The 130,209-nt window shown below is 54.0% G+C and overlaps 4 protein-coding genes and 2 long non-coding RNA genes across 25 annotated transcripts in view; 4 read left to right on the top strand and 2 right to left on the bottom strand.

Moving 5' to 3' along the window:
* ZNF574 (zinc finger protein 574) overlaps positions 1-5,269 on the top strand; it is a 10,782-nt gene extending 5,513 nt beyond the window's left edge. For 3 of the 7 annotated variants that reach the window (XM_040457226.1, XM_040457224.1, XM_040457220.1), the window contains exon 2: positions 2,295-5,269. In XM_040457226.1, the coding sequence (XP_040313160.1) occupies positions 2,315-5,005 (2,691 nt within the window). In that variant the 5' untranslated portion in view covers positions 2,295-2,314 and the 3' untranslated portion in view covers positions 5,006-5,269. Of the gene's footprint in view, positions 1-1,112; positions 1,449-1,530; positions 2,004-2,294 lie in introns of those variants that run through there. The other 4 variants (XM_040457223.1, XM_040457221.1, XM_040457222.1 and 1 more) reach the window with 4 other exon arrangements.
* Positions 5,270-11,953: 6,684 nt separating this feature from the next.
* Positions 11,954-89,113, bottom strand: POU2F2 (POU class 2 homeobox 2). Of its 12 annotated transcripts, XM_040457210.1 has the most exons (17): positions 89,007-89,113; positions 72,140-72,200; positions 39,186-39,251; positions 39,059-39,093; positions 38,863-38,919; positions 34,828-34,944; positions 34,285-34,563; positions 21,103-21,208; positions 20,923-21,014; positions 19,139-19,300; positions 18,763-18,904; positions 18,524-18,672; positions 18,246-18,422; positions 16,903-16,969; positions 15,472-15,673; positions 15,257-15,330; positions 11,954-14,994 (listed from the first exon to the last, which is right to left on the bottom strand). In XM_040457210.1, exons 3-17 carry the CDS (start codon positions 39,241-39,243, stop codon positions 14,663-14,665), a joined length of 2,049 nt encoding a protein of 682 aa, XP_040313144.1. In that variant the 5' UTR covers positions 39,244-39,251; positions 72,140-72,200; positions 89,007-89,113; the 3' UTR covers positions 11,954-14,662. The 12 variants fall into 12 exon arrangements, with proteins under 12 accessions (XP_040313144.1, XP_040313145.1, XP_040313142.1 ...); XM_040457211.1 differs by lacking the exons at positions 72,140-72,200; positions 89,007-89,113 and adding an exon at positions 47,334-47,358; XM_040457208.1 differs by lacking the exons at positions 72,140-72,200; positions 89,007-89,113 and adding an exon at positions 46,657-46,746.
* LOC121018517 (uncharacterized) lies at positions 30,959-33,809 on the top strand. Its single transcript, XR_005785210.1, has 2 exons — positions 30,959-33,057; positions 33,548-33,809. It is a non-coding gene; the product is annotated as an uncharacterized LOC121018517 (long non-coding RNA).
* LOC121018516 (uncharacterized) lies at positions 63,944-68,742 on the top strand. Its single transcript, XR_005785209.1, has 2 exons — positions 63,944-64,117; positions 67,030-68,742. It is a non-coding gene; the product is annotated as an uncharacterized LOC121018516 (long non-coding RNA).
* Positions 89,114-107,695: 18,582 nt separating the features above from the next.
* DEDD2 (death effector domain containing 2) lies at positions 107,696-126,465 on the bottom strand. 3 transcript variants are annotated; one of them, XM_040457206.1, is made up of 5 exons: positions 126,349-126,465; positions 123,581-123,947; positions 121,968-122,090; positions 117,651-117,791; positions 107,696-108,911 (listed from the first exon to the last, which is right to left on the bottom strand). In XM_040457206.1, exons 2-5 carry the CDS (start codon positions 123,906-123,908, stop codon positions 108,520-108,522), a joined length of 984 nt encoding a protein of 327 aa, XP_040313140.1. In that variant the 5' UTR covers positions 123,909-123,947; positions 126,349-126,465; the 3' UTR covers positions 107,696-108,519. The 3 variants fall into 3 exon arrangements, with proteins under 3 accessions (XP_040313140.1, XP_040313141.1, XP_040313139.1); XM_040457207.1 differs by lacking the exon at positions 126,349-126,465 and adding an exon at positions 124,513-124,687; XM_040457205.1 differs by lacking the exon at positions 126,349-126,465 and adding an exon at positions 124,551-124,685.
* Positions 126,466-126,539: 74 nt separating this feature from the next.
* The window catches only part of ZNF526 (zinc finger protein 526), a 4,879-nt gene continuing 1,209 nt past the window's right edge, over positions 126,540-130,209 (top strand). The window contains 3 exon segments of the mRNA XM_040457203.1: positions 126,540-126,641; positions 128,716-129,579; positions 129,581-130,209. The exon segment at positions 129,581-130,209 is cut by the window's right edge and continues 1,209 nt beyond it. Of these exon segments, the coding sequence (XP_040313137.1) occupies positions 126,549-126,641; positions 128,716-129,579; positions 129,581-130,209 (1,586 nt within the window). The 5' untranslated portion in view covers positions 126,540-126,548.

Here is a 130,209-nt window from a genome sequence, read left to right as displayed (position 1 = left end):
CGGCACCAACGGCCGGCCGGGCGCGCGGGCGGCGGGGCGGGGGCCGGGCCGGGGGCGGGGGTGGTGAAGGGGGCTAGAGTCGTGTGACGGTCCCAGTGAGGAGGGGCGAGGCTCGGGCGAGGGGCTGGGAGGGGCCTGGGTGGGAAGGGAGGCGTTTGGGCTGCCTCTAGGAGAGGCTCCAAAGCTCATCGGGGCCACGGTCTGGCCGTGGGCCGTCTAGGACCGGAGGGGGGTGGGGTGGAAGGTTAGAGGCGGCCTGGGTGTCCGGGGAGGGGGGTAGGGCGTGAGGAAAGAGGTAATGAAGTTAACATAAAGAGAAAACCTAGTTATGCTTGTAAGGAATCAGACCAGTGACAGGGATTTGGTGTGAAAAGATGGTAGCAAATGGACATCCTTGGAGGGGAGATGTAGAGTTGAGGGCGAGGTCCGAGTGTGGAGAATGGGGTTACGTTAACGTGAAAAGGAGTTAAACCAAAGGGGGGTGGATACCACTGGAATGGGCTGAGAGGAGTCTCTGTGCATAGGGTTATGTTATGTAAAAAGGGTGGGTGCCCCCAGGATAGGTTGGGTAGAGGTAATGTTTTGAAAAGTAGGGAATTCGGTCAGATGAAGAGTAGGAATTGGGTATCGGTGTGCTGGATGGGGGAGGGTCTTGGTATCTCTGGAATGAGAATGAGATGTTAGGTTGACAAGCAGTTGGGGGTCTGGGTATCCCCAGGGTAATAAGCTGGTGAGAGGGTTCTGGGTGTAAGGAAGAGGGGTTTGGCTATCCTCTGGGTTGGGGGCTGGAGGGATTCGTCATAATAGTAAGATAGGGTCTGAGTATTTCTAAAGGGGTTTGGGGTAGTAGGAAAAGTATGCGTGAAAGTTTTAAGGCTCTGTGAGGGGTAGTCTGGATATTCCTGGATTGGGTTATCTTTCTGCAAAGATCTTTCTGCTGGGATCTTTCTGCAAAGCAGAGAAACTAAGTTGTTAATGAAGAGGGGGTCTGATTATCGTTGGAGTGGGTTAGGGTGGGGTTTGGCCTTTTTGCAAAGAAGAGGGGCTTAGGTTGATATGAAGAGGGGATCTGGGCGTCCCTAGATGGGTTAGGGAGGGAGGGTGGGGTCTTTTTTGCAAATAAGAAAATACTAGGTTAATAATGCGAAAGGGGGTCTGGGTGTCCCTGGCGTGGGTTTGTACGGAAGGGTTTAAGTTGATGTGAAGGTGGTGTGTGGGCATCCCTGAGATGGGTTAGGGTGGGTCATTTTGTAAAGAAGAGGAGCTGAAGTTGACATGAAGAGGGGTGTGGGTATCCCCATAGTGGTTGGGGTGGTTGTGTATGAAGATGAGGCATTTAGGTCAATGTGAAGAGGGGATCTGGGTACCGGAGAGGACATAAGGATTGTAGGTGAGGTCTCAGCATAAAGAAGAGGTAATTACGGTGAAGTGTGTCTTGAATTAGGGTGGTGAGTAGAATCCAGGTGTGAAGAAAGGGTTAGGTGTTTTTGAAATGGGGCTGGGTAATCTGGATAGGGGGTTGGGTTGTAGGAGAGGGCTTTGGTATATAGAGAGAAATTTGAAGTCGGGGATCTGGGTATCATGCGGAGTGGTGAAGGGGGAAAAAGTGTAAAATGTGATGGGTTAGGCCAACATGAGACAAGTTGATTGAGGGAAGGGAGAGTTTGAGGAGTCTGGGCACCAGAGGGAGAGACCGTGTATACTAGATGTTGGGGGTAAAGGAGAGGGACTGTACCCTGTGAAGGCCCTGAAAGTGGCGGGCCCCTGTGGCAGTCCTCTGGGTGTAAACAGAAGTCAGGAACCTGGGGGAGGGAACAAAGGGGGAGTGAGGCTGGGAGAAGTGGCAGCGGTCAGGGCCTGTGAGGACGCTCCCGGGCACCTGGGAGCGGGAATGGGGTAGCGAGTTGGTAAGAAGAGGAAGTCAGTGGAAGGAGGTTTGAGTGGAGAAGACACGGGCTCCTGTGTGATGTGCATGGCTGTGGGCCAGCTGTGAGGCACGGGAGGTGAGGGGTTGGACAGGTTATAAGGATCTGGTGGGTGGAGTTTGATGCGTGTTGGTTCAGAGGTGAGAAGGGTAGATTCTGGGAAGGGACCGCTGGGAGGTGTTGCGCTTGGTCTTGTGTGTGCAGGAGAGGAAGGATTGTTAGGTGGGGGGTGGGAGTGGAAAACGGAAACAAGTCCGAGGGTAAAGTACATCTAAGGTTTTGGTGGGTGAAGGGAAGGAATCGTCCCTGGGAAGGACTGAAGAAACGCTAGTTTAGCTGTGCTTCGTCTCCACCTCCCTCTTTTCACAGCCCAGGGCCTCACTGCCACCATGACTGAGGAGTCGGAGGAGACGGTTCTGTACATTGAGCACCGCTATGTCTGCTCTGAGTGCAACCAGCTGTATGGATCCCTGGAGGAGGTGCTCATGCACCAGAACTCCCATGTGCCTCAGCAGCACTTTGAGCTGGTGGGCGTGGCTGACCCTGGAGTCACTGTAGCCGCAGAGGCAGCTTCCGGCACGGGCCTCTATCAGACCCTGGTGCAGGAGAGCCAGTACCAGTGCCTAGAGTGCGGGCAGCTGCTGATGTCGCCCAGCCAGCTCCTGGAGCACCAGGAGCTGCACCTGAAGATGATGGCTCCCCAGGAGGCAGTGCCAGCCGAGCCACCACCCAAGGCACCTGCCCTGAGCTCTAGTACCATCCACTATGAGTGTGTGGATTGCAAGGCTCTCTTCGCCAGCCAGGAGCTCTGGCTGAACCACCGGCAGACGCACCTCCGGGGCACTCCCACCAAGCCTCCGGCCCCGGTTGTCCTGGGGTCCCCGGTTGTCCTGGGGCCCCCTGTGGGCCAGGCCCGCGTGGCTGTGGAGCACTCATACCGCAAGGCAGAAGAGGGTGGGGAGGGGGCCGCTGTCCCTTCTGCTGCTGCCACCACCGCTGAGGTGGTGACTGAGGTGGAGCTGCTCCTCTACAAATGCTCCGAGTGCTCCCAGCTCTTCCAGCTTCCAGCCGACTTCCTGGAACACCAGGCCACCCACTTCCCTGCTCCTGCCCCGGAGGCCGAGGAGCCTGCCTTGCAGCAGGACACCCTGACTCCGTCCCTTGCAGAGGTGCCCGCGTCTCAGCCTGATCCCCTGCCGTCCTCTGACCACAGTTACGAGCTGCGCAACGGTGAAGCCGTTGGGCGCGATCGCCGGGGGCGCAAGGCCCGCAGGAACAACAGCGGAGAGCCGGGCGGGACTGCCGCCCAGGAGCTCTTTTGCTCCGCCTGTGACCAGCTCTTTCTCTCCCCTCACCAGCTACAGCAGCACCTGCGGAGTCACCGGGAGGGCGTCTTTAAGTGCCCTCTGTGCAGTCGTGTGTTCCCCAGCCCTTCCAGTCTGGACCAGCACCTTGGAGACCACAGCAGCGAGTCTCACTTCCTGTGCGTGGACTGCGGCCTGGCCTTTGGCACCGAGGCCCTCCTCCTGGCCCACCGGCGAGCCCACACCCCGAATCCTCTGCATTCGTGTCCGTGTGGAAAGACGTTTGTCAACCTCACCAAGTTCCTGTATCATCGGCGTACGCACGGGGCGGGGGGTGTCCCTCTGCCCACAACACCAGTCCCGCCAGAGGAGCCTGTCATTGGTTTCCCTGAGCCAGCCGCAGCAGAGACTGGAGACGCAGACGCCCCGGAGCCCCCTGTGACCGAAGAGAGCCCGGGAGGGCCCGCCGCCCCAGGCACCTACCGCTGCCTCCTGTGCAGCCGCGAATTTGGCAAGGCGTTGCAGCTGACCCGGCACCAGCGTTTCGTGCACCGGCTGGAGCGGCGACACAAGTGTGGCATCTGCGGCAAGATGTTCAAGAAGAAGTCTCACGTGCGTAACCACTTGCGCACGCACACGGGCGAGCGGCCCTTCCCCTGCCCGGACTGCTCCAAGCCCTTCAACTCGCCCGCCAACCTGGCACGCCACCGGCTCACGCACACGGGGGAGCGGCCCTACCGGTGCGGGGACTGTGGCAAGGCTTTCACGCAGAGCTCCACCCTGAGGCAGCATCGCCTGGTGCACGCCCAGCACTTCCCCTACCGCTGCCAGGAGTGCGGGGTGCGTTTCCACCGCCCCTACCGCCTGCTCATGCACCGCTACCACCACACGGGCGAGTACCCCTACAAGTGTCGCGAGTGCCCCCGCTCCTTCTTGCTGCGCCGGCTGCTGGAGGTGCACCAGCTCGTGGCCCACGCTGGGCGCCAGCCCCACCGCTGCCCATCCTGCGGGGCCGCCTTCCCTTCCTCGCTGCGGCTCCGCGAGCACCGCTGCGCGGCTGCTGCCGCACAGGCCCCGCGGCGCTTCGAGTGCGGCACCTGCGGCAAGAAAGTGGGCTCGGCTGCCCGGTTGCAGGCGCACGAGGCGGCGCACGCGGCTGCCGGGCCCGGAGAGGTCCTGGCTAAGGAGCCCCCTGCCCCTCGGGCCCCTCGGGCCGCTCGCACGCCTGTGGCCGCCCCGACCGCCTTGGGGGGTGCGGCCCCCGCGGCCCCCGCGGCCCCGGCCCGACGCCGCGGCCTGGAGTGTAGCGAGTGTAAGAAGCTGTTCAGTACAGAGACGTCGTTGCAGGTACACCGGCGCATCCACACGGGCGAGCGGCCGTACCCGTGTCCGGACTGCGGCAAGGCCTTCCGCCAGAGCACCCACCTGAAGGACCACCGGCGCCTGCACACAGGCGAGCGGCCCTTTGCCTGCGAGGTGTGTGGCAAGGCCTTCGCCATCTCCATGCGCTTGGCAGAGCATCGCCGCATTCACACGGGTGAGCGGCCCTACTCGTGCCCAGACTGTGGCAAGAGCTACCGCTCCTTCTCCAACCTGTGGAAACACCGCAAGACCCACCAGCAGCAGCATCAGGCCGCCGTGCGCCAGCAGCTGGCAGAGGCGGAGGCTGCCGTGGGGCTGGCCGTCATGGAGACTGCGGCAGAGGCGCTGCCCCTGGTGGAGGCCATCGAGATCTACCCTCTGGCTGAGGCCGAGGGGGTCCAGATCAGCGGCTGACCCCGTCCCTTCTCCCCCTTCAGCACCGCCATGTCCCGTTGCTGAAGAACCTCCTCCAGCATCCCCTCAAATCTGTAGATACCGTGCCCCTCTCTCCATCTCTCCCAACAGCCGTGTAAGTTCTGTAACTGGATTTATTCTCTCTTGTGAGGGGGTTGCTCTGGGGTCCTTGATGTGCGTAAAGGTGCCCCCCCCCCACCTTCCACCTTTTAGCACTGGTGGTCCCAAGATGGAACAGTCAATAAAGACTGAGTTGGACGTTTATGTGTTTCTGTCTGGCCCAGCTGTGTGGGGTGGGATTTGGGAGCCACGAGCCCAGGTTCTTGGGTCTGAGCTTTTATGGCTGTGTTCTCAGCACCTGGAACAGGGCCTGGCAAGTGGTAGGAGCTCAGTGGACATTTGCTGAGTGGAAAGAGGACGTGGAGTCCAAGGGTGTGGCTCAGGGAGCTGGGATATCACCCTGGTGCTCCAGGAGAAGAAGCGTAGCTGTCTTGCCACTAGAGGTCCCCACAGCCCCATAGAAAAGCCTGAAACTGTTTCAATCGGTGGCAGGAACATTGGGAAAAGTCTTCAGATTTCCTTTTCCCCTTCTGCACCCCCATTCTTGGCCTGATGTGAGCCATCTCCCTCAAAGCCATCTGGTTGTCTCACTGGATCCCTGAGGGCAAACGCAGGTCCGAAAGGTATGATCTCCAGGGCAGAAGAAGGTGGCTCCTGGGACCCAGCTGTGGAGTTGGAGAACTCCGATTCTGGGAGTGGACAGCCTCATAAGGGGAGCTGCCTTGACACCTACCTAGAATGGGTTTCTGTCTTAACTAGTAGACGTGGGGAGAGGGGTGGTTGGAGTGACTGGCTGGTATTTGAACGTCTAGTTTGCTTCTAGTACTTACATGTTTATCATAATTATACTCCTCTTGTGAGGGGAACATTTTGCAGGGAAGGAGTCTGAAGTCAGAAGCAGTGAGGTGATTTACCCAGGGTCATCCAACCCACATAGGATAGAGCTTGAATTTAAGCCTAGTTTCATCTGGTTTTATCACCCTTCTGCTTTTCTCCACAGTCTAATGCCTTTTACTTAGGAGAGGGCGGTCGAGAAGGATGATGGTGACTGGTGGGAATGTCCAGTTGCTTTGCTTGAGCCGCAGCCCAAGAAAAATAAGCCCCGCCAAAGTCATTCCAGTCTTTGTGTTGGAGAAAATTCTTATTTGGGACCCTAATAAATGAGAGGTGAAGGGAAACCGTTTGTATGGAAACCAGGAAGAGGGAGGTCTGAGAGCTGTCCACTCAGACCCTGTTACTCTGAACACCCCTTCAACAGCCCCGTCGCCTCTGGGCACTGGGCTCAGAGACCTACACTGGTTTTGCCTTATGTTCAAGTGAAAATGAGGGATTGAGAGAGGGAAGACTTATCAAGACCACATAGGTGGTAGACCAGAGCAAGAAGCCAAATCTCCTAACCAGTAATAGAGATTTTACTACATAAGCCTCATTTTATTGAAAAAAGTTCAGGGACCCCTGAAGGTGGCTCAGTCAGTTGAGCGTCCGGCTTCGGCTCAGGTCATGATCTCGGGGCTCCTGGGTTCGAGCCCCACGTCAGGCTGTGTGCTGACGGCTCAGAGCCTGGAGCCTGCTTCGGATTCTGTGTCTCCCTCTCTCTTTTCCTCCTCTGCTCACGCTGTCCCTCTCAAAAATAAACATTAAAAAGGAAAAATAAAAGTTCAACCTGTTTGACAACCGGACAGCTCCTAATGAAGAGCAATTATGTGTTAAGTAGTTGTTTCAGAGCGTGTTGCTCGTGGGCACCATCTTTGAGTGACCTCATACCCTGCAGAAAGGACTCAAGCCATCTTAGCCCAGCATGCTAGATCCCCTTTAATCCCCACGTAAAGGTTCATTCTCAAACTGCCTCCTCAAGAAGAGCTGCAACATCCTGAAAGTCATATCGAATAAGTGCTTAGAACAATTGGAGGATTTATCCTTGCCAAACCAGATAAAGATAAGGTTAAATCAAAAGGGACAGGAAGGGGGTGGGGGTGGGAGCGGACCCGGAGAGTGCCGGTTGACTCCAAGATTCAGCAGAGAAGAATGGCTCTGTGACTGTGGGATGATCACCCTTCCTCAATTGTGGTTCTTTTTCAGAGCTTCTAATGAAAACAAGACTCATTGTTCACCGTCACTCTGCTGAAACTCGATGGTCCTCAGTTGAACTACTGTCTTAAAAAGGGTGGCATGGGACGTCTGGGTGGCTCATTCGGTTAAGCTTCTGACTTTAGCTCGGGTCATGATCTCTCGATTTGTGGGTCCGAGCCCTGCGTTGAGCTCTGTGCTGACAGCTCAGAGCCCGGAGCCTGCTTTGGATTCTATGTCTCCCTCTCTCTCTGCCCCTCCCCTGCTCTTGCGCTCTCTCTCTCTCTCTCTCTCTCTCTGAAAAATAAATAAAAATTAAAACGGTGGACTAATCAAGCCCTTGTTGGATGCTGGGTTTTGAGTTAGGCAAAGTTTCTTTTTTTGGTGGGGGGCACAAGTGAGCAAGGGGCAGAGAGGAGGGAGAGAGAGAAGCGGGGCTCACTCGGGGCTTGTGTTTTTACCCGAAGCGGGGCTCAAGCTCATCCAGTGTGGGACTCCCAACTCACCAACTGTAAGATCACGATCTAAGCCAAAGTCCGATGCTTAACGACTGAGGCGCCCTGGGCAGGCAAAAGTTCTTGAACTTTAATGTTTATTAGGCAATTCCCCTAGAGATTGATTTTTTTAATGTTTATATTTGAGAGAAAGAGGGAGACACAATCCGAAGCGGGCTCCAGGCTCCAGGCTGTCAGTCAGCACAGAGCCCATGGGGCTCGAACTTGTGAACGATGAGATCATGACTCGCGCTGAAGCCAGACGCTCAACTGACTGAGCCACCCAGGCCCCCCGCCCCTAGAGATTCAGATCCAGCAAACGGGTGGATGAGATCCAGGAATCTGCATTTTAAGCACACCAATTCTGGGGTGCCTGGCTGGCTCAGTAGAGCATGTGACTTGTTAAGTTTATTCTGAGAGACAGAAAGCGCAGGGGGAGGGGCAGAGAGAGAATCCCAAGCAAGCTCTGTGCTGATAGAGCACAGAACTCCACGAACCGCATGATCACGACCTGAGCTGAAATCGAGCCGGACGCTTAACCAACTGAGCCACCCGGACACCCTGAGTGTGCAACTCTTGATCTCAGGGTTATAAGTTCAAGCACACATTGAGTGTAGAGATTACTTAAAAGTAAAATCTTTAAACGTAAATAAAAACAATTCTGATGCAGGCGACTTGCTGATCACTCTAATGATCCTGAATCGTCTGTTTTTAGTTGGATGTGGAAGGCTTGCCTATGCAGAAATGTTAAGGGAACAGAATGGTGGTCCTCTAGTGCCCGCTATGTTCCTGACAAGAGGCCCGAGTACGACTGTACAAGGGAGGGCATGTGGTGCCATCGGGCACATTCATGGGGCTGCAAGTGGATGCAAGTACAACTCTAAAGAGTGCTCTCAGGTGTGCTGTCTGTGCTCGTCACTGGATAGCCTGGGTGACAAGGAACTTAAGTCTGTATGGTTCTGACTGCACGACCCTACAGGAAGGGGCTGGACCAAATGACCTTCCTCTGTACCAACATCCCACTTCCCCATCCTTCCAGACTTACCTTGGGAACCGGGGAGGTGCTTTTTTATTCTTTCAGTCTTGCCCAAACGAGGCAGTGCTAATTAATACTTCTCGTCCAAGTGACCCAGCCCCTCTTCAATTCTTCCTTTCTCCTGTCTCCCCCATCCCCTACAGTTGAGTTTGCAGAATACCAGCATCCGTATGCCAAGCGTACATCAGAGGATGGAACAATGACAAGGTGACATGGTGCCAGTGAGAAAACCCAGTTGTTGACACCGTTTCTGATTTTCAGTGGTGAGGTCGTGGGGATCAGCCCGTGGCCTGGCCTGTGAAGCCGTTGTTCTTGCCAATTGACGTAGTCAAGCTGGGCACAAAAATTTGAGTGAATGAGTTCATGTCACTCTGAAGAAGAGCGTGCCCTGGACCACCAGACAACTTCGAAGTCGACTGTTTTGAAAGGGTCTTGCTGGTCCTCTGGGGATGGAAGTGGAGGAGGACTCACCGGTTTCCTGGCTTTCCCATAGTTCTCATCTATTGAAGACTGTGTGCTAGAGATCTGTCCTAAGCACTTATTACATCATCATCTCATTTAATTCCACAAACCCCACTGGGTAGGTATTGTCCCTACGTTACAGATGAGAACGACATCGAAGGTTATATATGAAAAGTCACATATCTATAAAATGGCAGAACTGAGAAACAAATCCAGACGTTTGAATTCATCCCAAATTCTGAGACTTAGGTCTTCTGATTTGTGAGAACCTGGCCTGGGCCCTCCTTCTGAAACATTTCCTGTTTGGACAGAAGTAAAGCCCTCCCCTCCATAGCACACATGTACCCACCACCCTTCCCAGAACACAGAGGAGGCCAAGGGAGAGCAGGCAGCGTTTCTCTCTGTACAGTTTTTACTTTTTTATTTTTTGATGTTGTTCAGATGAATGACACACTCAAGTTACAAAAATGGGGCCTTAAAAGAAGCACATTGTACAATGAACAAGCAGATTGGAGTTAAGAACACTGAAACGCTAACCCGCTACCACGAGAAGAGACAGGGTGGGGGGGACAGGATGGGGAGGGAGGGGCTACCAACACAGGGGTCAGACAGAACTGAAAGTGGGGCTAACTTGCTGAGAACGGATGAAAGGCAGGTCTCCTCCAGGGCCTACTCAATTTCCAGATGCCCTTCCTGGTCTCCCTTGCCCACTACTAGCCACCTCCACCCCTCCCCATTCCAACCTGGTCATCTGAATGAGTAGGTGAGAGACACCCACCCCAGAAAGGGCTGAGCCACTCAGATCTTTACAAGGTGGGTAGTCATCTTGCCCTATTCCAGGCTTGGATTTGGGAGCTGGTGGTGGCAGCAGTGGGATAAGAAGCCAGAAAGGAGCTAGCAGAGAGAGGAGTTGATCAAAGATCAGGCCCCTGCTTTTCCCCCAAAGACTCCTTGCCCCTTTCCCACCCCACCATGATCCAAAGGCCCTCTCTACAAGTGGAGAGAGGCCCCCAGTCACCCTGCAATTATGTAAATAAATAAATACTGAGCCCCTGGGCTTGGAGGACAGGCTGGGGGAGGGGCAGCAGGGATAGAGGAGAGGATGGGGAGGCAGTAGGGAGGGGTCACAGACATAGTAAATAGTTGTCTCCGTCCCAGCAACACTTCTCTCTAGATTTTGCTCTCCTTTTTGTGTTTGTTTAACAAGGAGCTAACATTTCAAGGACAAATACTTAAAAATATACATTATTTTTTCTTTTTTTTTCGCCTTTGTCATCGTCATCTTGCTTTGGAGACTGCTGAGGTCAAAGTTCAAACCGCACGCAGGAACTGCGGCTTGGAGTTTTTGTGTATTTTTTTTAATTTTTATTTTTTAATTTTTTTCACTTTTTTTTCCAACGTATAAAAAGGTAGCGGAGTTGTCTGTGGGTTTTTTTTTTTTTTTAAATGGTTAAATCTTTGGTTTGTTTCTTTTTTCTCTTGGAGGCCTTTATCTCTCGCACTTGCCTTTCCCACTCAGAGGCCAGTGGGGGCCCGCGTGTCTCAATCTTGCTCAGTCTGTCTCACTCTCTCTCTCTCACTCAGTTCCCCCTACCCTGGGCTAAAGGGAGAGAGAGGCACCCTGGGATTCGGGTGGGCCAGGAAATTAGTCAGGCCAAGAGGTCAGTCGCCTACTTGGCTAATCCCTTACCCTGTCTTCCCAGGGCAAGGGGCTTGGAGACCCTCTCTTGGCCCTCCCAAGGGAGAAGATGTCTGGGAAACTCATACCCTTCCCCCACCCCCACTCCTGATCTTAGCCTCAACTCATACAGGGTTTGGGTTCCCCATTTCCACCCACCCCCACTTATACCCCCAGCCCCTCCCTCCCATTTCCAGCCCCCACCCTCCCAGAAGAGAACAGAGAGAGGTGTTTTAGTTACTGGCATTTCTTTTTTTTCTTTGTCTTTTTTTTTTTTTTTTTGGCACAAAAGGCCCACCATTAGGGTAGACCCATTCTCTGTCCCTCCCTCAAGTAGGAGGTCAGGGCTGGGGAGGAGAGAAATTCAGAAGGCTCCCCCTTTCTCCAATCCACTCATCTTCCTCTCTTTCTAGCCCAGGCCCCTGGCCCCCCACCTCAGACATCTCACCTAGCCTAGAGCCTGGTTTGGGGTCTCCCTCCCCATCCTCCACATAAAGTCCCCCAGCCCCCCAACTCTCTCGCTCACACACAGACACACGGACACAGGCTCTGTACAGACCACAAAATAAAAACGATGAGATAGTTTTGTTTCCCGGAGTCGAGACAGGGGGTACTGGAGTGGAAGGGGCAGAGCGGGGTGGGGGGCATGAATTCCCCCATTACCTTCCCAACCCTGGCTCTCTCCAGCCCCCCAGCCCCTTGCCCTGGCTGGCCCCCAGCCAACGATATTTGGTTTCCTTTTTTTTAACATTAAAGTTCTATGAGGTATTTGGTGCCTTATCTCGAGTCCTCGGGGGAGGGGGGCCCAGGGGGGAGACCTGGGGCACACTTGCCCCTCCCTCCCTCCCACCCCCTTCCCAATATTTGGTTTCACAGCTGTAGTTAAAGCTTGGGATTTGGTTATTTTTCCCCTCCCAGGAATTTTCTTTTTTTCTTGTTTTTCTTTTCCCAGTTATGGGGGTTGGATGGGGAGGGTCCCCACCACCCCCGGCTGCACAGGGGTCCCTCCACCAGTGTCAGGGCATCGGCCCCATCCCTGCCCCCTGCTTCCTCCTCTCCTCTCTGCCCCACTCCCCCCACATCGGGGTGGGGGAGAGGTCCCAGGTGGCAGGACTTGATGGGGAGGAAGCAGGATGAAGTGGGTGGTGGGGGTTTTTTGTTTTTGTTTTTGTTTTTTTGGTCTAGAATCATAGTTTTTGTCTGAGTCATCTCCACCATGCCTTCCATGCTGCCTGTCTTCTCGGAGGGGTTTTTGGTCGTACTTCCTTTCACTTTGCTCTGCTCAAATGTCCTTCCTATCTGTTCAGGAGCCCTTGGCCCCCCTCTCCACCCTTGGGCTGGGGCCCAGGCCCTCTCGCCAGTCCCTTCTCTTCAGGAAATAAAAATGGACACACTCAGAGGTAGGGTAAGGGCAGGGAGTCGGTTCAGCGGAGAAGCTTACATTCCGGCGAGGACGGGTCGATGGCACGCCAGGCCCGGCGGTGCCAGGGCGGGAGGGGCGGCCACTCCGCCGCTGCCCAGACAAGGCACCCCGAGACCCCCGAAACAGCCGAGTCTCTGCCGTCTCCGTGGCCCAGCCCAACAGTTTCATCTCCCGGGTGGGAGAAGGGAGACAAGAAAGAAAGGGAGAACGCTGAGGCCTCGGGGCCCAGGGCGGCGTCCGCCTCTCCTCCGAGTGTCCAGCGGCACCCTCTGGCTCCCGTGTGCGCTGCCCGGCGGGGGCCAGGCCTCTGATTTCCATGGCTCGCGTCCTTCACAGCAACACTTTGGTTTGAGGAGAGACACAGCAAGGTGGGGATTGAGAGGGGTGAGAGGGAAGCGAAGGAAGAGGGAGAGAGGGAAGCAGAGAGAGAACAGACTGAAGAGAACAGAAAAAGAAATCAAAGGAGGAATCAAACCGCCCGAAAGTTTGTTCGTTTTCCTTCGTCCATTCTTTTTGCTTTCTCATTCCTTTCTTCCTGTTTGTTTGTTTGTTTGTTTGTTTTAAAGCTTTTTCAGTTGATTGGGGGGCAGGGAGCTTGGGGCTCTTCACCCCTGTCCCTGACCGCCCTCTCTCAGCCCTGCCCACCCGCTTCCATCCGCCCTGGCTGAGGGACAGGCCCTGCCCCAGCCTCCCCCTCCGGCTTTCCCGAAGACGACGTCCATGAGGTATTTGTGAAGAGAAAGAAGCGTCTGTCCTTCCATCCGCCTTGGGGACCAAGGGCCTGGACCACTGGCACAGGGACTTGGTTCCACCTCGCGGCTCCTTCTTCTTCTTGAAGAGTCCTCGTCTTCTTTCCCTTAAATATATATATATCTATAAATTCTTTTTTTTTCTAGTTTTAATTTATTGTTTGTTTGGTTTTTTTTGTTTTTTGTTTTTTTTTTTTTTTGGTTCAAAACTTTGTTGGCCTCCACAATAGCAGGAGGGCAAAAGTGGCTCCCAGCGATGTCTCTCCTCTGTCCGTCGAGATGTGTCCAGGGCTGGGCAAACAGGGGTCCAGCCAACACTCGAGGGAAGTCTTGTGGGAGTGGTGGCCACCACAGCGCCCTCTCGGATGGGGACCACAGATCATGGCACTGTCCCCGCCACATGGACCCTGATGGGGATGCCACCTCGAGGAACCCCACCACTGGGGTGCGTGCGTGTATATATGTGTGTGGGGGGGGGAGAGGAAGAGGCATCTGCCAGTATCAGAGGGGCACAGGGTGGGAAGAGCGAGGTGAGTTCTCTTTTTGGTTTCTGGTCAATGTCAAAGAACGTGAAGGATCCCACGGATAGGCACTGGAATATGAATTTTTTTTTTTTTTTTCAGGGAAACTGACAGACGAGGATGGAAAAAAAGACAACTTGAATGCCCTCACCTCATCCCCTCTTGCCTGAAGCTTCCACCTTCCCCTGGGCTGGGGAGGGGGGTAGATTCCAGAGCAGAGGAGGGTGACAGAGTTGAGGGGGGACATGTGAGAGCTAGAACTTCGCAAAACAGCCTAGCCCACCCTTCAAAGGGAAAAGGGGGGAGGTACAAGGGCTGAAAAGTCATCCCAGGCCTGCCCCTGAACTCTCCCCTGGCTGGGGGAGGGGAGGAGGTTAAAGCGAGACCCCCTGCCCAGGTGGGGAGAGTTGGGGGTCGAGGGAAAGGGGGGACACATGGTAGGGACACATTCTGTTGAGCGCAACGCTAAAAATTCTGTACATCCTTTGGATGAAGCTACTGAATATTTGGTGTAAGGTTGTTCAGGCCCTTTCTCTTTCACCTTCTGGAAAAGAACATTTGGCGGGTGGTTCTGGGCCCACCCCATCGGCCCCAGGCTGTGCCCCGTCTTCACTGGCCCAGGGCTGGGGGCTGGGGCTGGAGGCTGGCACATTCTCTTTTGCCTTCTCTGGCCCCCACTGGGGGAGGCAACGTTGGGGGTTGGCCCCACAGCCAGAGGCTCGGCGCGAGGTCCTCCCTGCAGAGGCTTCTCTGCCCCTGGCTGGGGTTCGTATTTGGTGTCGTAGCGGTGAGGGTGAGCACACTGAGGTCTGGCTCGCAACTGGTTTTTGGTTTGGTTTTGTTGGGGGATTTTTGGTTTTGGTTTTTGTTTTTCACCTCTGGTTCCTTTGGGGCAGCTGGTTTCTGTTGTGATCATTTTTGGTTTCTTTTTTGTTGGTTGGTTTCTTTCATTTTCTTTCCTTCTTTCTTTTTGTGTGTGTGTTTTGTTTGGGGTTTTTTTTTTTTTTTTGGTTAGTTGGGGTTTTTTGTTTTTGTTTTTGGTCTTTCCTCCCTTGTCACTCCTGTCCAAGGACCCTCCGCCCCACCACTGCTGGCCTCCTCGCCCTCTTCCCAGGCGGGGGACTGAGGTGGGGGTCAGAGGAGTAGGAGGGGAGGCAAGGTGGGCCCTCACTCGGGCTTGGACCCTGCCTCGGGGCCCCCGGGGCCTCCAGGGGTCTGTGCTGCCGCCTCACTGCAAGTGGAGGAGGAGGACGAGGACGAGGAGGAGGACGAGGAGAGGCCTGGAGACTTGCTGGAGATGGAGGCTGCCACGGCCGCAGCCGCTGCCGAGACCAGGCCCACGCCAGGCGGGGCGCTGAGCAGGGGCAGCCCAGCGTGGTTCAAGAAGAGCGGCGAGGTCACCAGGCCGGGGCTCCCCGGGGCCGCGCCGGCCGCCCCCAGCACCAGGTTCCCGCTGCCGTCAAGGCTGGTAAGGGGCAGGGTTCCACCAGAGGCCAGGGCTGGTGGGGAGAGAGAGAAGCTGGGCTGGGGGCGCCTTCTGGCATCCTGCCCGCAGCGTCCCCTGTCTTCCCATCTGCCCCACTGATCCCCATCAGCACCCCTCACACCTTCCCCAAAGGTGAGATGGGTATGAAGAGGCAAGCGATGCAGTGAGCAGGGGCAGGATGGCATGGCTGGAGCAGCAATGGGGGGGGGGGGGGGGGCCCGCGGCCCCAGGGGGCCAGGCTGGAGGCGATGGGAGTGACATGAGGCAGCACGCACCTTGGATAGTGGCCAAAGGGTTGTTGCTCATGAGGGCTGGACTCAGCCCGGAGCTCAACCCCACCATTGTGCTTCTGCAAGAGGCAAAGCAGAGGCGTTAGCAGGGGCAGGGACCCGCCGGGCGGCAGAACTGGGGCGCGGCTCCCACCCGGGAAGCAGCGGCGGCGACCCTGCTTCTCTCCCCACAGCCTCCCTAACTGCAGCCGTCCACTTACCCCGTGCTGGGGTTCAGGCCCGACAAGCCGATAGCCGAGTGGCTGCCTTGAGGGCTGGGATTTGTGCTGTTGGTGGTGGCCGGGGGTGGGGGAGTGACAGAGGGGATGGAATTGAGGGGGGGCGCGGCCCCGCCCCCGCCCCCACCCCCTCCGGCTGTCCGGCTGGGGTGGAGCGTCCCCACAGCTGAGGATAAGGTAGTAACTGCCAGAGAGAGACAGAGAGATGGAGACTTGAGCTTCCACTCGTCCTCCTCAGAGGACCCCGGGTCGACTCCGGCTCGTCTTGCGGCCCAGCTCGTATCTCCTCCGGAGGAACAGACAGGCCTCCCGCCCTCTCTGCCCACAGCCCCGGTGACAGCAACCGCTAATCGCAGTGTGAGCAGCTGCCATGCACTGAGCCGAGCCCTGTGCCCAGTGCGCTCACACGGTGCGAACCCCGCCCCGAACCTCAGCGCCGGCTCCCCCTCTCCGGCGGACCGAACCAGGCGCCCTGACGACCTCGCCCTGTGGCTCCCTCTGGGGGCCAGGCAGGGGGTTGCGGCTGTGCGCGCCGAGGAGGACGGGGCTGGGAGCCCAGACTCAGGTCAGACAGCCAAGGCAGTAATTTCCTGACTGTTATGCCCCACCTGTACCCTTGGACGAGTGCCTTTACCTCTCTGGTCTTCAGTTCCCTGATGTGGAAAATGGGCATAATAATAGAAGCTACTTCATTAAAAGGGTGTGAAGATAAAGTGAGTTAATATTCTTTCTAATGAGTTTAGATAGTGCCAGGCACACCCTTACTACTTTATAAACTTCCACTTATTATTTCTTAATGTGAGAAAAATCAATATGGCGTTGTTTTTTTTTTTTTATCCCTTTTTTACTTTATTTATTTCAGTAATCTCTACACTCAATGCGGGGCTTGATCTCACGACCCCAAGATCAAGAGCTACTCTACTGCCTGAGTCAGCCAGGCTCCCGTTACACATGCCCTGCCCCAGGAAGGCAGCAAGGGGGGCTTTATGCACAAGTAGCCGGGTGTATATGTATGTGTGTATTACACACACCCAAATACTTATACATACTCTTATATGTACATATTCACGTATATAGCTTTGTAGGTATTATACATTCACAATCATTTTATAAAAAACTGAGGCTCAGAGAGGTAAAGTCACTTCTGGAGTTCACATAGTTTAAAATGTCAGGAACAGAACCCAAGTTCAACTTTCAGCAACCCCAAGCTTTTCTCATAGGAAATCCTGGAGCAGATGAAAGCTGAACTGCTCCCGCAAGGAGGGGTAAGGTCACTCTCTCCCCTCTGTGCCCCCTGCCTCCCTCATCCCCAAGCTCAGCCTTGAGGCCCACAGGCACCCTAAGCCACTAGAAAAACCGGTGCCTGCACTGTGTCCTCCCAATGCCCCCTCACGGGCTTCTGCCCTCCCTGACCTGTTGTGCTCAGACTGCTGGAAGCTTGGGACAATGGCAAGGTCCCGGCGCCCCCTTGGGGTGTGACCTGGGGAGAGAGGAAAGAAGGCATGGTTAGGCCACTTTCCCAGCAGCCCCCATGATACTCTCTGACGGTAAGACCCCCGTTCATCTGCCCCCAGGCTGGGGAGAGAAGGGGCTTTGGGCACAATGCTATGCTTGTATTATGCCAAGTTCTTTCCATCATATCTATCTTAGCATCTTCCTAAGTGATCCTGAGCCACAGGGAGGAAATAATCATCAACTGAGAGTGTTCCCCCACCTCTCTTCTGACACCAACCAGTTGCAGGTCTGAAGTGCACGTGTGCACGTGTATGTGTGTGTGTGTGGGGGGGGGGGGTTATGATGACCAGGGGTGTCTCTGCATCAGAGTGTTGCGATGTCACATTGCCTTGATTTTCTGGAACCACCCAGCAGCCTCCTTCTTGGCCTCCGTGCCTCCAGTCTCATGCTTCCATCAGCTCTAGAAACCTCACTCTTAATGTGACCCTCTCCCTCCTCTGCTCAAAACTCTTCCTCAGCTCCTCACCGCCTAAGGTTCAAGTTCGAGCTCCTCAGCATGTTACTTGGGAGTCTGGCCCCCGCCTCTCCCCTACCCCTACTCATATACATATACATTCCCACTCCAACCACATTAAATTGCACTGGAGTTCCTCAGATTGGGCTCAGCACACCCAGGCTTCCAGGTCTTTTTGCACAGCAGCCCCTTGCCTGGGCTTCACGGGGCTGGCTACCTCTCCCTTGTCCTTTATAACTCAGCTCGGATGGTCCCTTCTTCCTCCATACCAGGGAGGGGTGGGATGCTCCTCTGGGCCCCTTGTTCCTCGCTGTAGTGTCGCAGCCCTTTCCACACTAGATGCAATGAAAGGGTGTCCCAGTGTGTCTGATCCCAAGTGGGTCTGCGTGCTGCGGTGGGCCTGAGTGTATACTCAGTATGTAATGCTGTCCCTGCCTGCCTCTGTGTGGTTGTGAACCTGTGTGTGTGGGAGTACCTCCATCCCCTACCTGGGATCCATCCCTGTGAGGCCCCGCCCTGTGATAACTGTTTTTGGCTACGTCGGTGTGTGTCTGTGGGTGCCTGCATCTCTCACATAAGACCGCAGTTCCTTGGAAACTGTGTCCCTGTGTGACTATGCTTTATCCATGTGACAGACGGTCCCCAAGGGTGAGTCTTCCTGCCTCCGTGCCAGGCACTGTGGACCACCAAGTAGGCCTGGCTTCACAGAAGCGCCTGCCTAGGGGCGGGGGTCTCCCAGAGCCTGCCAGAGCTTTATGCCCCCACCCCCTAGAAGCGTTCTCGGTACCAGATGGGGGCTGTAGCTGGCCGGCTTCCCCGGGCTGGGCAACATGGGGGCTGCGCTGCAGGGGTTGATGCGTTTTTCCTTCTGGCGCCGGTTGCAGAACCAGACGCGGATCACCTCCTTCTCCATGTGCAGCTGCTCCGCGATCAGCAGGATCTCCTCTGAGGTAGGCTTCTGGTTCTGCGGGCAGAAGGGCTCCGTTAACCGCAGGTCCGACCCCCTCCCTCCTCGGCCCCCATCCCCGCCGGCCGTCAGGGCCGCCCTGGAGGCCGGGGTCTCACCGCTAGAAAACTCTTCTCTAAGGCGAAGCGGACGTTTGTCTCAATGCTGGTCCTCTTCTTGCGTCTCCGGCCGGGGAGCCCGTCGAAACCCAGGCTGGGGCTGCTCAGCTGGTTGGGACTGGGCAGACTTGAGTCCACAGACATAGTCTCTGTGCCCGGGAGGAGACGGGGAGCATGAGAGGGCGCCTCCCGCGCGCACAGCCGGCCGCCCGCTCTGGGAGCCCCAGCGCAATCCCAACCTGCGTCATTGAGCCACTTCTCCAGGAGGGGCTTGAGTTTGCACATGTTCTTGAAGCTCAGGTTGAGGGCTTCGAAACGGGAGATGGTCGTCTGGCTAAAGTCGTTGCCGTAGAGCTTGCCCATGGCCAGGCCCACGTCACCCTGGCCCAGTGGGGCGGGAATGGGAAGGCGGTCAGGGCCAGACCTCTGGGCCACACCCTGGCCCCGCCCACCAGCCGACTTCGGCCTCTCGGCCCGCCCACCACCTGGCCACGCCCCCCGGCTCAGGAGTTGGGTAGCGGGTGCCCAAGAGAGGCGTGGCCCGTGCCTCACCCACCACCTGGCCAGGCCCAGTCACGCTCTGCCCATAGCCCGTCCTGCCCGGTGGCCCCAGACCTGCGTGAAGCCCAGCTTGATGCGGCGCTGCTTGAAGGTGCGGGCGAACTGCTCCAGCTCCTCCAGGTCACTGGGCTCCTCGGGGTGGGATGGTGGCTCCAAGCATTTGGGGGGCTGCGGGTGCGAGAGGTGCGGGTCGGGCAGCGTGGGGCGGGTCACGGCCTGGTGGGGTCGGCAGGAGGGTGGGATGCAGGGCCAAGGACCGGGATGGGGCTCAGCAACGGCTGCGCGGTTCCCCCTCCCTCCCTCCCTCCCTCCCTCCCTGCCGTCCAGCCTCTTCCTGCTCACTCTCCTCTACCTGTCCCCAGGAGGCTGATCCACACTCATTGTCAGTCCCCAGCAAAGAGACACTCTGCTTCTCCACTAGGGTCCTCTCACTGCCTGGAACTCTCTGCACATACCCCCACCCCCAGCCTGCAAACTCCCAGAAAGGAGCAGCCAGCTCCTTTAATAATAATCCTTCATGATTCTTTACGGATTTCAACGCTCCCTCCTACCCATTTTTTTTTTTTAACACCCCTTTCAAAAACTATGAACTATTTCAGGGCTTTTTCCCCCGGGGGTGGGGGGTGGGTGGGATGCGGGCCATGGTTTTATCCTTCTCTCAGGCAGGGAATCAAGCACTGTGCTACCGAATTCCAGGTAACTCAGGCAAGTTTCTTAAAATCTCCCTGGGCCTCCGTTTTCCCCTCTGCAGGATGGAAATAATTGTGGCTGCTCTACTGAACCCATGGGGTTATTGGGAGAATCCGGTTCAAGGTTGCAAATTAAGTGAAAGTATTTTTATTTTTACTTTTTTAAAGTGAAAGTATTTTTTAAAGTAGATGGGGAGGGTGACTGGGGGATTTACAAAGAAGCAACTGCTCTCTCTCTCTCTCTCTCTCTCTCTCTCTCTCTCTGGAATGCTTCATTTCCCTAAAAATAAAAGATCTGAAGCAGGTGGTGAGTGCAGCCACGTTGGTCACAAAAATCCTTGATCCATTACCTGAATGCTGGGGCCAGATGTGTTTTGGAATTCAGAAATTTTGCAGATTTTAGAAAGCCTACATGGGCACATATCAGAAATAAGGTGACCCCCCCATCAGGGTCAAGGCATCACCCCATAATTGAACACATTAACAGCCTCCAGCAAAGCAGGACTATCACACAGGAGGGAGGAAGGAAAGCCACACTCCTTGCCCCAGGTCTAGAGGGGTTTGGCAGCCAAATGACTTCTGGTCTCACATTACAAAAACAGCTTGGTTTTCCAAGCATTTTGGATTTCAGAATTGCAGCTCAGCCCTGTATTAGTCCCTACATTTGGGGGGCTTTCTGAAATTGTTCATATTTTTTGAAAGGACTGTTAAAAAAATGGGTAGGAGGGAGCGTTGAAATCCATAAAGAATCATGAAGGATTATTATTAAAGTCTAGAAGCCAGTCAGCAAACTGAAAGGCCAGGCCACAGCCTATTTTTTGTGTACTTAGGCACGTGTGCATTTTGGGACAGCAGGGGTCAGATCAAAATCATTCATCAGGTTTCTCAAAGGAGTCCATGTGTCTGAAAGGGCTAAGAGCCACTGGCCTGGCTGACTCCCCTCATTCTGTGGAGGAAGAAGCTGACCCAGACAGGGAGAGCAGCTTGACTGAGGTCCCGTAGCAAATCAGTGGCACAGCAGGGCTGGACCCCAGATCTCCTGACTCCTGTCCTGGCCCTGATAGTTGTGGGAAGGGTCAAAGGGAGAGGAGGCCCTCTCCTTCCCACCCCTGCTCACCCAGCCTGGCACACGTGGGGGGACATTCTCACCTGCGTGGGCAGCCCGGCCCGGGGCTGGGAGGTCAGAAGAGCTCCCTGGGTTTGCTGAGGTAGCTGGAAGAGATTTGGCGTCGGTAGCAGGCCTGGAGAGACAAGGGGAATGCACGGGGTGAGGGGGGAGGGAGAGTTTTGTGGAAACATCGTCAGGGACCCATCCTGGTGGGACCTTACCTGGCTGACTCTGCTGGGCCTGCGGCAGCAGGAACTGAGCGGGTGGCTGGAGGTGGTGACCCGGCACAAGCACCAGCTGCTGAAGCTGGAGGAGCTGCTGTATGTCCTGGCAGGGAGGGGGGTGGACAGAAAGACAGCCTGAGTCCCGGCCCGGCTCCATCTGCATGGCCTGCCCTGGCTCCGGGCAGCAGGCAGCGGGCAGTGGGCAGCGGGCAGCGAGGGATAGAACCTGGTCTCTGAATGGCGCCCCTGAGCTAAGGGCACCCAGGAGGCTTCCCCCAACCCCGTGGCTACCAGAGCATCCTATCTGGGCTGTCCCGGGAGGGCTCGCTCTTTATTTACCTTTTCTTTCTTGAAGAAATATTTGCCTTGTCTTACATTCCCACAGAACAAATAGCATCGTTTAAAAATGTAAATCAGACCAACTCTTCCCTCCTTTTTAAAACACTCAAGGCAAATGATAATCATGTCTGGAATTACCTTTAAAACACTCCAGCAAATAGTGAGTGAGTAAATTGGTTCAACCACTTTGGAAGACTCTTTGGTAATGTTATGGTTTGAATTGTGTCCTCCCCTCAGAAGATAGGTAGGAATCCTAACCCCCAGAACCCTGGAGGGGTTCACATATATGTGAACCACATATATTTGTCCTCCATGTATATTTGTCAGATAAACCAACACTGATGCTTCATAATTTATTCAACAACTTTTATGCGCAGTTGAAAATTATGTCACTTAGAGTGACATTATTTTGCCTTCGGGGAAACAGAGGGATGACTCATGCCCCTCAATTCCTCCCAGTGCTATTATTATTCCAAAGACCAATTTAATGTCCTAGGAAGTAAACAAGCTGAGGAAAAGGTCAAGATGATCAAGGTAGAACTAAGTCTTCAGGATGGGTCCTAATCCGATATGACAGGTATCTATAGGGTAAGGGGGAGTTTGGACACAGAGACAAACATGCACAGAGGGCAGGCACTGTGAAGAGACCCAGAGAGAAGACTGGCCAACCTGCCAACACACTAGCTTGGGACTCGGAGCTTCTAGAACTGTGGAATAATGTCTACGGTTTGTTGTTGTTGTTGTTGTTGTTTTTAAATAGGCTTCACGCCCAGTGTGGAGCCCAATGAGGGGCTTGGACTCACAACCCTGAGATCAAGACCTGAGCTGAGATCAAGACCTGAGCTGAGATCAAGAGTCCGATGCTTAACCCACGGAGCCACCCAGGCGCCCCTAAATTTCTGTTAAGACAGCCAGTTTGTAGTCATTTGGTAGGACAGCCCTAGCAGACAAATACTGGCACTGTTTATGAAAGCCGAGCCTACGCCTGCCTCATGACCCAGTGGTGCCACGCCAGGGTATAAGCCCCCATAAGTGCATATGTGTGCTCACCACAAGACATGTATCATAATGTTCACGGCAGAACCATCTGTAATAGCCAAAACCTGAAGAAAGCCCAAGTACCCATCAAGAATCGAATAGGTTGGGGCGCCTGGGTGGCTCAGTTGGCTAAACGTCTGGCTTCAGCTCAGGTCATGATCTCACTGCTTGTGGGTTCGAGCCCCACGTCGGGCTCTGTGCTGACAGCTCAGAGCCTGGAGCCTGCTTCGGATTCTGTGTCTCCCTCTCTCTCTGCCCCTCCCCTGCTCATGCTCTGTCTCTCTCTGTCTCTCAAAAAATAAATAAACGTTAAAAAAAAAGAATTGAATAGGTAAGTAAACTGATTCACTGGAACAACAACGAGAAGGGGCAGTCTACAATCTATAAGAACACACAGCACTATAAACTTCCCAAACATGATACGTGGAAGAAGTTAGACATGATAGAGAACATCCTGTATGGTTCCGTTTGCATGGTAGAAGTTTGGGAGGTGGAGGTTAGAAGGCATCCCAGGGGCTCCTGGGGAGCTGGCCATATACAGTTCTCAATCTGGGTGCGAGTTACATGGGTGTGCTCAGTTTGTGAGTGTCAGTGATCTGTGCACTTTTAGTATTTGTTATACTTCAATGAAAAAATTTCAAAACCTTATTATGCTTATTTATTTATTTTGAGAGAGAGAGAGAGCAAGCGAGCAAGGGAAGGGCAGAGAGAAAGGGAGAGAGAGAATCCCAAGCAGCTTCCACACTGTCCGCATGGAGCCCAGTGTGGGGCTCGAACTCACAAATTGTGAGATCGTGACCTGAGCCGAAACCAAGAGTTGGACACTTCACCAACTGAGCCACCCAGGTGCCCCCTTTTTTTAAGGGAAAGAGGGAGAGAAAAAAAAATCCAGCATCTCCACCAAAAAAGTGAGGAGATAGACGAAACAGGATTGGCAAAATGTTGATATCTATTGAGCTGGGTGAAGGTACATGCAGTTCCTTATATCATACTCCCTACTTTTAGGTTTGAACATTTCCAAAAGAAAAAGCAAGACCCCCTTACACACACATACACAACACTCCAATGGCTTCTTGTAGCCAGAACAATACAATAAAAACTATTCATCTGATCTCTATGGTCCTTAATACTGAAACCTGTCCTAGTCTTCCTACCTCAGGACCTTTGCACGTGCAAAGGTTCCCTCTGCCAGGCAGTTCTAGTTCTTATATTCCTGGACCCTTCTTGTCACTCAGGTCCTCATGTAAAATCACCTCTTCAGAGATATCCTCCTTGATCATCTAATCTAAACCAGCCACCACCATACCTCCTGTTACCTCCATTTCACCTCCTTTATAAGACTTATCACTATCTCAAGGTACCTCTTTTTCTGTTTACGCTTTCACAGTGCATCTCCCTCACTGGTAAGTCAGCTCCACGAGAGTGTGATCTTGATGGTTTTGGTCATCATTATAATCTCAGCATGTAGAATAGCATCTGGCACCCAGTAAGTACTCCACATATATTTGTCGAATGAACCAACACTGATGCTTCATAATTTATTCAACAACTTTTATGCGCAGTTGAAAATTATGTCACTTAGAGTGACATTATTTTGCCTTCGGGGAAACAGAGGGATGAGTCATGACCCTCAATTCCTCCCAATGCTATTATTATTCCAAAGACCAATTTAATGTCCTAGGAAGTAAACAAGCTGAGGAAAAACACAAGTAACTTGACACAAATGGGTTCATTTCTTCAACATATAAAGAGTGATTACAAATCAATAAGAAAATAACTAACAATCCAATAGTAATCTGGCCAACAGGTCTGGTGATTGCCCAGCAAATACAAAGTACATTCAATACAAATGAATGAAAAAATATTCAGATTCACTCACAAGAAGAGAAATATGGCTACAACTGCACTGAGATACTTTTTTTTTTTCCTCCTATCGGATCAACAAAGAGAACAGCAGCAGTGCATAACATGCTGTGTCGGGGTGTATGAGGAAGCAAACACTCTTAGGTGTCACTGGTGAGAAGATAATTTGGCAATGTCTGTCAGAATTACAAAGGCATATACCCTTTGACCCATTCCACTTCTAGGAATTTATCTTAGAGATACATTCACACTTGTGCAAAGTAATCTCTCTAGAAGGATATTCCTAGCGGCCTGCAGTGTTTTAGCAAAAGAGTGGAAACAAGCTGAATGCACAGCAGTGGGGAATAGGTAAATGAATTAGGGTGGATCTTTATGGTGCAATACTATGCATTCATGAAAAAGAAGGAGGACACTCTTTGTGTCCTGATATGGAACAGTCTCCAAGATGTCCTGTTGAGTGGAGAGCTCAAGAGGCATGACAGAGGGTATGATGTGCTGCTGTGTGTATGTGTGTGTGTGTGTGTGTGTGTGTATGTGTGTTTTAAAGTATATCTAGGTATTCCCTGGGTATGCGTAGACTATACCTGGAAAACTACACCAGAAACTGGCAAGACTGTAAATCCTTCCGTATCTCGAGTTTTGAACATTTACCTAGCCTACATAAAGAAATAAAGCTGTCCCACACCCACTGACCCAATTGAATAGTCACTTCTGCCCAACATCCCTGTTTCTCCAACCATTCCTGTTTCGACTGTTCGAGGCAGTTCCCTGTCTACTGCAAAGGCTTCTGCCTTCTCCGGGTGCTTCGGAAAGTGGACAGAGTACCCAAATGCTCCTGACCTCTTGCTTTGTCACTCTAGCTGCCAGTCATCTAAGAATTCGGCTTAAGGGGTTTGAAGTCCCAATACTCTGTCCTTTGAAACTGTCCATTCTGCCTTCTCTTCCAAGACTCCTCCACCTGATAACTCACGTGGCAGCCTCCCTTCCACATGAGGCCTGGCCCCCAAGTGAGTGAAGCTTGGGATTCAGCCCCTTCCCTTTACAAAGAACCCTTCCCAGTCCCCATACCTAATTTTGGTTTCATAATTTTGTCTTCTTTTTCTCTGAAAGGCCCTGTACACCTGGGTGGCTCAGCTGGTTGAGTGTCTGACTTCAGCTAAGGTCACGATCTCACAGTTTGTGGGTTCGAGCCCCATGTCGGGCTCTGTGCTGACAGCTCAGAGCCTAGAGCCTGCTTCAGATTCTGTGTCTCCCTCCCTCTGTCTGCCCCTACCCCACTTGAGCTCTGTGTCTCAAAAAAAAATAAACATTAAAAAAAAAATTAAGGCCCTGTAACTCATATAAACATCAGGCCCCACAAACTGAACCCACCCTGCTCTAAACTGCAATGCATTTGCTTATATACAGTTTTCCCTCTGCTACACTGAAACTCGAGAAGGCAGAGGCTATGTCTTAGTTTTCTTGCATCCCTGTCCCTCAACACAGTCTGGCAAGCCCCCATTAAATGCACACTGAACTGAATCCAAGAATAAAGCCAGAAATAAAGTCTTATTACCAGTGTTCTTCTGATTAGCTTGCTGATTGCAATATTTGTTAACTACTCTGTCTCCCTAGTGTGACTCAGTGAAAATCCCACTTTCTCCCCAGACGTCTAAAAGAGAGGTGTCTGCAGATTTCTTTCTGAATCAGCAGGGAGAAGAAAAGGGAGGGGGAAATGCACCCAATTTGCAAAAGGTCTCATGGTAAGAAGCCCAAATGAAAAACCCAAACACACCCCCATTCACTGTTACTCAGACCAGAAACTTAGGGATCAGTCCCGACACTCTCCGTCCCTTCCTCTCCACCATCCGATATACCTTCAAGTGCTAAAAGTTCTAAACTTTTTTGTGCTCTGAATTATTTGGTGTCTGACAAAACCTACTGGCTCCTTCTCAGAGTTAAAAAAAAAAAAATGCGTGAAACGGGGAGCCTGGATGGCTCAGTTGGTTAAGCGTCCGACTTCAGCTCAGATCATGATCTCGCGGTTCGTGGGTTTGAGCCCCGTGTTGGGCTCTGTGCTGACAGTCGAGAGCCTGGAGCCTGCTTCGGATTCTGTGTCTCCCTTCCTCTCTGCCCCTCCCTGGCTCACACCCTGTCTGTCTCTCAAAAATAAATATTAAAATTTTTAATTAAAAGTGCATAAAATGAAATACATAGGATTTCATAGGAAATCAACTGTATTGAAAAAATCATCAAACATTTTGAATAGATAATAATAATCTTTGGGTTTCTTTACAGCACATTAAATAACAAGGTCAAGCAGTACATCTGATGACTACTGTAATTTCAAAATGATGATGAACGAAAACAATTATTTTAAGGGATCTGTGACAAGTGTATCAAAATATCTTTGTATTCCATTTTCCAAATACTTATACAAAGTCCAAGTACTGCTAATGCTATTGTGGTCTGCTGTCTATATTCATAATAGAAGGAAATTCAACATTTGCAGTTAGAGGATAGAAAAAATTGAGACATAAGCTTTTCCCATCCAAGTTCACGGACTCCCTGGAATTCTATCCACAGCCCCCTCCAGGAGGTTCCTGTTCTGAAATGTTAATTGAACAATAAAGCTTCTACTGGTTTTTATCACATTTGAAACAATTCAACTCCTTGCCCTGACCCTGCATGACCCCGCCTTCCTTGTCTCTCACAACTCTCACTCCCTAACTCTAAGCCAGTCACACTAGTGTCCTTCCTGTTACTGAACCCAGAAGAGGTTCCCACCTCAGGGCCTTTGCACATGCTGTCCACCCCCCCCCTTCTTGATCTGCACATGACTGGCCCCTCTTCATCATTCAAGTCTCTGTAAAATGCCCCCTCCTGAGAGAAGCCTCCCTTCTCTACCTGCTTTGATGAGTCTTCCTCTCCTCAATGTCTATTACATCATACTCTTTTCCTTCCTTTATAGCAATTATCAGCTATGAGCAGGCACCAGCTTGGAGAGGGCACAGACTTGTCTGCCTTATTCCTCACTGCATTCTCCATGCAAAAAGGTGCCTGGGCATAGTGGATGTTCACTAAACATTTGCTGACTGAAGAAATTACAGAATGGGAGAAAGAGAGAAGATTCTGGGTGCTGTGCTGTCTCAGGACTGGGGTTAGCCAGTAGGAGGCCCCATTTCTCCACAATCTACAGGCAGTGAGCAATCTGAAGCCACTTGGGGGCGTGTTACGACCAAGTCAAGCTGGTAGAGAGGTTAGAGGAAGTGGAGAGAACCGGGGAAGGGCCCCTGGCCAAGATACTTAGTGGCTCTGTCCCTAACCTGTGAGAAAAACTAGCACACCCCGCCAACGCTGAAAAGGGAAGAGATGGTTTCTTGGGTTTCTTGTTCATCACTGCGTTCTGATCACCTCCACCCTAGTACAGGCACCCAGCAGGCCATCAGTGAATTTCCAATGAGTGAATGAGTAAAACCTAGGACAGACCGGTGGAGTCTCAGAGCAGACTGGCTGCGTTTTGACGCACTGAGATCTTGGCCACAGTTGGGCAGAAAGACTGACAGTTTACGTGACTCACGGGTGAACCGGAGGGCAATTGTCCATTTTCCCGTTTGGACTCAATTCCACCTGGGGGTGGAGGGAGGTGGAGAGAAAACCTTTAAAAGGAACTGGGCCGCGTGGGCCCAGGTGCAGCGCCTCACTCCAGCGCACAGGGCAGACTCCCCATCCCCCAACTGCAGGCCCCCACACATGCTCTGGCAGCCACCCAGCCTGGGATGCTGTCTGCGTTTCACTCAGCAGTCACCCCTGAGATGGCAAACCATGGCCAGTTCTGGACACCCCATTCCAAGACATGGACAGCTGTCAAGTCCATAGCAGGGAGGACAGGAAGGGGGTGTCTGGGGACCACGTAAACTACATTATCATCAGTCGTGTTCAGTATGAGGATGGGCTTCCCGACCCTCTGAGCCATGTCAGGGCACCCGGTGGTGGAGTGGGCTGCGTGGGAAGGCAGAGAACACCTGTTCTGGGAGCCACTGGGGAGAAACTGCACCCCCACTTGCCCGGAACTGTGCCACGGGAGCTCCCACATCGGGTGGGAGGGAAGTCAGAGGGGTGCAAGGGTCCCTGCCGGCTGGGAACCTGAGGGTTCTGAGTCTCAGCCCTGTTGCCTGCTTCTAGCTGTGTGACTCGGGGAAGCCAGCTCTTTCTTCTGGGCCTCGGCCTCCTTAACTATATAGGGGGACAGTGCACAGGCCTGGAAACCTGACTGTCCTTCACACACTGTGGGACCCTGGGCACCCCTTCCCCTGTTTAAGTCTCAGTTACCCCACGGGGCTCTTAAAGGAATTCAGTGTGACAATGCACATAGCGTGTTTAGCCCGATCTCTGTTCACTGAAGTGGGCCTGCGTAAATGGTAGTCATTATTACTGAGTCACACCTTTCTCAGGGCCTCGGTTTTCTCATCTACAAAATGGGGTTAATAATGTCTAACTGTTTACAGGATTGCTCTGAGGCCCGAGTAATATTAGCATCTGCAAGGTGTCTGGGAAATCACAACACGCTCCCCGAGCACAAGCGTTTGCTAGCCCTGCACCCCCATGTCACTCCCCCCACGTCACCCCACCGGATCATGAACTCTCAAGGGCAGGAAGCCCCATCCTCTGCCCGGCAGCTGTGAGCTGTCCACACCCAGCCTCTCCACTGAGCTTCAGCTTCAGATGTCCGTCTGCCTATCTGATGTCTCCACGTGGATGATTAATAGACTCTTTATACCCTGCTGTGTCCAAAGGGAAACTCCTGGATCCCTACTCCAGCCCTCCAAATCATACTGTGCCTCCCCTGTCTTCCCCAACTCAGGAAGCTCCCTCACCACCATCTGATTGCTGAAGCCCAAATCCTAGGAGTCATCCTTCATCTATCCTATCCGTATAAAATAGCATCCCAGACCCCCATCATCACCCTCATCTCCCACCTGCATCGCTGCAAGGATTTCCCACTGGGCCCCTCGCTTCTACTCTGGTCCCCCACAGTCCATTCTCCCCGTGGCAGCCAGAGGGAGCTGTGGAGAGGGTCAGTGGGGTCATTGCCACCCACCTGCTTAAAACCCCCAACAGCTTCCCGTCAATGTTTCCCTGGTAAACATTCCAAACTCCTTGATCTGCCCTACACGGCCCTGCAAAACCTGGTCCCGCCTGCCTCCCCCTCGCCGCTTAACTTGTCCTCCACTCACTTGCTCTGCTCTAGCCATACCACTTTCCTCTGTGCCCTGATGTCAAGCTGCTTTCCACCTCAGGACCTTTGTATTTGCTGTTGCCTTTCCCCAAGTTCTCCCCATGGCTTCTTCATGACTGACTCATTCAGACCTCAGCTTTCAAAGGCCACCCTGTCAGTGAAACTTTCCCTGGCCACCCCATTAAGAGTGGCCTCCTGGGGCGCCCGGGAGGCTCAGTCGGTTAGGCGTCCGACTTCAGCTCAGGTCATGATCTCGCGGTCCGTGAGTTCGAGCCCCGCGTGGGGCTCTGTGCTGACAGCTCAGAGCCTGGAGCCTGTTTCGGATTCTGTGTCTCCCTCTCTCTGACCCTCCCCCATTCATGCTCTGTCTCTCTGTCTCAAAAATAAATAAACATTAAAAAAAAAAAAAGAGTGGCCTCCTCCCTCTCTGACACCAGCCCACTTCATTTTCTTTAGTACGCTTCCTCTAAAATGGTCTTGTTTTGCTCGTTTGTTTACCTGTTTACTCTCTGCTCCCTACTAGAACATAAGGTCCTCAAGGGCAGCCACTGCTGCCTTGTTCACAGCTGTCCCCTTGGGGCCACAAACGGGCGCCTGGCATACACAAGGTGCTTAATAAGTGCTGGATGAATGCGTGAATGACTGTCATTCCAGGCACTTCCCTACAGGAAGCCCTAAAGTTTGGAGGGAAGGGATATGGACAGAGGTGGCCTGTCTCTAGTGTGGGATTCTCTGTGTGCCCCCGTCCCCCAAAGGTTGGCCCTGCCACGTGGAGCCCAGGAAGTCCCAGAGATTGGGGCGGGACACCAAAAAGCTGAGACCCATCTGACGGGGAGAAGAAACACCTACATGCACATTGTGTGTTACATCCCGTGCTGCGTCCTGTTAAAATTCCAGGATAGATGAGCAACAGCAGACCCCAACCAGTTGTGGAGTGACTGGTACGCCTCGGCCCAGCTCCTGGCCGCCAGGGGCCTGTGGGTACACTGACGACACGCCTCCGGGTTTGGCTGCCCTGGCACCTGCTGCCCCTTCTCCAAGCCTCAGGAGCCATCTCTTCCTCTTGGGGACTGGCCCTCCCCCATTCTCAGGTCACATGGCCCAAGTGGGCTGACCCTACCTCCTTGGGGGGCAGTGGCTGAGGACACTAACTCAACCCTGGTCGGTGGGAACAAGTCTAAAAGTGCCGGCACCCATTCTGCCTGCCTCAGAATGAAAAAAGAGACAGAGTTTGGGGCTGGGCCTCTTCAGTGATCTGAGCCAAATATCCCCTTCTACGTCTTCAGCCACCTGGAGGGGAGTCTGGTCTAGCTGACACCCCTCCTAGCTCATCCTGCGCTGTCTTCCACTGCCGGCCCCCCCCCCCCCCGCCCCGCCCCCCCCCGCCCTTACTCTCTCATTTTACCTTCCATGCCTGAAACAGCTTTCTCCACTACGTATACCTGGTAAACTCCTACTTGTCCGGGCTCAGGTCAGGCACCACCTCCTCCAAGAAGCCTTCTCTGATTCCCTCAGGCACAGGTCACCTGTCTTTTCCCACACTCCCACCACACCCAGTCGGTTTCTCTGGGAAACCTTTGTTCAGTAGGGCCTGCTAGCCTAAAAGATCTTGTCGAGCTTTATTTGCCATAGTCATATTATGAAAATAGGGATTTTTTTATTCCCTTCCAAATACAAAATGATGTTTTAACAGTTAATGTAAATTTTCAATCAATGTCTACCCCTACCCCAGACAGTCTGAATTACTCCCCTGGAGAGATGTCTTCCCTACCCTTGATTGAAAAGCTGCAGCAAAACATCCCTCATTGATTCAGTAAACATCCAGGTGGCCCCTTTGGTGGAAAGCATCATGCTGAGCACTGGACACACAAATTATAAAAGTGTGTTATAATTGTCCCTTTCTCTGTACTAGCTAGGAAAATGCAGGGAAGATTCCTGCCAAACTGTTTAACTGACACTACTTTGGAAGCTGGTGTTACAGGGACGGATGGGGGACTTTCCCTTAGTACATTATGTAATTTTAAAGTGATAGGGTTAGGGGTGTTTTTTACTTTCTTAGCATTTTTCAAGTAAAACATTTCTTAGTGGTTCATTGGTGTGTGTTTCCCTACAAGACTGGGAGCCTTTAGGGGGCAAGGAAGGGTCTGAGTCACTTCTAAGTCTTTAGCTTCCCGCCAGGGCCTGACACACAGGGGGCTAGGAAATGTCTGTGAAATGACCATAGGACAGAGCTGAGCAGTCATGGGAAGTAGAATTGGCAGGCCCAAGAGACATAGACTGAGGAGAGGGGTCAAGCCCAGGGGTGGAATGGCTGTGGATGCAGGGAGGCAGTAACACAGGAGGAATGTGGTACCCACGTTCCGGGTTGTTCCTGGTCGGCATGGTGCCTGGAACTGGGGATAAACATTCGTCTGTTGGGGAAATGAGGTCACAGGGTGACAGAACTCCCAGAAAACAAACTCTTGGTCCTGGCTTTGCAATTGCAGACAACAGGACTGAGCAGATCAGAGCTGGGGAGGGAGGAGCCAGAGGAAGGGGTTGGCAGGACGGTTAGAGGAGGCGTCCTTGAGAATCAGAGACTGGGCGGAACAGCAGGTGGCAGAGGACTAGCTTGCTACAGCCTGGGTCGCTGGGTCCTTGGGTCGCAGGGAACTTGGGGGAGGTGGTTCTAGGAGTTTACAAACAGAAGGAATGCCTCCTGCTCCCAAGGGGGAATGGCTTGGCCGGTTTGCACTGGGTGGCTCTCTCCCTCCCCCTCCCTGTGGCCTTTGTTCCTTCCACAGATATTTCCTCAGGCATCTTCAGACACAGCACTGGTGATTAGGGCCAGAAGGAGAGGAAAGGGCTGGGGACCCTCAGAGGAGGCAGGAGGCAGGAGGCAGGAGATTATAAACCAGCTGGAGGGAGGAAAGTCATGGAAAACTTCCTGGAGGTGTGGACTCCCAAGCTGAGGCTTAAAGGCTGAAGAGGAGCTGTCCAGGTAAAGAGAGGGAGTTGACTTCCAGGTAGAAAGGAGAACAGAGCAGGGGCACTGATACTTGAGACCCAGTGAGGAGCCCCAAGCCTTGGTGTTGCTCCGTGAAGAACTAACTGCATGTGCTGTGAGGCAACCTCCTGCTGCTGGGGTCTCTGGTGGCCAGAGTGGGAAAGCTGGGGACAATAGCTAAAGGCAGCGGCCCTGCGTCCTATGGTTAGAGCCCTGGACTCCCAGGCCTGGCTGCAGGGCTATCCTGCCCCTTGTGCTCACCGGGTGACCTCGGCCAGGATGAGGATTTGTGGATTCAAGGAGGTCACCGTTAGTACAGCACCTGCCAGACTCTAGTTACAGTCACCATGGCGAGCCAGCCATTGTGAGGCTAAGTTTGGAAGAGCCGTCACAGGGCAGCGGGCACAGATTGCTGTGTGTGTCTCTACAGAACCAGGCCCGGAGGCAGGAAGCCCTAAGAAGGCAGATACCAGCTCAGCGTTAAGGACGGTCTCACATGGAAGCGTTGGTAAGTAGTGGAACGGGCCTGCTGGAAGCTGAACTCTGTCAAGGGAACAACCTTATGGGTACTGGACACCTCTGTGTAGACAGCATCTGGCCCTGGGGTTTCATGGGAAGGGGTGGGTAGAGAGAAAGAAAAGCAACCCAAGGAGCAGCCATTGTGGGAAACACAGGGCTGAGGGAAGTCAAACAAGGTTCCTTGCTGCAGGACTTCTCAGGACCTTCACTGCCCTGGAACACGGGCTACAGACTCAAATGTTTACAGAACCCAGGCAGACAGCACAAATGGGTGACAGGGGCAAGTGTGAATGGGGTGGAGAGTGCAGGCCTGTCAGGAGGGGAAGCCTGCTCAACTCCTACTCTGTTCTGCCGACTATCCTTATGGGAAATTTTTTGGCCACTATCATGGGTTGAATCAGGGCTCTCCAAAAGATACGTCAGAAGTCCTAACTCCCAGTGCCAGTAAATGACCGTATTCGGAAACACAGTCTTTGCAGATGTAATCAAAGTAAATGAGGTCATTGGGCCCTAATCCAGTGATCGGTGGGAAGTGTGAACACAGAGACAGACGTGCACAGAGAGAAGGTGGCCATATGACCATGGAGGCAGAGATTGGAGCGATCCAGCTATGAGAACACCAAGGATTTCTGGTACCTCCAGAAGCTAGAGGAAGCAAAGAGGGGTTCTCCCTAGAGCCACCCAGTTTGTGGGGCTTTGTCATGACAGCCGCAGGAAACAAATACAGCCACTAACTCATGATTCAGTGTGTACCCAAAGTCTCCAGAATGGCCAGAGAGGACACAGCATTCCCTGACCCAGTGGCCACAGGCCCCCGTTCTGAGAGTCTCTCACTGGATCCTCCAGGGCACACATTTTCGGGCACTAGTTCAGAGTCTCAGCCTTTCCTTTTTGTGCCCACATGGGCACCCTTCCACGGGGGTGAGTCCCCTGGTTTCCTCAGCTGTAAACAGAGGACGAACCCCCACCAAGATACACAGAAAGCGCTTAGCTGGACACTCCATCACACGGGGGATGTTCTCCCTCTGAGCCTCGCTTTCCCCCACCGAGACATGGGGGGCAGCATCCCCCAAGGCTTCCTGGGGTTGCTGGGAACTGCCTGGCACACACCGGTGGTCCCAACGGTCGGCCCCTGTGGACCGGCCGGCCCCCTGCATGCCGGGCTTCTGTGCATCGTCCGCTGGAGGCCGTGGGCCCCCCCCGGGGCTGCCCTTACCTGTGCTGTGAGCTGGATGGGCTGGGACAGGGTGAGCTGTGGGGTCCCGGGGGGCTGGCTGGCAGGCTGTGGTGGCGGCAGGTCGCCTCCCCCAGAGGAGGCCGGGGGCTGCGAGGTCGAGGAGGAGGCAGAGGAGGAGGAGGAGGAAGAGGAGGAGGAGGTGGAGGAGGCGGCGGCAGCGGCCGCGGCGGCATTGGACTGCTGCACGGCTGCGGCCAGGAGCTGGGCCTGGGCTTGCTGCAGGAGGAGCTGCTGCTGAGCCGGCATCAGCGCCGTGAGCTGCGGGGGTGGGGGGTGGGGGGCAGGCGGCAGGGGGGGTGGGGTGCCGGGGGAGGGGTGTGGGGAGGAGCAGAGAAGGCAGAGAGGGGTTAGTGCCTGAGCCAAGCAGGTTAGGGCACAAGTCTTGCAGGACGACTGAGGGGGACAGGAGGCAGGCGCGAGAGCGCGGCCGCAGTCCTAGCGGGACACCCCATGCCACCGGTCCTGTAACAGGTGGGGGTGGCTGGTCTCTGCCCATGTGCCCGTGCTTCCCCAAGTACTTACCCCGGCTAGCTGGCTGCCTGTCAACATGAGTTGGGCCTGGGGCAGATGCGGCTGGGCTGGCTGGGGGGGCGGGGGTGCTGCGGGGGCTGAGTCGCCACTGGGGTCTTCAGCCTTGATCTGGGGGGGAGAGAGGCAGGGTCCGGGACCCCAGAATGTTAAGTGGAGGCCAGAGAGAATGCCCACCTGTGAACCAAAGAGAGGGCACGTGTGTGGCAACAGCAGCCCGGGGCCGGCCGGCAGAGGAGGAGTGGACCGGGGTATAGAGGCAAGACCCTGTACTGACCGGCCGGGGGTCTTAGGCCACCTTTCTGGCCTCAGTGTCCTCAGCAATCACATAAGGCTAACACACTCCCTGCACCCAAACCCCCTACAGGAAGAGGATCACCTTTGGGGAGCAGTTTTCCCCTCTGGGGGGTCAGCTTCCCCATCTGTAAAATGGGAAATGTGCCAGCAGGGGACTCGGAACATCAAAGGGCAGAGTTCTGGGTCCCACACCCCTCATCTGCATTAGCTACAGGTGCATCTCTTTTTTTTTTTTTTTAATTTTTTTTTTCAACGTTTATTTATTTTTGGGACAGAGAGAGACAGAACATGAACGGGGGAGGGGCAGAGAGAGAGGGAGACACAGAATCGGAAACAGGCTCCAGGCTCTGAGCCATCAGCCCAGAGCCCGACGCGGGGCTCGAACTCACGGACCGCAAGATCGTGACCTGGCTGAAGTCGGACGCTTAACCGACTGCGCCACCCAGGCGCCCCTACAGGTGCATCTCTTATTAATGGAGTAAGACTTCGCTGGAAGAAAGGGTCTCAGGTTATTAAAAAAAAAATCACCACCTTAGAACATGGGTCTGGAATTCAAACGAGTGTGGAAACAGGCAGACAGTGCAAATGGGTGACCCGGGCAGATGAGGATGGGGTACGCTGGCAGGGTGTGCAGCCCTCCCGAAGGAGAAGCTTGCCCAGCTCCCACTCTGCTCCCACCAATCACTCATTTTAAAATCGAGAACAAAAGCACAGGGTGCCTGGGTGGCTCAGGGGGTTGAGCGTCTGACTCCCGATTTCGGCTCAGGTCATGATCCCATCGGTACTCTGCTGTTGTGCAGAGCCTGCTTGGGATTCTCTCTCTCTCTCTCTCTCTCTCTCTCTCTCTGCGCCCCTCCCCCCTGCTTGTTCTCTCTCTCTAAAATAAAAATAGATAGATAGATAGATAGATAGATAGATAAATAAAAAATAAATAAAAAAAAAAAAAAAAAAAAAAACCTAAAAACAAACCAAAATCGCTGGCAAGACCAGCAAAGCACATATGAGGGCCAGATGTGGCCCAGATGCTGCCACCGTTCAGCCTCCACCCCAGAAGTCCACTGAGCCCCTCCTTCATCTCGGTGTGGGATGTGGATGCCTCTCGCATCAAACTCATAGGACAGACTGACACAGTCCTGGCCTTCCTCCTCTCCTAGACAGAAAGCCAGACCACGGTGGACTTGCCTGATTGGGCTGTTGGTAAAGGACGTGTGGGGGTAGGAGGAGGTATGCCTTGAAGAATCACACACTCAGGCCCAGAGGGGACACCGGGCTGAAAGGATGATCCCTAATCCTTCAGCCCGATGGCCCAGCACCATTTTGCAAAAGGGAGTCCAGAGAGAGAAAGCAACCGCTGCGAGGTGACCCAACAGCTTGGCAGGGGTGTGGCATTTGGAATGCAGACTGAGACAGACAGAGGTCGGGGAAAAGGCCAAATAACAGAGGGTGAGTGGAGTGTCCCAGGGTATGGATACAAACGTCAGGAAGTTTAAGGGGCGCCGAGATGCATCAAACCACCATGAGCGTTAGAAGCCAGGCCAGTGGCCGTCCCCGGCAGGGAATCAAGGGCCTCTGGAAGTCTGGTCATGTTCTGCTTCTTGATCTGGTGCTGGCTGCATGGGTGTTCAGTTTGTGAAAATCCACAGAGCCATACATTGAAGATCTCTGTGTATGTCACATTTTAATTAAATGTTAAAAAAAAAAAAACCAAAAAAAAAAAACAAAAAAAACCCTCACCAACATGGTCAGAATATTGGTCCTCTTTCAGGTTTCTTTCATTCATTCCTTCTGGTTCTCTTGAGAAAGTCTCCATTAGGTGCTAGGATGGCTCTAAGGCCTTGTCCCCAGCATGACTCATCTCCCTTTTTAAGGAAAGAAGGAAAGCCCTCAGGCTTACACCTGACAGGCAAGAGTCTCTGGGTACATTTTAATAATCATTGTATTGGGCACCTGGCTGGCTCAGTCAAAAGACACTGAGTCTTGATCTTGGGGTCATGAGTTCAAGCCCCACATTGAGCGTGGATATTACTTAAAAAAAAAAATCACTGGGGTCCTGGAGGGCTCAGTCGGTTAAGCATCCGACTTCGGCTCAGGTCATGATCTCACTGTCTGTGGGTTCAAGCCTCGCGTTGGGCTCTGTACTGACAGCCCAGAGCCTGGAGCCTGCTTTGGATTCTGTGTCTCCCTCTCTCTCTGCCCCTCCTTTGCTCACGCTCTGTCTGTCTCTCAAAAATAAATAAACATAAAAAAAAAAATTTTTTTAATCACTGTATTTATTTCCATGGCAAGTGATTCTGGTTTTCCATTCATGAAATTTCCGCTAAAAAAAATGTATTTCAGCTGTTGAAAAAGCAAGCCAGTTCATGAGCTGAAAATTGTTGAAGCTGATTGATGGGTACCTGGGGGTTATTTTCATGCTACTCTTTTTTTTTTCCTCCTTTGTTATCTGCTTCACATTTTCCATAATAAAATATTTTTTTTAATGAAGCCAATTAACAAAATTGTGATGTAAGTAATGGTACACAGTGGTGTATGGATGTGTCTGAAATCGTGATGGGAGCACATGAATCACTGAAGTTGGGGAAAGACTAAGACAGAAGAGGCCGAGTGAGATGGAGAACAGGACGTAGTGTGGACAGAGGCCTGGAGTCAGAGGCCAAAGCCCTCTCTGCCTCGGGCTTTCTCCGGGAACCAGGGTCCAGGCTGGGGAAGAGCAGTGAGAATCCTTCCTTCCCAGGGCCCCACTGGTTTCCCCACGGAGAAGCAGGGCTGCGGTGGGACTAGGAGAGGCTGCAAAAAATGCAGCTGGGGAAGGAGAGGGTGGGGGTAATGGACATATGCTCTGCTCCAAGAGCTAAGGCCAGAACTGTGCCCGAGATCAGAGGGAAGGAGGCCAGAGCCAGACCCCTTCTCCCCTGGGCCCTGTCCAACTCACTCAGCACGAGATACCCACCCACAAAGCTGCACCCGGGGCCCCAGAGCCCATCCAATCTGATAGCCCCCATGTTAGAGAAAAGGAAACTGAGAAGCCCAGCGGTGGTGGGGGGTGGGCAGTGATTTTCCCATGGTCACAGAGTAGCTCTCGGCTCCCAATGCCATCCCTCTGCTGCCTTTGGCCAGGGTCAGCAGTCCTTCCGAGGACCACCCGGCGCGTGCCCTACATGCTGCCTTCAGGCCTCTGGACCTGCAGCTGCCTCCACCAGGCTGGAGCGTGGAGACCTGGGCCCCAGACACCTCAGAAAGCCCAACGATGCCCAGCAGCAGGCAGGGCCCCATGTGGATTAGGGATCTGTTCTGTCTGGCCACGTCCAGATACCCCATCATCCTTAGCCATTCTTACTGGGTCTGCCCCCCCCCCCTTACCCTCCTCCATTGGCTGGCCCCTGAATGTGTGTGTTGGGGGGCTGGGGTGGGGCAGGCCCCTGTCAGGGAAGTTGGGATGGGGGCGGGGCCTCAGCTTCCTGTTGTTCATCGCCCTGGGGCTCTGGGGGGGATTTCCCTGGCCACCCCCACCCCCCCAGGGAAGGGGAAGGAGCCTGGGTGAGTCACAGGCCTGGGGCGGGAGCCTGAGTGTGAGAAGGAGCCAGAGGAGCCTTGTCACCGAGTTATTGGGGCTCCGTGCCCTTCAGGCCCCAGGCCCACAAAGGTGCGTGGCACCCCATCCCCGATACCAACCACCACCCAACAGGACACCCTCCCGGTTCCCCCATCCTGGCGGTTCTGATAGGTGCTTACCTTGGTGCTGGGGCCAGTTGGGGACACGGAGAATGGGGAGGTCTTATTCTGAGGGTTCTGTGAAGAAAAAGTTGGGTTAGGGGAATGGGACGAATGAGATGAAGCAGCTTCTGACACCCCGCCCCTCGCCCACAGGGGCCACCTCTGTTCCCTCCTCCCCCACCCCACCCCTCCTGCCCATCCACTCCCTCCGGACCTGATGGTTAGTGTCTGGTCCATTTCTTTCAGTGTCTGCAACAAGAGGGAAAGAGTGAGGTGTCACCTGTGCCCCCCACATCCCCGCAGCTCCCCCACCATGCGGGGCTTCTGCTCTCCCCACCCACCTGTGTGCTCTGCCGGGGAGTCCAGACCTTGCTTCTCGGCCTCCAGGGGCTTAGACATTCTTATTTCTGGGGACAGAAGAGGCATGTAAGTGGGGTGAGAGGGGGGAAGCCAGGAGGGCTCTCGGGGCCCCCCCTCCAGCACCACCCCAGCCTCTCCCCAAATCCCCCGCACCCCCTGCCACCTTGCAAGTGCCTCTTTGAGGAGGCATGCCCTCCTTACTGGGCCTCTGCCCTCCTCTGGCAGGACAAGAAAGGGCCTTCAGGCCTTGGGGGTCTTGCCTGATCCTTTTCACCCCTGCAGAAGGTGGCACAGGGAGGGCCACCTCCCGTGAGGCCTGGGGCGGGGTGGGAGGTAGCCGGTGGTCGTGAGAAGGCTTCGGTGCCCAGGAGGAGGTGGGTGATGTTCCACAGGAGCGAGTCAACCTTGGGCCTCCTCCCGAGGCGCGCCCGTCCTGCCTCACCAGGTTTCGGGTGAGACATGTTTTCCACTCTGAGTGGGGCCTGGGGGTGTGAAGGACTGCAGCGTCCCCAAAGGAGTGAGTCTTCTGATCTCTGCCCCTCCTCCAGCCCACAACGTTCCCGTCCACACCTCACTCCCACCCGGCCTCCCGCTCCTGGCCTCCCTTCTCGCATTCGGCACACGGGGCCCAGCAGCCCCATTCTGACCTCTGAACTCCGACTGACTCCAACTGCATCCAGCTCTGCCCCTGACCTGGTCCTTGGACTTAATCCTAGGCCTCATCTGGACTTCAGCCTTGAATCCCAACTGCACACCCCAATCCAGCCTGGGTGTCCCACTGTACAAATGCAATCCCATTCTACAGTCCCATAAACCCAGGAAATGACAGGAGGTGACAGGCAGCAAGCTAGCACCGGGGACAGAAAGCAATGGAGGCAAAGCGATGCTCTGTTCTCACAACACTCTGATGCTGGCAATGGAAAGGTGATCGTTTACCAGTGCTAAGCACAGTGTGAAGGATGATTCAGGGCTCACAGTAACAGTTGGTGCTGATATTACCCCCATTTTATAGACGAGGAAAGTGAGGGCCCAAGAGCCCAGTGAGACAGCAGAGGCGCCCTGACTGGACACCTGTCTGCATGACTCCAGGGTTCACGCTTCTAATCAGGACTGCTATGGTCTACTGGACCCCCCCCCCACCCCGCCAACACCCCACTGTGACTTCCGCCCACCTCATCTCCAGCTGTCACCCCTATTCAAGTTCACCCTGACTGACACTGACTGGAAACCCAACCCGGGTAGACCCTACATAAACCTGGGCTTCTGCCCTATCCGTTCTCGATCCCCTTACGCATCCTGAATCCCAACTCCTATCCCGATGGTCCGAGTCCTTCATCTGACCTTGACTCCCAGCTTGACCTCAGACCTTTCTCCTGACCCTGAATCTGACTAGCAGGTCTCCCCCACAACTCACTCCACATCCCTGCCTTAAAACACGATGCCACCCTATCAAAGGGGCTGTCCAACTCAAGTGGGTTCTGCACCCAAGGTATTTTAAAAAGGCCAGCTACAGTAGCTAGGACATCCTCAGCAACTGAAAAAAAAAAATGTCCAGGAATTTTGCAATTGAGGGTTACTTGACATGAAACGCTGCTCGGCTTTAAAATTCCTGATTGGGGCACCTGGGTGGCGCAGTCGGTTAAGCGTCCGACTTCAGCCAGGTCACGATCTTGCGGTCCGTGAGTTCGAGCCCCGCGTCGGGCTCTGGGCTGATGGCTCAGAGCCTGGAGCCTGTTTCCGATTCTGTGTCTCCCTCTCTCTCTGCCCCTCCCCCGTTCATGCTCTGTCTCTGTCTGTCCCAAAAATAAGTAAACGTTGAAAAAAAAAAATTAATAAAAAAAAAATAAATAAAATAAAATAAAATAAAATTCCTGATTAAAAAGCCAGGTCACACACTGCTGGTGGGAGTGTAAATCGATATAAGCACAATTCAGGAAAGCTGGGGAGGTGCCCCCCCCCCAGGACCCAGCACATCCACTCCCGAGTGTCCATGTGAGAGAGAGGGTCATCCTGCCCACCAGGCCCATGGGCACATGTACCCAGCAACCCTTTCGAAATGACCCCAAACTGGCAACAACCCAAGGGCCCGTCAGTAGATCAACACAATGTGGTATGCCCATACAACGAAACACTCCACTGCAAGAGAAAGAACACGCTCCTGAATCACACGCACTGCTGAATCTTGCAGGCATGACACCAAGGAAAAGACATCAGACACAAAAGCAGACAGACAGTAGGATTCCAGTTACGGGAAGCTCAGAAAACAGGCCAGATGATATCAGGTGACCAAGGTCAGATTATGGGTACCTTTGGGGGGATGCTGACGGGGAAAGGGTGTGGGGAAGTCTGCAGAGGGTTGGAAATGTTCCGTATCATGATCTGTCGGGTGGCTCTGTGGTTCTATCTATACATATGTAAAAATTCATCAAGCTGCACCCTTAAAATTCGAGCACTTTATTGTATGTATGTTTTCACACACACACACACACACACACACACAAATTAAAAGCTAAAACAAACAAACAAACAAACGAGTACACAGTCCTACTAAGGCATAGGTTGGTGAAGGAGGTGTGGGGAACAGGTGCCCAGGATGCCACGGGAGCTCAGGTCCTATTTCCAGGCACTAGGAGGGGCATGAGTGGATAATGATCTTGAGAGACACAGGAGGACACAGCAGGTGCTGGTGCCAGGCGTGGAGACCCCACTCCTGACTCTGAGATATCAAAGGCAGAGGTCCAGCCTAACCCTGCCTCTAAATGGCCCTGAACTTGGCCCAGCTCCAGGCAACTGCTAATGCTAGCGTGGTCCGGCATCCCACCCCGTCTAGCATCCCTGAAACCCCTGCCCCAACCCCCTTTCCTGGCCCCTCCTTCCAACTAGTGTCGTCCATCTTTCCCCAGAGAGATCCTGCCTACAACCTGGCCCTGAACCTTTCCACAGCTCCCTATCTCCTCAAGAAAAGCCCAGATAGGGTCTTTAAAGAGGTAATTAAGTTAAATGAGACCATTAGGGTGGGCCTTAATCCAATATGACTGGTGTCCTCATGAGAAGTAGATATTGGGACACAGATGCACAGGAAAAAGACCATGTGAGGACACAGGGAGAAGATGGGCATCCCAAGCCAAGGAGAGAGGCCTCAGAGGAAACCAACCCCACTGACACCTTGACCTTGGACTTTCAGCTTCCAGATTTCAAGAAAATGAATTTCTGTTGTTTAAGCCACCCCATCTGCAGTACCCCATTATGGTAGCCCTGGGAAAATGATACAGCCTCCCACGGTCATGCCCTCCCACTGTCCTAGCCCTGAGCCCACAGGGCTGTGACCTTCTGTGTCTTAGTCCTTTCCCACCAGACCAGAGGGCAGGCAGGCCGGGTCTGACTCACTGCTGGGTCCCTGGCATCACCCAGCTTAGAAGAATGGGTTATAAATCTTGGCCGAACGTCCCTCCCTGCACCTCTCTCTCTTACTTGTTCCTGCCTCTGTTCTGTTGTCCCTCTGCCATTTAACACATTTCCTGAGGCCTTGGTGTGGGCTGGTCCCTCTGCCTGGAAGGCTGTTCCTCACTCTGGCCACCTGGCGACCTCCTACTCATCCTTCAGGACCCTGAACAGGTTCTGTCGTCTATGGCGGTGGCTCCCTCCGCCCTGGCTCCTGCTGGCCCAGCGTCTCCCCTTGTGACTGTCCTAGAGGCTGTAGCCATCTGGGCCCCAACAGGTCTCCCCCATCAGACTGGGAACCCCTTGAGGGCAGGTCTGACTCATCTTGGGGTCCCCAACACTGCCCAGCCCAGGACGTGCAGGTCGAGTGAACAAGGGGGGCCCGAGGCCCTGATCTCCCCCATCGCTCCAGGCTTTTGGCTCTGCTCTTCCCCCACCTGGTGACCTTTTCTTCTCTAAGAGCAAACCCCTGCTCCTCTTTAAGGTCCCAGCTCACACGTCACCTCCTCTGTGAGGTCCTCCATGCCTCCTCAGGTGGTTGGTGTCTCTTGTCTGAGAACCCCGTGCCCCTAACACACCCTGACTCCCTGGGCAATGGCCTCACCTTGCCCCAAACTGTGAACTCCTTAGAGCCCAGGCTGGTGTCATAACAACACTAATGCATGCAAGAATCTCCGACAGGCCAGGACCCAATCCTGACCCAGACAAGCCTTTCTCCCTGCTGCCACCTGCCACCTTGACCTTGAGCCCCAATCCCCAAGCAACTCCCACCTAAACCTTTAAGGTAACATCTCCTCTGCAGGGACAGTGGCTGAAGAGGCAAAGATGGCTTAAGGAGAAATCTCCACCACTCTGTTTCCATAGTTGTCCCTAATTCTTCCCCGACCCTGACTCCCACACAGCCGGGCACCCCCACGGCATTTGGCTGGGCTGACGGCAAAATGGCCAGTGTCGCCCTTCACCCAAGCCTGTCTCGCTTTTCTTTCCTCCCCCATCAGAGCCCAATCTGAGAAAAGGGTTTCATAGAATCATCCCCACCAAGCATGAATAGGGGACTCCATTTCCACCACAGATCCAAAGCCAAATGATGCCTTAACACTCTAGGACACTGGCAATCCCCTTAAGAGGCCCGCTGAGGCGCCCATCCTACAGGCTATCAGCCTCGGCCCAGGCCCCTCTCTCCTGGCTCTGGAGAAATACTGACGCCTATTCCCACTCAGACACTCTGCTTTCACTGGGACAAGGTAAGACCGGGGCATCTGGATTTTGAAAAGCCCCCACCGCCACCGCCACCGCCACCGCCACCTCCACCAGGTGATTCTAATATGCTCCAGCTCCCTGCACCTTCCAAAATCCATCTCAAAGCCTCATTCACACAGAAAGGCTGCTTGGTTATATGGCCATAGCCACCCCTCCCTTCTCTCATCCCTGGCAGTGTGTAACTCTTTAGAGGACCAGGCAGGAAAAAGCGATGCAGAATCCTAGCGGGCCCCTTGAATCCTACCATCCTGGGGTCAGACACACCCAGGGCTACCCACACCCTTGGGGTCACACTCGCTTGCCCCACTGCCTCAGGCCTGGGACTCTGGGTCCCCTCCGCCCTCCCCACCCCTCCCTTACCCCTCCCTCTCCGGACTTTCACTTCTCCTCTGCATTTCCCCCAGCCGGTTTTAGCAGACTTGGGCCAGCTTCTCGTTAGCACTTACCGAAAATGGGGCTAAATATAGAGGGCCCAAGGGCTGCCCCTCACCCCTCCTGGCCCCTCTTGGCCTGTCCCCTGGGTCTCCTGCCTTCACAGCCGGCTTCAATCAAGGCTGTGGCCTGGGAGCCCCTGTGGGCAGGGTTTGCGCTGCCGGGAACCTCTGTGGGCCCAGCTGGCCCAGTCCCTGCCTCCGTAGAAGCAGCACCGCACCTCCCCCCCCACCCCCACCCCATGTCTGTCCCCGAGCGAGCGGCCTCAAGGGAGTGAACACTTCTGAGCTGTCAGGAGGGAAGGATGGAGATACAGGCAGCAGACACAACAAGAGAGGTGGCCCCACAGCTGTGCCACGGAACACACACACCACAGCCTCAGCCAGGCAGGGCCCCAGACAAGGATAGAGATCATGCAGACACACACAGGGACAGGTGTGCAGAGATCCTGGGTTGGGATGTTTGTAGAGAAGACATATGCCCAGACACAATGACATGGGTAGATATGCAAAACACACACCCAGACATGCGCATGCACACCTGCGTTTACATACACACACACACACACACACACACACACACACACACACAAACACCCAGAGTTACTCAGATACACACAGACGTGCACACACTCATACATCCAGAGTCACTCACAGACAGATACACAGATAGACACATAGACACACACAGGTGTGCATACATATCCATACCCAGGTCACTCAGACAGACATACACACATACGTGTAGACACTCACATGCCTAGAATCAGCTCATCCTGGGAGATGGCCAGGGGGGACTCCCAAACCCTGAGCTCAGGCAGGCCAAGTGATCTGGCCAAGGCCACGCAGTGTATTCATTCATGTCCAGGCAGGGAACCCAGGCGGGCCTCCCAGGCAGGGCAGTTCTGTGAGAGATCCCAAGTAGGGGGTCTAACTCAGTACCTAGCACACACGAGGCCCCCATTCAACCCCAGACAGGGAGGAGTCAGTGGTGGAGCAGAGCTCGGAGCTCTGCATCTACACTGCACGTGCACCCACACATATACATAATTGCACATAGAGTCACCCCGATAAATAATCATGTGCCATCCTGCAAGTTGTCTTCCCTCCGCGTCAACCCCCTCCCTCACCTCCTTTGCCTTGCTCATACCCACTCATCCTTCACATCTCAGCCCAGACATCCCCTCCTCCAGGAAGCCCTCTCTGACACCCCACTGGCCCAGCTGGGCAAGTCTTCTGGGCTCCCACAGTTCCCCGTGCCTCCGACCCCTCTGCCTGTGCTCCCTCCGCTTTCTGGCAACAGGTCCATCTCTCCCACTGGGAACTCCAGGAGGACAGACCTGCTTCCGTTGTGTTTCCAACACCCAACACGAAAGTGCTCAATAAATACACGTTGCTGAAGGGCCACAGGGATACCTGCACATACACTGATGCGCGTAGGATGGCACATGCCAAATCAAGACCCATCCCCACGGACACTCGCAAATGTGACACAAGCCGACAGTCATGCTTACATGGCCGCAAATGAAACAATCACCAAGTACGGACGCTTGCTGTGGTCCAGGCACCGTGTTAAGCATTTACACGTATTACCTCGTTTAACTCTCCCGTCAGCACTGCTGAGAGAGATAGCTATCATTATGCAGAGATAGACACATTTCACCAAAGGAGCCAACAAATACAAATCACCTTGTAGGGTGCCCGGCACACAACATTCACTCAGTCAGCTGACACATAATACATTTTTGCGTGGTGATAAGTGCCATAAAGAAAAGACAGAGCAGGGCAAGGGGTCCGACAATGGTGGGATTGGTTGCCAAGTCAGACGGGGAGATCAGGGAAGGCCTCCCTGAGGAGGTGATATCTGGACAAATGAAGTGAGGCAGTGAGCCAAGAGGTCATTGCCAAGGCTAGCCCACAGTGCCACACACAACAGACCCTCACACACAGACACATGAGTCACACTCAGAGGACTCAGAACCACCACTCACATATACACGCACAGAAACGCACAGACCAAAAGCCCTGCAGCTCAGTGTTCCCAGCCCTCACCCACTGGTCCTGCTTAGAAGAGCCTGCTACCAACACTGGGCTCCATCCTCCCTCCCCTAGAGCCCTCAGAACACTGCAGCGGAGATAGGTGGGGGGGAGGACAGAAGCCCCCAGGTGTCTGGAGTGGAAGGGAAGGGGACAGAAGAGCTGAGGGCGGGGACCCAGGGTGGGAGCGGGGGAGCTGTTGAGGTACCGAGCGAAAGTGCAGAGGAGACGGCTAAGGAGGAAGGGCAGGGCCGGCAGCGGGTGCTGGCCCCAGGCCCCTTACCTGGAGCCCCCATGCTGGAGTGAACCGTGCTGCCCGCCCCGCAGGGCTGGGGGAACAACTGTGTCATCTCCCCGCCCTCTCTGGGGGCCAAGCCCTCTCAGCCGGAAGTCACCCAGGGAGGAAACCACAGGGTCCGCCCCCTTCAGAAGGGAAAATACTCTGGCCCCAAGGCCCACCTCAGGAGGCGGTGGACCCCAAATCATGTGTGTGTTGGGGCAGTGGGCGTAGTGGGGTGGAGGGCAACAGGCTGGAGGAGCTGAATCCTCCCACTGGGTCTCCAGGAGGTTCCTGCAACAGCTGCCCCAGCCCTTCAGCGGCCTCCACCAGGGCAAACACATCTGGAACAGGGCATGTGGGTCTGGGAGAAAGGGTGGGCCCATAACAACAACAACAACAACAACAACAACAACAACAACAACAACAACACTAAACCCTGGCTAGAAGTTTTTTGGGGTCTTTCCCAATGCCAGACTTGACAGGTGCACCTGACAGGCATCATCTCTTGAGATGATCACTATTTGCCCCATTTTACAGACGAAAAGATTGAGGACCTGAGAGCTGAGGTGGCTTCCCCAAGGGCCCAGAGCCAAGAAGCATTGAAGCCAAGAAGCACAGCAAGTGACGTTCGCGGTGGGTGTCCCGCAAGGCTGTGGAAAGGGAGGTACCCAGCCACGCACCTGTCCGCAGGTGAGGCGTCCGTCCGCTGAGAAGGAAGCGGTGCCCTGGGACAGTGGCTGTGAGGGCGAAGGGGAGGGGCCGCTTGGCCCAGAGTGGCAAGATGTCCACTAGGGGCAAATGCGGGCGCCCCAGGCGGTTTGGGCGAGGGGAGCCCCGGGTCCCCTGACAGACTGACTGCCCGCTGGCCCTTCACGGAACTGCGCTCCCGGCCCAGCATTTCCCTCCGCGCCCGCCAGAGGGCGGCAGCGCCCAGCCAATAGGCCGGAGGGAGGGGCCGGCTGCGGAGGAGGAAGCCCCTCCCTCCGCTCCCCTCCCCGCCCCCCCACCCCCACCCCTGCGCGCACACCTGCGAGGGTCACACAAAGGCGCAGGACTCCCAGCGCACGGCGGCGCAGACAAAGGCGCGGCCGAGCCCGCTGCCCTCTTCCTCTTCCCCGCGCCCGGTCCGAGGCTGTCAGGCCACCTGGCGCCTCCAAACAGGCCGCCTGTCCGCCGGGGGCCCCGCGAGACTCGCCGCGCCCCACGCTGGAGGAGAACTCCCAAGCCACACGCGCACACGGACGCTTGGACTCACCCAAACGTATACATACACTCAAGTATTTCTACACATGAGCCCCGGCACTTCACACACATGTGTCCACGCGCAGACACACGGGAACCCTCCTCTGTGTGCCTAGGCTCCCTACCCAACATCCCTAACTCTTGTGTACAGAAACCCCTGGGCACCCTCCTGTGGGCACGAGGGCATATCTACACATGTGTGCTCAGGCACGCCTCCTGGCCACGTGTGCCCACATTCACACCCATGCACACTAACTCGGGATATATAACACACAGGCAGACCTTCCCCGGTGCCCTTCCTTCTGCACACAGGCCCTGTGCATCCAGACACACCCAAGCGGGCAGGCCCACTCAAGGGTAATGACCAGTGTTTTTCACATCTGTACACAGAGGGGCCAGTTCCCAACTACCGACACTCCACAACACCCCGTATCGTAAAGACCGTTTCGCTGAGGAGATCCACAGACCACACGACATCAACCCAGCTTCAACTCAGACCTCCTGCCTCCTGGTCCACCCCTCTCTGTCTTTCAGATGCAGGGTTTCTGTGCACAAGGGCCTTCCCGATAGCGGTCTGGCGGCAGTGGGGTACCGGAGCCTCATCTTGAAGCTGCATTTGCACAGCAGGTTTTGTTTGGATTTGGGATTTATGTCTTGAGGAGGTTGGAAATGAGGTCATAAGGACATTATGGGGGGCCAAAACCTCACCAAGCCACCCCCATACTCCGCCACGGACACAGTCAATGTCATCGATGTCAGGTACGTGCTTTCTGGACATGACTGGGTGTCAGCCCCTTATGGTGAGCACGAAAAGAAGCACCACCCATTTTGGGCACTGCCTTCCCAGGTCTGTAGCTGAGTGGGGGAGCCAGGAAAGGGCTCAAGCACTCCCCCCTTGGGATGAAATCGCCCTACCCCTCTTGCCTCCCAGGCTGACTGAGTCCCTGACTTGGAGTCAGGGAGTCCAATGAGAATGGGTCTGAGACGTCTGCCTGGTGGGAGAGGACAGAGGGGCAGCGTTTGGGCCCACTGGGTGGGGAGGCCCTGGCAGCCAGGAATGGGAGGCCCAGGCAGGGCAGATAGTGGCCTCTCGGCCAGAGAAGAGGCCTCCAGCCATGTTGAGCGAGGCAGGCAGGGTGTGGGAGCTGGGGAGCAGTGGGGGGCCTCTCGGGGTGCAGGGAGCCTGGGAGGGAGGCAGCGCAGGGGAGGCCAGGCTGGGCTCAGGGCTGAGCGGTAATTAAAGGAGACGTAGGGGGCTCCCCAGGGCCAGCGGGGCTGGTAACTGACACGCGGGCCCCATTGCTCTGCTCATATTTCTCACCGGATCGATACGTTTGACTCCCGACAAGACAATAATCGCTTGTACGCGGCCGGCGAGTCGATCAAATACATTATTAGAGCGAGGTCCCCCGGGGGCCCGGCGGGGAGTGGTAGGGGGGGAGCAGCCAGCCCACCGGGGACAGCAGAGCGGGATTCTTCACCCCTCAGGGCCCCCAGCCATGGCCTCTTCCTCTCTGTCGCCCCTGGGGACCCTCTCTGTGGCTTGGTTCCCTGGCTTCTTTCGGGATTCCCGCTGTCTCTGGCGACCTCTCTACTCAGCCCCCAACACATCCCTGCTCTGCATGGGGACCCAAGGGGTCTTTCTCCACAAGTGCTGCCTCATCTGTAGGGCTCAGCGTGTGGGAGCTCAGAGAGGCCCCTCCGACCCCCAGCTTAGCAGGAAACAGGGAGACTGGGTTGCAGGCCACACTGAGTCAACAGCTGGGCCGGGAGAGGAACTGGTGATTCATTGACACCAACCTTCCTCTGCATCTCAGCACATCGGCCTTCAAAAGAGACCAGGCCAGGGCAGCCTCTGGGGGCAGGGGGGTGTCAGGCAAAGCTGGCTTAGGGACCCAAACACATAGGAAAACAAGATGAGGAGTGGCAGACAGACACAGAGACAGAGGGGTGTTTGGCTAGTCCTGCTGCAGGGTCATGCCATCCTCCAGTGCACCCCAGCTACTCTCAGACCAAACCTAGCTTTGGTCTGCCCTGGGCACTGCTTGCCCACCTCTTCCCCCACCTTCCTGGTTTCTGGGCTTGAGCCTTCATTTCCTGTTCACCCTTGGCCTTGCCCTCAAAACTGCTTCTCCAGTGCCCCTAAGTCAAGGTCAAGCTGCAGCCACCCTATGATCTGCTTAGGAGCACCTAGCATCCAGGGACTTAAAATATTTCTCCTTTGCTGCCTTCATCATCATCATCATCATCATCATCATCATCAATCATCATTGCCAACAGCAGCAGCAACAGTATCACTGTCTATTCTGTGCTACTTGAGCCAATACAGCGGTTCCCATCTTCACGACAATCTGAGGAAGTAAGGTCTATTATCATCCCCATTTTACTGATGAATTGGAGCTCAGAGAGGTGAAGTCACTTGCCACACGTCACACAGCGTGTGAGTGGTAGAGTCAGGAATCAAACCCAGACCTGTCCTCCTCACAAACAACATGGCAGCAAACAACACAGCCATTCCAGGAGCGGAAGGGAGGCACGATTGGCTGGTACAGACTGAACAAGGAAGATATAGGAGACAAGGCGGGGAGGCAGGGCCACACCCCAGGGCCTTGCAGGCCAGGTGAGCATTTTGGATTTTACTGCAAGCACAGTGAGATGCCACTGAGGGGGTCTTGAGCAGGGAAGTGATGTGGCTCTGTAAATGTTTTTGTGGATGATTCGGGCTGCTGTGGGAGGTCGGCCGTGGGGAAATGGGTGGTGCCCACATGAGGTGGAGGGGATAATGGCTGGGACCAGCGTGGTGGCAGTGGGGGAGGAAAGGAACAGGTGTCCCTAGAAGCAATTTTGAGAGTAGACCCCACGAAATTGGTGATTTGCTGAAGGTGGGGTGTGGGGGGGGAGGAGGGAGGAGTCAAGAATGAAACCCAGGAGCACAGGAGTACCTTTCCTACCGCAGAAAGGTTGGAGAGGAGGCAGAGCTCAAGCTGGGATGAGAAAGATTTGGCCAGGGCACCATACGTGCCTTAGCTGGATTTGATGTTGTAGGTGGGAGACTTTTGAGCAAGAATAGTGTGTGTAAGAGAGATCCACAGCATGAGGACAGGCTAGCGGTGGAATCTAGAGGTAGGATTAACAGAGAGGAGGCTGGGACAAAGACCCAGATGACAGGGAGGCTGAGGCCATGAGGGTCCACTTTCACATGAGATTCTACAGGACTCTAGTGGGCCTGCAAGTGGAAGACTGGGCAAGTGCCTGGGTCACAGATGGATAGTGGGAGGGAAGATGCTCAGGTCAGTGCTGGGGACAAGATCAGGAAGCAGCATCTCGGAAGCAGTAAGTCCATGGACTGAGAAGTCAGCAGATGCTTAATAAATTCACATCGACACAACATTTCTTGTCGCACCACCTCCAGCCTCCTGACACCAATTTCCCAAACCTGCTGGAATTCCCAGGAGTTCACCTCAACTGAGAAGGAATTGAGAAGCACTGCGATATGACTTAAAGAAGATACAAGTCACAAGACCAAGCAGATCCCCATTCTAACCTGGCCATTTGGTGGCCTAGGGCAGCCCCTGGCACACTCTGGGCCTCAGTTTCCCCATCTCTAGGTGGGAGGTGTGCTGAAGGAGCTCGCAAAAGCTTCTTCCAGCTCTAACATTCTGTGCTTGAAAGAAACAAGAATGGGGGCGCCTGGGTGGCGCAGTCGGTTGAGCGTCCGACTTCAGCCAGGTCACGATCTCGCGGTCCGGGAGTTCGAGCCCCGCGTCGGGCTCTGGGCTGATGGCTCGGAGCCTGGAGCCTGTTTCCGATTCTGTGTCTCCCTCTCTCTCTGCCCCTCGCCCGTTCATGCTCTGTCTCTCTCTGTCCCAAAAATAAATAAACGTTGAAAAAAAAATAAAAAAAAGAAAGAAAGAAACAAGAATGGGCAAGATAGTCTGATGGATCAATTAGCTACACAACAAATATAGGAAGAGAGAGGGAATGTATTGCAGCTTATTCTAAGAAGGACCTAGTTGACTATACTCAGGATTTCACTGACTCCTTGCCTTTTATCAGGGACTTTTGTTATCCCCATTTTAAAGAAATCAGGGAAAGTGAGGGCCACAGTCACAGCTAGGCCGGGGCACACCCACAGGCTCCCTGATCCCAAAGCCTGTGCCTAAACTGCTGTGCTGAGCTCACTGCTCCTCCTCTTGGCTTGCATATGTCTCTCAGATTGTAGGTCCCCTGAGAACAGGGTCCTTGGCATCCATCAACACCTATCCACCAGGGCTTCCAAGGAAGCTAAAGAAACAGGTGCCTGGCCCTGGGCCTTCCCCTGACAAGGCACCGCCCTTGACCCAGGAGCCCACCCCCACCCCCATGCTGTCCACACCAATCCAGCCCAGACTTCCCACTCTTCCAGCATGACCGCAGGTGGGAAGCCACTGACAGTCCCACGTGCAGGGAGGGAGCTGTCCAAAGGCTGAAGCACAAAGGCCATCGTCCTTGGTCCAGGAGCCCTCCAATAACTCCCCTCTGCCCCTCAGACAAGCCTGGTCCCTGCACCATCAAGGCCTCCAGGGCCCTGAAAGACTTCACCTCTCCCCATGGAGAGCACTGCACCCCAGCCACACTGGAAGAAGCCAAGTCTGTCCCCACCTTGGGGCCTTTGACCTTGCTGACCCCTCCCCTAGAATGCTGTTCCCATCTCTTTCCATTCCTCTTGTCCCTGAGAACTCAACTCAAAGGCTGCCTCCTCCGAGGGGCCCTCCCTTACTCTGTCTGCCTTCCATCACCTGGTTCCATTTTCATTGTAGCACTCTCTAGAACTCAATTACTGTCAACTTGTTTTACTGTCTGGTTACCCCTGTGAAATGTAAGCTCTCTGAAAGCAGGTGTCTTTTTTTTTTTTTTTTTTTTTTTTGTCTTGTTCACTGTAACATTCCCAACACCTGAGATAGTGCCTGTCACACAGTAGGTGCTCCAACTTTCTCTGTTGAATGAGTAAATCCCTCAAGGCTCCCAGAGCCCACAGAATGAAGTCCAAGGCTGGCTCTCCAAGCCCAAGTGGGTAAGGGCCTCTGCCAACCTCTGCAGCTACTTTGCCCTCAGAGCTCACCTTCTTCAACACATTGGGTTGGCCTTCCTGCCTCCTTTGTCAGCCTTGGCTCAAATTTCCCCTCCCAGGAAGCCTTCTCTAACTCTGCCAGAGTCCCAATTAATAGTAATGACCTCCTCTTCTGACAGCTCCAGGCAACATTCTGGGCTTTAGCACCAATGGTACTGCATTGTAATTACTTCCCATGGAGGCTGCCCCACAGGGCAGAGCTTGAGGGCAGGGCAGCATCAGATTTGTTGCTGTGGAGGAGGAGCCCAGCCCTGGGCCTGCAGACTGCCAGGGCTCCAGGAATGCTTGTTGCGTTGGGGCCCGCACTCTGCAGACTGTAATTATCCATACGGTGTATATAAGCAATGGTTTAGGAGTCAGACATATGAGGATTTGGAAACGGGTTCCTTCATTCACTTGCTGTGTGACCCTGGGCAAGTGAATTCACCTCTCTGAGCTTCAGGGTCCTCCTCTGTGAAATGGGGGCAGTAACATGGGCTGACAGGAACTTCACTAATTTTAAACATAATACTTGCCACCGTCAAGGAGTTCAGAAATGTCACGAAGTGTTCATCACATCCAGGTTTGAAGTAGAGAAAAATCGGAAACAACCTAGATGCCACCAATAGGACAGTGGCTAAGTAAATTATAGTAGTATGTGCATCTCCCCAGTATGCGGGTATGAAAGAGAACAAGACAGACATACAGGTACGGACACAGAAGGTTGTCCAAGCCACTGTTAAGTGAAAACTCAAACTGCAGAAGGATTTATACAAATTAATATCATTTATGTAAAACAGCTACAAAAAAAAAACACCATACTTTTTCTATGGGTGTGCAAGAATTGACAAACACAGACAAAAAAGTCTGAAGGTAACTAACTAATGACAGCTACCTTTTGTGAGGGGACCAACTGGGAAAGCAGAGAGCTTTTAACCTTTTCTATTACAGTTTTGGTTTTTATAGGAGATTGTATTCATTTTTTGAATTCAAATTAGAATGCATTAAATGAGACATAGGTGACGAACTACAAAAGAAAAGCAAAGAAATGATTATCTCCAAAGTGAGGAACAGTGGTTACTTCCAGCAGGGAGGGAGGGGTGTCTTGGAGAAGGGACACACAGGGGTGGGGGCTGCTGGGTGCTGGTGGCCTTCTTTATCCCCACCTAAGTGGTGTCTGCACAGATGTTCGCTCCATAAAGATTGATTAAGTTGTACATTTATGATTCGTCCACATGACTGCGCTTCCTGTGGGCAGGGGGCCAATTCATACACATTGTAGTATCATTTGCTCCCCACCTGCCCCTAACCCACTCCACAGAAGCAGACCTTCACAGAAGTCTGTGTTCAGTAGGGTGCGCCCCATAGCTGCAAGTGCTCTAAGGGACTGAGCCGCTGTCCAGGGTACTAACAGCCCAAGCCTGGGAGGCCTCAGGAGGCTGACCAAATATGCCAGCTTCAAGACTCCTTATCCTAACCAGCTGGCTAACCTTGAACCCTGCCATGTGACCCGACCAGAGCCTGCCTCTACCACATCACCTCCCATTGCTCCCCACCCATCACTCACTTCCTTCTTGCTGGCTTTCTGTCCCTACAACCCAAGCCCAAGCTCCGACATGCCTCAGGACCTTTGCTCGTGCTCTCCCCCTGCCTGGTGCCATCCTTCCCCAGCTGTTCCAGGGCCCATTCCCTCACTCATTCCAGGATTCCACTTACATGTCCTCAACAGGGAGGTCTTGGTCACCCTGCCTCACATTAGCCTTTTCTCTCATTTCTATCCTCTTTCAGCACTTCTCACTGCCTCACATTCAAGTTTCCGCAGGTTACGTACTTGTTTATTATCTGCCTCCCCCACTTGAATCTCCACACCAGGAGGATAGGGAGCATGTCTGTCCTGTTCAGTTTTATCCTCCTTTTTTTAAAAGGGCCTCAGCTACCCCAAATTGCATTAATCATAAGCTTTGGTTCACTGCCTACTCCCATTGTTGGCTGGGCAGAGCTCCCATTATTTATTTGCTTATTTTATTTATTTTAAATAATGTGTTCACGTGAACCTACCGCTTAACACTCAGATTGGAATCATGAAAATAATCACTCTGACTCTTGTCTGACCTGTTCACCACTATGTCCCCACTGCTATGTTCACATAGGAGGCATTTGGTAGCTATTTACTTAGGAGTAAATTAAGGGACAGTGACCTCCACACCATGCAAAAGGGAGTTGATGGGAGTGCCTGCCTGGCCTCACAAGGAGGCAGATGGGGGTGGAGAAGAAATCAAAGGCCAGGCCCTCCACAGGGGACAGGCTCCCCTAGCGTCCCTAGGTGCTCCCATCCCCAACCCAGCCTGGCCCAAAGCCTCTTCTGTGCAAGGCAATTCTACACCTTCATGGAGGGCCCACTGTGCCAGACCTTGTGCCAAGAACTAAGGACACCGAGCACGTCAGCCTTGCACCCACCCTTGAGGAGGTCTCAAGCCACCATGCGCCTGGCCCCAGGCTGTCCGCTGTTATCCTAAATGGTACAGACAGCCACCCGGCACCTGCTCCGTGCTTTCCTTGCCCGTCTCCCGACATCTTCCCAGTGATCCAATAAAGCAGGTGCTGTTACTTTCCCCTCTTTCCAGAGGAGCACCCTGAGGCGGGTCAGAGTGGGCAAGGACTTGCTCAGACCAGGAAGGGGCAGGGTGATTCCAGAGCCCGGCTCTCCTTCCCACCGGGTGTGCTGCTGTGCGGGTTTCTCCTGTCAGAAGACCACAAGGTCCTGGACCTCCCGCATTTCTGCAAAAGCAACTGAACGCAGCAGAAAAGGCGTCAGGTTCGGAGTCACATAGTGGTAAGGGCCCCGTGTCGCAAGGGCAGGGGTGGCATTTGCAGCAGGTATCACATTCATGAAGGGCCTCATTGAACAAGATTCCCATTTTTAACTTTCCAGTTGAGTGCTACTGGCAAACCACACCGCCTGTGGGACACTATGAATCTTTTTTTTACTAAATCAAATAATTTAATAAATGACCTTGCAAATATTAGTCGTTTGGCATTTTGTTGTTGCTGCTGCTGAGAGCACGAGTCTCTAACTGCACTTTGGTGTTCCTTTATTCTCAGCATACTGGGAAGCTCAAAAATTAGAAGTGGCCTGGGCCCCTCTCCGCCTCTATGGAGCTTGCCGAGTCCTTGCTGTGTGATTTCAAGCAAGCCACCCAACCTCTCTGAGCCCCTCTCGGAGCTGTGTGGCCTCTGAGCGGCATCCACAGATCCTTGTCTGCAGGAGCTGCTCCACATTTATTCGGAGGCGTTTAACTTGAGGGAACCAGGTTGGCCCACATCGTATGAGACAGTCCCTGCCACCATGGAAACAAACTGAGCGCTCTGGACATTTGAAAGAAAGTGAAGGATCAAGGGAGATGTGTAGGTTTTTGGTGTGACAACCATTTATTGAGATGGGACAAGTGTCTAGAGGAGCTCAGGGACAAGGAATCCAGAGTTCAGCTTTAGACAGTTATAGGAGGTACCCTGCACCGGCTGGCTACAAACACTTCCCACGCATTTTCTTATTGAATATTCTCACTGAGTGGTTCTACAAGAGAATTACTGCCAATATGCCCATTTTACACATGAAGAAACTGATGCTGAGCAAGGTTGAATCATTTGCCCGGGCTGACACAGATGGAACCAGGGTCGGCATCCAGGCAATTGGACTCCAAAGCCCATGTTGTCATCCTGCTGCTCTACCTCTCCCCCACACCCTTACTCGCTTCTTCCCTTTGGCTTGGCAGAAAACACTGGGCTTGGGCCTGGACTTGCTGTCTGAGACATCACATGCCTCCCATCCCTGTCCTGGCTATGGCCTCCTGCCAATAGGAGCAATTCGCTAAGAGCTTCCGTGTCGGTTGCCTCCCTTGAGTCACGGCAACACGGGGATGCACACTGAACAGCGTCCCCGGGGCCCCAGTACTTTGTCCAAGTTCACACAGCAAGGCCACCCGCGAGGAGAGCAAACACCTTCGGACCGACTCGCCCCCTGCACCACCTGGCTCAGAGCTCACCTCCTCCGTGGAGTATCCTAAGGAAGGACCCTCAGTTACCTCCATGCAGAACCTCTGTCTGGCAGTGAACTTCTCTGTACCAAAAACACCAGGCACTTTGAGGTTTGTGTAGAAAACATGAAATAGATACAAGGCAGGATTCTGCCTCCCAGAGGCTTCCCCTGAGCTCCTAGAGAAAAAGTAGCACGGTGACAGGAAAGGCTTGGGTATGTGCGGGGTCAGACCCTCTTCCTGACCAGCCGTGTGACCTTGGATTGGCTCGGAGCCTCCATATGAGCACCATCCCCAAAGCTCCCTCTGATTCCTCTACACCCCCAGGCTGGGTGCCACCTCCTGCCTCCTCCCTGCAGGGCTCTGTGTTGCTATGCCTGACCCTCATAGTCTCCTCTCGCCCTGGCACCCCAAGAGGGTCTTTCTTTGTTTTTGTTTTTTTTAATTTTTTTTTAATGTTTATTTATTTCTGAGACGGAGAGAGAGCGCACGCACGCATGTGTGGGGAGGGGCAGAGACAGAGGGAGACACAGAATCTGAAGCAGGCTCCAGGCTCTGAGCTGTCAGCACAGAGCCCGACACGGGGCTCGAACTCACAAACTGTGAGGTCATGACCTGAGCCACCCAGGCGCCCCCCAATAGGGTCTTTCTAAAACTTAATCAGGCTGTCACTCCCTTGCTTAAGACTTCAGGGGCTTCCCTGCATTAGAGAAATAACCCAAACCCCTTAACCCAGGCTGTGAAGTCCTGTGTGATCCGACTCCTGTCCACACCTCTCATCTCTTCCCCTACCACTCTCCCCTTTACCTACTCTGCTCCAAGCCACACTGCCTCCTCTCTGTCCCTCAAATCAAACTCTTTGCAACCCCAGGCCCTTTGCATGTGCTATTCCCTCTGCCTAGAAGACTCTTTGTCTAATTAAGTCCTATTCCTCTTTCAAGGTTCCACTTAAATGTCTTGCCCAGATGCTGTTGACTCCCTGTAAACTGTCTCTTCTTTGGAGTAACTTATCACAATTTCTGATTTTGCTTATTGATATTTACACTTAAAGATCCACATCCACTCTGGTTTGTTGACTCCACAAAAGTAGACTGCACCAGTTCTGTTTACTGCTCTATCTCCAGTGCCCAACACAGGGCCTGGCACATGACAAGGGCCCAGCAGAGGTGTGGAATGTGTCAATTAAACGGATCCTTTATGGGGCCGAGCAGCTGAGGCAGGACTTGAGTCTTCTGAGCCTCAGTTTCCACTTCTATAAAATCAAGATAATAATTCCTCCCTTACAGGGTAGTGGAAGATCCAAACAGACAATGAATATTGAAAGTCCTCTGGAAAAAAATGTTCTTCAAATATAAAAGTTCAGAAGAGCTAGAACCTAGAGGCTGGGCAACATTCAGGGAAGAGTGAGAGAGAAGGGCACAGCCATTTGTCAAGCAGCCTTATCTGCCAGACATTTTACATTTCCTCGTTCACTGACTTCTAGGAGGTGGTGGCTGTGAGCCAGAGGAGAAACCGAGACTCAGAAAGGGGAAGCTACCTGCTCATGGTGTCACAGTAAGTCTGTGGAAGAGTCAGGATTTGAACCCGGCACATGGAGGCAGTCACGTTTCCCATGGATCTCCAGCAGAACTTGACCTCTTGCAGTGGGGCTCTGGACAAATATTTAACCAGTTGGATCAGTGAAAAAAAAGGCGGGGGGCAACCAGAGTTGTTTGGACCTGAATGGCTGTCTCACTGGCTAGTGACCTTGGGCAAGCCACTTCCCTTCCCTAAGCCTCAGTACTCCATCTGCAAAGTGAGAATGATGACCATGCTCACCAACGGTTGGGAGTTCAGCCAGAGCCTGCAGGTTGAGAGTTTAGCACGAAGTAAGCTGTCAGGAGCAGCTGTTAGGACCGTTACTCTTGCACAGGAGGGAACAGCATGAGCAAAGTCTTGGGGGCAAGGTTTGGGGGATGATGAGAGGGCAGTGGAGAGAAGGTTGATCAGAGAGGACCTCTCAAAGGAGGGGCACCTGAAGCCAAATGGACTGGGACTCCCAAGTCTGCGCTCAGCTGTCAAGGCGGGCAGTGGGAAGTCTTGACATGTCCTGCACTCCATAAAGGTAACAATCTGGGGGGATTGTCCTCAAGCAGCCAGGGAGCAGGTGAAATGGCCACCAATAAGGTTCCCCCGTCTCCTGCCCGTCTCTCCAGCTTCTGCTTCCAGACCTCTCACCTTCCAGGTCTCCTGACCCCTCGCCTCCTCCCAGGTCTCCTGACCCCTCGCCTCCTCCCAGGTCTCCAGACCCCTCGCCTCCTCCCAGGTCTCCAGACCCCTCGCCTCCTCCCAGGTCTTCAGACCCCTCGCCTCCTCCCAGATCTCCAGACCCCTTGCCTCCTCCGAGGTCTCCAGACCCGTCGCCTCCTTCCAGGTCTCCTGGGCCTCCACCAGTATCCCATACATCTCAGTCACCTGCCAACCTCATCTCTATCCCAGGGTCCAGCCCAGCCCCAACTCAGGTGGGGCCCTTCCCCCACACAGCCCACAGAAATCTTTCGCTCTTCTGTTAGGAAGGCCTTTTACTAATTAGAAAATTGGGGCGCCTGAGTGGCTCAGTCATTTAGGCGTCCGACTTCGGCTCAGGTCATGATCTCATGGTTTGTGGGTTCGAGCCCCACATCGGGCTCTGTGCTGACAGCTCAGAGCCTGGATCCTGCTTCGGATTCTGTGTCTCCCTCTCTCTCTGCCGCTCCCCTGCCCATGCTCTGTCTCTCTCTCTCTCTCTCTCTCAAAAATAAGTAAAACATTTAAAAAAAAAAAAGAAAAGAAAATTATTATCTGAAGATAGGACAAAACATTTCATGATGGTGAGGAGTAGGAACGTTTTAGGCATAAGCAAGCACATGGCGTGTGGGGAGGTACGTGTGTGTATATACACCACATTTTTAACACACACTGCCTCTTTCCACGTGCCAGCGGGATCACAGACACACAGCTCTTTACTCCCCTTCACAAGCCAGGGAGCTGCGGGGCCTGACAGGAGGAAGTGGGAATGCGGCACTAGTGTAGGGGCTTGGTGACTGGGGGGGTCGCTGAGTTCTAGGTGAAGGATGGCGGCTTGGAAAGGAGACCGGGGTTCATCCTGGAATCCTCCCTCTCGTGAGTGCCCCCCTACCTGTCCACTCCCCATCGGTTCAACCCAGAGATGTCCCAATCCCTCTGCTCCTCCCTGCTCTGCCCCCAGCCCCGCCCCCAGCCCCCCCCCCCCCACCTCAGCGCCCCCTCTCTCTTTCTCCTCCGGCATGTCCCACCATTACACAGGCTCCTCCTCACTTCCTTGTCTGCTTACCCATCCACAGAGACCTCTTGAACCCATGGCTCATGGCAGACGCTGAGCTAGGGACAAGTGACGCTGTCCTCGCCCTCCAGGGCTGATGCTGGAAGCGTTACCTGGGGTCAGGAACCCGTGCCCTACACCACCCCCTAAAGCACCACCTGCCTTGGCAGGACCAGAGGGAAAGTCTTGGCATCTTGGGCTTTCCCCAGCTTCCCCTTCTGGGTCTCCAGGAGAAGGTGAGAGGGCGGGTCTGCGGCATTGAGGCTGCATCGTAGGACACCTGGACAGGGTTATGACCAGGCTCTGGAGCAGAACCCTGCCTAGCTGCCTCCCCAGGAGCCCGAGAGAACTCCAGACTCTCAAGGCACCCACAGGTCACCCACAGGACGGGGAAAACAGAGGTTCAGGGCAGGCAAGTGACAGGAGCAAAGTCACACGGCACATCTGGGGGACCCAATCCCCAGTTCTCCTGCTCTGGCTCAGCAGGTGCAGACTCATTCCAACTCCAGGCACTGAGGCCCCCCGGGGAGAAGAGAAGAGGGGCTTGAGATCTCTCTGCACTTCCTGCTGATGTTCTAAGGGCCTGGGCCTCTGTTTTCACGCTGAGGGAGCCGGGAGAAACCAAGAAAGACGTGCAAGGAGAGGAGCGACGTGGGGGCAGGCAGGGTAGGAGAGGTCAGAGGGAAAAGCGTGTAGTGAGTGGGCAGAGAAAAAGCGTGTGGCGGGAAAAGAATAACTGGGGACTCTGCAGGTAGAACAGAGAAGGGTGTGGGGGTTCTTACATCCCTGGAGGGAGGAGAGAGTCAGGAATAATACAGAGACAGAGACAGAAAGATGCAAAGAAAGAGAGACAAAGAGAAAGAGAGAACAGAATTGGGGGGGGCAAGAGCAAGCCGGGTGGGGCTCCCAGGGCCTCTGTAAACTGCTTCCCCCCACACCCCTGTGGGGAAGTCCTGTGGAGGAGGGGTCATTGTCCCCAGCCCTTGAGGAGCTGGTGTGGGAGGGGTGTCCAATCCCACACTACCCCTTCCCCTGGTCCCCAGACAGTGTGAAAGGGGTGGGTGCAGGCCCCTGAACACAACCAGCCAGCCCCAGGGGCAGGGGCCTGCCTTCCCCCACCTGTTCTTATCCCCTGCTCCGGGGGCCGGCTCCAGCTCTCCTGACTTCTGCCCACATCTCCCTCAACCTGTGGCCATCATCTCCCTGCCTGCCCACCCTGACACCGACCTGTCCATCCCCGTGGCCCCCCCAGATGACTCGTCCACAGCCCACCTTTCTGCTCCCCTGCAGGTTTGGGGTTAGCAGCCTTGATGGGGAGGGGGCCTGGTGGATTATTGAGGATGTACTGGACTGCGGCTGACACGGATGAGGAGGAAGAGGAGGGGGTCTTGGTGATGGACGATGCTGGTTCTGCAGTGGGGGGTGGCGGGGAGGGGGTGGAGGAGGGCTGGGGGAGGGGTGGTGAGGAAGCGGGTTGAGGGGGGAGCAGGACCAGGCTCACATTTGGCATTCAGGGCAGCTGACAATAAAAATGCTTTATTGCCAAGAAACTGGATCGATCGGGGCTGGAGGGGGCCGGCAGGGGGGGACGCGGAGGGCTCAGCGCAGAGGCCGGCGGCCGGGCCTCCGCAGCGACCAGGGCCCGAGCTGCCCTCCCCCCTGCGCCCCCCTCCCCGCCTCCTGCCCTTTCTCTCTCCTGCAGCCACCGCTTAGTTCTTATTATATTTTTTCTTATATATTTTTTCCCCCAGCTTCTCCTGCTCCTGTTATTTTTTTTTTCTTTTAATTTTTTTTTTTTAAACTCGCTGCACTCCCAATGCCGAAGGCCGGTTGGGGGTGGGGTGGGGGTGCCTGCCCAGGCCAGGCCCCTACCCACAGGGCGTCCAGAGCTACTGGCTCTGGGCTGAGCCCCTCTTTGCCTCCACATCCCCTTGTTCAATCAGTCTCCCCCCCAGAGCCTGCCCCTGTGGGTGCCTATCTCCCCTGCCACTCATCCTAAGGGCCTCCCTCCACCCATAAAATACCCCCCTCTCTGATGGGCCCAGGGCCCTGGCCAGGCCTTCCTCCCCTCCCCCCTACCTGGCCCCCTGCTCACTCCCAGAGCCATTTGGCTGATGGTCAGAACTGTCCGTCAAGGGGGCTCTGAGCCCCTGGGGACCCAGATGGGAGGAGGGAAGGGGAGAGGTCGGGGGTCAGGCCACGTCCCCTCAGCTCAGCTCTTTCCCCTCCCCCTTCCTAACAAAGGAACAGCCATCCCTATGCTGGGTGGGGGCGGCCTGGTACTCAGGGAAGCAGGGAGAGAAGGACTGTGGGGATGGCCATGGGCAGGAGGCGGGGGTGGGGCTCGCCTGCCCCTCCTCTGCCCTCCCCCTCGGGTCAAGGCTAAGGTGATTCCTCAACCTCTCTGGGAGGCTGGGCTGGGCTGGGAAGGGAGGAGGATCTGTACAGACAAAGAACCGGAGCCCCCGGGAGTTGGGGGCTGGGGGGGGGTCCCCCGCACCTGGGACCCAGGCAGCCCCAGCTGAGGGAGGGGGAGCAGGCACCCCTCTGGCCTTGGTCTCACCCTCTGTATGGCCCTGCCTCCCATCTGTACTGATCCCTGCAGATCCCAGAGCCACACAAAACCTTTGAGCTCGGGCAGGGTTAGACGGGGCTAGGGGGGAAACTGAGGCCCAGAGATGGGAGACGGAGTCAGAGCTGGGATCAAGGATGGAGGGTTCTCAGTGCTGTCTGGAGCCTCACCCTTTTCTCTGCTCCTACCTAAGGAGACATCCCTGCCTTCCCTGCCCAGCGCTTGGGAGGCTTAGGTAGGGGGGCAGGCGGTAAAAAGTTCTAAGGGAAGGGAAGAGAGGGAAGAGGGAAGAGGAGGTTGAGAAGAGGGAGAAGCTGAGTTTTCTCTCTCCTCCGAGAAAAAGGGGGACCAGGGAAAAGAAATTCTAAATGTGATGTGTCTCTAGCACTGGCCCGGTACAGCTTCAAGGTGAAACATCAAGTCAGAAAGGGCAGGAAAGCAACGTGGACTGGGCCTTCCCAAGCACCTGGCTATCGATGGCTGGGGACCAGGACGTTCAGCGAGGTTCTTTCTCCTGCCCACCAACACATAGCAAAGGAAGATTCACACTCCCGTCCATCCCTAACCCCACCCGACACTGGCTTAGAGCCTCCCACCTGCCCAGCCCAACTGTGGAGGGCAGAGGGGAGCCAAGGCAGTAAACGGTTTTGAGCCTATCCCTCCACATGGCCCCCCAAACCCCGCGCCCACAAGAGATGAAGAGATGCCAGAGGCAGAACGAAATGGGGAAATTTGTGCTTAAATTCTTCCACGAAGCTGGCTCTCAGGGAGAGGGCCGCAGCCAAGAGGACGTGGGGGGAGGATAAGGTGGGCCTCTTTTTGGGGGGGGTGGGCTGGCTGGAACATGGCCCCACAGCCTGCCAAGGAGGCCCCAGATGGGCCGAGGACTAGAGGGGTCCCGCTGCCCTCCCCCAAACCTCCCCTCCCTTCTCTCCCTCTCTTTCTCGGCTGGCTATCGACCGGGGCTGTGACATGGTAGATCAATACGGCAGGGATATAAAGCCGGCTGGCTGCCTGCCTGCCTCTGCCTCTCCCTCTCTCCCCGCTTGCCTTGCTTCCCTTTCTCAGAGCCGCACCCAGGTCCCCCACCCCCATGGCCCCCTTACCCACACCTCCGAGGGGCCAAGCCCCCACCCCATCCTGCCAACCACCCCCACTACAGCAGGAGAGCTTAGGGAGGCTGAAAGCTTGGACAGCCAAGAGAGGGGGTGAGTATGGGAATGGGCAGGGAAGCAGATGGGGACGGGGGTCACACTGGCAGGGAAGGGGGCTGGGATCAATTAAGGGACAGTCCTCCTGGAAGAAAGCAGGCATCCCCTCAGTTGGGAGCAGCTCGGGGAGATGGGGCCCTTTGAGGGTATGAGAGGGATGAACCTCTGGGAGATGGACAGAGGGTACCTGGGGGTGCTGGGGAGACATTGTCCTGAGCCCACAGAGTGGGGGAAGTCCTGGGTGGGTGCTGGAGTAAGGTAAGGTGAATGGATGCCCAGAACAGTGGGGCAACCCCCAGACAGCCTGCTGCCCATCCACAGAGCCCCTGGCTGCCCCATCCTTGGGTCTCTGTCGGCAGAAGCTGCCTTGGCCTCGCCCCAGGGCCTGGCCTGCACGTGTGTGTGGCGGGGGAAGTGCGGGGGGGATTGTGAGGCTTCGGACAGGGGTTCCAGGGCAGCGCTGTGCTGTCTAGCTGCTGTACGTATAGTGTGTGCGTGTGTTCCCATGCACCTGGGCGGCCGTGTCTCTTTGAGTCCCTGAGCTCTGCTGTGGAACTCCAGGACTGTGTCCCCGAATGTCTCAGCTACTGAGTCACGTCCGTGTGACCATGAATCTGTGGGTGTATCCCCGGGGCCTCGGCAGCCCTGAGTGTGTGTGTGTGTGTGTGTGTGTGTGTGTGTGTGCGTGCGCGCGCGCGCTTGCGCGCTTTCATGAGTATCTCCCCTACTCTGGGCATCCCCACACGTGTGTATGCAGATCTGCCTGACCCTCGGGGGAGTGTGCGTGTATCCCCAGCAGCACCTCGGTGACCTTCTGTCCCCAGGTGACATGGTGGCTGTGTGTTCTCGCGTTCCAGGAAACCCGCGTGTGTGAGCTGCCGCCTGAGTGTGTCTGGGCGGGCGTGAGTCTGTGAGAATCTGGGGAGTATGCAACGAGCCCCCGTGTGTCTGTGTGTGCGGACTCTGTGCCTGCGTCTGTGCGCGGTTGTCTGTGTGGTTGCGTCTGTGTGTGTGCGAGCTCCTTTCTTTCTGACTGTCAGAGAGCCAGTGTGCTTTCTGCGTGTCTACGTGATGCCACGTGTCCCTGTGTGCCGAGGGCCAAGTGTATTTCCACGAGTGGGATGGAAGCTCTGGGTGTGTCCTGCGTGTGTCATGGTGACTTGGTGCATCTGACAGTGTTGGCAGGGGCGGGGAGGGGGTCTCTGAGTGGGGGAGGGTGGCGAGGCAGCAGAGCTTTGCCACTGCGGTGCCGGCTGGCCCGTTTTATAGCTGTGGCTACATCAGCTACATCGCCTCCAAATCCAAATGTGAGGGCCTTCCTCTCTTCCCTGCCAGAGGCCCCAGATCGCTTTCCCAGGACGGTCCCACGGCCCCCTCCCCCTTCCCCCTTGGGCACCGGACCTCTGCTCCTCAGCACCCCCTGCTTTAGTGGACGCCACCTCAACTCCACCAAGCGACCTCCGTCCCTCCCAACCCCCCCAGCGCCACCCGCTCCCCCCGCCCTCCCCCCCACCACAAGTCCAGTCCAACCCAGACAAAAGCAATTACTCCTGAGGTAGGATGTGAGTGTGGGTGTTAGAAACAGAAAAAAGGGGGGAGGGAGGGGGAGTGAGAGACACACACACACAGAGGCAGGGATGGACAGCCAGAGACCTGGAGAGACAGGGACGAGAGAGACAGAGGATGAAAGAGACTGGAAGAGACCCAGACACAGGAGGAAGCGGCAGAGAAAAGGAGCAGAGGAAGGGCAACCGTGCAACGGAGAGACACACAGACACAGGGGCCGGACAGACAGAGAGCATGGAAGGCACAGTGATGGAGGCATGCAGATAAAGCATGGATGGGGGCCAGATATGCCGGGGACTGAGGAGTTGGGGGGATGGGAACGATTCACAGAGGGAAACAGAAAGACAAGACAGACAGGGAGAGCAAGACAGAAAGGCAGAGACAGCTGGGGAGAGACCTCGAAGCTGGAGGTGGAAGGAAGTTGGGAACGTAGAAAACACTGAGGCAGCAAAGCTAGAGAGGGGCTAAGGGGGGCTCAATCCAAAGCAGTTTCTCTTTCTGTGCACTCATGTGCGTGGATATACACACACGCGCGCGTGCACACACACACACACACACACACACACACACACACACACTGGCTTTCGTCCTGCCCCACCCCACCCCCGGTCAGAAGTCAGGGGTGCCTAAGCCCTAGGGGCCCACAGTCCTCCAGGCCCCTGTGAGCCAAGGCAGGGAGGGAACAGGATGGACAGACAGGAACGGTCTCCTGACAGCAGCAGGGAGGGGTGGGAGCAGACTGGGCTCCTGATCACAGGGCAGGTGGGAGCAGTATCTCCCTCTTCCCACAGTCCCTGCCGCCTCTCCCTCCACACACAGGAGGACACACCAGGGGCCTTCGCCAAGTACAAGTTCCTTACACTCTGCCCCACAGCAGCCTGTTGAGGGGTGGGGCTGCAGACCCAGGTGTGGGTGCACCCCGCCCCTGTCACGCCCCCCAGGCTGATGGCCCTCACCTCCACCAGCTCATTCTCACACCCTCACGTACACACTCTTTCTGACTATCCCTGAGCCCCTTGCCTGCTCTCCCCGCTGACTTTTTGCTATCTCCCTGTCTCTTTGTCTGCTCTTCTCAGCTTCTCCCCCTCTCCAGGCATTTCTCCGTTGCGGGGTGCTCCCTGAGTCTCCCTGAGTTCATCTCTCCCTTTCTCAGATGACTCCTCTGGCCCTCCCGTCCACACATGTCCCCAGAGAAGGGCAGATGGCTGTACAGGGGGCCTGAGAAGCTATCCTGGAGCAGTGGGCCAAGGGCAAGAGAGGGATACCTCCTTTCTTATTTCTCCCTCAAGCACCTTTTTTCCTCCTCTCTTCCTCACCCCCCCCCTCCTCCTTATCCCCACCAGGTCCACATCTCCATGTGGCTCTCTCTGGAGACAGAAAGCTAGACGTGGACCCATACAAACCCCACTTGCAAGACTGGAAACAGATCCAGGCTCAGAACAAGGAGGGAGTGGGGTGGAATGGACAAGCCAAGACCCGGATGAAACCAAGCAAAGGAAAAAAGAAAGGGACAGGGGTGGAGCCCCAGGATGGGGAAGAGGAAAGGAAGGAAACCAGAAACAGAGACAACGTAAGCTGGACAATCCGGGGGTGGGCTGGAAGTGCACATATTGACTTCCAAGAAACGTTGCTAAAATGACCTAGGGTCAGACTCTGTGGCCTGACCTCTGTCTACCAGCTCTCTACTTGGAGTTAGGGCCAAGTGCCTGCCCGCCACCCCTGGGGCTGCATGCCTGCCAGGACAATGGGCACTTCAGCCTTCACTTGCTCTGGGACCGCGAGGCCAGGGATCCAGCAGTCCCTGAAGCTGCCGAGAGAGGAAAGCCATTTGCACTTCCTCCACGTCTGTATTTGGGTCCCACCCCGTGGCTGACAGACGCTCCCAGTCCTGGGTGGGTGACAGCTATCTCCACCCAGCCAGTGCCAGCCAAAGGGAAGGAGTGATCTCCTGACACCTCGGAGCATCCCACAATGGCAAACAGCACCTCGAATCCGAATCCGACTCCACACCCAGTAAGGACTGCCTCCAGCCTGCAGCCTCACACAGACTCGCCTTATGGACCATCCCTGTGGGGCCCACCCACAGGCAAGGAGCTGCCCCCCGCTGAAGCTGCTTTCTGGCCCAGCCACCCGACCCCGACCCCGAGGCCCGTCTGTAACAGCACATGCCCTATTCCGGTAGCCAAAGTGCTAGCCCCAGGTGCAACATAAAGGTGGCTAACTGGGCTTGGGGCATCCAAGCAAGTCCCTGACCCCACATACTGACTCCCTGGTTCTGGTCTGCAGAACACCCGCAGTGCCACTCAGACCTGCATTTCCGCTTCTGGAGCATTCTGCTGCCACACCCATACTCTCACCCACGGGAGGAAGCGACTGCCTTATGGCTCCATGTCCCTGCCTCTGAAGCAGCCTTGGGTTCTCTCCACGGCCCCTCACCAGAGCCAGCAATGGAATCCTCTCACCCACAGCTGAGCTCCTGCTTCTGAGGCGGACTCTCTCCCTCAGGGTGTGCGGGCACCCTGGGAATGCCACCTGTGGGACTCCAGGGCCTCATCCACACCAAAGGCCACCAAGTCATTTTGTGGAAGGACGCAGGGGAGGGAGAGACGAAGTGGGAACACCACCTGCTCCTGCCCAGCACTGGGAGGGCCTTGGATGTCCAGCGGACAGTAGCTGTCCATGGGGACTGTGAGGCCAGGCCAGCATCCATGGTCCCCAGTAGTGACCCACCCACTTGAACAGTAACTTAGCCTTGGCTTCTCCTAACCCTGCAGGAACCCCCTCACCACCTCCTCCTCTCAAAGACTGCCTGAGCCCGCCCCCCACCCCCCAGGCAAGTCAATCGTATGCCACTCCCTCCTGACCCCAGCACCTTGCAGACCTGTGAGTTCAGGGTAGTGGGTATGTATGCCTGTCTTCCCACCAATCTGGGGCCCCTCAGAGGCCTACACAGGTCTGCCTCCCCTCTGTCTCACCAGACTGAGACACAAGGCCTGGCACACTAGAACCCCCCCAGAAATGTTGGCAGAAGGAATAAATGGATGGATTTGGGTTTATGTGTCCATGTGTTCATTTCTTTATTCATTCATTCAACAAATCCTTACTGAGCATTTACACTGTGCCAGGGACTGGGTGCAGACAGCTAATGGGGGGAGACACTACACACACAATATATGATCAGACATGGTAACGGTGCTCAGGAAGGAGGAACGGGGTAGGGGGCAATGCAGCCTTAGTGAGGGGTCAGGGAGCCTTACACAGAGAGGGAGAGCCAGACAGCCGAGGTAGGCTGAGGAGTGAACTCAAGCAAGAGTGGAGAGAAGGGCCCAAGAGAGTGGAGGGGAGGGGAGGGAAGGGAGCCGCGTGTGCACAGAGGCAGACAGCACCTCCAGGGCTGGAGGGGGTCTGGGCGCCGAGGAGGCCTCCAGATACTGGAGTGGAATCACTCACCTTCCAAGTGCGGCTATAAAGGATAGTGGGGGTGGGGGCAATGTTTGATGTAGTTGTTGTTTTGTAACAAAATGATATACCGAAGAGAGTGTGGCCTCCTTCAAACACGTCTGGTGGGGGCAGGGGGGGGGGATGAACTTTCCCCGTGGACCACTCAGATATATTGGCAGCAGCCTTCAGGGCTAGTTCACAGACTCCATCAGCTAAACACCCCCTGTTGTACATTTTTCTCTAGTTTCTAGTGAAAAACCAACAAATAGCCCAAGCATTATCCAACCCTCTCCATTTTTAAATTTGTCAGGGTTGGCAACAAATAAGACTTCAGGGGTTTCCCCCCAATCAAGTACCCCCCCCCCCAAGCATAAGGATCAGCCATCCCGAGGAGATTCGAACTGCTGTGGTGAGTCCTATTGATGTGGGAGAGCAAGAGCTTATAGCTCAGGCAGACCTGAGCGCAAATTCTGCCTCTACTGCTTACCTGCCTTAGGCCAGTTGCCTCCCCTCTCTGTGCCTCAGTTTCCTTCTCTGGCAACAGGGGACCACCATCCACCTCACAGGCTTGCACTGAGGATTAATGCAAAATACCCAGAGTAGGCCCTGGCATGGACGTGGCCCCTTGGTAAATATCAGTTCCGCCATTTGGATGCAACAGCTCTCGGCATGTGTTACCGAAACTGTCACACGTGTGTCCATGAAACCTTGGATACTTAACAAACATCTATCTGAACACAAAGAACGAAAATCAGAGACCTGGTTTGCGACTTCCGCCAGCTCTGAAACATAATTCCTTTAACAGCCTCTGCTAATTTAGCCCAACTTTCAGGCATTCCTCAAAGCCAACCTTTAGTCCCCAAATTCTGCAAGCTGGAAGCTCCTCAACCCTCTTTTTTTAAATATATATATGTGTGTGTGTGTGTGTGTGTGTGTGTGTGTGTGTGTATATATATATATATATACACATATATATACACATATATACATATATATGTACATACATATACATGTAATTTATATATATATACACATATATATACATATATATATGTACTTTAATTTGATTTTAAGTCAGCGCCACACCCAATGTGGGGCTTGAACTCACGACCGAGAGGTGAAGGGTCGCATGCTCTATTGACTGAGCCAGCAAGAAGCTCCTCCTTGACCCTCTTTTCAACATCAAGAGCATCAGGGGACCTGAAAGTTCCTGGCAAAGCTACAATTCTGGCTCCCTGGAGAAAGTTCACATCCTATACTCAGACTCCCACATTCCTTACCAGTTAGAACGGGGTCCATGGGTGGGTTTCAGGGGGTCTGTGAAGATCCTGAGTTGGAGCACAACTGGGGAGATACAGGGATGGGTTTTCCCAAGAGAAAGTCTATACTAAAAGTTGTATAACTAGAATTCTATGGGCCAAAGATTGTCCAAACCATGCGGCTTGGACCACAGGGAGATTTTTGAAATTTTGTGTTAGTAGCCAACATTTAAAAAAAATGGGAGACGGGCGCCTGGGTGGCTCAGTCGGTTGCGCGTCCGGCTTCGGCTCAGGTCATGATCTCGCAGCTCGTGAGTTTGAGCCCCGCCTAGGGCTCTGCGCTGAGTGCTCGGAGCCTGCAGCCTGCTTCGGATTCTGTGTTTCCCTCATCTCTCTGCCCCTAACCCACTTGCATCTTGTCTCTGTCTGTCTCAAAAATAAATAAACATTAAAAACATTTTTTTAATGGGAGATTTCACACAAAATTCTGGGTATCTGACTTCTTTTGGAAAACTGGAAAATCTGGCAAGTGGGGTTTGCATCTCTGCAGGGAGACAGAGAGTGGAGCTGAAGAGCAGTCTCCCACCGCAATGCATTTTCTAGTCCACTGTGGTTCCTACGACCGCAGGTTGCAGACCCTGGGACACAGCTTTCATCTGCTTCTTCAGATGAGTGTTTGACCCCTGGTACAGCAAGGATGCCTGGGTAGGACGCCTATGAGGGCCACCACAGGCCTCCCCAGACCCCGTGAAACCCATCCGTGGACCCTATTCTAACTGGTAAGGAATGCAGGGGTCTGAGTACAGGATGTGTGCTTTTTCCAGGGAACCAGAATCATCCTGAACCTGAACAGTCCTGAGGCCTGTGGGTTAAGCTGCTCTGGTAAAAATAGATGTGGCAGCATGGTGGTGGTAGGCGTGCCGGTCCCACCCCAGAGGCCCTGTCCCACCTCTCTCCGGATCCTCACTACCGGGGCCTTATCAGGCTGAGCGGAGCAAACACCAGAGCACATGCCCAGAGCCCGTTTCCTCATGAGCTGAGCTGCTGGGGAGCACTTGCTTCTGTTTAGGAGTCTCAGTGGGCTCCAAGGAGGGGTCTCACAAATCCTCACTTGTTCAGGGGATCTTCCAGCTGTATTTTGAGCTCCTGCTTCCTGAGGCATATGCTTCCATGGAGTAACTTCTTTCATCCTCCCATCCTGTGTGGTGGGTGCTGTTATAACCCTCCTCTGACGGATGGGGAAACTGAGGATTACACAACTCACATGAGGCACAGGGGCCATCTGGCTCTGGAGTTGGAATCTGAACTGCCTCACTAGCCTTCCGCCCTCAGGACAGCGCTTGAGGAGGGTTCTGTTATCATTCCCTTTATAGGTGAGGAAATGAAGGCTCTGACTATCCCAAGTCACTCCCAGTTAGGAAGGGAAAGAAAGGGGGTTCACGCAGGCGTGTCTGCCCCCCAGCTGTGATCTGAGCCACCAAGTTATCCATCTCTCTCCTGCTGAGCATGATACTCACCAGCAGAAACCCTCACGGTCACCCACACCCAGAACCACCTGTTTGGCCAGAAAGCCACGGGACACACGGAGCATAAAAACGCAAAACAGGCTAACCTCGTGGAGGACAGAGCAAACCGAGGAAGGGCACCACTCCTGGGGTGCAGCCAGGGAAGAGGAGGGGAAAGCAGGGACTCCTGGAAGGGAACAGGACCCGGAGCACAGCAATAAGCAAAGCTCTGAGGCCGTGGCCCTTACCTCTTGGGCAAACGCAGCGAAGCTAATACATTCAGGCCACCAACCCAGTCCAGTCGAGAACCTGGAAAGAGAGGAGAAGAGAGTCAGCCTCCTAGGGAATATGTGAAGCATCCCCAACTCGGGCAGGATGAGGCAACTCCTCAAGTAGAGGAACTCAGCTCCTGTTGCACCATCCGTAGGCACCTCTTGGCGAATGTGGACTCAGGTCCTGCCAGCCACTTGTTGCCCTCAGCGGTCATTTCCGGGCTCTGAGCCTCAGTGTCCCCATCTCTTAAATGGGCATCCCACTGCCCGCCTTGTTGAACATCTGTCTTTCCCATCAGACTGGAAGCCCCCTGAAGGGCAGGGACTGTGTCTTACAGTGTTTGCCTTTGGCAGAGGGCCCTCCAAATGCAGGATGCCCCAGTAAGAAAATGATGGGCAATGAGCGAAGGGGTGGACAGATGGAGGGATTACTTAATTCACAAGCTATGTATTTCAGAGGACGGGTGGGGGGATAAAACGAGAAAGACATCTGAGTTACTCATCAGGTGCCTGCGTGCAGCAAGGAAATGAAAATAAAAGTCCTGATGATATTTCTGACTCACATATTCATTCATTCATTTATTCGTTGGGTTAATCGGCAGATATGGAAGTGTGTCTAGGCTGGGCTCTGGACCAAGGGTGGGGGTGCAGAGGTGAATTAGATAAGGTCCCTGCCCTGTCTGCTGGAGGGCTCACAGGCAAGACCCAATGCTAACATGCTGGGGTAAGGAGAGAGTGCTGCAAGAATCCCAGGGGGAGTCAGGGAAGACCTAAGAAGGTTGCTACCCTCGAGCAGAGCACAGCGAATAAACTTTAGTCAGGCAGAGGGCCGCGAGGAAGGGAAGGAGATGTCAGGCCTTTACCTGCCCAGGGGACACCAGACAAGTGGGAAAGACGAGGCTTCAGGGGTAGCAGAGGCTGCACCCCACAGGGCCTGGGCCTAGCAGCTAGGGGAAGGGGCACAAGCCGCTTTGTCTTTAGAAAGGTCCCACTGTGTGCTGTGCAGAAGATGGAGAGGACAGAGAGGACATGGGGAGACCCGTCACCAAAGAGTGTCCACCGCCCTGCAGGGCGGCAGAATGACAGCTGGGATCGGCCATACTTTACAGATGCAGTGGACGAGGTTGAAAAGAGATGGGACTTCCCTGGGGTCCTGTGGAGCTGGGTGAAGGAGGGAGCTGGTTAGAGAGCAAGGGCCCAGGTGCCTTGTCTGAAAACCTGGTTTCTTGCCTTCTGGGAACATGGTCCTCCTGGGAAAGGAACCCACACAGAGATCTCTTTTGCCCCTGCTTCCTGTGGGCTTTCAGAGAAGGAGCGGGGACTGTAAGATAGGGAGAGACTTCCCAAAAGAGACAGGATGTCAGGGAGACCTTCCCCAGGCAAGTACTGATGAGTTCACGGTGAGGAGCAACGTCCATCCATCGAAAAAGAGAGAGCCCTGTGGGGGAGTTAACAAAGCCGGCAAGCCCACATCGGTCTCACACCTTTGTGCCCCATACATGTAGTCCTGAGAGGGGAGACAAGAGGGGGACAGGTAGGATGGCCATGGACCTGGAAGTCTGGTATACTACTTTCCTATCTCACGGCAAATATGCTGGCACAGATGGGGAGACTGAGGCCCAGGACCAGCCAAACGCACACGGAATTAGTGGAGGCTGGACAGAAGTTGAGAAGGAGAAAAGAGAGAAAAAGACAGACTGAGACAGTAGGGAGAGAGACGATGGCTGGACGGATGGATGACTGGATGGACAGATGGATGGACAGAGGGATGGATAGGAAAGGGAAGAGAAGAAATGGGCAGAGAGAGTAGGTGTGGAGAGAGCCACAGGTAGAGAGCAAAGCCCAAACGGGAAAAAAAAGGGGGTAAAAGGAACAAGAGGTCCCCCCAACTCCACCCTCCCAAGTCCCCCTTTCTCTACTGGGGCCTCTATCTTCATGGGTGGAAGGGGACCAGGACCCCTGTTCCCTGGGGGGAGGGAGGAGCTGGGGTTTCTCCCCTCTCAGGGGCTGCTCCCCCCACATACCCCCACCCCCCCCCACCCCTGCCCGGAGCTAATCAGCGGCTGTCATCTCCACGGTGAGGTCTTGGTTAAGGAGATTTAGGGCCGGGATCAATAGGAAATTTAAAAATCGATGCAGCGCGCAGGGCAAAATCGATGGCGTTTAATCGCCTTGCCGATTCCCAGTCAAAACAATTAGCCGCGCTGAGTGTTGAACACGGTGGCGACACGGCATTAACCGTCAATATTGGTGTAAGTGATGGCGGGCGGGCGGGGGAATCCCTGGGCCTCCGAGGAAGACACTGCCCGAGGGCTGGGGTCTTCCCGGGGGCAGTGCCCTATGTTGGCACTTCCCTCCAGCAGCAGCCCCCACGCTCAGCTCTCCCGTCTGCACTCTGCCACCCTCAGCCACCGTGCCCAATGCCCATGATGAGCAGCACCGTGGCCGGGCCCTTCCTCCTCTTGTCAGCTCCCAGCCCCTGTGCCCTCATACACCCTCGGACAGACCCCTCTCCCCAGGAAATAACGTCTCCCCTGTGCAGGAGATAGAGCAGTGCCTTGGAGCTGGAAGATAGCAGGAGCTACTTAGGAGATGCCTTCTCCCCATTTCACAGATGGGGACTCTGAGGGAGAAGGAGCCAAAGCAGCTGGCCTCTAGGGATCTGGCACAGGAAATGGAGGAGCCTGGATTTGAGTCCCGAGTTCTCTGACTCCGGAGACTATGTTCCTTGCAGCTGCGCCACAAAGAAGTTTCCAATGTTCACTCAGAGAAGGAAAGAAAGCCCTCAGCTCTCCTCAAAGCCAATATAAATGTGTGTTCCCTGGTCTGTCTGCTACCCGCCGGCCAGACTGTGAGCTCCTGGAGGCTCGCTTGGGGCTTGGCTCCTCTGGGGAGCCCCCAGCATCACCCAGGATAGGGTACGATCCTGAGCTGGAGCATGGGACAGGCCTGAGTATGACAGTGCCCCTTGGCCCCACACGCAGACTGCCCACCTACACTGCCATCAAGGGCAAGATGCGCAGAGCAAAGGGCCCCCCCCCAAACACGGGAGCTCAATATGTGCAGCCCAGTAGCCCTTAGTGAGAGCAGCTGGTGTTTCCCCAGTGCAAGCTGCAGGCCAGGCCGCCAGGCATGCTTAGCTGCTCTGTAGACGTGATCTCACAGAATCCCCACGACCCTGTTTGGTGAGGAGCATCCCCAAGACACAGAGGAGGAAATGGAGGCTCAGAGAGGTGAAGTCCTTTGCCCAAGGTCACACAGCCAAGAAAGGGCAGCTCCGTCTGACCAGACTCTGAGAGACACGGGACACAGAGCAAACAAAATCTAGTGACAGTAAGCAAGAGAATGTAATGTAAAGAGAGGGTGCAGGAAGCTAGCACCGAGGCCCTGGCGGGGCGGGGAAAGCAAGGCAGGAGCAGAACTGGAGATGGCACTCTGGGCTCCGGGCCCGGTGGGACTAGGATGGGAGATGGTGAGGCCAAGGCTGGCTCTCACTTTCTCTGAACTTGCCAGAGGACTCCCGGTTCTGGGGTGCTGCATAGCGGAGGGCAGAGGCTTCTACCGCGGCCACCTGCTCCCTGGCGCGGAAGAACAGGGCGGGGGTGTGGGTAGGGGAGGAGACCCATGAGATGAGCCAGGGATTGATCTGACAAGGTCCTAATCAAATGGTCAATATCACTGACCTGACCACTTAACCTATTGATAAGCTGGCAAGGATGGAGCAGGCAGCGAGTGGGCTCAGGGCGGGAGACAGTGAGAGGGCCTGGGGGGAGCCCGACGGGGCAGCACTCAGGCCCACAGCGTGCGTGGGTCTGGGGGCTTGGAGAGGCTGTTCTCCTCTTCAAAGCGCCCCCACCTCCCCTCTGTCTGGGGGCTCCTACCCAAGCTTCTCCCTCCACTCAGGGCCCCTCAGCCCTGCCCTGAGTGAGGCTGGGAACCATCCCCAGCACCCGAGCCATCCCAGCTCCCTTGGATGGTGCCTTAGCTTTTCATACATGTGAAGGACTTCTCTAAGCCTCGATGTCCTCACCTGTCACCCGGGGATCATTACAATCGGGAATACCTAGATGTCCTATGACTGGGGGCCGGAACGATAAACGATAGTACAGGAGGACTGCAGGGCTGTAGAAAATATGCTCAAAAGAAATTCATTGACAAGGGAGCGATGCTCATAATCCACTATTAGGAAGTAAAAGGCAGGTCATAAACTGATATGTGGCATGTGATCCCATTTGTAAGAGACACACACATACACATACACACACACACACACAGCCCGCCAAAGAAAAAGGTTTAGAGCAGAAGTCAGAATTCTGAGTTTGGTCCCACGCATCTGAATTTTAGTAAGTTCTTTGGGTAACCTCGAAGTCATACACCCATTTGAGAAAAAGATAGCCAGAAAGGTAGGCATCAAGAAGTTAATTTTTCTTTCTCGTTTCACTAGATTACCATGGTGGGTTTTTTTCCTCACCTCTCTGTATATCTGCATTTTCTCTTTTTCTACAGCGAACATTGTGGCACATCAGTTAATGTCTGTAATTGCAGAAAGTGGGGTTAATGAGCCCCACTAGGTGGCTGGGAGCTCGGTGGGCTCACAGCGAGTGGCGTTTCTCCGGCCCTCTCCCGTTTCCCGGCCAGGCTTGTCTTATGTCCCCACTGTGTCCAAGTCCAGCAGAGTCCAGCGTGCCCCGAAATGAGAATAAAGCTAAAGCCCCTCTACTTTATCCTCTATCAGAGAAGGCAGGGTGGGACCAAGCCAAATTCTGTGCCCTATGCCCTCTTCAGGAAACTGGCTGAGGGCTTATAGACAGGAGGGACAGCTGGAGGAGAAGTTGTGGCCCAGAGGAAGGGAAAGAATTTTCCCAAAGGCACAGAGCTGGTTGTGACAGAGCTGGGACACACGCTGGGGCTCCTGGCTCCTGGGTCATGGCCTCCCACTGCTGGGAGGGAAGACATTGCAAGAACAAGTGTGCATGTAGACTAGAGGGCTCTCAGGAGAGCACCGACTTCTATGGGACAGAAGAGCATGGTGGCCAAAAAACAGGTTTGCCGCCGCCTCGCTGTGCGACCCTGGGCAAGTTACTTCACCTCTCTGAGCCTCCGGTTGCTCAGACATAAAATGACGATAAGAACACCTGCCTCACAATGCTCATGTGAGAAGTCAAGACCATGCTTATAACAAATTTAGCAGAGAAACTGACGCAGAAGGCGGCAAGGGAGTGGGAGAAATGGTATCAGGATTACCAGCCATAAATGACATATGTGAGTAGGGTGTACAGAGGGTGAGAGGGAATTGGGGGGACGGGGAAGGGAGGGGGTGTGTCCTGGTACTCTGTCTTGGGGTGTGAGCAGATTCAGTGAAGACACCTGGCTAAATATGTTTTTTGTTCATTCATTCATTCATTCATTCACTCAATAAGCATTTCCTAAGGCCAGTTCTAGGCCAGACCCTGTGCCAGGCCCTACAGTCCAGATATGAACAATGGAAGATCCCACTGGGTTAGTAAAGGGGAATTAGGGATGGCTGGGGCTGGTCTCTCATCGGAGACTTGCTGCCTCAGTGGCCTCCAAACTGGCCCTCGGGGCTTCTGCTGAAAGGGGCCAAGTACAGGCGCACAAGCCCCCACCGCCCGAGCGGCATGGCGCTTCAGGCCTGTGTGTGTGCGTGCACACTGGAATAGTAAGCTCTGTGCGGCAGGCTTATGTTCACCTTTGTGATTCACAGCACTGTGCACGGGGCCTGACACTCTGGGGACACGCCATGCTCAGGGGTTTTTTTTTTCCTCCGTTTTTTTCTAATGAAAAAAAAAAGTTCAAAGCACCCAGCACAATGCCTAACACCTGGCAGGTACTCGATAAATAGCAGCTATTATTAGTATCATCATCACACACGCGCGGTCACTCTTCATCCCCACAAAAACCTTATTTCGCCGAGGAGGAAAGTTGAGGCTTAAAAAGAGTGACATGATTTGCCCTCAGCCAGGATAGGACTGGAAGCAGGGTGCGTGGGTCTGGGGTCCCCTCCCCTGTGGCTAGGGTGTGTGCTGGGTTGGGGGGGGGGAAGAAGGAGGAGGGAAGAGGTGGGGTGGTGAGCAGGTGAGATGATGGGGGACAAGGAGAATTGGCTGGGGTGAGTGGAGTAGTGAAGAGAAACGGAGTAGAGAGAACAGCCCCAGGGTGACAGGTCTGGAGTCTGGCTGCTTCAGGGTTCAGGCAGGCAGTGGCCTGACTTGCCGATACCCAGGTAGGTGCATCCCCCTGGAAGGTGGGCTCCTTCTACCCTTCTGTGGCACAGCAGACGCCCATTTCCACCCTTCATTACACGGGCAAGTGGGATGACAGGGGACTTGCTCCTGTTCGTCTGACAAACATCCGCTGAGCACTTGCAGTGTGCCGAGTACCATTCTAGGTGCTGGGGATACACCTTTGAACAAGACAAAGTCCCTGTCCTCATGGCATTGACCTTCTAGTGGAGGGGTAGATATAACAGACAAGAATACATATCTAAAAGCTAAGAAGGAAAATAAAGCAGGTGAAGGGGTAGGTTACAGAAGAATGTTTCTTTAGACTGAGAGGTCAAGAAAGGCCTGTGGGGGGTGGGGAGGGCAGGGCACCTGGGTGGCTCTGTCGGTTAAGTGTCTGACTTTGGCTCGGGTCATGATCTCGCGGTCTGTGGGCTTGAGCCCCGGGTTGGGCTCTGTGCTGACAGCTCAGAGCCTGGAGCCTGCTTCAGATTCTGTGTCTCCCTCGCTCTCTGCCCCTCCCCTGTTTGCACTCTGTCTCTCTCTCTCAAAAATAAATAAACATTAAAATTAAAAAGAAAGAAAGAGGGGCGCCTGGGTGGCGCAGTCGGTTAAGCGTCCGACTTCAGCCAGGTCACGATCTCGCGGTCCGTGAGTTCGAGCCCCGCGTCGGGCTCTGGGCGGATGGCTCAGAGCCTGGAGCCTGTTTCCGATTCTGTGTCTCCCTCTCTCTCTGCCCCTCCCCCGTTCATGCTCTGTCTCTCTCTGTCCCAAAAATAAATAAAACGTTGAAAAAAAATTTTTTTTAAATAAAAAAAATAAGAAAGAAAGAAAGAAAGAAAGAAAGAAAGAAAGAAAGAAAGAAAGAAAGAAAGAAAGGCCTGTGGGGTAAAGTGGGTTTTGAGTAGAAGCCCAAATAAAGTATGGGATAAGGGCTTTCCTGGCAAAGGAAACAGCAAGTGCAAAGGCCCTAGGCAGGACCAATGTTGGTGTGTTTGAGGAACACCAAGATGGCCAGAGTGGACTGAGCTTCTGGGGACAAGAAAAAAGGAGTAGAAATTGAATAGGCAGGAGGGCGCCATCATATGGGACTTCTAGGCTAAGGAAGATGTTCTAGGGAGGGGTGGGGGTGAGAAGAGGGATGATAGGCTTTCTCACTGTGGCAGGTGAAGGTTGGTCTCACCTTCAAAAACCAGGCTGCATCCTCATCCCTTTCCCATATACCCTGTGGGGCCTTCTGACCCATTCATTCTCTAAGAACAACCTCAAGAAGCCTTTAATAAACCCGTGGGGTCCCTGACAGGGTTTTGTCAGGGGACTGAAGACTCTCCTGGAGCAGGGAAGGGTCAGGCTCATCCGTGTGCCTTGGCATGCAGCTCAGGCCTGGCCACAGAAGGCCTCAGAAAACAGTAGCATGTGGGCAGTCACTCAGGGGGACTGTAACCCTCGACCTCCAGCTCCCACCAAATCTCCATGTGGGAGAAGTTGTAGCTTGTCCAACTCTGCTCAGAGGCCAAGATATGGGGCTGGGAGCAAGGGGAAGGCTGTCTGTGTCACCTCCCTGGCCAGGCCTTGGGCAGGGATCCTAGAGTGGACAGGCAGGGCAGGAGGTCCCTCCCTCCATATCTTGCCATCTTCCTCCTGTCTCTCTGCCACGCCAGAGGATCCTCCAAAGGATCCCTGACTTGGTTCCCAGCTTACATCCTGTCGAGTCTCTCCCGCAAAACGCTTCCATGCTACATGGTGCATCTGAAATAAATCCTGAGCCTTACAGACCTTCCCAGTGATGTCAAGCCTCATCTCTCACCCCTCCCTGCACAGCCCTGCTAGTCCAGCGACTTCCCACACTGGCTCACACCTCCGTGCCTGTGCATAGGGAGTGCCTCCATTTGGAAAGCCCTCTGCTTCCCCTTTTCCTCTAGACCCTGCACACCCTTCTCCATGTCACCTCTTTGGTGAAGCCTCTGGACTCCCCCAGGCAGCTTGGCCTCCTGCTCCGCATGGTCCCAGCATGTTCTGTGTGCTTCTATCAAAGCCCCGGTATCTGGGCCCCAGCCAGTGGGGGAGACTCCATTTCCCACCAGAGAGGTTTTCTAGACGGGCACTAAGGCACAGCAAAATTGGAGGCGGGGCGGGGATCTGTGTCCTGTATTGTTTATGCCTGTGTGGTCTTGGTGAGTTTCGGGAGGGATGCATGTGCACATTTAGAATCTCTGTGTTGTGACTAATGCTCAGCTTAAATGTCACTTCCTCAGAGGTGTTCCCCCTGACCCACCAATCTAAACCAGGCTCTCCCATGACCCCTCCCACAGCCTCGTTTCCTTCCTTCCCAGACGTTATCACCGTTTATAACTAACTATACACGGAGGTCTGATCAGTGCCCGTCCTGTTGGCTCAGAGCTCTTGGAGAGCAAAGCCCAGATCCGGATTGTAAATCATTTTTTCCCAGCTTCTAAGACAGGGCCTGGCTCACACAGGGCCGTGTTCCTGTGTGATGAGTGGATTCATTCCATTAATATTTTCAGACTTAAGCATCTACCCATTTTCATTTTGTTCTAAGGGGATGAGTCTGAGGAGGGGGGTGTTTGTGTCTATAACTCAGAATACGCCTCTTCCACTCACCATGAGTGGCTTCCCATAGGACCTCTGAATGTGGCCTGCATGCACCCACGGGCATATAAGCTGGGATGCCACCATGTTTTAGTGTCCGTATTTGTACCCTTTCTGTTGAAAAAAACAACTCTCTATGTGAGGAGCACCCTGGTGCTTTGGTATCTGTCTTGTCCTGTGATGCCTCGGTACATACGTGATGCACAGATGTCTGGGGTTTCATACCTGTGTGTATGTGCCTATCTGACGTGTCCATGTTCAAATCTGGCATGTCCATTTCGGCATCTCTGGTGATGTAGGCACAAACGTCTGTGGATCTGTAGGCTTTAGTACCTGTGCATTTTCCAAGAGAAGCTCTGGCCAAGGGGATGTGCACCTGGGTCTCAGGACCCACAGGTGTACATGTCCATCATGTGTCTGAGAATCTGTGTATGAATCTATCTCAGGACCACTGCATATGTCTACATGTATATTTCAAAATTTGCCTGTGCATCTGTTCAAGACTTATGTAGCCTCTGTAGTTTGGAGAGAGAGAGAAAAAAAGAGAAAGACAGTGTGTGTGTGTGTGTGTGTGTGTGTGTGTGTGTGTGTGTGTGTGTGGTGTGTATGTCAGGAGTGACCTGGACATGTATATACCTGTGTGTCTCTCTTCCCCTAGCTGCTACTGCCTTCCCAGTGTGGATGAGTACCTATTCTCTCTCTCTCTCTCTCTCTCTCTCTCTCTCTCTCTCTCTCTCTCCCTCACACCCATCCATGCTCATGTGTGCCGTGTGGATGGGGAGGGGGCCGGGGTGTCGGCAAGCTCCTGTGTCACAAGGTTAATTTCTCCGCAGCCAGGCAGGCTGGGCCCTGAGGGGAGTGGTGGGGGAGGGGCTGGTCCCCACAGCCCCTCTGATAAATATGTATTTGGGGCTGCTGTGCTCAAAGGTCATGGGGGGAGAAGGAGGAGGAGGGGTGGTCTGCACTGTGCCGGGCTGCTGGGTCCCAGCCAGGCCCAGGATGGGTTGCGTGACTGCTTCCAGAGGGATGATGAGATTCAGGGAGATGCCCCCCTCATCCTGGTCTGGCCCACCCCACTCACAGCCATGCTCAGTGGGAGATGCTGTTGTGGACACACAGATATTCAAACTCTGGAGCAGGCAAGCACATAAGCCCACGCCCGCCCATACCCAGACAGAGGCTCAAACGATGCACAAAGACAGGCTTGTGAGCCACCAGATGCGCAGATAGCTGGGATCCCAGAGCCAGACCCACATCCCTTCTTCCTCACCTAACCTTCACCCCAACGCCAAAACACTACAAGTGCACAAGAACGAAGAGCATCTCACAATAAGAAAGGTCCCCACACACTCAATAAACACACGCACACTTGGACACAAAGGTGCACGGGGTCCGGTGAGAAAGGCACCCGGACACTTTGTGGGTGTGCATGTACACACACACGCACACACGCACACACACACACACACACACACACACAAGCAAGGGCACACACAAAGGTGCGCACATAGATGCATACCAAGAGTCCCGAAGACACAAAGTTCTACGGAGACAGGTGCACGCTGACAATCGTAGATAACTGTGCGTGCACACGAACACACATATGAGCACACACACGTACAAAGACCCCAAAAGCAGGCAGGATGCACGGCGAAGCCAGGCTGGGAAAGCCACCCGGATGCAGCACAGCCCGCTCTGGCCCTTTCCCCACTGAGGCGAGAATAGCCGCCCCGTTTCTGGTCTCTGGCCCCCCTGGCCAGCTTCAGCCAAATGCGCCATCATTTGTCCAGCCCCGATCACATCAATTGTCGAGCCTCCCCTCCTTGCTGACCAGCCATCTCGGCCATCAGCGGCCTCGGCCGTTAGCCGGCTCCCGCCTCTGGCCTGAATTTGTTGAATCTTCCTTACCTGGCAGAACCGTCCAGACCAATGGAGCCCTTCCGGGGTGGTCTCCCTGACCCTTCCCTCAAGGGAGTCTGATGTCCCTGTTGTGTGACCCACAGCCCATGCCTCAGGGCGACCCCCCCCTCGGCACACTGCTCATGCTGTCATTCTTCAATGACCGCTGGCCACGGTGGTTCTGGTGGATCGGGAGACTGTGTGTTTGAGTGTGTGTGTGTGAGTCCGCTTGCAGGCATGTGTGTATGGGTGATGGGATGGCTACAGCTGTGCTTTAAGTCAAAAGGAGTGTGTGTGTGCGTGAGTGTGTGTGTGTGGTGTGTGTGTGAGAGAGAGAGGGAGAGAGAGAGCAAGAGTAAGGGGTTAGGATATCAGCAGCTGTGCTTAAAGTCAAAGAGAGTCTGAGTGTGGTTGTGCATACGGGGACTTAGGATGTCAGGGACAGTGCTTCACACGTGTGCACATGCGTGTGCATGTGTGTGTGCTTTCCTGCCAGCAGTGACTCAGTGTGTAAGGCTAGCCTGGATGTGGGAGGCCATGAGGGGCTGTTTCTGTCTTGGGCACGGGGGGGCAGCGCAGGACAGACGTTTGCTTCTCGAGCGGTTGTGAGCAAGTGGAGTATGTCTCTCCCAGACTCCGTTGCCTGTGTTTGTGAAAGTGACAGATGCTGTCTCCCTGGCCTCACTGCGGCGGATTAAGTCTGCGAATGCCACATGAGTCCGCACCCCGGTGGGGGAGGGTCCCCAGCCTGCTCTTACACACGAGTGTGTGGCCACAGCCTGTGTGATACGGGATCCTGAGGATAAGGGCTAAAGTAGCCCCCTTGGTTTCTGCGAGGGAGACTGTGTCTGAATGGACGCCAGGGACAAGGGTTCCACGTGAGGGCACGGGCGCACGCACTCATGCTCACATACTAGTCCGTGTTGTCCAAGGCACATTGTCGCGAGATACACATGTGTGCACGTGATCGCAATAGTGCTGGCTCCTCACAGCCGGCCAGATCAAGTCCAAACTTCTCCGAGCCTCCATAGACAGGCCCTACGACACTGTGCCAACCTCTGTTCTTAGGGCCACACCCCCAACTGGGGCTGCTTCTTCCCAGTTTCCATCTTTCTGCCGTCTTTCTGCACCCCCCCTTCCTCGGTGACTGAGCATCTTCAAAGACCTCCCTCCCTGTTTAAACCCACACCTCCCTCCTTGTCCAGAGTCCCAGTGACTTGGAAACTCCCTCCATGCTCACAGTCCAGGTACCAGAATCTTGTCTAAGGCTGGGATGGGGGCCACTTCAGAGTCTGTGGTTGGTGTCTGATAATCACGTGCAGGGAGGGTGTGATCGTGCTACCATTGCCTGAATACCTCAGGGAACTAACTGTATACTTCATTTGCTCAGTGACTCACACTACTCCATAAATACCTATTGAATGTGGGGACCTAGTATGTAGGGCCACCATCTCTAGCCTCCTTCTGACTGTTTCAGAGCTGGAAAAGCTGCCTGCCCCAAGCACCTAATGAAAGTGGGGCTGTGGGCAAATGAGAGAGAGTCACCTGCCTCGCAAGGCCACAGCCTGGGGCTCACTGGCAGGGGGCGGGGAGAATGTAAGCCCATCTGTAACCCTGTCTTTGAACAGGCCCAGGCTCAAACTGTCACCAACAGAATGGGCTCTTGACCTTGCTCATTTGCCAGCTTTCCCTTCAGGATACAAAGCGAGACCCAGGTCCTCGAAGCCCTCACTGAGCCACATAAGGCATCCATCCACCTGACGGGTCCTGGGAGACAGGTCTGTGGATGGACATCTCAGGGGGCAGGAAGGAAGTGGGGAAGGGGCCAAGCCAGAGAAAGGAAATGGTGCTGGGACAGCTAAAGGGAGAGGGAAAGACCTCTAAGGACAGACTAAGCTTGGTACCAGGCCCAGAGGTGTGGGTGCTAGCACCGCTGGGTAGCTTACAGCCTGGGAGAATGCTATGGACCTCAAACCCTTATCTGTGAAAGGGACATCATCAGGGCTGCTATAAGATCTAGGTGGATGTAAGGGGCGTGTATCATCGTCATTATTATTATTATTAAATCAGGAGGTGTTGGGCCCAAGGGGAAAATGATGAGTGATATATATTTAGAAGAAAGAACAGACCCCAGTCTGAGGAGACCCCACACTCACTCTCTCCTCGAACAATTCTCCATACCCGGGTTCCTTAAGCATTTCAATCCTGAAAAAAATTCCTGGAAATTAACCAGCACATATCAGACATGGAAACTGCTCCCTTGCCCCCATCAAGGTCCAAGCAGCTCCTGGCATGGCCATCTGTCCCCCTCATGCCTGCATCATGCCCCCCACATTAGGATTATGAGCCAGGGCTCTCACAAGTTCTACCCAGTAGGGTGCTGAGATTAGGGCCCCTAGCTTGGCTGTCACACTAGTGGGAGAAGGGGTTCTGGCCTACAGCCCCTGCATGTATGAACCAGAATATGGAGGAGGCCTGGGGGTGGCCACTGATGGATCCGCTAGAAAAAAAATCTAGCCAGCATGCTATCTAGGATATATAGGCTAACCTCTATGACACACACAGCATGGGTGTGGACACGTGCATACACACACACACGCGCACACACACACACACACACACACACACACGGTGGCTAAGTTCTTTCCTTGCCACGGCCTCTGTCACAGACACCCTCCATTTTCCCTGCAAAGACTGGCAGAGGGAAGTGAGGAAGAGAGGGTAACCAGGGCCCCCAAGAATGGCACTGCAAGCAACCAGGGGGTTGGCCAGTAGCTTAAGGGAAACAGGAATGGGGATCTGGACCTCCCAGCGGGCACGAATGGGCCTCTGTCCAACATTACCCAGAAATCAGGAAGTAGACACAGAATTGCGTTACCAGCACCTGGAGATGCAGACCACGGCCCTGATCTGCTTCCCTCCTGGCCTGCCTACCACCCCCTGACACGGGACGCTTTGTTACTAGGGAAGAGCCAGGGAAGGTTTCTGTGGGCTGGCTGACTTCGGGGAGTGGGCATCTTTTCTTGTTTTGTTTTCTTGAACCCAGCTTCAAGGTTGCTGTGCAAGCATGCTGTCGAGCCCACCCATATGCCCATGACCCCTGTGCACATCTCTCATCATGGCACCCAGACCCTGCTTCATAAACCCACCCTCCCCCTGACCCGGGACACACAGAGACACCTAACGAAAACAACAGTGATAATAACAATAATAATAGCTCCGTGCAGCAATGGTACTTTCACATGTGACTTTATTTAACATATATCCTCATGTGCACACACCACGTTCAGACCAGACCTCGTACATACGCGCAGAACCTCTACTACAACCGTGCTGCACGTACACGCCGATGCACCCACTGCCGACGCCAGACTTGGCACACGCATGGACGGCTACCACGCACAGAGCCAGCGAGTGCCTCCCAAGTGAACGCTCGGCGAGGGGCCCGTGAACATCCAGACGAGGGACGAACCAGTGTAAATACACGCGCCTACTCCCTCCTGCACATGTATTGCCCACAATGGGAGCCCCCCGTACCCAGCCCCCTGCTGAACACACATGTCGTGATTCTACACCTCTGGCTCCTCACTCTGCCAAGGCTCCCAAGCTCTGCACACAGTCAGTCCATCCGGAACACCTCTCGCAACACACACAGGCCCTGTTATACACAGACACTGCCGCCATGGTCTGACTCCGTACACACCAGACCCCCACTGCGCAATGACGCTATATTCCCATGCCCTGGGGGAGGGGGCAAATTTCACCGACAAGATGGCAAGAGACTAAAACCTACTGAGTTAAGCAGCTCGTGGGGTCTTGCTCTAAACCCAGGACCTGCTCCCCACCTCCACAGGCCTCAAGAGCTAGGGGGAAAGTGGGGAGTGGTCTGCAGGCCAGATGTTTTCTCTTAGGACCTTTTACCTGGGACTCAGAAGCTCTAGAGATCCTCTCAGATGGAACCCCCCCCCCAATTTTCTCCCCTTTTCACTTCCCACTAGCCATCCATGTCATTTTCTTCTCTGTCCACACCCTTCTCTCTCAGCGGGGCTGAGTCCATAGCCATGAGCCCTCACTTAAGGTATTCCCCTCCCCCTCCAATGGCCCCAGTGAACGTCCAGCGGGACTTCTCTAGGGAGCCAGGGGAAATAGGGGGTGGCGCTAGAACCCCAGGGCAGACCCAAGCCCCCAGCAGAGAAAAAAGACAGTAGAAACACATGGGGGTACGGAATCAGAATCGGGGTTAGGCTCTGCTGGGAACTCGGGAGATCCTTGTCTTTGCACAGACCCCCTCTCCCTGGCACTCTGTTCAAGGCCAATGCCACAAAAGTGATGAATAAATGAAACTGAGGGAGGGGACAGAAAGGACAGGGCAACAGAGAAAATGAGTGGCAGGGAGGAAGAATGAAAGAAAAGGGGAAAGGGGGAAGGGAAAAAAGAGAGAAAAAGAAAGGAAGGGGTGGGGAGAAAGAAGAAAGAAAGAAAGAAAGAAAGAAAGAAAGAAAGAAAGAAAGAAAGAAAGAAAGAAAGAAAGAAAGAAAGAAAACTGAGTGGGGAGGAGAAAGCTTTTATTGAGAGGAAGAAGAGACAAACTGGAAAACAGGGAGAAAGAGAACCCGGTAAGGAGATGGAGAAAAAGCATCCGAGAAAGGACAGGAGAGGAAGAAGAGAGAAGCAAGCTCAGAGGTAGGAGGAGGCCGCCAAAGGGGTTCCCCAAGTTACAGACTTTGCCCAGAGAGCTGAGGGGTGCATCCTAGCTCCCCAACATCACTCCCCAGCCCTGGAGCTCCGCTCCCACCTCTCCTCCTACCAGAAACGCCACCGCCTCTCCGCGCCCCATCCCAGCTGCTCCCTCTCCTATCTTCCACCCTGCCGGCAGTCCGGAGCACCCCGTTTCTTTCTCTTGCCCCTCATTTCCACCCCCAGCCCTTTCTGGTCCCCCGTGCCCTCTTACCTCTCCCCCCCATGCACCCTGCTTGCTTCGGAGCTTCAGACAGCATCAGCAACCAATATCCTCCCACTAAACCGGCCCCCACACCCCCAGGAAAGGGGGGAAAAAAAAGCAGGCGGCACCGCCACCAGCCCTGACCCCCTCTCGCCTCATTCTCTCCACAGTCGCCCCTTCCCCAAATGCAGGGTCAAAAATGGGGATCCCACCCAGCCCGGGGAGCCTCTCCAAAGCGCCGAGGCCAGCCGGGAGCGGATGCCACCTCGCCTCTTCTCTGCACTCGCTCCTTTTTTGTATACGATGGCCCCAGCTGCGCTGTGTTTGATTTTCATCGTCTTTTTATTGGTATTATTTTTTTTCTCTTTTTCTGTATTTTTTGCCTGGGGCGGCGGCGACGATGCGACCACCGCCTGGTCTCCGTCGCCAGCTCCCGGCCGTCGGCGCTTTCTCTCTCCGCGCTGCTCTCGCCTCCCTCCTTTCTCTTCTCTGTCTCCGCTCGCTCCTCCGTCCTCTCGGCTCCGTCCTCAGTCACTGCGCTCTCTCTCTACTGCCTCCCGCTCCACGCCTCTCCTTTCCCCATCCTTCTTGCCCCTTCTCCCCTTTTTCTCTCCCTCTTCACCTCCTCTCCGTCCCCATTTCTTCTCATCCCTCCCCACCCCCCTCCCGCACACCACCACCACGCTCATCTCCTCGGGTTCCCTCGCCGCCACCGACAGCAAGCCATCCCCCTCGCCCCCAAATAATAAAAATACCCAGCCAGGGGCAAAGCCCCGACGCCGGGCGCCGGGAGGGAGGCGAGAGGGCCGGGGCCGCAGCGGCGGCGGGCAGCCGGAGCGCGGTGCGGAGCGAGCGGCGCCCGCCCGGCTCCCGCCCGGAGAGCTCTCTGCAATAGGCCGAGCCGGCTGCATTAAGCTTCTTGCAATCAATAAAGCGCGGGTCAGATTATGCAAAGCGCAGATATTAATATGCAAAGTTTTAAAGATTTTTAAATGGAAGGGCGAGCGCGGCGCGGGCGGGCGGGCAGGGGCTGCGAGGGGAGAGGGAGGAAGGGAGGGCGGGCGGGCGGGCGCGCAGGCGAGCTGGGGAGAGGAGGAGGCTGCCCGCCGCCCGCCCGCCCGCCCGGCTGCGCCGCGCCGCCTTGCCTTACCGCTGCTCCCATCGGTAGGCGCCGCTGTCTTCGCCATGCGCGTCAGCTGCACGGCTCCGAGGGGATGGCCGAGGAGGAGCCGCCGCCGCCAACGCTACCCCCGCTCCCGCTCCCGCTCCCGCGCCCGCTCGCTGCCTGCTGCTGGCGCTGCTCTGGCCGCTGCTCCTCGCCTGAGCTGCCGGCGCGAGCCCAGGCGCGCGCCATCCCCGGCTCCCACCTTGTCCCCATGGCAACCCCGGGCCCAAGGATGCTCAGAGAGAGAGCGCGAGCGAGAGAGCGAGGGGGGAGAGAGGGAGAGGGAGAGGGCGGGGACCGCAGGGGACACGGAGGCAGGGAGAGGCCCGAGACCCACAGAGACACAGAGATACACAGAGACAGAGCGACTCAGAGATAAGCAGAGATAGGCTGAGACGGATAGAGACGCAGTGACAGAAAGAGGGGAGAGGGGCGGGGAGTAGAGGGGGACACCAAGACAAGGAGAAGCCCAGAGACACACAGCGCAGAGACACACAGAGACACAGAAAGAGACAGAGAGGAAAGGGAGAGGAGGGTGGGGAGCAGAGGGGGACTCAAAGGCAGGGAGAGACCCTGAGGCACAGAGACACCCACGGACAGAGAGACATCCAGAGACAGAGAGAAAAGGGAGAGGGAAGAGGACCAGGAGCACAGAAGACACAGAGGCAGGGAAAGACTCATAGAGACAAAGAGATGCCTAGAGACAGAGACACAGAGATACACAGAGACACACAGGAAACATAGATGCGGGGACAGAGAGAGAAGGGTAGGGAGCAGAGAGAGACTCAAAGGCAGAGAGAGGCCTCAAAGAGACCTCAAAGAGACACCAGAGACACAGAGACAGGGAGGAGAGGGAGACAGGAGAGACCGTAGTACAGGAAACATGGAGGCAGGGAGAGACTAACAGAGGCAGAGAGATGTCAGAGATACACAGAAACATATAAACACAGGCACAGTGCAGGGGGTGAGAAAGAGGTGGGGATCGGTAAACGGGGGCACGCAAGCAGAGAGGCACCAAGAATCACAGAGACACCCAGAGACAAAGCGATAAGGGGAAGAGGTCTATGCAGAGAGAAAAGAGATGAAGCGCCAGAAAGACCGCCACAGAGAAGCAGACACACAGACAGGAGATGGAATTATGTATCTCTATCTATAGATATAGAGACATAAAGAGAGAGCGTCAAAGAGATAGACGCAGAGATAAGAGACACAGACCTGCAAGAATCAGAGATAGGAGAAAGAACTACACTCAGAGTTGGAGAGATACAGAGACAGGAAGACAGAGACAGAGAGACAGAGACAGAGAGATAGACATGAAGATAAGAGAGACATGCAGAATCAGGGAGTACGAAGAAAGAGCCATGGGGGGGGGGGGGCAAAGCCAGATAGACACACGCAGAGACCAAAAGATACAGAGACAAGGCAGAGAGAGACACACAGACAGAGGCAGACAAGAAGACAGATGATTAGTGAGAAGTAGACAGAGAAATAGACAGGGATTCTGAAAGAACCTAAGAAACAGAAGGAAAGAAAGAAAGAAATATACAGAGAGAGACACAGAAGTCAAGATGGGAAGAGACAGAGACCATGAGAGACAGAAAGCAAAGACTGATTTTGAGGGTCTGAGCAGAGAAAGTGCTGAGCAGAGAAACACAGAGACACACAGAGAGACAGTGACAGAGAATGCAGGAGACAGAGAAGGAGACGAAGACAGACATCAGAAGAGGCTTTCTGGTGGACAGAGATCCATGGGGAGATACAAGACAGAGGTAGTAAGAGATAAATGAAGAATCAGAAATTGAGACTAAGATTTGGAAGAGGAAGGGGGACAAAGAGACAGAGTCTAGGGAAAGCATAAAGGGGCAGGCTGGGGTGAGAGCAGAGACCAGGAGAGTGACAAGTGGGTCTAGGGGAGCACCCAGGGGGAGAGAGCAGGTGGGGGGGAAGGAGAACAGCAGGGATAAGAAGGGGAGGGGAGGGAGGAGGGCAGTATCCGCTCAGTGAGCACCTCCCCTGTGCCAGGCACTGTAAGGCTGGGAGGGAGAGGAAGGAAAGGGGGGGCTGAGGGGAAAGGGACCCTGGGCAAGAGATGGTGTGCTCTGGGTCCGGGGAGGGTACGTGGCTCCCACCCCAAGTCAGAAGGGGGCACTGCGATGAGGGGAGGAGGATGGGGCTGCGAGTGGTACCCAGACTGACAGGGTTGGGGGAGGGGGGAGGAGGAGGAGCATCTCAGCAGCCACAGCTGCCCAGCGCTTTGTTACCCTCCCTGCTGTCCCGCACAGACTGCGTGGGCACACGGGACCCCTGTGACATGTGTGTGAGAGAAACACAAGAATCACCAACTGCCCACGTGTACAGAGAAGGCTCCAGGGACCTACACTGCAAGCGCGGAACAGAAATAAATACAGGAAACACCTACCCCGCGGGCGTACAAAGTAAGTACACGGGACATGTGCAGCGCATAACAGACTCGGAACTACCTACTAACCCCTGTACTCGGCAGCCTCTTGGGACCCACACTGTGTGCACAACACAAATAAATGCAAGAAACACCTATCCCATGCGCATACAAAGTAGGTACAGGGACTTTGGCAGCACGTGCATAAGAGACGTGGAACCACTTAATACCCCCTATACAGAGCAGGGCCCCAGACCCCACGTTGCTTGTGCACAATACAAATAAATACAGGAATCACCTGCCCCACCTGCACACAAGCTAGGCACACATAGACCTATAGGCCATGAACATAAGGGACACAGAATCACATAACAAGCAACTTCTTGGGACCCATACTGTGTGTGCACAACGCAAATAAATGCAGGAAGTACCCTATGGCTCGTGCCTATAAAGTAGGCGCACACCTCACTGACCTCCCTGGTATGAACATGATAGACATCCAAAAGTAGGTTCTGGGGACCCACAGGCTGCATATAACCCACGGAAATAAAATAAATGCCCACCCTGTTCACATACAAAGGCACACGGGTCCCACTAATAAGGAGGGAACTCAAAAGGGGTGTGTGTGATGACAACACAAGAATGGCCCACCCTGGAAGGATCCAGAAGGAACAGTGGGCCCTGCCATGAGTATACCCAACAGACTCCCAAGCACCCCATTGTGTGCGTGCACAGACAGGGGCACTGCAGACACCCCGATGCCTGTTAGAAGGGAAGCTCTGGCCAGGACTAGGGCCAAGGATATCCTGTTCTCTACCTCACCCCCAGCACCTAAAAGGACACACACATGGCGGGAGCTCCTCCCTCCCAAGAATGTGATAATTATGTGGATGATAAGTACACACTAAGCACTCAAGCTCCAAAAATGTTGATTTGATACATGCAAAGCCCTCATCGAATGCTTACTGGACAGTGTGCTGAGCGGTGATGGTCTGCTGCCTACACAGGAAAGGTGCCTTTTAATGATCCAGGGTGTCCATACGAAGCACAAGCTGACACCGCTCACATCCCGCAGGCGCGTCCAGCAGGAGTCTCAAGCGAGCCGTGGCGGCAGGTTCCCCTAACTGCTCCGAGGGCTCCACCAGGTCCTGAGTCAGGACCCCGTGAGGGTTGCGGCAGCCACCAGGCGCACACAAAGATGCACACGGTACACTGCTCACAACACGGGGAAACTGTGTGCTCCCCCTGCTTCTGAAGGAGCCCCGAATCCAGAAGCGCTGGATTCCTCTGAAGAGTGTGCGCACATGTGAGCCTGATGGAGGCTGAGTCTGGGGAGGGGTGTGCAACTCTGCCTGTGCTAGAGAACTTGTGTGCTTAGCTCTTCAGAAATGTGTGTGTAAGCATAACAGTACCTGGTGTGTGCTAAGTGCAAAGTACTGTAAGCTATGGATAAATCGTGTGTGTGCATCTATCTGAACACACGTCTAGATGGATACACGTGCTCACTAATGCAACGTGTCTGTCTGCTCACCCGCGGCCAACAATCTGTGTACGTGTGCGGGTGTGGACATCGTTGTGTCTGGGTCCCCAGTCTTCCGTCTCCCTTACAACCTGAGGATAAAGGGTGTAAGATAAGGGAAATAGAGACACACAGAGGGGAAGGAGGAGGGAAGTGGCACAGGAAGAGGGGAAGAGGAAAAGAACCAGCACGTGAATGGGGCCTCGAGAAGGAGAAAAGAGGCTCCGAGGAAGAGCCAGTGGGAGAGGATAGGTGAGGAAGGAGGAGAATGGGCTGGGAGAAAGGAGGGAGGCTGGCAGAAGGAGAAAGGGAGGCGAATGGGACCCACTGGAGAATGCAAGAAGAATACAGAGGAAGGTGACAAGAAAAGGAAGGGGCCTGGGAATGGAAGGAGGGAGGCGAGGGAAGGAAATAAGAGAGATAGAGGTTTTTCTGGTCTGTACAAAATTTAGAGATTCCCCCAAGGGCCTCCCACGGGCAGGTGTCTAAGTGGGGGATGAAGGGGAGTGGCAGAAAGCAGAGGAGAAAAGGAAAGAGAAACCATAATGTAGCTCCCCAGCATGGAACAGCCAGTTGCCACCAGCATCCTAAAAAGGTCTCGAGAGAGGGGTTCCTGAGGCCCAGAGAAAGAGGTACACAGAACAGGCCAGGACTGGCATAGAGGCCTCTGAGGGGATGTGTCCTGGAGAAGGTGGGAGGAGAGCCGAGGGACTGGGGATTCAACAGAGCCTCAACAGAGACTTCCAAAGGCCAGAAGTAGGCTGGAGTGGGCTGGAGAGGGGGGTGCAGAGGGTCAGGTGGAGGGACGAAGCTTAGCAAGGGGTAGAAGAGCAAGGACTTGTGGACTGGAAACGGCCAGGGCAGGTGGAGGAGCAGCTGGAAGGCACTGCGAAGCCCATGGGCACCTGGCCAATGAGCCCGGTCTGATGCACATCCAAGGTTGAGAGGCTCTCCTAGGTGGTCTCCCCCAGAGCATTCGGTTCAGTCCCATTTAAGAAAACATCTACCAAGTGCTAGTATGGGCTAGGACTGTGTTGTGAGCTGAAGACACAAAGGTGACCCGAGGCACAACTCTGCCTTCACAGAGACCTTGTCTGAGGGTAGGGGTGGGGGGGGGGGGAAACCGACAATAAATCTTCAGCTATTGATAGCTGCAGAGTGAACCCCAGAGCAAAGTGAGAGAAGCTGGACACACAAGACTACATAATGTAGGATCTCATTTATATGAAATTCTGCCCAGACCAAAACTACAGCGACCAAAAAGCAGATCAGTGGTTGGAAGTGCTGAGAGTAGGAGGGGGCTCATGGGGTAATGGATAGGTTTTGCATCATGGTTGTGGTGGTGGTTACATGACTCTGTGTGTGTGTGTGTGTGTGTGTGTGTGTGTGTGTGTACTCACAATACACTCAAAACTCATGAATGCTCTATTTAAATTGTACTGCAATAGGGGCGCCTGGCTGGCTCAATCTGACTCTTGATCTCAGAGTTGTGAGTTCAAACCCCACACTGGGAGTAGAGATACTTAATATACTTAATATACTTAAAAATAAATGCAATAGATTGGATGCCTGTGTGGCTCAGTCGGTTAAGTGTAGGACTTTGGCTCAGGTCATGATCTCATGGTTTGTGAGTTCCAGCCTCCCATTGGGCTCTGTGCTGACAGCTTGGACTTGGCTTCAGATCCTGTGTCTCCCTCTCTCTCTGCCCCTCCCCTGCTCATGCTCTGTCTTCCTCTCTCGCTCAAAAATAAATAAACATTAAACATTTTTAAATCAATCAATCAATACAATAGGGGCCTCTGGGTGGCTCAGTTGGTTGAGTGTCCAACTTCGACTCAGGTCATGATCTCACAGCTTGTGGGTTTGAGCCCCACATCAGGCTCTGCACTGATAGCTCACAGCCTGGAGCCTGCTTCGGATTCTGTGTGTGTGTCTCTCTCTGCCCCTCCCCTGCTCGTACTCTATTGTACTCTCGTACCCTATTGTAAATAAATACAGTAGGGGCGCCTGGGTAGCTCAGTCTGTTAAGCATCTGACTCTCGATTTCAGCTCAGGTCATGATCTCATGGTTCACGAGTTCGAGTCCTGCATTAGGCTCTGCAGGATTTTCTCTCTCCCTCCCTCTCTGCCCCTCTCCCGTATTCTGTCTCTCCCTCTCAAAACAAACAAGTAAATAAACTTAAAAAAATAAGTACAATATTAAGTATAAAAGATTACACTGAAATAAAGCTGACCAAAAATAAATACACAAATAAGCAGTTATAAGCCAGAACATTAAGACTCATAATAAGGGGGCACCTGAGTGGCTCAGTTGGTTAAGTGTCTGATTTTTGATTTCCACTCAGGTCATGATCTTGCGGTTCTCAAGATCAAGCCCTGTGTTGGGCTCTGTGCTGACAGTGTGGAGCCTGCTTGGGATTCTCTCTCTCTGCCCCTCCCCTGCTCGCACACACACACTCTCTCAAAATAAATGAATAAATGTTAAAAAAAAAAAAAACTCACTAAGGAAAACTGAGTACTCTGTGGGAGCCAAGAGGAGGTAGAGGGGGCAGTGAGAGAGGGCTTCCAGGAAGAAGTGATGCCTGAGATAAGACCTGAAGGATGGGAGAGAGGGGTGAGACATTTCCATGGAGGAGAGTCGTTCACATGGAAGCAGGTGAGAACAAGAAAAGTTCAGTATGTCTTTTTTTTTTCTTGAGAGAGAGAGAGAGAGAGAGAGAGAGAGAGAGAGAGAGAGAGAGAGAATCCCAAGCAGGCTCCATGTTCAATGCAGGGCTCAATCCCATGACCCTGGGATCATGACCTGAGCTGAAATCAAAAGTTGGACAGTCAACTGACTGAGCCACTCAGGTGCCCCTGTCTTTTTTTTTTTTTTAAGATTTTATAATTAAGCAATCTCTATATCCAATGTGAGGCTCAAACTGACAACCCCCAGATCAAGAGTTGCATGCTCCACCAACTGAACCAGCCAGATGCCCCAAAAGTTCTGTATGTCTTGAGCACAGAATGAAAATTGGGGCTAATGAGAGTAGAGAAAGTCAAGGTCCAATATATAAACCCCACAACTACTGGGAGTACCATGTTGGATAAGTACCCCCTACACCCCTAAAGGCCCACAAGAGGGAAACTGTAAGATGGGACAGGGAATTGTGAATCTGTCCCTCTACCCTACAAAAAGGACTTCCTTCCCCTGCCCTTCCAGAACTTCTTCCCTACTCCCTTCACATCGGGATGTCTCTCCTGCTAGAAAACAGCGTCTGCAAAGGGCCAACCCCCCTAATTCCTTCCACAGCCCACATCTACCAGCAATCTTGCAGGTCACAGTAAATCCTTCCAACCTGGATTCCGTGTGGCCACTGCCCCCTGGTGGCTAGAGCCATGCATTACTGAGGATGAAGGGACAATCCCAAAGCCAGGCCTAGACTCTGTCCCTCCAGAGCCCAGTCCAGGCCACTCCCATCACTGTCCCCTTCTCATACTGCCTCCTTCTTGCTAAATCAAGCAGATGCTTTTCAGTCCTATGTGACTTGCCTTCTCTGCAGCACACGGCACAACCATCTTTGAAAAATCCTCTTTTCATCTAAGAAAGCTCACTCCCTTGGTTCTCCTGCTCTGTGTCTGCTCAGGCAGGGTGAATTTTCCCCCTTTCACAACTGCCTTCTCTAAGCTGGTAACCCCAAATTTGTCTCCATCCTATCCCTGTCTCCTAAGTTTCAGAAGCAGATATCCAACCACCTCCTGGAGGTCCCAAAGTCACCTCAGAATCAAAATGTCCAACCTGAACACCCTGCCTTCCCCACCATGCCCCACCCCCACCCTGATATGGGTTTCCTCTCTCCATACTGGCACCTCCATCCAACCTGGCAGTCAAGTCAGAAAAACGGCCCCCAGCCTTGACAGCCAATGTGTCACGTTCACCTCCAAGTCAAAGTCCCATCCAGTTCATTTACCTTTAAAAAAAAAAAAAATGTTTATTTATGTTTGAGAGAGACAGACAGAGCATGAGCAGGGGAGGGGCAGAGAGAGAGAGGGAGACACAGAATCTGAAACAGGCTCCAGGCCCTGAGCTGTCAGCACAAAGCCCGACACGGGACTTGAACTCACAGACCATGAGATCATGCTCTGAGCCGAAGTCAGCCACTTAACCGATTGAGCCACCCAGCTGCCCCCATTCATCTTCTTAATATTAAGATGAGCCATATAAAACTTGCCAATAGTCAACTGGCTGTTTCTTACAAAACAACAGTTTCACAAAATTCAACCTATTTCTCAAATCTGTCCCCTCTTCTCTTCCAGTGATCCCTGCCTCCAGGCCCTCATTCAGGCCTCCACACCTCCTGCTCAGCCTGATGACCTGCTTCCTACCTGGTCTCCCAGCCTCCAGTGCTGCCCTTTCTAGTCCATCCTCCACACTGGCCACCGGGGTGATCTTTCTACAACATGGCTTTGATGAAATCACTCCCTGCTTCAAACTCTTTCAGGGCTCCCCATTGCCAACAGAATGAAAGCCAAAACCTTCCTTAACCAGTTTTTCAGGTCTTTCCCAGTATCTGGCTCCCCTCCCACTTCAGTCAGCACCCACTACACACCATATACTCCAACCACACCAGACCACCATGACTTCCTAGAATTGGCTTCCTCTGACCTCCTACCCTTTGCACATGCAGTTCCCTATAACTGGAATATCCTTCTCACGCTTCTCCCCCCAGATAACTTCCATTTGACTTCAGGAACCATTTCATAGGGGGTGCCTAGCTGGCTTAGTTGGTAGAGCCCGTGACTCTTGATCTCTGAGTCCAAGCCCCACATCGGGTATAGAAATTACTTTAAAAAATAAAGCATTTTGGGGGCAACTAGGTGGCTCAGGCAGTTAAGCATCTGACTCTTGATCTCAGCTTAAGTCTTGATCTCAGGGTCATGAGTTTGAGCCCCATGTTGGGCTCTGCGCTGGGCATGAAGCCTACTTGAAATAAAGTTGTTGTTTTTTTTAAGAAGAAGAACCATTTCGTATATCCTAGGCTATCATAAATCTCCAGTTTATACATTCATGCATTTATTTTTTTTTTTAACATTTATTTATTTTTGAGACAGAGAGAGACAGAGCATGAACAGGGGAGGGTCAGAGAGAGGGAGACACAGAATCTGAAACAGGCTCCAGGCTCTGAGCTGTCAGCACAGAGCCCGACGCGGGGCTCAAACTCACGGACCACGAGATCATGACCTGAGCTGAAGTCAGCTGCTTAACCGACTGAGCCACCCAGGCGCCCCTACATTCATGCATTTAATATGCAGAGCTGGAGTACCCATATAAGTACGGCCTCTATGCAAGGTGCTGGGGATTCCAAGAGGGAGAGAATACAATTCCTGCCCTCAAGAGCTCAGGGTCTAGTAGGAGAGACAAGCATATCAATAAATCAAAACACATGATGTGCTGGGACACACCAGCCTGGAGAAATTTTCTTAAGTTTTAAAGGGGAAGTAATGCTCCTGAAGTTGGAGGGGCATTAAAATCAGAGAGGACAGTATGAACAAAAGCATGGGTGTGAGGAAGAGGAGGTTGTGGGCAGGCAGGCAGTGAGGTTGCTAACGTAAAAACTGTGACATAAAGATGCTGCTGGAAAGGCTGGATGGTACCCTACCATTAAGCATCTTTTGATCTCAGAGGCCATGGGGGTTTTCATCAAGGACAGCTCTGTGTTTCTGAGAGGATGCATGTGAGGGGACAAGAGTAGAGGCAAGGAAAACCAGGAAGCTGTTGCAATAACGGAAGCCAGAGGTGGTAAAGGCTGATATTGTGACATCGTTACCAGCAACACAGAGCAGGTGACGGGTTTGAAAAACCTTGAGGTAGATCAAGTCAGCAAGGCTTTACATTTGGATATGAGGGTGAAGGAGAGGGTGGCGTCAAGGATGGTGGCCATGTTTCTCAACTGGATGACTGGGTGGATGAAGTTGCCATTCACTGAGATAGGAGAAAATACAAGGAGGCAGAGAACTTACTCAAAGAGGTTCTTTTCTTATGTCTAAGGTGCCCATGGGACATGCGCTGGGTCCAGTGGTCTATACCAGTTCTGCAGTCGATATTAGGGTACTTTCAAGTGCAGAATATTCATGGAGAGAATCTAGGCTGAAGGTCTGGACATCATCAGCATACTGGTGATAGCTAAACCCATGTGGGTGGATGATGTCTCTCAGGAAGGACATGTGGAATGAGAAGAGCTGTGGGCCAAGAAAGGAGCCAGGGGAGAGTCACATTTCAAAGATGTGTAGCAGAGGAGGAGTCCCTATATGGACCGGAGAAGAAGCTGTCAGGGAGAGAGAAGAACCACGAATATGCCACATCATAGAAGCTGTGATAGCAGCCTCAAAGAGGCACCCAGTGACCCCTGCCTCCTGGTAATCAAGCCTTTGTATAATCCCCTCCCCATGAGTGTGGGATGGACCTAGTGACTCATTTCTAATGAACAGAATATGGCAGAAGTGATGGGTTATCACTTCCAAGATTAGGTTATAAAGAGACCACAAGTTCTGTGCATGCTTGCACATCTTTTTCCCCTTCTCTCCTCTCTCTCTCTCTCCTTCCCTTCCCTGATCCCTCTGTTGGATCACCCACCCGGAGGGGAAACTATGGCATGCTATCCGCCCCACACACAACCCGAGCCTTCAGACGAGATCACAACCCCTCAGCTAAGCCGCTCGTGGAGTCCTGACCCACAGAAACTATGAGATAACAAATGTTTGTTGTTCTTCAATGCTGTCTTACAGGTTGATTTGTTGTGCAGAAGCCGAGGGAAGAAAGCTTTTCAAGAGAAGGGTACTGGTCAATGGAGTCAAACACTGCAGATAAAGACTGAAAAACGTCCTTGGATTTGGCAAGAGAATGTCACTAACAAGTTCAGTGCAAATGGTTTCAGTGAGTTGAGGCTCAAGTGGGAGATGAAGGCTGGGGCTGGTGGGCAAAAGCAGGATGTCACAGACATCCACTGTTTCTACCTGTCCAGCATCCATTTCCCCCTCATCCATGACAGCTCCCTGATTTTTCTCCGAGTAACCACCCATGGCCTACCAGATACGATTCCATGAGACTGTCCGTCAGGGTGCCCAGCTGTCCACAGGCCAAGGGGAGGCCATGTGATTCAAGCTGCACCAATCAGAGGCTCTCCCCTGGAATTTGAATCATGAGCTTACGTGACCTGACGCTGGATCCTGGTTGGAGGCTGATTCATGCAGCAGCCAGGGCCCTGAGGAAACGGTGATTCCTTCCTGCCATCTCGATCCCTGCCACAGCCCTGATTCGAGTCCTTTCCAAAGCGAGGCTCTGCAGTCTCTCCTCCCTCATGTGTGCTTGCCACCGTCATTTCCTTCTAATCGATTCCTTGCTTGCTTATAGTTCGCATGAGTCAGTCTCTGTTGCTTGCAGCCAAAGAACCCTAACTCATACGTGTTCTCTCAAGAATGTCGGATGGTTGGGGCGCCTGGGTGGCGCAGTCGGTTAAGCGTCCGACTTCAGCCAGGTCACGATCTCGCGGTCCGTGAGTTCGAGCCCCGCGTCGGGCTCTGGGCTGATGGCTCAGAGCCTGGAGCCTGTTTCCCGATTCTGTGTCTTTCTCTCTGCCCCTCGCCTGTTCATGCTCTGTCTCTCTCTGTCCCAAAAATAAATAAAAAACGTTGAAAAAAAAATTAAAAAAAAAAAAAAGATTGTCGGATGGGATGAGGAAGAGGAAAAAGGACAGGCACTGGAGGTAGAGGCTTTTTGTTAGTTTTTAAGGCGGCAGAAACTTGGACATGTTTACAGGCTAAGAGGGAGGAGAGAGAAGGAAGGGCAGTTGAAAACAGAAGGGAAAAATGACGGAGAAATACCCTGGGAGTCATGACGGCTGGGTAATGCACAGGTGGAGAAGCTGGGCTGGAACACAGCCTGGAGAAGTGAAGTAAATCTGGGTGTGGATACCTATAGGTTTGAATAGGAAGCTGAAGGAAATGACAACTGATTTGCCTTCATTGTATTTATTGAGACTGGAAGGGTAGGGTCAGGGGATACTCACGGGAGAGTGGTGACTGACAGAGAGGCTGACCAAGATTTGGACTGGCACCCATATGCACTACTTTGCCACCATCCTTCTCTGAGCCAGTGTCAATCGCCTGGACCAAGGCTGGAGATCTGCTGCTAGATGAGGCAGGAGGCCAAGGTGTAAGGCAATCAAGAGTGTGCTGGTCATTTGCCCTTCCAGGTCCACTCTCCACCCTTCTCTACCCATATGGACAACATCACCTGGGCTCCCCTGCCCCCTGACATCTAACTGGGTCCTCCATAGAAGCACCGGCAGGATGTTAGAGTGGGAGAAGAAAGCATCATTCTGGATATTTCTTCTCCTGCTCCCAGATCTCTGTCAGTACCGTTGTTTCTGGCAGTGGCTGTACCTTCCACAACTTCAGCACCTCTCAGGCATGTTCCATGGCTCTCACCAGGCTCCGGTAATACCATTTCCTTTCCTTACCCCTGCAGACCTAAGGGTGGTGACAGCTTCCTGCTGCTTTCTCCTCCCTTGTTGGTTCCCTCAACCCTGCCCACACCTCTGCAAATAGTTCCTTCATTAAATTATCTTCAAAATCCCAGCTGTGATGCCCTCTGTTTCCTGCTGGGACCCTGACTGTTAGAGAGCTAGTGAGAGAGATCAGATAGTCTAATCTGAGGCTCTGGCTGGGCAAGGAAGGGAGAGAAACCAGGAGGGGTCTGGCCAACTGGCACCAAACAGAGGGATCAGGGGAGAGGAGCTGTTGTGAGTTAATGCTGCAGGTGCGATGGCAGAGGGGGCCTGTGGGCCTGGAAGGCAGGTGCTGGGATCAGACTGCAAGATCCTGGATTCTGAGCATGGAAAACAGTACCAGGTGGTGGTTAAAACCAGGCTTTTTGTTTTCTTTTGTTTTAATATAATGTATTGTCAAATTGGCTTACATACAAGACCCAGTGCTCATCCCAACAAGTGCCCTCCTCGATGCCCATCACCCATCCCCCCCATCCAACCTGTTTGGTTTTGTTTTAAAGATACTATTTTTGGGGGGCGCCTGGGTGGCGCAGTCGGTTAAGTGTCCGACTTTAGCCAGGTCACGATCTCGCGGTCCGTGAGTTCGAGCCCCGCGTCGGGCTCTGGGCTGATGGCTCAGAGCCTGGAGCCTGTTTCCGATTCTGTGTCTCCCTCTCTCTCTGCCCCTCGCCCGTTCATGCTCTGTCTCTCTCTGTCCCAAAAATAAATAAACGTTGAAAAAAAAATTTTTTTAATAAAAAAAGATACTATTTTTTTAAGTAATCCCCACACCCAACGTGGGGCTTCAACTTACAACCCTGAGATCAAGAGTCACATGCTCTACCCACTGAGCCAGTCAGACACCCCTAAAACCAGGGCCTTTAAATTTGGGACCCAGAGTGTCCTGTGTTAGCATCCCAGCCCTATGTGTCAGCCAGGGAAGTGACTTCACCTTCCTGAGTGTGTATCCTCACCTTTAAAATGAGGCTACTAATACCAACCTTACAGGTTTTTGTGAGGGGTAAGCACATGTAAACCACTTGGCACCAGGCCTGGCATGTGGGATAAGTGCTCAGCAAATGTTCACTATGCGCACTGCACTTCTAAGTAGTGACTAAGTCCAAGGTGTGGTCACGGGAGTGAATGGCTGGCGTGGGATCAAGGTCAGCAGAGATGAGGTGGAAAGAGATCAAGAGGCTGGAAGGATGGGTCATCACGGGAAGGTTAAGTATCCCAGCAGGATGGTGGCATGGGTAGAGATACAGTCTATGAGGCGGTGTTAGAGTCTTCAGGAATGAGGGCAAGTGACCAGAGAGCCAAGAGATGTCAATGAGGAAGCGGCACAGAGGATGGTAGAACCTGAAGGCATAAGCCTCAAGGAAGCCCAAGTTCTGTGAAGCCAGATTAGAGTCAGTGTCTGCCACACCTAAGCTCCCATAGCCCCTTGTATGTCCCTTTGAGATGCCCCCAGTGATCATATCCGCCACTAAGCCAGAGCTTGTCAACGGAGGCAATGGATCTGACCCATCCTGTAGTAGCTAGAACAGAAGTATACACTGGTAAATGACTGTTGAATGACTAGGGAGGTCTGGAAAGGAACAGAGTCCTGGGTGACATTTAGTAAAGTGGCAGGGCCAGGAGGTCGAGGGAGATGCTAACACCCAGGACTCTCTGGGTCCCAAATTTAAAAGCCTTGGTTTTAACCACAACCCAGTATTGTTTTCCATGTTCAGAATCCAGGATATTGCAGTCTGATCCCAGAACCTGCCTTCCAGGCTCACAGGCCCCCTCTGCCATCACACCAGCAGCATTAACTCACAGAGAGCTCCACTCCCCTGATCCCTCTGTTTTGTTTGGTGCCAGCTGGCCAGACCCCTCCTGGTTTCTCTCCCTTCCCTGCCCAGCCAGAGCCTCATATGACCATCTTATTCGACTTTGTTCCATTCATTTCTCTGCACTCTCTTTTAATAACCTAGTGCCTTACAAAAGACCTCTTATTCAATTTAAACACATGTTTCCTGGGGCGCCTGGGTGGCTCAGTCAGTTGAGCATACGACTTGGCCTCAAGTCATGATCTCGCAGTCCATGGGTTTGAGCCCCGCGTCGGGCTCTGTGCTGACAGCTCGGAGCCTGGAGCCTGTTTCGGATTCTGTGTCTTCTTCTCTCTCTGACCCTTCCCCATTCATGCTCTGTCTCTCTCTGTCTCAAAAATAAATAAACGTTAAAAATTTAAAAAAAAAACAAAACACATGTTCCCTGAGATCTCATACATGCTATTTCACCTATCTGGAATACCCTTGCCCATTCTATCCACCTAAAGACTCCCTACTCCTCATTCAAGAATGAGCAGAAATTAGCCATCAAGGGGAAGAAAAAGAAACCACAATGACACCACACTGTTCATCAGACTTGCAAAATTGAAGTGTCTGACAATACCAAGTGTTGGCGAGGATGAGTAAAGAGAGGATGCAAAGACAGGGGTGCCTGGGTGGCTCAGTCAGTTAAGCATCAAACTCAATTTCAGATCAGGTCATGATCTCACAGTTCATGAGATCAAGCCCTACATCAGGCTCTGCACTGACAATACAGAGCCTGCTTCGGATTCTCTCTCTCTCTCTCTCTCTCTCTCTCTCTCTCTCTCTCTCAAAATAAACTTTAAAAAAGAGAGAGAGGATGCAAAGAGAACTCTCATTCAGTGCTGGTGGGAGAGTAAACTGGCACAAACACTTTAGAAAAATAGTTTGGTGATATGGTAGGCTGCAAAATGTCCCCAAAAGGTATCCACAGCCTAATCCCTGGAATCTGTGAATGTTGTATGTGGCAAAAAGACTGCGGATGTGGTTAAGTAAGGACTTTGAGATGAAGAGTTACCCTGGATTATTTGGATGGTCCTTAAATGCCATCATATGTGTCCTTGTAAGAGGGAGGTCATGGGAGATGTGTCACAGAGAGAAGAAGAGGCAATGTGACCGCAGAGGCAGAGATTGGAGTGATGTGGCCACAAGCCAAGGGATACTGGCAGCCACCAGAAGTTGGAAGAGGCAAAAAGCAAACTCCTCCCTAGAGTCTCTGGAGAGAGTATGAGCCTGCTAACACCTTGACTTCAGTCCAGTGAAAATGATTTTAGACCTTGGGCCTCCAGAACTAGAGAGAATACATTTCTGTTGTATTATGCCACCAAATGTGTGGCAATTTATTACATCAGCCGTAGGAAACTCATATAAGCAGGATCTACCAAACGTGAACATACCCATGTCCAGCAATTCCACTTGCAGGTATACCCCTACAGAAACGTCAGCAGTTGTTCACCAAAAACCATGCACATGAATGTTCACAGCAGTATTATTCATAACAGCCCCAAACTGGAAATAACCTGAATGTCCATCAACAGTGCAACGCATGAAGTACTTATTTGTGGGATGTTCATAAAAACTGAACCAACTACAAACACGTGGAAGAACTTCACAAACAACACTGAGCAAAAGAAATCAGACGTGACAGAAGACATACTGTACGATTCCATTTTATATCAAGTGCAAGAAGAGAGAAAGTTAACTACATCACTGAGTGGCATAAAACTAGCAAAACAAAACAAAACAAAACAAAAACAAAAACGGCAAGGAATTATGACTGTAAAACCCAGGATAGTGTTCCCAGCTGGGGGAAGTAGGGGGTTGTGATCAGGAGGCAGCACATGACAGCAGGGGCCTGGGGGGGGGGGGGGCGGCGGGGGGGGGCTCCTGGGGTGCTGGCAATGTATTTCTCAGTGTAAGAGGCGCAGGTGTTGTACAGCTTCCTAACACCACCTACCTGTTGTATGTACTTTTCGGAATGTTATCTTTCACAGTTGAAATGTATCGTGGTGGTGGTCATTTTTAATAGAATGAGCCGGGGTCCAATCCATGAAGCCTTCCTGAGGCCCTGCACTCAGGGCCCTCTGGGCTCCCCCAGCCTCTGCTGCTCATTCGGTCACTGCCCGCTCTGGGTGTGGCTTGCCCACCCCCATCAGAACAGGAGCTCCCCGGGGCCACCACCCCGCCAGAACGTTGTCAGGGGCCCCGGCGGAGGCCGGCGCAGGGCCAGGGACACGGGCGCCAACCACGCCCCAGGCACACGGGGCCCGCCTCACATTACCAGCTTCCACTGTAATTGTACTGTAATTGACATCGGCCGCCAGCCTGGGCGGGAGGGGGGGGGAGGGGCAGATGGCAGCTGTGAAAATGAAGTGGCGTCTGACTGCACAGCCACTTACCTCTGACTGTGTCCATCTGTCTCTCTACATCCCATTCAGCAATGTTCCCTAAAGGCCTTCACAGGGCCTGTTCTCTCTGCTGGAACGCTACCTCTCTGTCATTCGGTGGAACTCCTATTCATCCTTCATGAGCCAGCTCCAGGCTCCTCTCGTCTGTGAAACCATGGACTACCTTCCTCTGAGCTCCCACAGGCCCCTATTTCGCCTGGTCGCAGCCTGTCCGTGCCCTGCCCCACGGAATCTTTCTCCACTCTTGAAGCTCTTTGATCTCCCTGGGTTGTCTTTATGGCCTGGGTCTGACTCACTTCTGGGCCTCAAGGGTGTGTCGGTCACCACCGGTGCCCGGCGCTGGCTCTGGCAAGTCCAGGCGAGCTCCACAGCGGACGCGCTTTGAGAGAGGCTCCGGAGGCGCGAGACAGCTCAAGGTTCCCGCCACCGCCGGCTCCTAGCATGCACTGCGCCTGCGCGGGCTCCAGCGGCCTCGCGGTTAGGCGTCCCTACCTCGGGCACGCGCGTGCCAGCGAAGGAGGCGGACCTCCGGCTGACGTGGGTGGAGTGGGAGGGGCCTGAAGAATAGGGATGGGCGGAGCATGGGCAGGGCCTGTGCCGCGGAACTGACGCGTGGACGGGGCCCGAATCTCTTCCAGCTAGGAGGCGGGGTCCATCACTCATAAGGGGCGGAGACACACGCTTCAAACCCTGATGGAGAGGCACACCGCGATTTGGCGCAGCAGAGGCAGGACCAGCAGCAGCTTCCACTCCCAAGTACGGAAAGCCCCAAATACCGGAGAACCTACTCCCGCCCAGACCAAGGAGGGTCCCCGAACCGGAGGGAAGGGGTGTGGAAATCCCCCCACCTGTCTCCCCAACCTGCCGTCCACTAGAGGAGTTGTTTTCTATCCTCTAGGCAAGGCACTTCCCCTCCCTGAAGCCCTCTTCTGTCAAAAATGGGGGTAAAGCGGTGCCTGGGAGACTCAGTCGGTTGAGCGTCAGAATTCAGCTCAGATGATTTCACGGTTCATGATGATTTCAAGCCCCGCATGCAGAAGGGGGCGCTGCTGTCAGCACAGAGCCCATTAGGATCCCGTCCCCCCTCTCTGCCCCTCCGCTACTCACACTCTCAAAAATTGTTTGTTTTTTTTAAAATGGGGATAATAGATCTTGAGTGGGTGTCCAGCAGACCTAAGCTCCCTCTCAGAGAGGGTAGAGGTATGACAGTCTGAAGTCACATAGCCACTAGCTAGACCAGGTCTTGACTCCTGGACAGGACTCAACTCCTAGACTTGCCACTCTGCTCCTACACACCAACGGAGGCCAGGGGTCCAGGTTCCCAAATGTTAACAGGAGCCCCCCACCCCCCATGAAATGTTAGCAGTCCCTGCCCACCCCCTCTCACCCCACCCCCATCCCTGGTTCCCTTCCCACGCAGTAAGGAAAACATGGGGTATTAAGAAACCTGAGTTCCTAAGCCCTTAAACAAGGGGTGGGGAAAGAACAGGAGGCCACAACCTCCTGTAGCCACAACCAGCAGGAAGAAGTGTTGGGCCTCAGAAGGAAGCACGCAGGTCCAGATTTAGGAGAGGACTGTTCAGAAGGCATGAGGCGCCATCTGGACAGGGATTCCAGGCAGAGAACTGTGGCTCATGATCCACTCGCTTTCCAAAGCTTTGGGCTAGATATCTAGCCCACCTCAGTGAATAAAATTAACACTGGTTAGTACTCCCAGGAACATCCAAGAGCCAAGCATGTGCAAACGGGGTTGAGAGAGGTATGACCCCAAGGCAGTATTTCCTTTGACACATAGGAAACTGAGGCCCAGAGAGGCGGGCAAGCCTCTGGCAGCAGCGGCAGATGATACTCCGGCCTCCTGCCCTTCCTCTAGCCTGATACTGGGCCAGGAACTCCAGGATGGGTACTGGGCCCAGGACCTCAACAGCTCCTTCCTCCAGCCCATAAAGAAAGAGTCCTAGGGAGTCTCGATGCCCACCCTAAGCCCCAGTCCAGGGCAGTTTTATTGGCGCCATTTATAAAAGGCCTTTCCCATCAGCCCCAAGCCTCTGCCTTCCCTTTCTGAGAAGGAAGTTGGGTTTCTGATCCTGGCCCCATAGGCAACAACACACTTGGTCTAATGCTGCTGCACTGTGGTGTGATATGCACTGCGGTGTGACACGCTGGGTGCAGGTCCATGTCCAAGTCTGCACGTCCAACTCTGGGGGGGCAGGAGGATGTGGAGCCAGGTCTGTGTATGGAAGCTGGGCAGAGCCCTGGCCGGCTGTGGAGATGTGAGGGCAAGGTGAGCAGGCCCCACGTGCACCCTAGCCCCAGGGCCCAGCGGTGCTGGAGTCCAGGGTTGGGGGCAGTAAAATCAGAGATCCTGAGAGAGAAGCCCTGAGGCCAAAGACATGTGTGGAGCAGGCCAGGGCAGCCAGGGGAAATTCCAGAGGGGGCAGTGTGCATGTGTGCACAAAGCCCAGGGTCAGGGACACGGTGTGCAGGGGGCCTTTGGTGAATGTGTAGATGTGCCTCCCTCCTTTCCGGTCTGCATGCCTGTGCCCCTGGCCTCCTGAAGCTGAGGGAACACAACTGGGGGTAGGGTTGGGGGAAGGCTGGGAAGAAAACTCAGGTGGAAGTGGTTTAGGCCTCAGAGCCCACATCCTGTGGGAGAGGCTGTCAAGGGGCCAGGCCATCTGTCCAGTCCTCAGAGCTGCTGGAGTAACAGTCCTCTAGGGGCAGAGATGGATGTCCTCCAGGGGAGAAAGTGGCCCAGAGGCTGGGAGGTGGGTTCAGTCCTTCCAGGTCCAGGATCAGGAGGCCTCAGTTGGGCGCCGTCCTCCCTCCTCCTCCATCAGCAGCAGGCGGCGCCGGCCAGCCTCGTAGTCGGCCTCGTCCACACTGACCAGCAGGCGGACAGCCTCCCGGCCCACGGCCTCACGAAGGGCCTCAGTCAGGAACACGCCCCGCAGGGCCTGCAGCAGGGCGCCACTCAGGTAATCGCCCCAGAAGGCGTCCAGATAGGAGAGCTCCGAGAACTTGATGTCACACACCACGGAGCCCAGGTCCCGGGAGCGCAGCACTGCAGTGGCCTGCCCAAACACGTCCAGCTGCCGGGCCAGCGCCTGGGGCCGCCGGGATGCCACGCCCTGCTCCAAGGCAGGCCCGTGCTCACAGTACTCTGCTCGCACCCTGAGCCGGATGTCTGCAGAGGAAGGAACGACTGGTCAGGGAGGAGCCAACACACGACATACTGCGCAATGGGACCAGGGGGACCGCAACCCTTCCTCCCACCATCGAGCCTCCTCCAACAGGCTCCTCCCACCCCGCCATGGGTTGCACTGCACCTCCCCACATCCTTCCCCCTTCTGATAACCACACCCAAGTACGGGTGACACCCTCATTTGGCTTCCCTCCTGTGGCCTGGCCTCTGTTACCTCTTGACCTGGCGACCTCCTCTCCCCTCACGTGCTCCGCTCCAGCCTCAGTGCCCTGCTGCACCGCCCCCCCCACCAGGCAGGTTCTGCCCAGCCCTGCCTCTCCTTTGGCTGGAGCTGCTCTGCCCGTCTTCACAGGACTTGCTCCCTCTCCTCCTTCAAATGCCACCTTCCCATTGAGGCCTCATCTAACCTACTTAAAACTTTACCACCATCACCCTGGCCCCCAACATGTCCAGTCTCCCAGACCCTGCTCCATTTCTTCCCAAGGCACATATCACTTTCTAACCTCCTCTGCACTTTCCTTTATACCGTCACGTTTACCACCTGTCTCCCTGCCGCCCGAGTCCCCAAAGGGACTGTTTCATTCACTTGTGCAGCCCTGTGGCACACGGTGGGTGCTCGATGTATATTCGTGAAAGAATCAACACATGAACTAAAGGACCTGCCTTGAGACAACCAGCCTCACCCCCTCCTGCCTTCAGGGACACTCCTGCAGGGCCAGCCACATCGCCGGCACCCATCCACCCAGTGAGCACCGCCCAGGAATCTCCAGGCTGAAACTGGGCTGGCTCGACTGGTAGCAGGCGCTCTCTTCCCTCAGAGGTGGCTGAAATAGTGGGCCATAAGCCCGAAGCTGCGGGAGGTCACTCGGCCACCGAGAGGGGAGAGAGCATGAGGACTACTCAGAATCACTGAAGGAGAGGGAAAAACGGAGCTCCCCATGCGAGCCCTGGGAACACCTGGATTTTCAGCTACCATCCACTCCCTCTGTGCTTAGGCCAGCTTGAGTCGCGCTGCTATTGCTTAGAACCCCGCCCACATCTGCCCAAATGAGGTGGCAGCTCCACACAGGGCACAGGACCTGGGACTTCCTAGACTGGCCCTGTAAATGTGACCTCAGGCATGTCACCTCCCTGTGGGATTACTGAACTCCCACCCGTGACTCAGGCTACTAACAGAACCTCCTCCCCACACAACACGGCTGCCCTGAGGATCAGCTAGGAGCTGGAAAAGACAACAAGCACTCCGAATTTATTTAATCCACAAACACACCATGTAGCAGGCCCTGCTATCACCCCAATTTACAGGTGAGCAAATGGAGGCAAAGAGAAGTGAAGTGATTTGCCCCAGGTCACCTGGCCAGGGAGTGGCAGCCCTCCACGGAGGTCACTGAGCCTCCGGTGCCCCAGAGGACAGCTTCGGGTCAATGGAGACGATTCTAACCCAAGAGCCTCCAGGCACCACCTGTGTGACCTGGAACAAGTCACAGTCTCTCTGAGCCCAGGTTCTTACCTGAACGGGGATTTCCGACTCTGAAAGATTGTTAAAAGGATTAAAAGGAGAGCAATGGATGGAAAAGGACCAGCGAGCACAGTAAGCCATGCCTGACAGGTGCTCCAAGAACAGCAGCCGCCAGAAGCCCCAATGTGCCAAATGCTTTAGGCCAGGCCACTGAGCAGGATCAGCCTTGGGGGGCAGGGGCTATCAACCCATTTGACGGATGAGGAAACTGAAGCTCTGGAAGGGGGAGGGCCATGTCCCCAACTCCCTTTACCTTTCACAGTGTCAGCCACAGAGCACAAGGTGGAAGACAGGTCTCTGCTCCCCCAGATGACTTCTCAGTACCACCCACTTCCTCTTCCCACCCCAAACCCCAAACCCTTCCTCTTTCGGCCTGGAGGGGAACCTCACCCTCTCAGCTCAAGGCCCAAGGAAACCTACCTGGCCTCGGCCCCTAGGACTTCCCACAGCACCAAGACCCAGCCCCCTCCACCTACAAACCACCTAAGACCTCTGGGCCCACATCCTTGCCTCCCATGAGTGTCTGACCATGCCTTCAGTCGGTGGGGGCCAGGGAGCAGGGGACTGGAAGGAGCAGCACCTGTCTAAGGCCACACAGGGAAGCTCAGTGGCAGAGGCACGGAACCAGGTGGCGGAGTCCGACAGACCTTGAGGCGAGTCCCGGCTCTGCCACTCTCTAGCTGTGGGGCCTTGGACATGTGACCTCACCTCTCTGAGCCTCAGTTTCCCCATCTGAAAAACATAAACAGACAAACAAGAGGCCCCTGCCGCACGGTGTGGTCATGAGGGTTAAATAAGGCGACTCATGAAGCACTTGCCCCAGGGCCTGGGACCCAGAAAGCACCCAGAAACAGGAACTGCGATTTCAACACCCACCTCTCTAGCCCACAGCCCCTGCCCAGGCCTGGCCTCTCTCACTTGGACCCGAGTCAACCTCTTCTGCTCCTTCGGTCCCAGCAGCATTCCCCCACCCCCTGCCCTCCAGGCACAAGGGCAGTGCCCCCAACACAAGCCTTACTCACACAACGACCTGTCCACCTCCTCTGCCCTGCAACACCCATTCGCACAGCAAGTCCCAGCCCACAGAACCGCATATCCTATGCAGGTGAAATCCTCCCAGATCGCCTTTCTCCTCAGCACAGATCGGCACTCAACCCGTGGCAGAAACTGTTCACCCAGAGCCTATCCCCCACCCATGGCGGGTAGAAGGACAACAGGACCAGGATGGACTAGTGTCTGTCCCATCCATTCTTTCATTCAACAGATATATTTACAAAGTGCCAGGAATGCTGGCGTGATGTGCATCCCCCCCGCCACAAGTGGGCCTGGAAGATATGGAACCCCAGTTAAAGAGCACCTCTCATGGGCCAGGTCCTACCCAAGGGCTCTCCCAATCATGGGCCCCAAATCCCCACAGCACTTTCCTCATCCCCACTGACAAGTGAGGAAATCCTTCACCAGACCACAGTGCAACCTCGGGTCTGGAACACGAGAGTGTGGTACACAGAGAAAGAGGACAAGGAGACTCCATGAGGAAAAAGGAGACCTACACAGTACGTGAGCCGCCTCTCTGTCCCTGGCCCTGAATCATGGGCACCAAGCTCAGTCTCTCCTTTAGTCCTCACCAAAATGACTGAAGGGCAACAGCTGACACATACATAGTATTTACCACAGCCTGCACACACGTGTCACATTTATTAAGCCTCTGATTATCCCTGCAACCTCATACGGCAGTGCTATTACCTCCTTTCTGCAGATGGGGAAACTGAGGCACAGAGGATGAATCACCTGCCTAAGGCCACACAGACAGGAAATGGCAGGGCTGGAATTCCAACTGGGGTGCCTGGCTCCAGAGCCTGAGCTCTTAACTACCCCTGTCCTGTTTGCTGCCTCTCACACAACGACATACAGAAACCTGGAATTAAAAGACATGCCAAGGGCCACGATAGAAAATTAGAGCGAGCGAGGTGTAATTTAGATGGCAGTGATCAGACAGGCCCTCTCTAGGAAATGACACTGGAAGTAAAATGTGAAGAGCAAGTAGGTCGAGAGAGAAAAACCAGGGGAGTGAAGAGCAGCATTCCCGGAATACAGCATGGCCCGCACGCCAAGTCCGGAAGCAGGAAATGCACTTGAGGTGTTCACAGGCTGGGGTCGGTGTGGCAGGACCTCGAAGAGAAGGGCACTAGGGCACGACTGAAGGGGTGGGGCCGAACCCGGTGGAGCAGGGAGTCCGGGGCCTCCCAAGGTGACCACACCCCTCCGCACCTCCAGGGCCTCCTACGTAAAACCAGCACCTGCTCTCCGTGGGGCTGCTTTGGGGATGACACAGCTGGATGAAAGTCAAGAGCGGAGGCCAGTGCCTGGCACATGATGAGCCCTCGGAGGGCCTCAGGAAGGACGTGACCTCACGCCAAGACGACTCCAGCTGCACTGCGGAAGCAGCAGGGGGGTCAGGAACAGGGCCAGGGCAGGAGTCAGGGAAGGCCAAAGGTGGCTGGGCCATAAGAGAAGCAGCAGACGTGCAGAGAAGCGGACTGCCTGGCCCAGGTGCGCCACTGAGGAGGAGCAAGGCTCAAAGAGCGTCTGGCGCCCGTGCGGCCAAATTGTTTCCTCTGGCCACAGTCCCTCTCCACTAGGGCAGCTGTGCAGAGGCTCCCTGCCCCCAGGGCAGAGGCTGTGGCTACACGGTCTTAGTGAGCAGAGATGCTCTGGCTTCCTGCACGCAAGTGGGCCCCAGCGCCCCCTTGTCCCCCTGCCCCTCTCTTCTGGCGCAGAATGAGACGCCAAGGGAAACAGGAGGGGACTCCCAGCAGGTGCTGGTTTTACAAAGGAGGCCCTGGAGATGCAGAGGGGTGTGGTCACCTCAGACCGGTCACCAGACTCCAGGGCCAGCACCATCCTCCTCTGGACACGGTGGCACCCCATCCTTTGCTTTAGTCTTTTCCCTGAGACATGTCAAACATTAAGATTCTACTGAACAATAAGGAGAGGCTGCCACCAACGGCAGAGACAAAATCAGCAGCCGCTACCTGCTTCCTGATGGAAGGCCATGATACCACCTGAGAAGCGAGCTTGAAAATACAACAGAACATCAAACCAGAATCTGATCAGACCTCTCCAGACCTGACCACCAATTTTCAGGAAACACAGACAATAGGGGAACACATTCAATCCCTCTACCGCAGGATGCAATTGGCAAACTACAGAACTACTTTCAACAACTACAAAGCAAGGGGGACAAGGGAGAGAAAACGGCAAGATGGGGAAATCTCTGAGATCAGGAGAGGGTTAGGAGAGCCAGCACTCATGAAACAACTGGATCTTTTTTTTAATTTTTTTTTTTCAACGTTTATTTATTTTTGGGACAGAGAGAGACAGAGCATGAACGGGGGAGGGGCAGAGAGAGAGGGAGACACAGAATCGGAAACAGGCTCCAGGCTCTGAGCCATCAGCCCAGAGCCTGACGCGGGGCTCGAACTCCCGGACCAAGAGATCGTGACCTGGCTGAAGTCGGACGCTTAACCGACTGCGCCACCCAGGCGCCCCGAAACAACTGGATCTTAAGAGCGCTAATTAGACAGGTTTTTTTTGGTGTGGTTTTTTTTTTTTTTTTTTTTAAGGAATTCTGATCTTTTAGAAGTACACAGTGGAAAATCTACAGATGAAATAACAAGACACCTGAAATTGACTCCCAAACACGGATGATGCAGCAAGATCATCCATGAGTTGACAGCTGCTGAAACCAGGTGAAAGAGGGACAAGGTTCATCATGCTGGCGTATCTGCCTCTGTACCTTCTCCACAGAAAACAGGGAAAAAAGCAAAGCTCATCCTGTCACTCAAATCCTCTGGTTGCTTTCCATCATTTAAAGAAACGAGGGGTACCAAGGTGGCTCAGTCAGATGAACGTCCGACTTCAGCTCAGGTCATGATCTCACGGTTCATGAGTCCAAGCCCCGCATCCAGCTGTCAGCACAGAGCCCACTTCAGATCCTGTGTTCCCCACCCCCCACCCCCCCCCCCACCCCGCTGATGCCCGCCACCTCCCCCACTTGTGCTCTCTCTCTCTCAAAAATAAATAAAACACCAGGGCGCCTGGGTGGCTCAATCGGTTAAGAGTTCAACTTCAACTTCGGCTTAGGTCATGATCTTGCGGTTCATGAATTTGAGCCCTGTGTCAGACTCAGACCCTGGAGCCTGCTTCAGATTCTGTGTCTACCTCTCTCTCTGCCCTTCCCCTACTCACACTCTGTCTCTCAAGAATGAATAAATAAACGTTAAAAAAAAAAAAAGTTTTGTTGTTTTTTTTTTTTAAAGAGTCGGATGCTTAACTGAACCACCCAGACGCCCCAACTGCTCATCTTATGGACAGGGCCACTGAGCTCACAGCTCAGAGCCTGAAGCCTGCTTCAGATTCTGTGTCTCCCTCTCTCTGTTCCTCCCCCACTCGTGTTTTGGCCTCTCACTCAAAAATAAACATTAAAAAACAATTAATAAACAAACATTAAAAAAATGTTCTTTAAAAAAAAATAAACAAAAGCCCTGGCCCATGGCTGCTGGCCCCGCAGGATGGGCCCCACCACCTCTCCCGGCCTCACCTCCTAGCTGTCTCCTTTTGCTCCTGACTCCAGCCTCGCCAGCTTCCTCACCATCCCTTCATCACCACCAGCTCACTCCTACTCAGACCTCGGCACCTGCTGTCCTGTATATATAACCCTCTTTCCCAATCATCTACATGCTCACTCGGTCTCTTCCAAGGGGGCTTCTGAGACGACCCTACCTTGAAAATGCCTCTTAAACTGCATTTCCCATCACTCCCCACCCCTTGCCCTTCCTTCTCTCAGTCGCCACCTGAAGTTTCTGTCTCCTGCCACCAAACCATGCACCCTGTGAGCACAAGCGTCTGCCATCCCCACCGTACCTAGCATGTAGTAAATGCTCTGAGAACACACGTGGGAGAAGAGAAGGAACTGACCCTGCCACTCTGCACGGTCGGGGCTATCAGCCCTACCTCAAGGCTGTCTTGAGAATTCAGGGCCAAGTGACTAGCATGCCCAGCACAGCGCCCAATGGATGTCTCTGAAAGAATGGAAACTAAAGAGGTCCTGTGTCCAAACCCAGGATACTCCAGATGTCCCTCCCCTTTGGAAACAGAGTTTAGTCTAGTTCTACCCCTCTCAGGAGGGCAGCTGACTAAGGCTTAACCCCCATAGCTCTCACACAACAGGAGGGGACAAGAACGGCAGATCACTCGGGTCTGGAGGCGCCTCCTTCCATCCTTGGTATTAGGCGTTGTTAAAGGTGAGCCATCCCGGGGGCGCCTGGATGGCTCAGTCAGTTAAGCGTCCAACTTTGGCTCAAGTCATGATCTCACAGCTCGAGGGTTCGAGCCCCACTTCTGGCTCTGTGCTGACAGCTCAGAGCCTGGAGCCTGCTTCGGATACTGTGTTTCCTCTCTCTCTTGGCCCCTCCCCGAGTAGTGCTGTCTTTCTCTCTCTCTCTCAAAAATAAATAAACATTAAAAAAAAAAAAAAGGTGAGCCATCCCTGCTTTTTCAGAGGAAACAACCAACAACCAGGGCCCTACTGGGGAGGGCCTCCCTCCAGCCCCACCCTGCCCAGTGAGTCAGCAGTCAGACCTGCTTACAGTCCTCCCAGCAAGCCCCAGCCACACCCTATGTAAGCACCTCCCTGCCACAGCCCTGCCCTCAGGGAAGAGACCCGAAGCCTCTGCTGCCAACTAGAGACCCTTCCCCAGCCTCCGCTCAGCAGGCTCCCTAGGAGGCAGTGACTCCTTCTGCCAGCCAGGTGGCTCTGGGGGGCTCTGGTAATTACTGCCTGCCTCGAGGAAGAGTCACACCGGGCAGCCACCCCCACAAGCTGGGGGCTGTTGGAGGACACTGGCTGGCTCTATTGGTCTGTTCCTCCCGGCAGCACTCAGCGCAGGTATCTGCAGCCTCATGTGACACTCGGGGGAGGAGGAACCAGAGTGGTGTGGGCTGAGCGAGAGAGAGAGCGTGCCCACCCGCACCCGTCTACTCCCCTTAGGACCAGGGAGACTTTCTCAAAGCCGAAGTCTAAGCACGAATCTCCCCCCTACACCCCATCCCACCCAGCACACCTGCAGGCCCAGGCAGCCTTGTTAGTCCACCCCTTCTCCGTAACAGAACTTCCCCGGGCCAGACCTTCGGCCTCACCTGCTCAGGCTGTGCAGCCTCTTTACTCAATTCTCTGCTTCCTCTTTGTTCAAATTAGTTAACACATCGTGGCAGAGCATGCCCTATACGCTTAGCACAGGTCTAAGTCCTTTATAAATCGGAAGTCATTTATTAACTGATCTTCCAGATGGAGTCGGAGTTCCGTCAAGACCAAGTATCAGGGCACCCCAATCCTCTGCTGAAAACCCTACATAACACTCGCCATATGGAATAAAATCCCAACTCCCATCTACTCCAAGACCTGCCGGGCCCAGCAGTTCGGCTCCAGCTGGGTTCCTCCACCCACTCCCCACCCTCTGTTCATGGCACTATCTATAAAGTGAGCTTCAGTTCCACTGATCTGTCGCCCTACTAGAAGGTCGCCTCCCCAAGGGCAGGGACCTCACCGCTATTCCTGTCCCAAGCACACTGCACAGTAACAGCACGAAGAGGCACAAACTGGTAAGCAGCGCACGGCATGGGCCCCAGGCCAGGTGCTGCTGCGAATGTATTACCGGCTTAACTCATTTTCTCTCGCCACAACCCTACTTGAAAATCACCACTGTCAGCCTCATCTTACACAAAAGAGTTCAGCCACCTGCCCAAGGTCAGACAAGCTATTTAAGTGTCAAGACCAAGAAATGAACCTGGCAGCCTGTCCCAGGATCCTCATTTTCCCCTGTGCGATATTCCACCACTGCAGAAGAAAAGACTGTAAAATACATAAACCCATGAAAACATTTACTGAAAAAGCAAATGAAATTGAGAGCAGGGAGTGGTCTGCAAAGGCTTCCTGGAGAAGGTAGCACCTGTGATCTTTCAACTCCGGACCAGACATAAACAAGCAAGATAATAACAGAAAGGACATCCGAGTCCAGAAGGACAGAAGCCACTGCCTACCCACTAGGTGTGCCACACTCCAGACGAGTGCCTGTCTCTCCCACCCTGTGTGCAGCCTGTCACAGGCTCCATGCACGCATTCACCAAGGCCCGCAGACACCTACCACAGGTCACTTTGCCTTCTGAGGCAGGTCTGGCTGGCTCCTGCTGCTGCTGGGGGGTGGCTGGGGCCCCTCTCCGCCGCCGTCTGGCACCACCACTGGGCCGGCCCCGACTCCGCCGCTGCCGTTTGGTCGGTGGGGAACCTGAGGAGGGAACGACAGGGCATGCTGAGACCAGGATAACAGAGCACTGAGGCAGGCGCCTGGAGAAGAGCTCAAGGCTGGTCTCCATGCCACGAGACCCTGGATAAGCCCCTCTGCTTCCTGAACCTCAGTGGCCCTGTCCATAAGATGAACAGTTGGGGCACCTGAGTAGCTCAGTTAAGCATCTGACTCTTTTTCTTTTTTTTAATGCTTATTTACTCATTCTTGAAAGAGAGACAGAGTGTGAGCAGAAAACAGAGAGAGAGGGAGACACAGAATCTGAAGAAGCAGGCTCCAGGGTCTGAGGCTGACACGGAGCTCAAATTCACGAACCGCAAGATCATGACCCGAGCTGAAGTCAGATGCTTAACCGACTGAGCCACCCATGTGCCCCAAGCATCCGACTCTTGATTTCCGCTCAGGTCATGATCTCAGTTTGGGAGTTCGAGCCTCGCATCGGGTTCTGCACTGACAGCGCGAAGCCTGGTTGGAATCCTCTCGCTCCCTCTCTCTCTGCCCCTGCCGTGTTCACCTGTGTTCTTTCGCTCTCAAGATAAATAAAATAAACATTAAAAAAGGAAAATACATAACCAGTAAGTATAACCTAGCATCATTCAGAAGAACACACCCCACCCCCCAGCAGTCCCACATCTGACCCTGAACAAACCCCTGCACACTCACACCAGGAAACAAGCCACTGGGGCATTGTTTATAACTATCTAAATGTGAAAGCAATATAAATATCTGACAAGTAGTACAGAGTAACTTCCCGGAGTAGCCTGTTTAGTGAAATAAAGTAAAATATAATATAAGTGGCTATAATTTACTACATTTTACATTAAAAAAAGAGAAAACAAGAATACATACATACTTGCTATTTTTATAACACAAAACACCAAAGATAAATCGGAAATAGTGAAATTGGTTACCTATTCACTAGGGGGTGGAGGCAACACTGGAAATGATACTTCTAAGAACATCTTTCCTATGTACCTTAGTTTTGACTTTTGAGTCATATAACCGTTTTACATATTCTAAAAATTTAAGAGACCAAAATAACACCAACCATAAAATTAAACAGAAACAAACGAATCTAGCTGTGTATGTGTATATATATATATGTGTATATATATATATATGTATACATATATACACACACACATATATATACACACACACGTATATATATACACACATACATATAATTAGTAACACGAACGAGAGAATTATTTCAAGTAACTTGGAAGAACATTCTGACTGTATAAACTCTCAGTGGGATATACTCCTAGGACAGGAAGAACCACAAATAAATGGTATGTTTCGTTCAGTAGATGTAGTCAGCAGTGGTACTGACGCCATATTTTCAAAGCTATTTTATGATTGTTGTAAAATGAAGCAAATAAATCCATTTTCCCAATGTTATTAAGAACCAAAATTCTTAAGGGGGCCTGGGTGGCTCAGTCTGTTCAGCGTCCATCCGACTCTTGATCTCGGCTCAGGACATGATCTCACAGTTCTTGAAATCGAGCCCCGAGCTGGGCTCTGCACTGACAGTGTGGAGCCTACACGGGATTCTCTCTCTCTGCCCCTCCTGTACTTGCTCTCTCTCAAAATAAACTTAAAAAAATTTTTTTGAAAACAAAGAAACAAAATTTTTAATGTGAAGAAAAAAGTCTTCGTAATGTTAATTTTGAATTGAAAACACCAATAGAAATTTTTTTTTATTTTTTAAATTTTATAGGTTTTTTTTTTTTGTTTCTTGTTTTTGTTTTTGTTTCTGAGAGAGACACACAGTGCGAGAGAGGTGGGGAGGGCAGACTGAGAGGGAGACTCAGAATCCTAAGCAGGCTCCAGGCTCCAAGCTGTCAGCACAGAGCCTGATGCGGGGCTCGAACTCATGAACTGTGAGATCATGACCTGAGATGAAGTCTGACGTTTAGCTGACTGAGCCACCCAGTTGCCCCAAATAGGAATTTTTTTTTAAAGCAGTCTTTAACTCTGTTCACTAAAAGAACCCAGAAAAATGTGCCTACTTGGCACCCAAGTCTTGGTCTCTACATGCCAGTGCCTCTAAAAGAAACCAGGCTTCTGGAAACAGCAGATTGCAGGGCTGGAGAGAGAAAAGTACAAGCTGAGTCCAGGATGCCTTACAGTGGCACAGAGCAGGAAACCCAAAGAATGATGGAAGCAAATCAAAAAGACAGTAGGAGCTAGTCAATCTGAACATCAGGAAGAATGACTAACATATTCTAACCCAGTAAATAAATAATAACACGAGTCCATAGTGACACTCCTCCACCCCTCAGGACAAGAGAGAGAGAAAAGACAAACTTTTTTTTTTTAAGTAAGCTTCATGCCCAGTGCAGAGCCCAACAAAGGGCCTGAACTCACGACCCTGAAATCAAGGCCTGAGCTGAGATCGAGTCGGACGCTTAACCAACTGAGCCACCCATGCGCCCCAGAAAAACTCTTGAAAGACTACATGCCAGCTGATAGACATTGAAAAAATAGTAAGAAAATCACCGTTTTGTGAACACCAATGCAATGACCAGTTCAGGCAGAGATCAACAGTGCATGCTAAACCCACGGGCGATACCGCTGGGGAGCTGGATGTGCCCAAGTGTCACCCCATAGGTTATTTACTAACCATGAAAGGGGAAAATGTGCCTTTATAAAGGACAAATACGGCAGACAGCACCTTAAGCAAGTGATCAAACTCCCCCCTCACAGCATGAAAAGCAGACCTTAAGCTTCCTGATGCACTCCACAGCGAGGCACACAGCATCAACTGAGGAACATTCCTGCCAAAAACATGTAACCTGAATCTAACCAAGCCTCCTGACCCACTTTTTTTTTTTTTTTCTTTTTGCACCTTACTTTCACCTCACTAAGCTATTACTCCTGGAAATTACCCAAGTTTCAACTTATAAACTATAAACAATGCCCAGTGGCTGTTGCCACACTTGTCTCCTGGTGTGAGTATTGGGGGGGGGGGGGCCGCGGAGAGTGGCTTCCCATGTCACAGGAGATACAGGGGACAAAGGAACCAGTTAAATGACACCAGCAGGAAATTATCAGGCACTTCCTGAAATAATCGCGACATTCTACAAAACAACAGGCCTGACCAGGTCAATCCAAAGGTGACGGATGTCATGGGAAGAAAAGAAACAAATACACAGTTGGGGAGAAGTTTGGGTTCTAAACTAAGAGATTAAGGAGACATAATAATTCAAAGCAGAGAAACTCAACTATGAGTGAGTCCTGAAAGTAGAGTCACTCTTGGGGAGATTTGAAAATGAACCATTAGAATATCAAAGAATTAGTATTTACTTTCTCAGGTGTGATAACGGTCTGGAAGTGGTCTAGAACATTCTCCTTATTCTCAAGAAATGCCTGCTATTTAGACGGAAAGTGTCCCGATGGCTGTAACTTCCATTCAAAGAGTTCAACTAAAAACCCATCATTACGTGTACATGCACATAAAGCAAAAGTGGCAAAATGTACGGGCACCTGGGTGGCTCAGTTAGTTAAGCACCCAGCTTTGGCTCAGGTCATGATCTCATGGCTCATGAGTTTGAGCCCCAAGTCAGGTTCTGTGCTGACAGTTCAGAGCCTGAAGCTTGCTTCAGATTCTGTGTCTCCCTCTCTCTCTACCCCTCCCCTGCTCGTGCTTTCTCTCAGAAATAAATAAACATTAAAAAAAATTTTTTTTTTAAGTGGCAAAAATGTTAAAATTACTGAATCGAGGTGAAAGATATGAGCGTGTTCACTGCATCCATCTTTCAATTTCTCTGTATGTTTGAAGTTATGTTTGAATAATTCAGGAACTAGGAAAGAGGAGGCTGCATAAATGAATTGGCACGGCAATTAAAAGCAACCAATTAAAGGTCCTCGACACGAGTAAATCTCAGAAAGGTATCCAGCAAAGACAGCCACGTGAAGAATACCCACCATGTGAGGTCACTCGGATGAACTATAAAACCACAACAAACAATTCCATTCATTGCTTCTGGACACATACTTTTGTAGAATAAACACACACACATACACACAAAAGAATGCGAAGACAGAATGACCCCTTGGTCCCCTTCCTTAATGGGCCAGGATGGAGCGGGTTCATCAGGGTTCAGAAGGAAGAAAGGGACGCTGCCATCGTGCCCACCCACCTAGGCTCACCTGTCTCCCATTGGCCCTGCTGGGCATTTGAGGTACTGCTTGACTGGCGACGGCGACGGCGGCTGCCTTCTGTCCTTTTTGAGGAAGAGCTGGAGGTGCCATAGTTGTAACGTTCCGGTGACACTTCACAGAGAGAAAAATGGAAAGAAGTATTCACAGCGTCTGGCACCCTCCTAGGCCCAGCCTCCAATTCCCACCTGGAGATAGATTACTGCTCCACTGGGAGCCCAGGTTCCCCAGAGGTCGGAGCCCAGACATCTGCTCCCTCTCAAAGGCTTCCTGCCCAGTGGATGCTAGATGCCTACAGAGACAGAGAAGACTCGTGACCTCCCGGGGCCACCCCACCCCTATCTACAGCAGCCCCAACTGTCAGGGATATTCTGTAAGCCAAGTCATGGTCAGGCCCCTGCAATGTTGCCCCCAGCTCTCCCTGAGGCCCCAAGGAGTAAGCACGGTCCCCAAATCTTCTCTTCCGTAGCCTAACCTCCAGACACATTTTTCCAAAAACACTGTCACTTCTTCTCTAGTGCTGCCTTTCTCCTGGTTATCTCTAGGCAGGGGAAGGTCACAATCCCCCTCCCCAACTATCCACTGCACCCCTAATAACCCAGCCAAGAGCTCAACAACTCAATCCCAAGACACACAAAGGACTCCTGTCCTTTAAATCCTTGAATTCCTCATCTTCTTAGGACTGCTCCTCCATGAGTACTTCCCTCAGAGGATTAAGGGCAGAGCCAAGCCCTCAGAGCCCAGCCAGCTGCCTTTGAATCCTGACTCCCACACTTTCTACATGTGTCATTTGCAAGTCCCTGTGTAAAGTGGCTTATCTCCCTCTCTGCTCCTGCCACACAGGTCTCTGATGATACCAAATTCATTCCTGACCCAAGGGGTGAAAGCTTGTCTTTCCCTCTGCCTAGCATTTTCTCCTGTGAGATCTATGCACATCAGCAGTACAGCCTCCATTCAAACGTCGCTTTCTCAGGAATATCTTCACTGGTTATCCAATCTGAGAAAGGCCGCCTTCGCTATAAACCGCTGCCTATTTTCTATATTCTGTTAACTTTGTTTTAATCTTTTTATAACCAAACCTAAAAATAAACCACCTGCCTTAATGGCTGCGGGGCCCCCCCCCCCCCCCACACTAAATATAAGCTTCATGGAACACAAACTTTGTCAGTCCCAACACCTTGTAACTTCTGTGCTCAACACACAGGATTCAATTCTTATATGTAAGCAAACTGCTTAACTCCTCTTAACCCTGTGGTCTTCTCTGTATGGTGGGAACACTAACAGAACTTCCTCATGGGATTACTAGGAGGATATAAGGGGATAGTTCACACGAAGGGCTTACCGTGGTGCCTGGCATGAAATAAGCCCTCCATAAACACTGGCCACAAACCTCACTGATGTGGCCAAATTCCACAAGTTCACCTCTCCCAAAAAGCCATGCCTCCTCCCTCTTGTGTTCCTCATTGATACTCTGGGAGGAGGGGCGGCGCGGGTTGGGACATAAGCTGATATGGTGCTGTCCATATCGCTGGCAACCATAGAGTCCTAGAGAGAGAAAGGCCCTGTCCCCACCGGAAGTCTGTCATCCTCCCATTCAACCTTACCTGGACGGCGCCGCTTGCGCGCCAGGTGCGGCAGCAGGTCGTGGCGCGCCAGCACGCGCAGGAGTTGCCCCAGCAGCCGAAGGTTGCTCTCGTCGCACTGCCCGCGGCGCTCCAGCTCCAGCAGCAGCTCCAGGCCGCTTCGGGCGCGGGCCAGACCGCCGGCCGCGCCGGGGGCCTCGTCGAGCAGGAAGGCCAACAGCTCCAGCTCGCACTCGGTCAGCTGTCCGCCCACCACCTCGAACATACGGTGAAGCGACAGCATCCCGTAGTAGTCCAGACATTCATCCTCCTCCCAGCTCGGGGCCGGGGTCAACCCGGACAGCGCCATACCCGGGGGAGGGGGGCGGCACAAGCTCAGAACCAGGGCCTAGAACCCACACAGAGGGGAGGGGGCAATGGTCAGCGACGCGGGGACCCGGACCCCACCCCCGCCAGTGCGTCTCCCCAACCTCGATCCGCTGGGCAAGGCTATTTTCACAACCCAGCCGTCTCTGCCTCCCCCTTCCCCCAGAAAGGAATGGTATCGCCCGAGGTCCCCTAGTAACAGGTCGAGACGCTAGACCCCGCTCGTCCTCCCAGACCCAGCCCGAACGCCCCTCCTCAGGTGGTATGTCCCGAACCAGCCTCCGGACCCGACTACGTGATTCGGTCCGAATAAGCGCGGGGGCCCATCCCAGGGCACCCTGCCAACTGCCCTTTGACTCTGGGTGGCACTGTCCGGACGTGCCCCTTGGCTCCGGCCAGTGGTACTGTCCGATCAGCGCCGCGACTCCACCCAAATCATACCTTCCGAAAGCGACCCTCTGCCCCCCACAAGTGGAGCCTACCAAAGCAGCCCTTCGCCCCACACAGGTGGTGCTGCCCTAACCCGACCCTCTCGCCCTGCAAGGGCGGTACCGCTCTCTCCCCAACACCCAAGTGGTTCCATCTACCCGCCACCAGTCGCCCTCAGGCCTCTCTGGATCCTCACCGGGTTCCGGCGTCTGACGACTCCTGGGCTACGGCCGCAGCCACTTGTTTTGGATCTTTCTGGCACCTTCTCTATTATTACGCCTGCGTCACCTCGCCCCTCCTCCTTCCCCCAACTCGCGCAGGTGCGACCGCCACGCCCCTTCGGCGCAAGCGCAGAGTGAAGCTTCTAAGCCCCACCCCTCCAGGCCCGCCTCCAACCGTAGCGTCTAGCTCGCCAGTGCTGCGCCTGCGCAAAGCGACAGCGATTTCCGCCTCTGAACTGGATCTGGTACCTGGTTGCTGGGTTCTTCTGTGAGCCCGTGACTTAACCCGTCGGGTCCTCGTTGCCCCCCATGTCAAATCCATCTCATGTACTACAGTTCCATCCTAATCACGACCTAGACGCCCACATTACCACTGCTCCTAGCTGCCCATGGCAAAGGACCACAATCCCGACAGTCCTGGCTTCAAATAGCGCCTAGGCCCCTTTATGATCAGGAATTGGACACTCCCCCGTTACACTGCCCCTTATTCCTTTTTTTTTTTTTTTTTTAATTTTTTTTTTCAACGTTTATTTATTTTTGGGACAGAGAGAGACAGAGCATGAACGGGGGAGGGGCAGAGAGAGAGGAAGACACAGAATCGGAAACAGGCTCCAGGCTCTGAGCCATCAGCCCAGAGCCCGACGCGGGGCTCGAACTCACGGACCGCGAGATCGTGACCTGGCTGAAGTCGGACGCTTAACCGACTGCGCCACCCAGGCGCCCCCACTGCCCCGTATTCCTAATGGCAACCAGGAACCTACATCACAACTGTGCCATCTCATGCCCCCGACTGAAATCTCCCTTCATCCAACACAAACCCCCATAGCTAAGTTCTTCCCCTGATCAAGACCAGGAAGCTCCCGCATCTCATGTTAGGAACCAATACCTCCTTCCCGATTGCAATAGACCCCTCCATCCTGACCGTGCACCTCCTGATGTCATCCATCACAGTCCCCCATTACAGTCAGACACCCTGTCCCCGTCTCAAACACCCCTCCCTCTGAAACCCTTTCCAAACTCTGCCCTCCAAGGTCACAGGGCCTTCCAATACCCCCTCTTCTAACCTGCACCTACAAGTTGCACTCTCTCTATCAAGAGAACTGGAGTCCAGGCAGTGTGTCTGAGCAGCTCCCCGGGGCAGGGCCTTGGGCGCGGTGGCCACCCCTCCAACACCCCCCCCCCCACACACACACACACCTTGGTGAGTCAAGGCCAAGGCCCGCACGTGCCTTGAAACAAGTCCCCTACCCAGAGTGGTTCCCATCCCTGGGATTATCTCTCCTTAGAAGGCAGGAGACCTGGGTCCTGATTGGCACTGGCTCAGCACTGGCTCTACTTGGGCTGCAGCAGTGACCTCGAAAGAGTCCCTCCCTCCGATGGCAATTGTCACCTACTGAAGCCCGGTGAATATCCTTAAATCAACCCAAGAGTGGGAGGGAAGGGAAAGCAGTTTTACAAACTGGGAAGGACTATGTCCATATTACATGGGTTATAGGGAGCACCCACGGTGTATCAGGCCCTGTCCTGAGAGCTTTTACGTGTTTGATTTCATCCAATCCCCTCAACAGCCTTTGAGGTGAGTCAAGCCCATTTTACACACTACTAAAAGTGAGGTCCAGAGAGGGGAAGTACCCTCCAAAGCTGTGTCTGCCTCCAAAGCTGTGCTCTCGGAGATGCTCAGCCTCTTCAGCCATGAAACAACACCTCTGTCAAGGTCTCCCGCCACCCATTCCACTCCCTGGGCCCTCTTTTCCAATGATGCCCTCTTCTCACCGCTTAACTTTCTGATTCTTGGCAGAGCAGCCCAGGAGAACTGCGCAGGCGCTTGTCTGAGGCCCGACTCCGCCCACAGTGCACAGTTGTGTGCGTGGAGAAACTCGCCGAACCCCGCCTGAGCGTCAACACGCAGGCGCGGGGGCGCGTGCCCTCTGCTGCCAGCTCTGATTGGCTGCCACGGGTAAGGGCACCGCCCAATGGTAGGTGTGGATAGTGAGGGGTCCCGCACGCCTGGAGCAGAGAGGGTCTGTGTCAAGAGCGGCGGGGGCTGCAGGAGGCGAGAGAGACGGGTGAGGGCGCCGCGGGGCGGGCGGGGGAAGAGAGCACTGGGCGTACGGAGGGGGCGGAGGGAGAACGAAGGGGACACTGAGGGACGAAGAGCCTTGGGGCCTGCGCTAGGGCGGGAGCGGCGCGGAGTGGAAGGAGAGCGCTCCTTCCTATGTGCCCTAGAGCATTGATTAAGCTTCTGCGGCGTGCAGGACCCTACCCTTGAGCCCGCCGCCCCCAGCCCTTACAGGGTACTCTCGTGCTACGGAGTTGAGAAGTGCGGTCGGTGAAATGGGATGTGTAGCGGAAAAGTTGAACTTCCAGGCCCCTGGTGGGTTCTTTCCTGGAAGGACTTACTGATCTGTGGTATAAAAAGCCCCTGTCTCTCCCTACCGATAGTACACAGTCCCATAATTGGGAAGGGAGGAATGTGGGCGAAAAGTCCGAATTTTAGATTACTCGAGGCAGCCTTCTGGAAGAACATTTACTGGGTGCCTACTTTGTGTAAGCCTTACCCCAGGCCTTGGGCCTCGCCCCATGGGAGTTCTCTGGAGTGTGGGGCTGTAAACATGGAAGAACTGAACTCTTGGGCTCCGGGTTGACTACTTTCAGGAAGATACCTTATTGGGTGGCCGTTGTGTGCAGGGCCCAGGCGACTCGTATATTAGTGAGGGAGTTGGGATTTGTAGTTAAGAAAAAGTAACTCCTGGGCCTTTAGTGAATCATTTATTCGAGGAACATTTATTGGATATCGGCTGAAAACAGAGTCATGTGCTAGGCTGTGTTGTTGTGGAAATTCACGGTCTAATAGGAAAGTTGGCCTGGTGGAAGAAGTGGAATGGGCACAGGGAGAGTTAAGCTCTCATGGCCTCACTTCCTGGAGGGAGCATTATTCATTCACAGAATATCTACTGAGTACCTGATGTGGGCTAATCATTGTTCTTGGTGCTGGAACCACATCAGTGATGAAGAGACTAACATCCCTCCGGGAGCTTAATATGAGCAACTTTGCATGCCTGGGTGTAAGCTGAGTTCCACCAGCCCTCTGGCACTAACAGATGAGTTAAAGACTGAGACAGTGGAGATTGGATTCAGAAAATTAGCAGGGGGTGGAAGGACAGTCATTTACTAAAGTGCCTCTGAGCCCCTGCTGTGTAAAGAGGTCTGGGTTGAGCCCACGCATGTAGAAGGGGAGACAGGGCACATAGGCGGAAGTTCAGAAGTTAAAAATCCCTGGCCTGGGTCCGTGGTTTTGTTGGTGACATCAGCCCCTACAGTGAATCAGACCTGCCCTGCCTGCATGCTCAGTCTGGAGAGGAGCACAGACCGCAACCCAGACTCATGATAGTTGCTATGATAGAGGTGGCACAGGTTACCATAGGAACCCAAAGGAGGAAGGAGTGGATGGACATCACCCTGAGAATGTAGAGATGTTGTCAGAAAAGGCTTCACAAAGGAAATTCTGGGCAGGAGTTTGCTGGACAAGAAGAGGAGAGAACTCTCTTGGCAGAAGGAATGGCAACCGCAAAGACTTAGGACTCAAAAACAGCATCTCTGGAGAACTCCAAGTCATGGTTCTGTCTAACCTTTCTCAAGTACCAGGGTGTTTGTGGTCAGTACTACTTTTACCCCGTTTCACAGGTGACGAAACAGTCTCGGAGGAAGTAAGTGGTGGAACGCAGATTCAAGCCAAGGGCGGTCCGGTCCAGAAGCCTGCGCTCTCAAACACTGCTGCATGTCTGTGTGTACATACAGTAGGAGGAACGGGGCTGAACAGTGAGGAAACTACAGGCAGACGATGAGAGGCATAAAGAGAGGTGTCCTTAGAAAGGGTGCAACTGGCCCTGCGGGTAAGGAGGGAGGGTGACGTCTGAGGCCAGACTGAAAGAGGCTGTCTCTCTCACAGATGCCCGGCACCCTGGGGGCAGGGGTCGGCTACAGAACCACAGGTTCATTGAAGACTGAGGCGTGAGCACTGGATGCAGGCTTGCCGATTGACAGAGGCCGGTGAGCGACAGGATGGGCAAGGAAGCTCTTGAGACATCCCTGCTTCTCTCAGGTTCTCGATGTTTCACCAGCTTCCCCTTTTTTCTCCAGGCACTACTCTCCCTCCCCACCATGGCAGAGGTGGCGGCTGAGGTGGCTGAGGCGGCCGAGATGCCAACACAGATGTCACCAGGGGCGATGGAGACGTCAACACCGATGTTAGGAGAGGTGACGGAGATGTCAGCAGAGGTGACCGAGATGACACCTGGGGAGGCCCTCGCCTCCTCCCTTTTCTTCCAGCACCACCAGTTCATGTGCTCTGAGTGCGGCAGCCTCTACAACACGCTGGAGGAAGTTCTCTCTCACCAGGAGCGGCATGTGCCTGCTGTCACAGAGGAGGAGGCGCTGGTCACCCAGGATGCTGGCCTGGAGCCAGAGCTCATGGCGGGCACCGAGGATGGGCCTTTCCAGTGTGGGGAGTGCAGCCAGCTCATCCTGTCCCCTGGTGAGCTCCTGGCCCACCAGGACGCCCACCTCCGGGAGTCTGCGAGCCAGATCCAGTACCAGTGTGGGGACTGCCAGGAGCTCTTCCCCTCTCCTGAGCTGTGGGTGGCTCATCGCAAGGCCAGGCACCTTTCTGCTACAGCGGCCGAACCACCGGTGCTGCCCCCTCTGCCTCCCCCGGCACCGGCACCTCCCCTCCCTGCTCCACCCGAAGTGAAGATGGAGCCCTACGAGTGTCCCGAGTGTTCCACTCTCTGTGCCACTCCCGAGGAGTTCTTGGAGCATCAGGGCACCCACTTTGACTCCCTCGAGAAAGAAGAGCGCAATGGGCTCGAGGAGGAGGAAGAAGAGGAGGAGGAGGAAGACGATGAAGAGACGGAGGAGGAGGAGGAGGTGGTGGCAGAGGTTGGTGATGACGCCATGGGAGGCGACAGGGCCACAGCCGGCCGGGCCCGGGGCTGTGGGGACTGTCCCCCCCCGCTGGACGTCAGCCGAGGCACGCCGGCGACACCGGCGGGCATCCCGCGGCCCGGCATCGACAGCCCACCCCTTCCACTGCGACCAGTGCCAGCGCAGCTTTAGCTCGGCGAACCGGCTGCTGGCTCATGGGCGGGCGCACATCGGCGGCACGCACGAGTGTACGACCTGCTCCAAGGTCTTCAAGAAAGCGGCGTCGCTCGAGCAGCACCTGCGGCTGCACCGTGGCGAAGCCCGCTACCTCTGTGTGGACTGCGGCCGCGGCTTTGGCACGGAGCTCACGTTGGTGGCTCACCGGCGGGCACACACCGCCAACCCCTTACATCGCTGCCGCTGCGGCAAGACGTTCAGCAACATGACCAAGTTTCTCTACCACCGGCGCACCCACGCGGGCAAGAGCGGGGCGCCCCCCGCCCTGGCAGCCGCCTCCCCGGCTCCGGCCGAGCCCTCACCGCCGCCGCCACCACCGCCGCCCCCCGCCCCGCCCGCCCAGCTGCCCTGCCCACAGTGCTCCAAGTCCTTCGCCTCGGCTTCCCGGCTCTCCCGGCACCGGCGCGCCGTCCACGGGCCCCCCGAGCGGCGTCACCGCTGCGGAGTATGCGGCAAGGGCTTCAAGAAGCTGGT

This window comes from Herpailurus yagouaroundi, unplaced genomic scaffold, assembly GCF_014898765.1.
Source record: "Herpailurus yagouaroundi ecotype Mexico unplaced genomic scaffold, PumYag 220, whole genome shotgun sequence".
Classification (NCBI taxonomy): Eukaryota; Metazoa; Chordata; class Mammalia; order Carnivora; family Felidae; genus Herpailurus; species Herpailurus yagouaroundi.
Note: the sequence above shows the minus strand (reverse complement) of the source record. Positions and strands in the feature narration are given on the sequence as shown.

Coding starts and splice junctions, on each gene's coding strand:
- POU2F2 (XM_040457208.1), bottom strand. CDS start 46,723: ATGACACAGTTGTTCCCCCAGCCCTGCGGGGCGGGCAGCACGGTTCAC. Junction 19,301..20,922: donor GGGCCGGGCTGCCCACGCAG/GTGAGAATGTCC, acceptor CGACCCCACCAG/GCCGTGACCCGCCCCACGCT. Junction 18,423..18,523: donor TAGAGAAGAGTTTTCTAGCG/GTGAGACCCCGG, acceptor TTCTGCCCGCAG/AACCAGAAGCCTACCTCAGA.
- DEDD2 (XM_040457206.1), bottom strand. CDS start 123,908: ATGGCGCTGTCCGGGTTGACCCCGGCCCCGAGCTGGGAGGAGGATGAA. Junction 122,091..123,580: donor GCGCAAGCGGCGCCGTCCAG/GTAAGGTTGAAT, acceptor CTCTCTGTGAAG/TGTCACCGGAACGTTACAAC. Junction 108,912..117,650: donor AGAAGGCAAAGTGACCTGTG/GTAGGTGTCTGC, acceptor CTTCCTCTGCAG/ACATCCGGCTCAGGGTGCGA.